Source organism: Coturnix japonica, chromosome 1, assembly GCF_054131305.1.
Source record: "Coturnix japonica strain WE chromosome 1, WE-NBRP24, whole genome shotgun sequence".
NCBI classification, from domain to species: Eukaryota; Metazoa; Chordata; class Aves; order Galliformes; family Phasianidae; genus Coturnix; species Coturnix japonica.
In genome coordinates, this window is record NC_140663.1 from 169171463 (window position 1) to 169315641 (window position 144179).

General features: G+C 42.2%; 2 protein-coding genes across 7 annotated transcripts; one reads left to right on the forward strand and one right to left on the reverse strand.

The window, feature by feature from the left end:
- Positions 1-2235: 2235 nt before the first annotated feature.
- Positions 2236-106968, forward strand: SLC36A4 (solute carrier family 36 member 4). Of its 6 annotated transcripts, none has more exons than XM_085536485.1 (12): positions 2236-2358; positions 6960-7080; positions 8418-8508; positions 9687-9775; positions 10794-10889; positions 12420-12504; positions 15253-15477; positions 16281-16379; positions 29559-29728; positions 34135-34304; positions 59010-59087; positions 59877-61343. In XM_085536485.1, exons 1-11 carry the CDS (start codon positions 2331-2333, stop codon positions 59036-59038), a joined length of 1203 nt encoding a protein of 400 aa, XP_085392611.1. In that variant the 5' UTR covers positions 2236-2330; the 3' UTR covers positions 59039-59087; positions 59877-61343. The 6 variants fall into 6 exon arrangements, with proteins under 6 accessions (XP_085392611.1, XP_085392612.1, XP_085392614.1 ...); XM_085536487.1 differs by lacking the exon at positions 2236-2358 and adding an exon at positions 2519-2735; XM_085536486.1 differs by lacking the exon at positions 59877-61343 and having other exon boundaries at positions 59010-59103.
- LOC146762858 (uncharacterized) lies at positions 64640-67333 on the reverse strand. The gene has a single exon (XM_085536483.1). It carries the CDS (start codon positions 66622-66624, stop codon positions 64852-64854), a length of 1773 nt encoding a protein of 590 aa, XP_085392609.1. The 5' UTR covers positions 66625-67333; the 3' UTR covers positions 64640-64851.
- Positions 106969-144179: the final 37211 nt, after the last annotated feature.

Sequence of the window (144179 nt, forward strand, 5' to 3'; positions counted from 1 at the left end):
AGTGGTGGGAGAGTATGGAAAAGGAGGGTGCCAGACTGCGTATTCTTGTCATCAGTGCTTTCTGGGAGTAGGCTTGAAGAGAACTGTCCCTTGAACAGTGCCTGGATATATTCTTGCAGAAATCTGGTTAGATATCCATTAAACAACTAAAGAAAACCTTGATATTGGCAAAGCTTGACTGACAAGTCCCTTATGCAGATCCACATGCAGATACAGATCTCTTATTTTCATTAAGCGACAGAAAAACATTGCACTTGTGCCTTGTGACAATGAGTCATGTTGGGAAACATCCTGCTGGCTTTCTCACATGTTTCTGATATTTGAATGGCGCCGAGGATTTCTGTTTGAAGTAAGAACCACCGACAGCTCTTGTGACAGCTGCAGCATCTTCTGTAATCATATTTATTCTTCATCAGAGCTTAAGGAGAATCAACACACTCTGGGCTTTTAATATTTGGTTACTCAACAGCCCAATTTTACAGACTCTAGGATTTATTTCTCATCACATCTATGGCAATCAAATCTGTGAACAAGAGGCAGTGGGAACAAACTGGAGCACTGGAGATTCTTATCTGAACACCAGAAGCCCTTCTGTGCTGTATGTGACAGAGCACTGGCACAAGCTGCCCAGAGAGGCTGTGAGGTCTCCTTCTTGGACATCTTTCAAAGCTCCTGGGGTATGGTTCTGGGCACCCTGCTCTTGTTGTCCTTGCTTGTGCAGGGCTGGAATAGGCAGTATTTTTAAGTAATACTGACCACTAAGATGCTGACCTTTTAAGACAGTTCAGGATGTTGAGATTTTGCCAAAAAGCAAAAATAGGAATGCTTGAAAACTTGCCATTACATACCACAACATAAGGAATTTATAGGAAAGGAAGCTCACAATTTTGACTGGTGAATTGGAAATATATATAAATGTTTTCATGTCAGCGATCAAATGAGGCGTTGCTCTTTGATTCCTAGGTAAGCAATAAGCTGTTTAGGATGCGATGAAATGTGGATACAGCATTTATATTCAAGGTGATATCAAAGTGTGCTCATGTGGTCATGATATGTGATGTTTTATAACATGATATGTTATAAAAGTGATATAAACCTTGGAGCAATGCCAACCATTTGCCGATCAGACAGGATTACAGGCAAACAGATGGCAACATAATTGAGGGCTACCAGTGGCTCATTAAAGCATCATGCAAACTAATCATCTTGTAATTTAGAACCTGCATAAAGCATTAAAACATGAACTGCTACAAAAAGGAGAAGTATCACTAGTCAGATGCAGGCAGAAAGCTTTTCAATGTGTTTGTATGTCTGCACTTCTGATGCATCAGGTACAGGCTCAAAAGGACGTGCCTTTTTGGATGACATACAATTCAACTATAAGAGTTATTGCCTCAGGGTGGTCTGGAAAACAAATATAAAGAGCCTGAAAAATAAACTCTGCAAAGAATTGGAAGAAAAGTCCCTCAAAACTTGAGAAACCTCTAAACTAAATCGAGTTGATATCTGTGGAAGAATCCAGTAAAATCAACGAGTTGAATCCATGATTTCTGAGAGGGATTCTGCAAATGCTATTCAGAATACGAAGCTTAAGGTAAATATGCATTTGTTGACTGCAATATTCACAGCATGAAGTCATTTTGCAGTGATGGATGGAAGTAGAGATAACCAGATGCCTGTATTTAAGTAAATCCTCCAATTCTTACTAGAGGAACAACACAAACATAGTAAAAGTACAAATATCCATCACAGTGTGGACTCTCCTAAATTTCCTGAACATTTATTGATCTCCACCAGATATTTGATACATTTTTTGGACCATACTTGATAAATCTTCCTCAATACATCACAAGCCTCTTCCCTTCAGGTCTGGGTTGAAAAGGACCACGATGATCATCCAGTTCCAACCCCCTGCTATGTGCAGGGTCACCAACCACCAGACCAGGCTGCCCAGAGCCACATCCAGCCTGGCCTTGAATGCCTGCAGGGATGGGGCATCCACAGTGTCCCTGGGCAACCTGTTCCAGTGCGTCACCACTCTCTGTGTGAAAAAATCCCTCCTAATATCTAACCTAAACCTCCCCTGTCTCAGTTTAAGAGGTGTGTCTTGCTGGGCAGCTGCTATCAGACACCAGAGCTCAGCATGGGGCGCATCTGATAAGCCGTCAACACACCCAACATGGCGCCCACCGCCAGCCCAACCCGGAGGACCAACCCCACTCCCTCCCGCGCGTCCTCTCCTTCCGCCCGCTATCTATGGTTCGCCGCATGCGCAGCATTGTGCCGGCCGGCTCCACATTGGCGGAAGGGCTCGGAGCAGCCGGTGTGAGATGGACGCCACCGGCGGGGAGGAGCTGGGTGAGCAGCGCCGTGCGGGTCGCTAAAGGGAGAAGCCGGTGGGCAGAGAGACGGCAGCTCGCCGCGGGGGCGTAGAGGGGAGCGGCGTGAGGAGCGGCCGGACCACGTCCTTCCCCCCTCCCTTGGAGGCGGAATGGTTCGGCCCACGGTGGGATGCGCTGCAGCGTTCGGCGCATCGCGGCGGGCGGGAGGAACCATCCCACAGTGGGGAGGGGTGCGCTGAGCTGCGTCGCTCCTCATGAGCGGACCGGAACCGGTCCGGCTCGGTGGGGATATGGAGAGGGGCTGAAGGGCTCACGGGGAGGGGCTCACGGGGGAAGCTTCTTTGTTTCAGTCAGCTGTTCACGTTTGCGTGGGTGCCAGACGTTCAGAATGAGGTTATTGCTGTTATTTATGGGATTAACAGCAAGTTAGCAGCGTGCTCAGGTGGCCGAGAAGACTGGTGGCATCCTGGCTTGTATCAGAAATAGTGCAGCCAGGAGGAGCAGGGAGCTGATGGTCCCCCTGTACCCAGCACTGGTGATGGTGCTCCATGAGTTTTAGGACCCTCACTGCAAGGATGACACTGAGGTGCTGGAACAGGCTCATAGATGGGCAGTGAAACTGTGAAGTGTCTGGAGCACAGGGCTGGTGGGGAACTGGGGTTGTATCCCAGAGGAGAAGGCTCAGGGGAGACTCAATTGCTGTGTACAAGTGCCTGAAAGGAGGTTGTAATGAGGTGGGGGACACCCTCTTTTCCCAGGTAACAGCAATAGGATGAGAGGCAATGGGCTCAAGTGTCACCAGAGGATGTTCAGATTGGATATCAGGACAAGTATCTCCTCAGATATAAATAAATATTTAGAATAAAATATTCTATATTCAGAATAAATTGGCTTCTACAACACAGTCTGTAACGGAGAGAAACATACAATGCAAGGTCACCTCCTTCTGCCCCAGATAATAAATAGCTGCACTATGCATAGCACACATAGCACAGAGAGCTAGCAAAATATGTTAACTTAGACTCTATTTCATTCCTCTTGCATCCAAATGGAGTTACAGTAGCAGGAAATGAACGGGGGTTTGGCTGGATGTGGTTGGATAGGATTATCTGTTAGCTCCCCTCGGGGCTAGGAAAGGACTCACAAGCCATTCAGTCCAGGCATTGATGCTGTGGGCACTGCTGCTCATTCACCTCCTGCTCACTGAGAGCTGTTGTGGTGGTTGTGGGGTTACTAAACAAAGTGGTAGAGCTGGTGAGTCATGTGTGTTTATAGACAGTGCTGCACAGTTCACCTTATGCAGAAAACACTGTGAAGGTTCTTCATAGGCTGAAGGTTTGGGTGTGGAGGAAAATACTTGTGGTTAAAGGCTTAGCTAAGAGTTATGTTGTGCATTGCTGTGCACAGGCCTGGTTGTTAGTCTTGTCCCATGTAGAAGCCACAGCTTGGTTATGTGTGTGTGTTATCAGTGTAGCCTATGGTAAAATACCAGCTTCAAGTCATACTTAGGCTAGTATATAGACCTAGTGCTTCTAATTTTTGCTTTTATGAAGCAATTAAAACAATAGCAAATTAAATAGAGTCTGCATTCCTGTAACAGAGATTGTGAGTCACCCTCTCTTTAATAAACACTCTGTGGTACTGTGAATCTCCTGCTGTGTCAGCAAGTTCTTGTGTAGGAGCTGTGAGTAACTGAAGTATCTGTGAGATTCACTTTAATGCTTTTGCCAGGCATATAATGTACATAGGTTGCTCCGAAAGTAATGCCTCCTATTTGTTTCCTTGGAAACGACAACAGATATGAAGAGCTCAGTGACACTGTATGTTGAGCTACAACACTGTGCAGTGGTTGTGACCACATTGCTCTCCATAAATGTTCAGCACGCATTGATGAATGTCAGTGGGAACCATCTTTTTTTTCACACAAAAGCATCCAATTGCACACTCTGCACATCCATGTCAGATACTGTTCTGACCTATTGCCCCTCTGCTGCCATCTGGTGTGATGCCACAACACCAGCATCCACCTCTGATGTTGTGGACTGACAGAATAAAATAGGAGGCATTACTTTCATGTAGTTACTCGAGCAAGATCTGTCACCTTCCATAAACAGAGTGAAAACAGCTGATACAAATGACGATAAGCAATATCCTGCCCTTAAATCTTTTCATGCTTACATGTTAAATCCAGTTCTTGCTGTTAGATCACGCTTCCCAAACCCTCAAGGGAAACAAAAACAAGTTGCTAAAGTGATTTGGAAAGCGGGTTTTAGATAAGAATTTGCCTGGGGGGGGTGAACTTCTCCGAAGGAACAACAGGAGATTATTTGACTGCGGTTTTCATATTTCTTTGTCTTTTAACTTGGTTGGCAGCTGTGGAAACAGCCTCATCCTTCTGTTGCTCTTTCAGCTATAGATGATGGAGTTGAGTTTTGTCCCTTATGGAGCTGAGGGGTTCAGGTGATTTTTGGAGTGTTAATTGCTTGAGCAATACAGAAATACTAACTGAAGTCCTTAGCAAAAATACGTTTGCTTGCTGCAGGACTTTCTAACTAAAGGATTACTTGAGTGTGCTATAGATAGGTTTAGAATTAAGTACATTTAGTAACAGCTCAGCAGTTTCTTTGGCAGTAAGTCTATAGAGGTGTGGTTGAACTGTAGGTGGTAGCCCCTGCTGTGGGCTGGTTGCTGCCCACCAGATCAGGCTGCCCAGGGCCCTGTTCCTGCCCTTCAGAACCTCCAGGGATGGGACATCCACAACTGCTCTGTAAATACCATTACTCGAGTGGATCTTGAATAGTGTATAATGTTGGGATGCATTGGGGCAGCTTGGTGGAGCAGGAGCCTAAGGAAGACTGAGATGTATGCTATACCATATGCTTCATGAGGCAATGGTCAGCCAGGTTCACATCCAGCTGGGGTCTGGCATGCTTGTGCTGGTCTTGTAGTTTGAATTTAATGCCCTATTTATGCTAAGAAGTACTCTAAGTTAACATACATATTCCATGCTAAAGCTCTGGCAGTGACTGCGTACTTCTCACAGGCGGTCTCAGGTTAGGTCTGTGTAGGCTGAGTGCTTGCTCTTCTACTTTGTGGGTATGTATCTGCTCTGTGGGACAAAGGAAGGTTAAATTATTTTCACCGATGTGCTCTACACAACGTGCTTGGATCCATTAGATGTGCGTAACATCCCAAATTAGCTATCAGCAGAAGTATGGACTGTGCAGCTGGGACACAGCTGCAGTACCCCAGCAGTAGAGATCTACCGTCAAACACAGAGGGATGCTGAGCAAGCTGCACGATCCAAAGATGATATTATGCCTTACCGTTGTCACTGGTGGCTGATTCATTCCTATATTGTAGCCCCAAGCTGTATATGAGTCAGGGGATCAAGGAAGAATGATGGGAAGAAGGAGGCAATTCAGGAGCTTTGGAATGCCTGGTTATAGGTGGAGAGGTTGCAGTCCCTTCTGGATGATGAATCATTCTGGAAAGTCAGCATCTGCATTTTGTAGATGAGAGAACATCCTTGTGCTTCCATGCATGCTAAATGTAGGGAGTTTAAATAAATCAGGATTGTATGTTTTGTCTGACCTGCGTATGTCTTCTGTTTTGTGAACCCTTACATTCAAAAGCACTTTACTGTTTGTCACAGTCAACTGCTGAGTGGAACAAATGAGTTCAGCTGATTTTCAGCATATTCAGTATTTCCTATCAGGCTCTGTGCACATATCTTGTTTTTACATCAAGCAATGATTTTATTAGGTTGATTACGAGAAGTCCCTAAATAAAGCTTGTACCTGGCAAGTGTGTGTTCTGCCCTGTACTTTGGAAATGCCAGTTGTCCATCCCTTCTTTGAAATGCTTCTGCAGTAGCACTGGTGTTACGCATCTGTTTGAGATCTGTTTTATGAATGGGTGCTACAGAAGGCAAATAACCTTTTTGCTGTCGGCAGGATTTGTTTTATTTAACTGTAATCATTTAGAAATGGTTATAGTTTAATCAACGCGGAACTGGTGAAAGCTGTTAGTGTTGTCTGAGAGGCAATTTTCCCTGCAGGCTGCTTGCTGTTGCTTAGAGCTGTTATTTAGCTGGATAGCAAGATTGCTTATGTTGACTGCAGTGTCAGTTTAGGCTGCTTTAAAAAGATCTTGAAATTGCAGTTCAAGCATGTAGTTTAATTCAGTTATCTGGGTTTTCCTGACAGTGATAGGGGATATCTGTTAGTGTACCTGTTGTACCAGTCAGTTGTCTTGGATACAGGACTCGAAGGTATAATGAGTAGGTCTGTGATGATACTGCGCTGGGAGGAGTTGTTCACTCCCTTATGGATAAAGAGGCATTGCAGGGAGATCCTGATGATTTGAGAGGGCTGGGTGACCAACCATAATGAGTTTAACAGGAGAGAGCGCTGAATTCTGCATCAAGGTGGGGCAACCCTGGATCAGTGTACAGATGTGGGGACATATGATGCAAATAACCATCTCTCCAAGTCAGCTTTATGCTTAGTGACATAAAGGAATCTCAAGGAATGGCAAATTATTTAAAAATCATCTTTTATTTCTAAACAATACATTTGTGTCTAAGACTAACTTTGTTTTGACTCTGTTGTTTAGACATGGAAGTAATGAAGCCCTTAATTGATGAACAAAGTTCAGATGTTTCGGATGAGGAGCGCGAAAACAAATTCCTGCCAGTTGAGAAGCATTACCAACTTGACAGTAAAGACGGCATTACGTACGTATCATTCTTAACTATCAGCTTGTTAAAGTTTGTTGCCTCCAACTTCCTTCTCATAAGTAGTTTACTAAACTCTTAAGTGGTTTACCTGCAGCCATGCTATAGTTTTGGAGGTATACATAGATCCATTGATAGGTATACTTAGATACATTGATACATAGATGCTTAAGATTATTATTATATTTATTATTATTATATTAATTACATTATTATTATTTAATTATATTATTATATATCATTGTATACTATACATACATTATATATATTAATTATATTATATTATTATTATTTTAAAATAATACTATTATTATATTTTTTGTTGAAGTTACATTTGAAGAACTTGTAAGGTCTGATTTTGTTATTTCTTTTTTATTGAGTAAAGCTTTCATAGTCACAAAACACAATTCTGACAGGTAATTGTTTTGAGTGTTGTTTTTATAAAATAGCTTTGATGAAACTTTGAATCTTTCTGAGGCAGAATGACAATAAAATTACACAAGAAAATGGCCTTTAGCAAGCTGGAAGTGGGACCTGGAGGTCAGATTTAAGTGTCCCATGTGAAGGAACTTATTTCTAGAGAATAATAAGAGCATCCTTTGAACGTGCTGGACCATTTTAAAGTAGGTAGAGCAAAGAGATGATTCACAGATCATCTTTATCAATGACCTAGACAGTGGAAGGCCAGCTGTATCCTGAGCAGCATTAACAGTGTGGTGGCCAGAAGGGTGAGGGTGGTGGTTGTCCCTGTCTACTCTGTGCTCAGGAAGCCCCATATGGAATACTGCATCCAGTACAAGAAAGACATAGAGCTGTTGGAGCAGGCTCAGAGGAGGGTCACAAAGATGCTCATAGGGTTGGAACTCTTCTGTGAAGAAAGGCTGAGGGATCTGGGCTTGTTCATTCTGGAGAAGACAATGGTCTCACCATGGTCTTTTGTGCTTGAAGGGAGCTTATAACGGGAGGGAGAAGTGACTTTTTACATGGTCTGATATTGATAAGACAAGAAAGAACAGTTTTACAAATATACTTAGATTGGATGTTAGGTAGAAATTTTCACTGACAGGGCAGTGAGGCCCTGGTACTGGCTTCTCAGAGAAGTTGTAAATGCCCCATCCCTGGAGGTGTTTAAGGCCAGGATGGATGGGACCCTGGGCAGCCTGATCTAGTGGGTGGCAGCTGTGTTCATGGCAGGGAATTGGAACAGATGTTCTTAAAGGTCCCTTCCAACTGAAGCATTTCTTATAAGCTAATAAATAATGGAGAGTGCGCTTCCCCCATCCAGTGTGAGTGTGCTCATAATGTGATTATGTGATGTGTTCTGTTTGTATCCTTAGGTTTATACAAACGCTTACCCACCTTCTGAAAGGAAACATTGGAACTGGGCTTCTTGGTCTTCCACTTGCAATAAAAAATGCTGGCATTGTGGTAAGATTTAATCATTTTTCATAGAGAGTAAAATTACCTATGAGGTTCTATAAATACATGACAGAGCCTGAAAAATGATACAGTTGCCGTTTGTACCTACCTACTTTGGGCTGTTTCCTATTTTTCCTTTTCAATGTGGTAAAGATGTAAAAGGTTGACATGAAACCAAAATTTGTTTCTTTAAATCTAGGTAATTCCGTTAGAATATGTTGTATTTTTGCTTGGCCAAAATGTTTCTTTTTCTGTAGAAAACAACAGCAACAAAAAAACCTACCACCACCACCAACAAAATGTCTGAAAACAGAAAAAAATTGATTCATTCAGATTCTTGTGAATGAGATTTGGTTCTGGGTTTATCTCATCTTTACCCAGATTTCTCTGTAGCCAGATTGTATGTCAGAGGGTGTGCTGCTGTCTTCTTAAGTCAGTCTTCCATTTCTGAGCGCAATTAGTTTACACCAAATAACAAACAGGATCTTTTTCTAAGGTAGTGCAAATTTCATCAAGTGAAATTTTTAACTAAATAAAACAATTCTTTATTACAGGAGGCTTAATATAAAGGTGAAAGTTGCATGTATAGCAAGTACCTTCTGTGAAAACTTGTGGTCAAACTTATGTTCTAAAAGAAATTGCTTAATTCAGAAATTATCTGTGACTCCTAATTGTAAAAGTTAGCAGGGGAGTGTTCGTGACAAGGTTTTTTTTTCCCCTCCTTTGTTTTTATTTCTTATTACGCTGCGCATCATCAGCTGTTCTAGTGTAATGGGAACAAGCCTTGAAAATGGCAATGCTAATGACAATGACATGGTACAAAGCATGGTATAGAAATGTGCAGTGTTCAACCTCCTCTTGTGGTAATTCTTTTGATGAATATCTTAATAATATTAATGGGGGAAGTTGTTTGTGCCCCCTTGCTATTCACTGCATGATCATCTCTAGGAAATCGTCTATCAAACAGTCAGTTAAAAGGGAGGAATGCCATAGAAAGTCAGCTGCAAATCCTCCAGTGGGTTGGGGGGGGGGAGGTTGCATAACATTTGAATCCTTAAAATCTATTTATAAGCTGAAATATGAACTTTTTTGCATGTAAAGATTTTCCTCCAGTGTATTTTCATGAGAAGCTCTGTTTATAGGATTTCTGTTGCTTATATCCTTCCTTCTTTTTGTTTCCGTACCAGGTTGGACCAGTCAGCCTTGTGCTCATAGGAATTATATCCATTCACTGTATGCACATCTTGGTACGTTGCAGCCACTGTCTATGTCAGAGGTAAATGTGGAACTACTCACTCTGTTGCTGAGTTGGAATATTATTTTTTTTCTTCTCCAGTTCTGATTTTTGGTCTGTGGAATGACACGACATTGTAGCGGTTTCTTCAGCTCAAAATCTTGTACTTAACAAAAGGAATGCACATAGTTTTGGTACAACTGCAAATGATAGCTGTGCTTTGAGCAACACTACATTAATACATTGCAAAAAATTATCTGCTCCTACACAAAATTAAGCTGGTTTAATATATATTGTCCAATGTCCTGTTCCCTCTCTTAATAGGGAAGTAATCAGGTCTTTGTCATTACAGTTTTAGTGGCTGACCTTCAGTTCTTTAGCCCTCTTTTATCTGCATAATTTTCTTAGCTTCTGAAACTTCACAGCTCTGAAAAATGTTCAGTTTATAAGTTGTCAGTTTATGAACACGGACTAAACAGAGAATTGTTAATTTATTTTGTGCTGACACGTGAGCTCCATTTCTTTGGACTGTGGCAATTGGATTCTTCAAAATTGTGGTGCTGAGAAGTGTTAAAATGATAACAGTGAACTGATAAATGCTACACAGTATTCCGAATGAGATCTAGAACACTTTGGGAGAAGTGGTTTCAAATTGGGCTGACAGTATTTCCATTAGTAGTCATTGTAATTAACCACTTCTATATTGGTCAGGTTTTAAAGGGCAGCAATGAAAATCCTCATACTAACGTTTCTGAACTGAAATCACACGAAGTTGTTAGCATCCATGTAGCTGGAAAAGCTATCGTTCAGAAAACAACGTAAACTGATTTAGTGTTATTGAATTAATAGGAAACAGCTTTGATTTACATGCTTAGGGAGTGCTAAGATATTCCTTCATGTGAGAAAGAAGCCCAAGCTGTACTTCTAAAATTCAGTAAGTGCAGAGTGGAGTCACAAATGATTCCTTATAACCCTGTGAGGCCACCAGACTTCTCAGGGTGGAGATCTAGGCTCTGATTGTTTCTATTAACTCCATTCTTTCTTCATTCCTCGATCTCAGGATGAAAAAATCCTCACTGGGTTACAGTGATACAGTTAGTTATGCCATGGAAGTGGGGCCTCTGACTGCCCTGCAGAAAAAATCCTCTTGGGGAAGGTAAGTTGACAGTGGAATTTAATTTAATAAATCAATTATTAAAATGAATGGCTACACTCGGAGTGGTTGCAAGATTTGCCTTTTACTGAGATGTAACTGGTTTTAAGAATGCGTTCTCTGTACTTGGAATAACAAATACTGTCACATAAAATTATTTCCTGGACTCAACTTGTATGCTGGGAATGACTGGGTAGCAAGTCTGTCTGTAAGGCATTTCATTTCTAAGGAGCTGTGAAGGAAAGAATGCTGACCTATAGTATAGGAAGGCATATGGTATAACAAGAAGTGCGTTCTGTATTGTCTAATGTAGTAACGAAAGTTTCTGCCAGCTTTTACCACAAAGGCGTTTCACTGCATCAGACTTTGCTTTCTGAGCAAGTTGATACTTCAAACATGAATGACTTTTTGTATTTAGTCCAGAAGGGATCAAAGCCTTCTTTTATTTCTGCCAAGGAAAGATCATAAAGAAATAGTTACTACATTTTTATGGGAGCAGCCTGCAGGTATTGATAGCTTGTTGTCTAAAGATCTTAAATACTTTATCCCTCTTGGAAAAAAAGAGCATCATGTTGTCTTTGCCATCTGTTGCTGTATAGCTTATGGTATGACTACACAGTGAAACTGAAAATCTGAGTTGCTGCTCCATGTTAATTGTAAGGTTTTTTCTTCTCTTGAGGAGAAGAATATTTTTGTCTTGTTATTTTCAAGGATTTAGCACTTTGTGTTGTGTGTTTTGGCTGTCACTTGATTTCACATGAGACCGAGGGAAGTTGTGTTTCAGGATCTTTAGTGATGACTTCATAGGAATGGACTGGAGCTGAGAATAGAGGGAGATTGGACTGCAATAGAGTGAAAATACTGTAACACATCAGAGTTACATGCCACAAATGACAGTTCTGTTTCCAAAGACCCCGTGCTTCTGCAAATCTGTTCAATGGGGCATTTCTCTACTGAGGAACTATTAAGAGAGTTTCATTATGATGTGACTTCAGGCCACCATCCTGTGAATCATTATTCAACAACAATATGAACTATAGTTTAGAATGTTGTTTTTTACCCCAAGAGACACAGCATCTGAATGTGTATGTGGATACATTTGTATAGATCCAATTAGCTGTGAAATGTTTGTCATCTTGAATTGCTGGAGCTTATATAACTAAGACTGTATGAGATATTTCATCTCTGGTATCAGTGGAAGACAGCTGTGTTGTAGTGCTAAATTACTGCAGCAGAAGGTATTTGCAAACTGAGTGTGTATGTCCATTGCTTATATTTGTGCAACACCGTTAAATGTTTGAATTTCCTTTTATGACACTTTAAAGCATGTGATATACCTTAAAAACAAAACAAAAGCAACTTACAAAATCACTGCCACCACCAAAAAAGCCTCAAAACCACTTTATTTTTGTCGTAAGAGGAACCTACGTTCCAGTGTTGGTGAGATTAATTTACAGGAGTTATAATTGTGTGTTAGAAATAGGTTAACATATGTGAACTGTAATGTGTGTTTGTTTGTTTTTCCCTTCTCAGGTATATTGTGGACTTTTTCCTAGTGATAACACAGCTGGGATTTTGCAGTGTTTATATTGTGTTCTTAGCAGAAAACGTTAAACAAGTGAGTAAAGATATTGTATGAGAACAGCTTTGGCATTAGATTTCTTTTTCATTACTTTCGTTTCCTTCTGCAGTCCAAAAGCACTTGTAGAATGTGGAGTTGAGAGATGCACAGAATACGCTCTGCTGTGGTTTCCCCCAAATTGCTTTTGGAAAAAAGGGGCAGTGTGCAAAGTGATCTAAATTCGCCTGTTCTGCAGGTGGTTGCAGCTTCTTTCCCTCTGATTTGTTCATCAAAATTCAAAACGAATCTTAAAAAATGGTAAAAAACCAAGATGGCATCTGGTCTTGCAGCCAGTTTTCTCTGAACATTTCTTTTTTACCAGGCCTCGCTGCTGCCTCTTTTTAAGTGTGTTTCACCCTTTCCATGTTACAGGAATCTTTCTTGGAACCTGTTTCTGTTTAATCTCTTCTGTTTTCCACACCTGTCTTGCAGTTATTTAGCTGCTTATTGTCTCACAGAATCTGTTGAATCTAAACCAGTCCTGATCTTGCTGTTAAAAAAAATACCTGGTCTTGGGATTTCCATAGCCTCTCAGTTAATGGGTTCCAATGCTTTGTCATCTGTTAGACAACTTATTTGTGTCTAAACTATAATTGATTATTTGCAATCTAAGTCTGTTGTTTCCTGTTCTGCCTCCAAGTATTTCATTGTATTTTAAGTTTGGATGCCTTTTACATTTTTGAATATCGATATCACATATTCCCTCATGTACTTCTTAAACTAAGATTTCTAATTTCTTCCATCTTTATTTGGATATTTTTTTACTTTCTGTGAACATTTTGCAGTGAACATTCTTTTGCCAAGTTGTAACGGAGCAGTTTTTTATGCTGGTCCAGTTGAAGTTCTACTTGTGACCAGTAGACTTGAGAGGTTTTTTAGCAGGTCTTGAAGTTCATATTCCAGACTTGACATTTGAGTGTAATGATCATCTTGTAGGAGCATGTCGTTATTTGTTCATGATTGATTTGTGATTCACTGTGACTTCTTGATCCTTTACTGCAGAGTTACATGCTGGCATTTCTTCTAGTTCACTTTATACTGACAGTTTTTGCTTGCCTATGAAATTCTTTATTTGTCCTTACTGAATTGATGTTTGGCAGATCACAAGGCCGAATTTGCCTTCTGCGTTCTTTCACTTTCCATTTGGAAAGACATTTAAACCATTCTTACTACATCCCTGTTATTAATGAAAATGTTAAATATTACTGCTTAAGAAGCATTTAATGTCTTCATGTAGTATTAAACAGATGCATACAAACACATATCAAGGTGTTGTATACTTTAAAAATGTTGGGCTGTTCCTTATTCAAGGATATCTTGAGATTGGCTGCCCTTGCTCTTGTGGGTAACTTTTAACGTCCCGTATGTTAACTGACAACATGTATATTGGTCATACATCTAGCAATACCTGCTGATCATACATCCAATACAAACAGGCCTGGAGAATTCCTGAGGTGCACTGAAGAGAACTTTATAGGTACAAGGGGTTCTAATAAGGCACAGGTGTGTACATTTGTTGCTTGTAAAAAGAGAGGGCTTTACGGGAGAAGTGATGATTGTCTTGGCCATGGTGACCATGAAGTAGTCAAGTTTTAAATTTTTGGTGATAGGAGGAAAACTGCCACCCAAACTTTGACCCTAGATATAGGGAGAACAGATTTTAGGCTGCTCAAGGAACTAATTAGTAAGGTCCCTAGGAACCTGCTTTTGAAGATAACGGAGTCCATCAGTGCTGGTCACTTTTAAGGAGCCATCTCCAAAGAGTTCAAGAGCAGGCAATTCCAAAGTGTCAGAAGTCAAACAGAGGGGAAGACTAAAATGGCTGAGCAAGGATCTTCTAGAGCTTGGTTGGGAAAGTTAATGAGTGTTAGAAGTGAGGCTGGGCAGCACGGGAGGGCTGCAGAGATGCTATTTGCCATTGTAGGGAGGGGGTCTGTGCAGCCAAAGCTGTGTTAGATTTGAAGCTGGCCAATGCTTCAAGGGACAACAAAACGTTTGTTTATTTTTTTTGGAAGTATGTCAACAGCAAATTGTTCCATTACTTGATGAGGATGGTCACCTTGCAGAATAGGGACACAGACAAAGTAGAGACACTTGCTGACTTCTTTGCCTCTGTCTTCAACACCAGTGATGAGTGCTGGGATGCTCAGAGCCCTGAGTTACAGAACTTTTACTGGAGTAGTGATGGACTTCCAGCCAATTTATTTTGACTTTAAACAAAAGAAAATACTGATCACCTGTTTTATGAGTTTAGCTTCCAAAACTTTTACAGAAAACTCGTTGTTGCTTTCTTGAATACCTGAAAGCTGGGAACAGAACTTACAGAGGAAACAAACTCTGTAAAAGCAGTAGCTGCAGAGACTCATGATGTGTACCACATGAATGAATTCAAGTCATCAGCAGATCAGAAGTGATATTTACAAGTATATATGATGTACATTGCCCTGTGCCCTTTCTTTTTGGAGGGATGTGGTGTTTTCCTCTGGGCAGCTTTTCTGTTTGCAGAATTCTGTCCCTTAGAGGGCACCAAAGAACAGAAATTAATGCAACTTTAAATCTGTTTATTGTGGTTAGTGGAAGAATGAGGCAGGTGAGCAGAAAGAATGAGGGAGTGGAAAACTAAGCTAAAGGAAAATCATACTATTGGTGTTAATGACATGCAGTACCAAAAAAAACTGGAGCATGACTCTAATGTGACCACTCAGTTGTACTGCTATTGAAAACTTCTTTTTTTTTTCCTTACAGGTCCATGAAGGACTTTTGGAAAATGAAACTGATATAAATGTCAGTGTTACCAGCAATTCTTCAGAGAAAAGGAGTACTGATTTACGAATATACATGCTTTGTTTCCTGCCATTTATGATCCTTCTGGTCTTCATTCGTGACCTGAAGAGGCTGTCCTTTCTTTCATTGCTAGCCAATCTCTCCATGGCTGTCAGCTTGGTGATCATTTACCAGTATATTGTTAGAGTGAGTATAGAAAAGTTTATTATTATTATTATGGATGTGATTCTTACATGTTGCTTGGGATAGTTAATCTCTCCAATAATTTCTGACAATTTCTGAAAGTCAGAATTATCTTCTTATTTGGGGTAATAGGGCATCTTAACACTCAAGACACACTTAAACATATTTTTATGGTATTTTTGAAATAATGGATAATATTGCTGTACTTAAGATAATGAAAATATGGATTATAAAGTTTCTTGAGTCCTTGAGTGGAAGAGAGTGGAGTGCGCTCAAAACTGCAGAGGTCAGTCCATCCCAATGCAATGGAAGAAGAGTTTCAGAGTTTGTTTCTGGTGTTTCTCCAGTACAGTTACTTACTTAAGAACAGGTACCGCATTCTTCTGTCTCATAAGATGTTTTTTGATTTTTTTGGATTGCTGCTATTTTTAATGTTCTGAGGCTCTTGGAAATAGAACAGATTGAACTGGTGGCTGAAAACATATACAGAAATGTCTACGTTATAGAATGGTCTGGGTTAAAAAGGACCACAGTGATCATCCAGTTTCAACCCCCTGCTATTTGCAGGGTCACTAACCACCAGACCAGGCTGTCCAGGGCCACATCCAGCCTGGCCTTGAATGCCTCCAGGGTCTGGGCATCTGCAATCTTGGTTAGGAGGCAGAAGTTCCACACACGAGATAGGGGAAGTCTATTATTTTGTCAGGATCTGCTGATTTTTATTTCCTAGGGACTAAAGCAGCAATCAGAACTGTAGGAACAGTTGTTGTTATTTATGCAGCACTGTTTTGCTTTGTTTTCATTAGGATATAGCAGATCCTCAAAGACTGCCTCCCTTGGTTGGCTGGAAGAAATATCCGCTATTTTTTGGTACAGCAGTATTTGCTTTTGAAGGAATTGGTGTGGTAAGTTGTTATCATCGACTCTTCAAAATATGCCAGATGATGAAATATAAACAGTTTAAAGACTTTTGGTATTTATTTTTTCTTGTTGAAGCAATAATCTTCCAGGTATATGAAATGTGTTATAATTTGTCTAAGATAAAAGTTGAGGACAGAACATCCCTATAGAGAGGGGTATTTTAGTGGCTGCTGATTGCTAATGGAACACTTAGCATTTTCACATTTACAAGAACGTATGTAATACATAAATAGATAATGACAGCAAGGTAATAATAATTAGTACCTTCATATAACATTCAGCTAATAATATGATAAGACTGTAATTATAATTCAACAGCTTAGTTTGAAGTGATGGGTGCACAAAAAAACACCCAACCTGTTTCAGTGTCTGCCCTTATCTACTGAGGTCACTGAGGACAGAAAATGGTTTATTGTAAAAGTATCATTTGTCTGGCCTCAAAGTTTTCTATAGGGATGGCTTCATAGTAATGGTGATGACAAGAAAATGTCTCGAAATTTCCAAATATTGTTTTGACTTATGGACTCGTGACAGTGAATCTCGCTGTTTCCTGAAATATCTTAGATATTTATCACTCCTAAAATATGGTTTTCGAGATTGAGGGTTTTTTTTAAGCTCTTGTATTCATATCCTGCTGCATCAAAGGACTTTCTGATTGCATCTCACGCTAGCAAGGTTTGCAAGTAAGTAAGCATTTTTAAAAACAGCCAAAGAAGCACCTAGGGATGGTAGGTCATAATGTTTGTAAACTGTTCAGAATTTACTATATACACTGTATTTGTTATTACCATAGCTATGTACTTCACCATGTGCTGATATGTGCTTGAAACTAAAGCTAAAGAAATAGCAAAGACAAGGACACCAACAACAGAAAGAAATGAGGCCAAACCAAAATGCAGTACCCCCAAGACAACATGTATGTTATCTGAAATGATTATTGTTTCTCATTGGCATCGTGTGTTGGAAATTTCAAGTATCCTTTCATTTCTGGAGTATTCAGCTCTGAATTAAACCAGCAGAGCTGAATAGCGAAAGTCCTAACTCCGAGTATGTTATGAAATGTTTCCACAAAGTGGGTTTAGTGATGATGAATCTCCATTTCTCAGGCTGTTTTTCACTGTTTCCTAGACTGAACTGACTGATGTAGAGGTTTAGCTACAATGTGATTGCATGAACCTAAACATCTTTTTTCATGTCATCTGGAAGTTCTGCCGTAGCAAATGAACCTAGACTGTTTGATGCCCACGGCAGCTCTTGACCGAAAAAACAACAATGCAACAACAACCCCATCATCAGTTAATCTAACAGATTGAGCTGCGTTAAACTTAATGCTCCTAAGTTGTATGAGGGGTGATGTGAACAGTTTTTTTTGTTTGATGTGAGCAGTTTTGTCCTTTTACTGAATTTCAGGGAAGTTCACTTGTGACACGATTCCTACAGCAGAAATAAAGTTAGTCCTGTTAGAGGGCTGACTAACAGTAATGCACACTCAGCTGTGATGCTGAAACAGAGCTGCACTTCGATGTGCTTGCTATTCGTTGTTTGTTCAGTGTGAGTATTCTACAGAAGCAGGATCACTGCTGGTTGGTATAACGTACCTGCTGCAGCTTGCACTTGTCTTAGCAGCTGGGTGTTGATGATCTATCTGCTAATGGGAAGAGCTGTTAGCAGAGTAGGCAGTGATTTCTTAATGCTGAGCTGGGAAACAGGAATTGAGTGCTTAGTGTAGTAATGATGGGGATCCATTTGGGATTTCAGCACCTCTAAATTAATGTTTTAAGGTAAGGGTGACCTTGTGAAAATCGTACCGAATAGTGGCATAAACAGTGGTAGCTGTGGATGGATACAATAGATGGTTTTGGATGCATGGATTTGCATTAATCCTTAAAGCTTCAGTCTAGGAGGTCGTTATGTGTTGATCAGTAGACATCAAAATTCAATCCTTTATGGATCTCTTTATGGGCAGAGTGCTGCTGGGGATGGCGGAATGCGCTGCTGCTGCTTTCATCTGTGATACAGCTCCTCTCTGGTTGTGGGTTCCCTGCTCTGGATGAAGCTACCTGTGAAGTCACGAGGTTGATATTCAGGCCACAGAAAAGAAGAAAGTATAAACACCACTTTTTGAGTTCTGTAGCTGCAGGTGATAGATGGAACGAATGTTCACAGAATGTGTTATTTTGTTAGAATAGTGTTTGAGAGCATCTTTCATATTCCGTGGATGAGCGGATCTGTTTATATAAAGAATGTGAGGTTTCCGTGACTGAATTAAGAAGTAGTTTCAGACTGTGCTTCTGAGTAGACCTAAAATGCAGTTAAAACTATTCTTTAGAAGAGTATAAAACTGAAGCCTTCAGGCTTGGATATGTCTGCAGTGTTTCTGTGTGCAAGTGAGAACTGCATGATGTTGTACCTATGGAACCGCAGTTATAATTAATGAATACTGGGCAGTGAAATTGCAATTTACATTCTTGTCTGAGGTATAAAAACCAAATTCAAATAGGCAGGTGATATTTTAATACAAACTTCGGGGGAGAGGAGGAGGAGAAAGTAGGTTCATAAAGTTTAAACAATAAATAAGTATATATTATGCGTTGTGTATAAATATGCTCAGTTAATTTAGTATTGCTTTTTTGGAGTGCTGCACATTAATCAGGATAGCAGAGAGAAAGTGTTACTAAACAGTATTTACATGTTTAGAAAAGAAGTCTGATATTTCACCCTATTTCTTGAAGACATCTGTTAAAACTGCTTTTCAACTCGGTTATCACAGTTTTGCAGTAGGGAGGTAGGGTGGTATTTGTATACCCAGTGACAGGCTCTGGAATCCCCTTTGGCAGCAGCTCACCAATTCCAGGAGCTTTAAAAGGAGAAAACTAAGTGGATTATAATTTTTAAAGCGTTGGTATTTGGATTTTGAATGCGATGCAGATGAGCTTCTTAGGCCTATGGCATTGAGATAAAAGCCTCTCATTCTTAAATTCTTTTGCCAGAGTAGTAATATTGTTTTAAATAGTTAATGAATCCCAGTGGCTCTCTGTTCTGTTGTCAGACGGTGTTTGGCAGAAGCAGACATTTAACAGGTAACATGACATAGTCTCTGTATACTCGGGTCATCTCTAGATTGGAGTACATCAGTTTCATTGCTGTTTTTTCGAGACATCTGAGATGCAAAGGCTGTATCATCAGAGGTTGCTTTTAAATTTGGTCACCAAAATGTAGGCATCAGCAGTATTTGTTGACTGTATATGTGACCTCCTTGTAAATTTATATGGTAATTGTGAACTTTAAATGTCTTGTCAGTGAGAGGCATGCCAAAACTGCTGAACCTCTTTGTTTGACTCTCTTCTGAACATGCTTAAGAAGTGAGGAAGGAGGCAAAAGATTATAGATAAATGTCAAGAAAACAATGTTACAGGGTGTGTAGCAGATACAGTTTTTTGGTTAGAAACGGACATTCAAAGTCTCTTTCAGATTTATCTGAGTCTTGGTAAAAAGCTGGGCTCAGTGTTGGCTCTTGTGGAGATTTCACAGCAATGAGCAGCTCAGTGCTGCCATACAACTGTCCCACTTCTTTTCCTCAAAAGTGCAGAGGGAGAAAATATGATGGACCAAAAACTTGTGCCTGGAGATAAGGACAGGGACGTTACCATCCAAGTGCTTCCTCCTCTGTCCCTTCAGAGGCAGGGGGGATATTGAGAGGACCAGGAAAGCACATCTGATAATAAATGGCTGAGAGGATGGTGCCACAACAGGAATTTTGTTTTGTTTTGTTTTCTTCTTTTGACCATAGGACAGTTTATTCAGCACCTGGCAGAATGGCTGCAGATGGATCCTATCCGTCTCAAAGAGGGAATGGATCCTAGCAGGGCTCATTGAGAGGGTTTTAACCTAGGAATGGAGGGGAAGGGAATGAAACAAGGCTTGCTAGAGATGAGCCTGGGGGAATAATAATAATAGCACTGGGGACAAGGCCAGTGTCTAAGCAGATGTGCATCTACACAAATGCGCGCAGCATGGGCAGCAAACAGGAGGAGCTGGAAGCCACAGTGTGGTAGGCAAAGAGTGATTTAGTTGCCGTTACTGAAACATGGTGGGGTCACTCTTACAACCTGAGTGCTGCAATGGAGCTGTCTTGGGCAGATTGACCATGAAATAGTCGAGTTCTCAGTTCTTGGTTGTCAGGAATGAGGTCAGCAAGACTGCTACCCTGATTTTTGGCAGAGCAGTTGTTCAGCTGTTAAGGGCACTGGCAGGGAAGGTCCATGGGCAGTCAGTCCTGAAGGGCAGAGGAAGGCCTGTGTGTTTTAAGTAGGTGTGCAGTAAAGATGGAAAAAGACTTCTTACATTCATTGCACACATAATTGGGCAGTGCTGTAACTAATTTCAGGTAGAAACATTTTCTGTTATTGTTTTTTTCTTTCCATTTTGGTCCGGTTTTTCATCATCTATGTCCATTATCCAGTAATGAATTGCTGCTCTTTTGCACTCATTTGCAATTGTCTTAGGTATTTTCCTCCTTTCTAGTGTGTTCTCTGTGAGTACTGCTCTGCAATGGATTCAGTTGCCTAAGTGATATCTAACTATGAGTCTTCATTATATGCCTAATTGACATCATGGGGAAAAGCTTATTTACTTTGAGGGTGACAGAGCACTGGAACAGGCTGCCCAGAGAGTTGTTTTTTTAAATAGATGATGTTGTTGTACGGCTCAAAATACCAGCTATTAATATTTATGAATAAATATTGTGCTGAAAGAGCCCTTATCATCCACTGTTGAACACTCTGACAAATTTCAGTAGTGGTTCTCTAATATACACTGTGACTTAAAAATTGTACACCTGGAGGAGAGGTTTGTCGAGAGCAGGAGCAGAAAGTAGAAGACATAGAAAAGTGGCATGATGATGAAAGCAGTTAAAGAAGATTACACTAAAAAGTGGTGTGTTGTGTATTCTTACACTTGAACTGTTTTGAGTGCTTCATGGAGAGAGTGAATGTGTAGTTTAGAAGTCAGGGTGCTGTGCAATCATTTCAGATGAAAGTGTATGAAGCTTTCTGTTCTGAGGAAGGCAGAGTGGTCAGCGTCTTCCCTTCTCCTATATCAGATGGATTGATTTTCAGAACAGCACAGGTTTTTTGTTTTGATGGTATTGATGTTAAAATGTCAGATATGAGTCACAAAAACTGTTGATTTGCTTGGGTTTCTCTGGTGGGGTCCTTTTAGCTTTTAACTGTCTTGGTCCTGGGGGGTGTATTGCTGTTCTCCATGCATCTTCCATATATTCTCCATGGATTCTTTCCCCATCAGTAAGCATCTGTTGAATTACTGTATATTTCACAAATGAATTTATTAGGCTTATATTCCTTCTATTCTTTTGTTGCTGGAGATAATATCACCCCAGATAAATATTTATCCTCTGAAATAATGAGGTTAATTTTATCTTTGTGTTAAGAAAATTTGTTTCTAAACTTGTTGGTTGTATTGACTTAAGAAACCAAAGCTAATATTTATGGAAAACATTAAGATCATCAAGCTCTTACCGTGTGTGAATGCATCTTATAAGCTGCGTTGTAAGTAAAGTGATTAAGAAAAAGGGGCTAATACCTCTGGATAGATATATTTCTCTTCTAGAGTTGTGAATCTTTGTAGGGTCCTTAATCTTGTTTATTTATAATGATGCTACTTAGTCCTTGAAGGAAAACATTGCGACCTGTTTTCACTTGTACAGTCATGGAGTGGTCTCAGCCCCATGAAAGACCTGGGAATAGCACGGAATCACAGAGTGTCTGAGGTGGGAGTTGACCTCAGGGTCTGCCTCCTCCAGCCTCTGCTGTAGCAGGGACAGCCAAAGCAGCATGCCCAGGACAGTGCCCTGGCTGCTTTGGAAGATCTCCAAGGAGGAGGCTCTACAAACTATCTGAGCAAACTGTGCCAGTGCTCCATCACCTGCACAACACAGAAGTGCCTCCTGGTGTTCTGAAGGAACCCCCTCTACTCCAGTTTGTGCCCATTGCCCCTTGTCCTGGCACTGGGCACCACTAAAAATAGCCTGACTTCATTCTCACTGTACACTCTCTTCAGGTATTTATAGGCATTGTTGAGATCTCTGTGAGCATCTTCTTCTCTGGGCTGAACAGACCCAGCTCTTTCAACCAGTCCTCTTAGGAGAAGTCCTATGAAGAGCTTCAGTCTGCTCATTACCTTTGTGACCTTCCACTGGACTCTATGCAGTATGTCTAGGTTCATTTCATTCAGAAATGAAAGTAGGACTCAAGGTGCGACCTCACTAGTGCTGAGGGGAAGAATCGTGTCCCTTGACCTGCTAGTTATACTTTGGTTAATGCAGCCCATTAGCCTTCTGAGGAGCAAGGGCACTTTGCTGATTCATGTTCAACTTGGTGGCTCCCAGACTCTTTTTCTGCAGAGCTGTTTTCTGGATAGGTGCCCCTTCCATGTCCTGGTGTCTGGAGTAGTTTCTGCCCAGGTACAGGAGTTAGTACTTTTCCTTGTTAAACATCGTGAGTTTCCCATCAACCCACCTTCCCAATCTGTCAAGGTCCTTCTGGATAGAAGTGTGACTCTAATTAGGAAGCCACTACCCTGAGTTTTATGTTTACTAGGAATTTTCTGAGGGTACACTTGAGTCTGCTGATGTAGATCATGGATGAAGTTGTTAAAGAGGACTGGAGCTATTATGCACCACTGGGGTGCTCTGCTTGTTACTTGTTTCCAATTTGACTTTTCACTACTGACTTGTAACCTCTGGATGTGGCCTTTCAGAAAGGTTTTAATCCACCTTACTATCTGCCCATCCTTCCACAGCTTTTCCACAAAGTTCTGATGGGTAACAATGTCAGAATCCTTACTGAATACCAGAAAGACAATGTTCACTGCTCTTCCCTCATCTATCAGGCTGGTGATTTCATTACAGAAGCTCATCATGTTGATCAGACGTGAATCACCCATTGGTGAATCCATGCTGACTATCCCTGATTTTCTGCTCCTTCATGTGCCTAGAAATGGTTTCCAGGATTAACTCCTCCATCACCTTCCCAGGTATTGAGGTGAGGCTCATTAATTTTCCAGGTCTTCCTTCTTGTGCTCCTTTAAGATAAGAGCGACATTTACTTTTCTCCCACATACATGTTGTACTGGAGGACATGGTTTAGTGGGGAAATTCTGGCGGTAGGTGGATGATTGAACTGGATGATCTTAAAGGTCTTTTCCAGCCTTGGTGATTCTAAAAGGTGTTTTGTGAAGCTGTGAATGCTTTTTTTCAAAGCATTTGCATTGAAGTGTGGTTCATACATTGGCAACTGTCTACTAAAGAAGCAGATTTGGATGACTGAGAATTTGTTATTGCAATGGAATATACTCTTCTGCAACATTTTTTGTGTTTCTAAAACATTTTCTTTTATCACTTATCCTTGTAGAGGTTTGAGACTAGCGTAAGTTATAGAGGATGTTAGAATATACTGTTTTATAGTCTATTGAGTACAGTTCTAAATGCAACACAGTGGGGAAAAATAAAACTGAAGTGTATGGCTGGAAGTGCCTGATTAATTAAGAACATAACTTTTGTATTGGTATATATCTTACAGCAGGACGACAAAGCCTGTAACACTTGAATAAATTTGACAGGCCAAATACCTTAAAATATTATTGGGTGCATTTTAGTTTTACTTTGTAGTTTTTCTTATATGTTGTAGAGAAATATTCTGGATTTTATTCCTGAATAAAATTAAGACATGGTAATGTGCAGAGTGATGTAACTTCTGTTACATCAGAGCAAGCTAAAGTTTGAATAAATGTCATAAAGGGGAGATGAATAAAGTCTTAAGCATTTATTCTATATAAAACATTTTGTCATCTAGAGGAATGCTGATGGGCTGGAGAGGTGAACTGGGAGAACTGTAAAGAATTGTGGTGAAGTTCAATATGTGAAGCACCTAGTGCTGAGGAATCATAGAATCATAGGATTACTCAGGTTGGAAAAGACCTCAAAGATCATCAAGTCCAACCACAGCCTGACCATAGTACCCTTACTAGGTTCATAGGGGAGGAGCACTTCAGACATTAATTCATGCTGGGGGCAACACATCTGGAAGGGAGCCTGGCAGAAAAGGAGCTGGTATTTGGGATTCCAGCTGGACACCAAATTGAACATGAGTCAGCAATGTGCCTAAGCTGTATTAGGGAAATATAATCAGCAGGTCAAGAGAGACGGTTCTTCCCTTTTCAGCACTGGAGAGGCCATCCCTGGGGTGCAGCATACAGTTCTGGGTTCTCGGTACAAGAAGGACTGGGATATACTTGGACACACTGGAAAGTGTCCACAGTGGGACACTAAGATGTTGAAGGGGCTGGACATCTTTCCTGCAAGGAGAAGCTGAGAGATCTGAGTCTGTTCCGCTTGTAGAAGAAGAGGAGGCTCAGAGGTGACCTCAGGAAGTTGAACAGGAGTTAAGCACTGGATTCTGCTCCGGGAATGGGGCAAATATGGGTATATGTTCAGATTGGAGGATGAAATGATGGAGAACAGCCCAGCAGAAGGGATCTCAGGTTTCTGTTTGTTGGAAAGTTGAATATGAGACTGTCACGGTATAATCTCAAGTACTGTGTGCCGTTTTGGATGCCACAGTGTAGTCTTCTTGGAGATCTTCTTCCAAAGCTGTCTGGAAATGGATGGCTCTGGATGCTGTTGCTGGGGTCAGAGAAGGCCAAGAGGTTATTTCCCACTCTGTGATTCTGTACATTAGTATAGGATATGAGCAAGAACAGACAAGTGAAACAAAGCAGGCTGAGTAGAAGTTAGGTAGTAGAATTTGCATTTGTATACCTTGAATATTTTCATATTTTCATATCAGCTTTATCGGTGTTTTGTTTTATAAAGTAGTCGTAAGGAAAATTATCTTTATGCAGGTGGACATGATTATAGGTACATATGAGAGAATAGAGGGGCAGTGAAGGGGCAGAATCCACTTGGATATTGAGCTATTATCCTTTAACCTGGAATGCTCATTTAAAATCAGTAAGGGAGGGAGGATGGCTTCTTGTCATTTTTTGTGGCAGTTCATGAAAAATGGAAAGATGAGCATATTTAAGCATACACATCTGTTACAGAGCTATTCATGACAAGATTAGTTTTCAGTCGCAGTGACAATTAAATCAATCTGATTATCTGCAGGCTGAATTCTTGTGTTCCTCTTATTTTTTGCTGGGTAATGAAAAATATACAGTTGAGTTTTCTAATTAGAAAGCTCCAGTCCCCTGGAGCTTACTTCTAAAAGGTGAAGTCTAATTGCAACCAGAATATTCAAGTCAAGTAGTGAGGAGACAGTGTTATTTGTGGGGAATGATTCTAGCTACTGTGAGCAGCTTGAAATGAAAGGGTAGATGCTTCACATGATTTGTGATCGTAGATTAGGCAGGTTATTTCTAATACTAGATTATGCTGCTTTGCCAGTAAGGTGTGAATAGTTTTAAATTAATCTTTTGGTGGATTAAGGGGAGGTGGATTTCTTGTAAGGTTATTATCTTGGAAATTAAGAAATCAAAAGTTAATAGTCTTTAAAGGAATCAAGCATTAAGTTCTAAGTAAGATATCTTTCACAAAGCACGTGTCTCACAAATGACAGTTATCTCTCTAAAACAGATGGCAGAGAAAAAGAAAGAAAATTGATTAACTGCAAGGAAAAAAAAGGTGGAAAATAAAAATTAAGTAAATTATCAGATTTCGTCTAGAATAACTAATTTTGTAGGTATTTAGGGCTGTGACGGGGAGCTGCTGTGAATAGATCTGAAGAGTGGGGAAGAACTAGATTAATGATACTGTCTGATAGAGCAGAAATATTGTTCGAGTGAGTGGACAGCAGCACTGAAGCCTTGGCATGAGTTACTGAACGAATGCAACATTTCTCTTGAGAGAATCTGTTCTGATGCAAGAATGGGACAGGTAGAGGGAATTGGAGATGAGTTTTTGCTCCTTCAGTGCCCTTTGATCATCTTGTTCAGGTGTCAGCTTTTTAAGAAAACCATTTAAAGAACTGAAGAGTGAAATTAATTTCTGGTTCCAGGAAAAAAAAAAAAAAAGGACAAGAAAAATAATGTTCAGCTTCAGTGTTTCAGAAGGAAGTTAAAGAAAGAAACTCAAAAGCATTTTCAAAAAGATTCTTATCTCTATGGTGGGTAGTTAAAATGTTAGGCAACAGAAACTATACAGGAACCAAAAGGAAATTCAGAATGAAAATCTCTGCAGCAGCTGCCCATGAGCGGCACAGGAAGAACAAACTGTAGCTTGTGTCACACCTCCATTCAGCCCTTGTCTGCATCTGAACCGTTTTGGACATCTTCCACCTTCTCTGTTCTCTGGGAAGGGAGTGGAAACTATTTTACAGTTTGCCCCATCCCTGGAGGTGCTCAAGGCCGGGTTGGATGGGCACTGGGCAGCCTGAGCTGATGGGGGGCAACCAGCCCATGGCAGGGGGTTGGAACTGGGTGGACTTTAAGGTCCCTTTGAACTGAAGTTGTTCTGTGACCCTATGATGATGAATTTAATGTAAAGCACAGTGTATGTGTAAAACGTCACTACTGATAATAATTATTTATTAAAATGTGTTACCTTGCACTGTGCAGTCATATAAGCATCTTTGTTTGTTAAATTGTTCTTCAGTATGATTGTCACCAGTATGTGTCATAAATATACATTATTTTGCTATTTAATTGACGATATGGCCAAAAAGGAAGAAGTTTGTTTCTCTCCTGCAATTTTTATGAGTAGTCTGCCAAGAAATCGGGATGGCTTTTTTTGTTTGTTTAAAGGAATTGAAGAGCGAAAAGGACCCCATAGTAAATGAAATCATAATGGATAACCCAATGGTACCAGTGACGGGTCTTTGGTTTGAGCTCCCTGTGACAGTGACACCACAAGATGTATCTGCTACCTGGGCAAGCAATTGCTACTGCAGTTCTATAGGGTTAATATAGGTTGGAGTAAGAACTTAATGCAACAGTTAAACTTACCAGGACTCCTGGAAGCTGTAGAACATCTTAGAATTTAGGCAGAAAATGTGTAGTATTTGTAACTACCAGAGGATTAACAGGCATGCAACAAATCAGCAGGCCCAAATGCTACCTGTTGATTCTTTGTACCAGAATATTTTGTAGGAATATAGAATGGGAAAACTCAGGTGACAGGATAAATAACCTATGATTACTTCCATTCTTCAAAGTTCTTAATAAGCAGTTAGGGTAAAACAATCCAATCTCAATTCAGGACAACAAAATCTGAAGTGTTTTCTGTCCTATCTGGCAGTTCTTCATGTGAAATACAAAAATACAACTTGATGGGCACTGCGCTGTCCCAGAAACTTAATCCTTTTAGAGGAATGAGTGTCTTTGCCTCTGTGACAGTAAATTTAATATCTGTGGCTTCATGTCTCCTTTTGTGTTTTGTTATTTTTTTCAGTCATTTAATAATTAAGTTTTTAAGTGCTTCTTGGCTTAAATTTTGCCATCTCCTCAACAAGATTCAGTTACAGCGCAAGCTCCTGTTGCTTACTGGGGGAAAAATTTAGCAGTGGAAGCTCTGAGGATGAAGATTCTCAGTTAATGCATTTCATTAATTGGGGATGAGCAGAAAACTTGGAAAAATTTGTCTCCAAATTTGCATCTTTTTAGAGATCTGTTCCTAACTAAAGATTGTTCCCAACTAAAATCACCTCATTGAGATTTCCAGTGTGTGAGAAATACAACATGGGATGGATAAATAGTTGTGATGTTCAGTGGTAGGTCAGGAAGTTTCAGTGGGTGAACATGAAGGATGGTTACTGTGGAGAAAATAATATGGCAGCAATTCATATATAGTTTCTGTTTACTTATTTGGGGAAACCTGCATTTTATTGTAATGTGTATTTATTAAATTGAAGGGTAAATTTTCATGCATTTAAATCACAAAAAGGAGAGTAGCTCTTAAAGGATGGCCCTGTTGCACTGAATGTCTGTATTAAGACTCACGTCAGTAGAACCCAGGAGTGTAAAGCTACTTTAATTCACAGTGCTGTACCAATTGCAGAATATGAGCTACCTGCCTTCTTGAAGATAAGCTGAGCTGCATTTTTAATTCTGCTGACTGTACTGGCTAGATCTTTATTATCCATCTTTATTACAGAAGCTTAGACATTTTACTTATGTAGACCTAGAAAATCAGCTGTCTTAATGTTGAACCATATCCCGTATTAGTGAACTGAGGTGAGTGTAGACTTGAGAAAGATATGAGAAAAGCATGCTTGTCTAGGAATATCTGCATACCTTCAGTTTGCATCTTCATTATAGCAACCAAGGCTCTGTTACACTGCTGAAACTCAAGGTGAGAGCAGCAGAACTATTTGGCACTTACTCTGTGTTATTTGCATTTCCTGCCCTGCTTTGAAATTCTGTGTTGGTGGCTGAAAAATCACTGTGTATGTTTTCCTATGTCCTACATAATACATGTAAAGGAGGTGCAGTCATGGTTGCAGTGCCTGCTTCTTCGCTTTGAACTGATGAGCTTAGCAAGCTTGCTTGGCTGCAGTTGAAACTCAAAGCACCTATTGGTACATTTAGGAAAAGCAGCTTTCAGTATGCCTGGCCATATCAATGTCAGCAAAATGAGAAACAGCATCGGCCCATGTTCTGGTAGTTCATGGATTCAAGGGAGTGCCAAGGCTGACTGCTGAGCATAAGTGCAAATCACTTGCACGATTGGTTTGTCTGTGATGAAGACTACCAGTGCAGTCATAATGGGAAAAAGAAGATTACTCTTGGATACTGAGCATAATCTCTTTAAAAATATACCAAAATCATGATACTGGTACTGTGTATACATTTTCATCTGGGCATCATCAGTTTCTCTTTTCTAACATCAGTTTCTCTTTTTATTAACCTATAAATACTGCTTTATATATTCAAAGTTATGCTGTTTTCCAGCCAAGACTGGTGCTCTTCAGTAGTCGACTGAATATTTCCACTGTGTATACAGTAAAGCTTCAAGACTGTGAAACGTTATTGTAGAGCAATCATGTTTATTGATAACAACTCTTTAAATTTCATAAACCATCTCTGAAAGGGGGGAGAAAACAGTTTTATTGTGAGGATATAAAATGTGGTTTTTCTCCCTGTGTTTCCAGGTGCTCCCATTGGAAAACAGAATGAAGGACACTGCACGTTTCCCACTGGCACTGAACATTGGCATGGGGATTGTTATGACCTTATATATCTCATTAGCCACTCTCGGGTATCTGCGCTTTGGGGATGAAATTAAAGGCAGCATAACATTAAACCTACCACAGGATCAGTGGTAAGTGGGAATGTGACTTCAGAGCCCTTAATCTCCACATGCAGAGCCCTTAATCTCTTACATGCTGAAGAGGTACTAAAGACTTTTACCCAGTTAGAATTCATAGTTCTTTATCCACCTGTGTCTGCATGCATGTGATAATTCTTACAGTCATTGTGCAGTTTTAATGTTTTCCAAAAGTTATGTTTCATTGTGTGATTCTAGTGATAAATACACGAAGTAACATGTGTCATGAAGGATGAAGGGGCTTTTTGCTTGCTGGAATTCTCATTTATCTGTTATTTTTGCTTTGTTTATGTGGCATTACTGCATAAACTTTGTTTGACGAGGTTCTGTTTCTTGAGGCATGTTGCTCATAATATATATTTAATTGTGGCCTTTCATTAGGAATTCGCACACATTAATAACCAGAAGTCTTCAAATGCTGTATCCCTTTCTGTCTGTATGATGCATCTGAAAGGGAAATTACTTCTGTTTGCAGTAGCAAACAGTATTAATCTTTGATGAGATTAGTGAAACTTCTGTTTTAAGCGGTAGCTCTGAGTTTCTTTGTTGAAGTTGAAATTTATTTGCTCTCTACGATGAGTTCTGTTAAAAGAAGAGAAGGAAGAGGGATGCAGAATAAGGCAAAATTTCTCGCTGTCTTTTTATGTTGCTTTTTGTGAAGCTCGGGCAAACAGGATGAACTTTATTAGCTGCTGTCTAACAGGGCTATTCAAATAGGAATTTTCAAATAGCTCTTGGCTACAGTGCAGATGTGATGATATTTATCCTCATGCCTTTACAGACCTAATACAAAGAAAGAGATAATAAAAGAGATGGAAACTGGTGCTCTATAAGGAGGGAATTGACATTATAAGCTAATAGCCTCAGAGCAGCTGCTCAGGGCTCAGATGTAGAGATAACAAATAGTCTGTTTTCCTCTTACCCTGGATGGTATCCCAGAGCACCAGGCAGAACTAGGAGAAGCAGCTCAGGGTACACCCATGGGTTATGATGCGCGATGTTATCTATAGCTTTGCAGTACTTAGGGTCTACTTAAAACGTTATTGCTGAGCAAATGTGTGCAATTAACTGTGCTATCAAAACAAATTTCCAGTGAACCATATGTTGGTATTTTGTTATTTGGTCCTCGCGTAAAAGCCAATAAGCAGCTGGATTGAATGCAAGAAGCAGAGAAGTTTTTATAAGAAAGTGGCTGTGCAAAAGAGTTTGGATTGTAGCTGAGCAATGAGATTTGGTTTATGTGTTTAATTTCAGCTGGGCAATCCCTGTCTTTTGTGATAAAAATAACTGACATTCTGCTGCTTTCTGAGTTTTATTTGATGCGTGTGCAAAAAAGCTGTCCGGAAGGTATATATGGGCCCTAGATCAGTTAAGTCTTTAAGCTCAGTTCAAATAAAAGACTGCTCCTACTCTGGCCAGGTCGGAGCCTCCAGATAAGAGACTTTTTACACTTCCAATTTAGAATGTGTTTTGGAAGGCAAAGCGTTGTCCAACATACTAAGTAAAATATGGGGGTTTTAATATTTTGCGTTTTCTGGTCATCTTTAACATCCACTTCCTTATGAAGTCTATTTTAGTACATCACATTTTTTTTTTTTTTTCTGCACAGTTATTTATCTGGTTTGGAATAGATTAATAATAACTTCTCATGCCCTTGGAATTATGTGGAGGAACTGGTTCCCAGTTTTTTTCCAGTAAGAGGTGCAATAAAGTGCAGACTGATGAGAGGTGCACTTTTCTTAATTTCTTCCAGAATCTATCAATGTTGTAGAATTCTTTATAAAGGTAACCTATGGACCGTCTTTATCTGATTGCACTGTAGTAGCAAATTGCCAGTGAGTTCAATTTAGTAATGCAAAAGAATGATTTCCTATATTGAACAATATGAGTCCCTGTAAGGTGAGAAAAGTAGTGCAGTGGAGGCACATTCTTTGAACTGCTGTGTATCTCTGTGTATCTCAAGCTTTGAATCCTCTTGCTGAAGTTCTCTTTGTCTTATTTTATTTATTGTGAAGTTTTGGGATGGATGACCTGAAGACTGAGGATTAATGGTTAATTGAGGCTAGCTGGAAGGTTTTTTTTTGCTTTTTTTTTAAGCTATCCTGTGTACACCCCAATGTGTGGAATCTGAGCAGTGATGCAGCTGCGCCTATCTATTTTGTCTGAATTTCTTAAAGCTTCTGAGCAACCAAAAAAGCAAATTACCAAAGCAGTGCCTTCTAAATTACATGGGGACTTTAATGGTATAATAGTTTTTACTATCCCTTTAAAATATGCCTTTAGAACTTGGTGTAGCTGTGTATGATAATGGTCAAATATTTGATACCAATAATTTAGTTTCTGTTAGTCACAGTGAATTTTTCTTTCCACGGATAGGCACTTGTAATTACTTCGCTATATTTGTTCAGATAATAAAAATTACTGACTTCTTTTTGTTGTTTTTAGCAGCCCTTTGTTGTCATCAAAACTCAAGAGAAAACTTGATGAACTGTCTTGTAGATGTGAGGGGAGAAGCACTGCAGGCTGGACTGATAGGGCTATTAAAGATCATCCACTACATTCCTCTGCTCAGAATCGCTCCAGCGTAACAAAACCATGACTCTTGTATAGCACATCCTTCAAAATACTGAATGACGGAGTCTATAATCCCCCAGGCAGTTATCTGGGACAGCATTTCATTTTTTCTTCTGTTTGAAGGCCTTTCCTAACACTGAAATAAACCTCTCTAGCTGCCATTTAAGCCTACTGGTATTATCATCACTTTTGTTTGAACATGGCTGAGGGTTTCAGCCTTGTCCAGCAGTCTCAACTTTCTGAAGGAGTTTGTTTTACCTTCTCTCAGTATTACCTATTCTAGACTAAAGAATCCTCGTCTTCAAGCTTTCCCAATAGGTCATGCTTTCTAAACTTCTAATTAGTCTCATAATAGTTTTCTCTCTAATAGTTACATATTATTTAAGTGCAATTTTACCAAATCAGTCCCTTCCTAATGCTGAACACTTGATGTGTGTTTGGATTATATTTCCTTCAAATATTACAGGATACTGTGGAAAAGGTAAATATCACAGATACATTTTTTAATTTGTCCACCTTTTCTGAAGGCTCTATTTCAGTTTAAGTGTCCTATCACATATACCTCATTATGGAATCTTACCCTATTGTTTTTCCAACACTTCCTCCAATTTGTGGAAGTTATTCTGAATTGGAAATGTGACTTCTCTCATGCTTGCACATTACTGTGTTCAGTAACATCAAAAGATGTATGATATGTATTCTTTACCTCCAGTTTCATTAATAAAATAAATTAATAACAAGTTCAGTACAGATTTGGATGGAATCACATTGCAGTTTTCCTCTTTTGAAACTGAACCTTGTACTGTTGTTTAGACCATCTCAAGGAAACATGCCATTACCTCGCTAAGTCTTGACTGCCTGCCAGCCCATGTCATATTCGTTTCATTAAAATGAAAAAGGTTCCTGGCTAGTTGTTCAGCTTAGAGGCAGGTTCAAATGCAAGCTTATATTCTAAGGTATTTCTGAAGTTTTTGATTTAAAGAAAAAGAAAGAAGTAAAACATCTCCTTTGATTAGAATAATTTTCACAGTAACATATTGTTACGTATTCTGCCAGTCCATAAGACTGGACGGTTTGGAGTTGTTGACCATGATACTCATTGTTTTTTGTTATAAAATCCCTGAAGTCTTGTGTCAGATGATATTTTGCTACAAACCAGCATTTTTTCCCCTATATTACTGACTTTTGGTGCTGTGGCCACAACTTACAGGTTGACAGCCTCAAAAAATCTGATCCAACCCAACAACAAAATTCCTCAAAGTTTTTCTCTTTTCTGACGTGGCACAGTGATTTAATGGTGTTCTGTATTCTGTGTGTTTGAAGGGGAGGTTATAGACTGCAAGCAAATTGGGTTTATGGATATTTTCCAGCCTAAGAAAGCACTCCTTCCAGTTTTGCTAAATAAAGTTGCATGGGATGTCCTCTCCCCAGTGTGAAAAGATTTTTAAGGAATACACACTTACATCTTCCTTCTGTTTGGAAAAGATTTACTCTTAGGGATGGCAATGCTGGTCACTTTACCTGTGTTTTTAGTTTAAAATTTTAGGTAAAATTTGCAATGAAGAGAAAAATGTTGTGCTGCACAGCTTGTGCTTTGGTAGAGCTTATAGCTTGTTAATACATGGAATGTTCATGGGTGAATTACGTATGAGATAAAGAGTCTGGATCTAATTAAGAACACAAGGAGTCTACTTGCTTAGCTATTAATTAGTTCTCAAATGTCAGATGATAGAAAAATTCTTGGAGAGGAGAAAAAAAAAAAAGGCAAGCTAATTTTTTATGAAGAATTTGTAGCTGACATGAATGTATGTAAATGTTTTGAACAGGTTGTACCAGTCTGTAAAAATTCTGTACTCCTTTGGGATTTTTGTGACCTATTCGATCCAGTTCTACGTCCCTGCGGAGATCCTCATTCCAGCTTCCACCTCCAGAGTGCAGCAGAAGTGGAAGTTACCCTGCGAGCTCATGGTGAGAGTGCTGCTGGTCTGCTCAACCTGTAAGTATGCACAGAGCATCCAAAACAAGCTCGCTGTTGCGTGTTGCTGAGGCCTCTTCATGTGTGTATGTTGTGTTATGTATTTTTCTGAAGCTCAGCAAATCTGAATTTGTTTCAGTATGTTTTGATTTTCGTGGACATGTGAATCTAATGTTGCACTCATATTTTAAACATGCTTTTCTTAGTAGACAATTTGACAGCCAAGTGTCTTTTGTCAATAATAGTCTAAAGCAGGTAACGTGAAAATAATTTTCTTATGTTATTAAGAAACAAATACATATTGCCATTTCAGGTCGGTGTTCCTGTATGCTATCTCAGTATATGCTGCTGACAGAGGAAGCCTTCTCTTTGTTTTGAAAATTAAGGCAGACATAGGTTATAGATGTCTGCTCAGAGTGTTTACACTGAGGGCCAGTTGTTTGAGATGCAAAACTACTTCAGAGCACTGCCATCTCTGCCCTCAGTATCTGTCACTCCCTCTTCTGTGGGTTGTTATTTTTGCACCTTGCTCTTCCCATCCCTCCTGTTGCATCTCTGTGTTTCTCACAGCTGGACGGAGTGCTGGGGACAGCAGTAATAGTCAGCAGTGCTCACTGAGAGGTGAGCCGTGCTGATATTCCTGAAGGTGATAAACTGAGCAGGAAGTGAGGTCTCTCTTTACAGCTATTTACTTTTAAAAGAATTAAAAGCTCCAGTTAAGCAGAACTTACTAAACATTGCTTATTAGTGGAGGAAAGTATTGATAGAAAAAACCAAGGACAGCAGCAAATAGTTACCTGTTGTATAAGGAGCTTGAAGTGAGATTGTCTTAGAAACAGGCTTGTTAAAGGAACTGGTTATGTTGGTGCAGTTTTATTACAGAAGTAAGCAAAGGGAAACACCACTGATCTCATAACTTGCTGCTCTGAAAACATATATACTGTATTTAAAAAGAAAAAAGTAAAAAGAAAAAAAGACATGAAATGCATAGTGGAGTGCAGATCTTCCTATGTAACCTCCAAGGAACTGAAGTAGGAAAAGGAAATAAAATAGCTTGAAATGCTGGAAGAGGAATCTGTGAAAGGTGAAAAGAAATGGAAGCAAATCAGAGTGGGGTGAGTAGTTTGTGCTTGTTTTTAAAATGGACCAGTTGCCTGTTAGGTATAATTAATGACAACTGGGTGAACTGGGACAGAAAGAATCCAATAGAACATCGATTGTAGTGTGTCCCTTTCTCCCTTTATGTTGGCCAAGAGGTTTATACAGACTCTGTGCAGGCTTGTACCTGTAATACTTTTTCCTCCAGTAATATTGTGTGCAATCTCCCATTTTTACACTCATCTGTTTGCCATTTTTCACTGAATTGCATTTTCATTGAATTTTGGTTACAAACCAGAACTGACTCAAGCAGTGCTTCAGATCACTGAACGCAGAACACGGTTTCTAAATGGATCAGAAAGTGCTTCTGTAGATTAAAAAAAGCCCAAAACAAAACCCAAAAACTTTGAAATTCAATTTTAAAAGACAAATATTTCTGTATCAGTGACAAAATATGTTGTAATGTCTGGGCTGTTCAGAGGTCACACACTGACGAAAAGGATTCCGCCTGCCTAAAAAAGTTCTTCTATTTAGAAAGATACTAGCTGTGTTACTAATAACACATTAAGAGGCTATTTGAAAAATTGCTTTCATTATTCCTATTTTTATTTATTTATTTTTCATCTCTCAAAAAACCCATGAGGTCATGGTTTTATTGCTGCAGTATATCATAAACTTTGCTAGGAAAATGCATACTCTGAAGTTGTTCTCTGTGGTCTGGAAATGTTTGTTAGAAGGAAGGACACCAATTGGCTGGAGCAGCAACGTGCGTGCCGAGTACCATGTACCCTGGATATTGTTTTTCATTGTTTACCTGCTCACTTTTTGACGCCTTGTACTACAGGAAGATGATCACAAACTTCGTTTGTGTTTGATTTGTATGTTTTGCTTCCTCTGCTAGTGTTTCACAAAAGACACCTTATCCAAAGCATGCAATGTGCAAAATACTCTTCACCCCTAATGTCACTCATTTGAGGCAAACCTGATTCCAAACCCCTGGCCCAAGGGGAGGAATGCGACTGACTGCAGGTTGGCTGTAGGTCACTCTGGTGTAGCTCAGTCTTTCATCTGCAAACTGTGTATAGTTCCTAAGGAGCAGTGAGATCACCTTGGCTCCCTTTCTAGACAAAATTGGTTATTAAAGCTGTTTAAGAGGTTATTATTTTTAGTAGATCAGAAGAGAAGTTAGTTACAAATAGATTTATAAACAGTGATTCCTGTGCTTATCTGAAATATCAGATCTGTTCCTAGCAGTGTTTTCAATACAGCGTCATTCAAGGTACGAGCAAATATGGAGGGGTATTTTTGCTGGGAGAGTTCTGAGCTACCAAAAACATGATTTTCCTTAAGTTATAATCCCTTATTTGTGTTTTTTGAATGAATGACTGTGCGGGTAGAAATGCAAGTTATATTGTTTTGAAATTAAAGGAAAATGAGGGAAGAGGCAGATTTCCACTTCATTTGATACTGAATGCTTCTCTCAATTTCATTTGCAAGAGATGTGAAGAGATCTCTTCATGCACCATGAAAATTGTCGCAAGTTGAAGGATCTTGCTGTACTTCATTAATGGTAACATTAAGCCCTTGGTTTACAAACTTGGATGAGTACCTTGTGCACTGGCTGGGAATGGAGGGATGAACTAGACTTGAGGTGGAAGTCCAGAGTGGAGCTGCAAACTTAGTTTGGTCTTTTGTATTAACTGCTGGAGACAGGTGGGAGCTGGTGTTGTGGATAGGAAAGCAGAAGTATGATTGAAAGCTGGGCTGAGCATCGCTGTGGTGGGGTGAAGTGAAAAACTGGGAACAAATACAGAAGTAGTGGTTTGAGAGCCAGCTCAGGATCTGGAAAGCACAGCAAAGTGTGGAGGCATAGTGATGTGTGGATTGCTCTCAGGCGACGGCTGGAAGGTTATGAGTACAGGAAACCTCCAGGCAGTGCCTGAGGATCTCCAGCAGCTGCCTGAGTGAAGCTTTGCCAGCTGCCATCCTTTGGTGAGTCAGCTCAGCTCATCCCGGATGGTTCAGAAAGACCTCTTGTATGACATAAGAAAGACAAAAAATCTGTCTGATCATACTCAGGTTATATAACTGCATCCTTGTAGTTTCAGTAGATGCTGTTGCTGCTGCATTTGTAATTTTATTTGAAGTGTAAATGCTTTTCATTTATTTTTCTCACAGATTTTAGTTTGTGCTCCTGGTATTTGAAGTTCTCTCTTCAGTACTTTGAAATATTTGTTGGGGTGGAATTTTTATAAGACGAAAGTTCTTCTGGTGATTTCACCTCTTCATAAACGCGTCACAGAAATAGTTTGGATCTGTTTGTGCTGTATCTGCTTGGATTATTGTTGGGCTTCCTGGCCAAACCTTGCTGTGGTTCAGCTGAGTTTCGTCTGTGATGGGGCTGCTGTTACTGCACATTGGGACTGACTATATGAGTGTGAAGCCTTTTAGTTTATTTCTGAAGTATCTGAAGTATCCTGGCTGAATTTTTACTAGCTTTATATTTCCTTTCTCTTTTCCTTTCCTTTTCTCTTTTAAGTCCTTTCTCTTCTGTAACTTCAGAATGTGCTGAGCACTTCTGTGACTGAGAGAAGGTCTGGAGATCATCCACTTCAACTGCCAAGCATGGCTCAATATTGATGCTAAATAGCATCAAGTGTACTCACTTCTATTGGTATGTCTCAGTGGAAATGGTGATAAATAAATTTTAGGATAGAGCAAGAATGTGAGATTTTTAATGAATGTAAATTTATTATCTACTGTCTAGCCAAGTCTTAATCTTTTGCTTCCTGCCAGAAGGATACTAAAGATGAAACTTCTTGCTGGAGGTGTTGGAAGAATTACAGAGAAATGAATTATTGAGAAAGGAATAGAATAGAGAAGAGCAATCTAAGCAGTACTTAGCTTTTAAGGACTAAGTTACTTTTGATTTATTAGTTACAAGATAGTGATGAAATAATTGTTTTGTGAATTGTAAAGAGCTGCTGAAGAGCATCAGCAATAGAAAGGAGAAGCCCGGAGCTGAGAAATAATGGTATCTGTCATCTGCACAAGAAATGAAGATATATTTTTCAGGGCTGTATTCTCAAAGCCGTGGTGCTCCTGTTAAAATGAAGAAATAACACATTTGAATATGGATGCTGAGTTATTAGTAGAATCGTCAGCTGCTTTGATTGCTAGATTGAAATGAAACAAATTTGAAGGGCTGATCCAGCTGAGTGTGAACAGAGCTATTAGTGAGCTGCTTTCCATTAAAAAAAAATAATAAATTAGCCTGAGCTTGCTGTGTAATTTTATCAAGAGAATAAATTCATTATTCAGTTCAGTTTATCAGTTGTGCTTGTCTAAATATTTCCCAATTTAACTCTACTTGCTGCTGAACAATTAGACAGAGGGGAACATGGTTTTTATCAGATCTGTTACACAGTTAAACACATTGTGCCAAAAAAATACTTGAGAGTAGTTGCACCATAGGTAAAATGGAGAGTTCTTATATCTGTATGTCCTTACTAAGTTCAGATATTTTTAGTTGCATGTGCTACAGAAGCAGGTTAAGTGCAGGTTGAGGATCCATAGTGCTGTTAGGTAAAATTAAGTGGCAGCCTGTGCTCTGAAAGTTTTGGGTGACTAATGGCTGAGATGCAAATAGATCTACTTTAGCACAGAACCATTGCGTGGTTTAGGCTGGCAGGGGTGTTGAAGACCATTCACTTCCAACCAGCTGCCATGGGCTGGTTCCCTCCACCAGACCAGGCTGCCCAGGGCCCCATCCAACCTGGCCATGGGCACCTCCAGGGATGGAAGGTACCATAGCTTCTATGGGCAGCCTATGCCAGGGCCTCCCATGACTTCTCTGAGCCTTTGCATCTGGGATAGTCATCCTAGTGAGACATTGCCTTAACTACAGGTGCAGTGTGTGAATTTCTCCCTGCTAATACCTTTACTCACTATATCCATCTGCAGGGCTGTTGCCATTCTGGCACAACTGCTCATAGGATCACACTGTGTAATGTTTCAATGAAGTGATTTGGCCTGGAAGTATCCTCGATGTTTTTTCTTTCTTCTGTATTTTTTCTTTTTCTTTTTGGTTTTGTTTTCTTCCAAACCTGGAATAGCTCCTAGACCTGATGTGCACGGTGGCCCCCAGACCTTTATGCCTTTATGGAACCAGATGAACTGTATCCTGCGGTTCAGGAGACGGAAGAACAGGGTTACCCTAAGAGTGTAATTTTATCATACATGATTCAAATTAACAACATGCTACTTAGAAACACAGATATCATGCTTTTCTCTCCATCCTACTCTGGCATGCAGTTGCATCTCATCCTCATTCTGGCTCTGGCATTTCTTCAGAAACGAGCAGGTTGAAGTCTCTGATCAGCTCAGGACCCCACACTGTATTTAAATATGTTGCATAATGTTGGACTCAGTAAATGGGGTGTCTTGTGTTTTGACTTGCAGTAATTAGTGACCGATGCTGTTCTGCAACACTGCAAAATATCAGTTATTTTTCTTCTGAATTAAATAATTTTTTCATTTCTCGTGGGCTTTTCTGGAAAGGTTATCAAGGCTGTATTTCTTCACTAAAAATTACACTGAATCACATTACTGCCCTGCAAACTGGTAGCTCATTAGCAATGTGTATCTCTGCTAGAACAAAGTCTACATAACCAAATAACCCTACAGTATCAGGCCATCATCCCTTCTTAATTATCCATTAAAAATTGCAACGGGCTTCTTTTGAAGTTTTAGTTATTCCACAGTGTTTAAGCTGAACATACCTACCGATACCCCTGCTGTCAGAGGGCAGTTTTGACAAAATGGCTGAGCATAGACTGCCTGCTCACTGGGTTCCTACAGCACTAGAGGGAGCTGAACAATGTTCTTCCATAAATTTTGGAATGGAGCTGTTAATTAGTATTAATTAGTTAATTAGTTTGCCTTATCTGACCTTTGTGCTGTTTGGTAATACTAAGTGCTTCAATTCTGCATTCAGTTTGAGCTGCCTTGAGCTCTGTAGCATCTTGGCAGGTTTTTGGAGCTGTGTTTCAGAGAGACTTTAGAAGAGTACTTAAATGAAAAGCATGTCAGAAATATGCTCATGCTGGAAAGCTCTGTTTAATATTAAAGCCAGGTGTAGAGGAATTTTCCATATTAGAGCAGCAATGAGGGCTCACAGTAACATTAACAATAATCTTTAGTTTTTTCCTATTTTTAGCTTTTATAATCTTTGTCCTCAAACTGAATCACGAGGAGTTTGGCCTACTGATGTTGCTGCCCAATATGGTCAGTAATCGGAAATGTTGACATTCTTAGCCATAGGGAATGAGTTGTTTTGTTTTGTTTCATAGAAAGAAAGGGAGGGGGAAGAGGCAGTTTGTGATACAAGAGTAGGACAGTGTGTATGGTTTCGTCCCTGGATGTGTTTAAGAGCCATTTGGATGTGGTACTCAGAGATATGATTTAGCAGAGGGTTTTTAGACTTAGGGTACAATGGTTAGGCTGCGGTTGGACTTGACTTTTGAGGTCTTTTCCAACCTGAGTAATTCTATGATTCTATGACTGTATGATTGTGTTTCTTAGGTTTAAGTGAATTTTAGAATTCTCTTAGCGAATATTCTCTTATTTTCAGTGCAATGATCTACCACATTTCTGTACACCAGTTTGATAGATATAATGAATCTTCAGTTATAGAAACAAATTTACTTAATAATAGGACAAGTACCGTGGATGTGTTATTGTTTATACAGAGCATTTCTCACAAGGACTAAAATGCAAGATGGCAAACTAGCATTTGTTTAGTTTGACTCAAATTAACTTGGTTAGCTTTTGGGACAGAGATTGATTTTCTTTGCTTTGTTTTCTCTCAAGTATCTTATAATGCGTGCTTTGTAAATGTGTGATATGAAGCAAGTAAACAAATTGCACAGATTACCATTTTGGTTATAGTTCTTGGACATTATGAGACTCTTGACGCTCACAATCAATTATCCAGCACTACCACAGCTACCAGTATGATTGTCAAGTAGGGCCTCTCATTATCTGGAGCACCATGTGTGTTACACAATGATTTAACTTTTAATTGCTTGTTGGTATTTTTGTATTCATTTTTATTTCATTTGAACTGTATTACTAATGGAAACAATTATGTAATTAGTCTGAGCAAAGTTAAGTGCATTACACAAATTTATTATGCATTCTTGCATTCTGCCAGTATATTCTAAATCCAGCAGACTCTGGCCTGGCAGGTAATTCATAAATTAAAAGCTTCCACGGACAAGGGAAGTGTGCTTATATGAAAGAGCTGACTTTGAAGAACCTCTACTGAATCAGTATATATAGAATGTTTTTAAAGATCAATAATTCATTACAAGTGAAGGAGCAAAAATTCAGTATAAAATAAATATAATTTGTTGCATGTTATCCAATACCTGTTTAAAATGAGAGCTGGAGAAGACAGCTTATTATTGTTATTTTTCTTAAATTATTTCAATGATCTGTGGTCACTTTCAGTTGCATGGTGCACATGTGCATTATTGTACCACTGCAGTGCAGTTAATGGATGAACCAGTACGCATTTGTATAAATATGCTTTTTCTGGATAAAAAAGATAAATAATAAATAATAATAATCTGATAATAATACTTGTGCTTACGTTTTGAGAGGATAACCAGCTTTTTAGTGTAAGAATCAATATTTAAGTTATTCTTCATAAAGTAGCTGTTTCCATTTAGCATCTTTTATTTTTTCCATGAATTCTGAACATTATAATCTTGTGAATGTGGGTGGTTTGCAGAAATGATTAAAAAAAAGACTTCCTGCCAGTTGCATTTAACGTAGTATCAGATACCGTGTTCCTCTGTGTTAGCTTATAAAAATGAGGGAACTAGAAAAGTGCACTAAATGTTACTGTTGTTTTGCGTTACAAAGGAGAATCCAGGATGGATAAACTGCTTATCTCTTAGTTCCTATACAAGCCCTTATCTCGCCTCTAATGAGCTATTTATATTTTATATTGTGCCTTTACTCTGTAAAACCATTCAATAAAATAGAATTAGGTGTTTTCAAGGAAAATGTGTGAAATTAGAAGATTTAGCTGCAGACGTGGACTGATTATGTTGAAACGTCATTTCTGCTGCTGAAGGCTAGTTGGTATGAAGTCAGGTTTCCTAAGGAATTAAGTGTGTACAATGGTTCCTTCACTGTACCCCCACCGATAAGTTGCTTTTGAAACCATAGAATAGTAAATGAAGGCTGAAAGGAGCCCTTGAGAGTCACTCTAGTCCAACGTTGTGCTCAGACTTAGGCTAACTTCAGACTTGTCAGCCGCTTCTGAAGGAAGGCTGGTGGTTTGTATAATGATTACATTAATACAGTTTTTTCTTAAAATGCTTCTTTAACATACGGACAGCAAATATTCAGCAAGTGTATTTCACCGTAAATTTACCATAGTAAATTTGCTTCAAAGCGTTGCTTATGCTTGCTAGGGGAAGGATAGTAGGATAAGTTGTATTTATCTGATTGATCACACTGTGTTCTGATTCGTTGTATCTCTAGAGATAGATTTGGTACCATATCGCCAGAGAAGTATCGTGTCACTTACTGTAGTTGACATTTCATCGCCAAGGAACAGGATCTCCTTAAATCTTTTTGTCATTTTAAAACTTCTGAGTGTGACAGGTCAGGAACACTGGCTATATCTACAGAGCTATTAATCTATTCATCAGCTTTTTGGTTACTCCTCAACTTCTACAACCTAGAACACACACACACACACACACACGCACACACACACAAAATAGCATATGTGTACACATATGAATATTAAAATTTGTAATATAATGAAATGCAGAATGAAAGCCATGCTCTGCAGTAGCATAGCTAGCATGTATAAACTATCTCACGTGCATTGTAAGTTTTGTCCTCCCATTGGAAACTGTCAGCCCCTTGTTTTTTGCTATAGATGTATCACAAAATATCTGATTGTTCTCATTGGTAGGAATAAATCCATTTTTTTGTATGATGTTCTCACACTGACAGCTCTCCTTCTCTCATCCCTAGATCCCAGTGCTGCTTCTCATGCTGTAGGTTAGCAGAAATCCTGTCTTCTTGTCACGTTTCTTTCTTCATATCCTCCTCTAGATCCTTTTGTCTTTGCAGGACTTAGTCCAGACACTCTGTTTTTGTTGTTCTGCATAGCTCACTTCTAGATCTATAAGCTGGTGCTTTTCTCACTCTTCTGGTGTTAATCCACTCCTTGCCCAGTACTTGGAACCCTGTTGTTTGTAAGTTTGTGGGTTTTTTTCCCCTCTTTATTCATATACCTTTGCCTGTGTCTTTTGCTTGTCTGTATTTTAATTGTATGCCATCATTCGTCTCTAGTATCAGACACGGAGCTAGAGGATTATTAGCTTAAAAGCACAGAATGAGCCATTATTATTATTATGTGTCTTGTAATCAACTTGACAGAATATATTACAGATCTGAAGTCTAAGTGCTTTGGCTAAGAGAGCTACAATTACGTGGTTTGTTTCCTTTAATTATCCCTATTTGATAGTTACAGAATGTATTTCTTATTAGAATGTGGAGGCAAAATGCTGCAAATGCACCACTGAGAATACGGTCACAGTCTAATTTTAACAGCTGGTGCTTAGAAATATAGGCCTGGCAAAGAGGATGCACTGTTAAGTGTGAAGTGATACGTGCTAACTCTATTTGACATTTGGTTTCAAAGTTTGATCTTGCTTCGTAATTGTCACCGTGAAGTTGGATATTGTGCAACAATGTCTAGTAGACTTGGTGTGCTGCTCAGAGACCTGAATGAGTTTTGATTGCATGACTATTTATTCTAATTTGTCACTGAGTAATCAGTTTGGATATTAATGCTTAAATTAAAATGCTGTCTGTATTGTGCTTGTTTGGTTTTTTAAATAAATCTGAAATAATATTTGCTGGGCTAGATGGAGACTGCAATGGAGCTGAGGTTAAGGAGAGGTTTAAGAGTCAGGAATGAAAACTAAAATAATTCAGTGTGGTGCCTCTGCTGAGCTGGGTATTTTTGATCTAATTTGTGCTCAGCTTTGTGCCGAGTGAACTGTGGAGCACTGATATACAGCCTGCCCCCTGTGTCAGGGCAGCCTGACGTGGTAGTGTTAGTAACGGGATTATTTGGCAATCGGTAGAGAAAAAGAAACCATGGCTCTTCATGTTTTGGGGCTTGTGCATGTTTCAGTGAGTCAATAAGACTTTCAGGAAAGGCTTTGTCTCTTTATAGCTCTTTTTGCTATTACTGATAGAAGAAGCCAACATCCTTTACAACTGCTTGTGTCTCTTCTGAAGCTAGGAAAAGTGCTTGAATTGTTGGTCATTTCAACCTCCATCAAAATAACTCTAATGGCTTATTTTACCATTACTGTTTTGTTGTTTTTTTTAAAGGTTCTTTTGTGTTACACTCCTCTAGCTTCAACTTCTAGTCACTGTGCCTGTTTACCTTTTGTCTGCTAGGCTTAGAGACATCCTGTGGTGGTGACTTCACCCTGTGACACGCTGGGCAGTCTGTTATAGGGCCTGACAACCCTTTCTGATAAAAAATCCTTCCTAATACTGCATCTGAACCTCCCTTGGCACAACATGAGGCCATTTCCTCTCATCGTATCGCTGTTACCTGGGAGAAGAGACTGACTTTCACCGTTCCACAACCTTCTTTCAGTTAGTAGTTATTGTTGGCCTCCTCTTTGTTAATGTAAACAGGCTGAGCGGTTTTCTATCCTTGTTTAAGAGAATCTTTCCCAATACTCATACAGTCTCTTTCACATCTGCAAGCCAGAAACGGTTTTCAATACAGTGCAATAATTTCCCCATTTTAATAATGTTCTTTTATGTTTATGACCACATTATCGCTTTTGTTTGTAGTATTAGCCCCGTGTTCATCTGAGTAGCTGGCATGTCTCCCTAGGACAGTAAAGCAAAATCATTGGTTCCAGACCCACTTAGGTAGTTTATTAGTAGTAAGCCCAGCAATGAGATTGTACTGCTAAGTCAAAGCATTATGTTTGTCAGGAATACTGAGTTGACACACATCTCCCTTGAACATTGGTAAGAATTGTTCATGTAACTCACCATATTCTTTGCTAAGAATAAACCATTATCTTATACATGTTGTATTGTATGTATTGTATGTATCTGGTATGGTTACTTAAAGGATTGAAAAGGTTTACTACTTTCATCCTATCAGTTGGACTTGATGATAACTCTAATTTAGTCTAATTGTCTCTCTGCTGTGTTGTTGTGTTTAAGATTCATGTCAGGTCTGTTTTGTCCTGTCAGATGTTCCAGACTGGTTTTCTGCTGCCCCCAGGAAAATGTTGTCAATTAGAGATGTCTTCTCAGCCCTGATATCTGCTAATACATTTTAGAATGAAATTCTTGCATTAAGGCCTGCCTTCACAGCTCAAATGTATGAGATACCAGGAAAGAGCAGTACTATTGGGTTTTAAAAATATTTGTTATTTTGTTCCTTTTGTTTATGACATGATTTAATAATCCATGCCTTAGACTGTGGATGAAATATCATAGTGCTTGCTTGCATGTCTTGCAGCTATAGCTGTTCCCTTTAGTTTCCATTAAGTTAATAAAAAGCCACTGTGCCAGAGTTCCATGGTTTTTCTGATAAGCAGATTTGTATAAACATTTTATTTCTGTTGCTTGTACAGACAAACTCTACAGAGCTTGCAGAACTCAGAGCTGCAGTGCTTCAGTGGCCTCACCAGGGTATAGCAGGGGAAGATGATAACCTCCCCTGACCTGCTGGCCATGCTCTTTTAATGCAACCTGAGATTCCATTGACCTTTTTGGTCACAAGGGCACACTGCTGGCATAAGCTGGCAGGTCAACCTGTTGTTGCTGAGGACACTCAGGTCATTCTCATGAGCTCATTTGCAGCAAGACAGCCCCTAAGGTGTACTGATACATACAACTGAATAATTGTAGTTCTCCAGGTGCAGAACTCTATACTTGGTCTTACTGAAGCTCATCAATCTCCTCTCCACCCAACACAACTTGAAGGATGATAGAAGTGCCCCACAGTAAGGGAGAGAAAAGGACTTCACAGAAACTGGTACAGGGGTAGTAAAAAGATTTATGTAGAATTTGTTAGAAGAATGGGGATTGCAGACACTGGTTCTGGAATAACAAGGGGGATGAAGGCCATTAAAGATAAGAGGGGAACAGCCTAAGAAAAGTGAGGTGATTAGATGTCCACAGGGCAAACTGGAACCAGTTTGGGGGGTACCCCTGCCACAGGGTCGAAAGTTTACAGCAAGGAAGATGATGAGACTTGATCTCATGACCACCCCCATGACTCACTATGCATGCACAAGGGGGGAGAGACTGCATGCTAATGGGGTCTCAGGAATGTAATGAATATATATCCAAATTCCTGTGAACTATTGATTATGTATTTGTTCAGCCTATATCTGTAGCGCGCTTTCTCATAACAGTGTGCAAGTGAGGTGGAGCTATCCCCCTTGCACCAGGGTGTATGCGCATCACTCACTAAACATATCTACTTTATAACTATTTTGTGGCTGTGGAGTTTGCTTTCTTCACGTCACACTAGTGTCTAGTGTGACTATAGAAAAGTGTCTAGTGTGACACTAGAAAAGAAGACTGAGGGGGTTTCTAATTAATGTCTATAAATATCTGAAGGGAGGTGGGCTGCAAATGGATGAGGCCAGGCTCTTCTCAGTGGTGTGTAGCAATAGGACAAGGAGTGATGGTCTAAAACTTGAACATAGGAATTTCCATACTAACATGCGGAAGAACTTCTTTACGGTAAGGGTGATGGAGCCCTGAAACAGGTTGCCCAGAAAGGTTATGGATTTTGCAAATTCTTAACTATTTAAGATTTAAATGCAGTCTGGAAACTGAATAAATTCCAAGATCTTTCTTTTTATGTTAGTTTTCAAATATATTGTGAGCTCTGATGTGTATTCACCATTTTGTGTGGGTGAAATTTCATTGATGTTTTGGCATGTAGGTTCTCAGGACCAGCATCTGTATCATCTAAGACATGGGTGCAAACACTTAATCTCTAATGAATTAAGACTTAGCTTAAACTCACAAGGGGAGGATCACATAGAATCACAGAATTGCTCAGGTTGGGAAAGACCTTGAAGATCATCAAGTCTTCACATTCTTACGAGCCCTATTAGGATTATATGCAGCTTAATCGTTATAGTGACAAAGGCATCCTGTGTTGTGTTAAGTGTAAATAACTCAGTCATAGGGCATAAGTACGTCCTTTTTGAGAAGGACGTAATGGAGTGAGAGGCAGTAGATAGATAAAGAGGAACCATTTTCTGATTTCAGCCCAGTTTGAGCCTGGGCTGAAACTGTGATGTTAGTGTGTGTTCACAGGACACAGTAGTGTGTGTGTTCACAGGATGTGAATCCTGTGATGTTAAGTTTCTTATTAATGGTAACTTTAAAAGCCATTTCTTGGCAATAAATAAATAAGTAATTCTGATACTTCAAAGAGGTATAAGGAATATAGTAGCTTTTTCACGTCCCTGTTATAAGTTTTATTGACAAGTATGAGAGGGATAAGATAACATTATTTTCATTTTTGATGGTTGAATCCCAAGGAAAAGTATGGCTTAGCTATTAAATGATCTGTGCCTGAGTAACTTCGAGTGCTTTACTCTTGCAGTGAGAGAGCTGAAATGACAGTAATCACAATAAGAATAAACACAGAAATCATTGTGAGCAATTGTTTTAGCTCAAATAACTGTCATCCTATATAATATAAAATTACAGGGTCAGGTACAATAGAAATAATTGCTGTGATTAAATACGAACAAAGTACATGATAGCAAAAGAAAGCAAGAACACTTTATTACTGATTTTCTGAGCTTCTCGGGGCATTCATATGTATGAGATAATTTACTCTGGAAATTTGATTGCACGGTGTGGAGTCTGCTGTTGGTTTAGCGGTTCAAAGCAAGTTTTTGTTAAGAAAATGGACTGGAGAATGACAAAAATACAGTTATGTAATTGTGTGCTATAGGCAGGTAGTTTAAAAATACATTTAATTTGGAAGGATTTCCTTTTTCTGTCTGAAATTCATTACACTTGAGTGACTCATTGTTATGGGATAAGTTGCTCTAGAAAAAAGCCACATAGAGTTTGTTAGGTAAGGATATAGAGTATTTGGGGAAAACCCTTCCATCCTTGGCTGTTAGATCCTAAATGAATAATGTCATTACCGTTCATTTACATTTACTATCTTATGTTTTATGGTTGCTTCCTGATGTACCAGAAAGGAGGCAACTAGATCTGACATGCTGAAACTGTTCCAAAATAAATGTCTTGAGATTTTCTTCGCTTGTTTTATGGTTGTGGTTAAGACAGGAGGATCGTGTATGTAGCTGAAGAGCATGTTTGTTTAAAAAACAAATTACTGAAGATACTTTGAAGATACTTAATGTGATTATTTATTTATTTTTGAGGTGGCTTTTAGTGTCCTTGCAGGTAACAGACAAGACTCGTGCCACTAGAAGAGTTTTGGGAGGGAAACCCACTCTCTCTCACAGTTGACTTTGAGTAACTGAGGACAAGTTTTATGCATCCAGGCTCATCTTGTTTGACTTTCTCCCAGCAGAGAAAAACAACACCACCACAAACCAAAACAGTAGTACAAGTTGTTATACATTGAGCAACACGTTCTGGAAATGGTTGGTATTTTAAGCTAAAGAAAAATGTGAGAAAATTGTCCGAGTAAAATTCTAGCACATATAGATTAATATTGCACGTTAGTAATTGGCTATTTGATTATTTTTTATGAGTGTGTTCGGATGAAAAGTGTGAATGAAGTGCAGCAATGTGCACCGTTATAAATGGCATTTTATGTGTGACTATATGTTTTATTCATAGGGAGGAACACGTGTATGCTTCTCACTAAAAACGTTTGGATTTGGTAGGAAGCAAACAAAAAGGCATGAAAAAACATGGTTAAACAGCTGTCCAACAATTCACCTGGGACTGGCGTTTGTCTGCTTAGCATTAGCAAACAGAGTCAGCTTAATGAGAAATTCCTAGCTATTGTAAATGTAAAAAAACACTTCCTGGAAAACGGGCTGAGAAGTTTGTGTTCTGCTTACTTAGTGTGCACAGTTCAGAGTGTGACTCAGCTGCACGCCAGTAGCTGGTGGCACAGCTTGTGATGTATTCAAGTGAAATTGTGAACTGGTATTGGTTTGGAAGAGAGAATTCTTTTATGTCATTTCTTAGTTCTCTCTTTCATTACCAGTATTTATTTTCTCTGTCTTTCTTTTTCTGGTCACCCAATTCATTGTCTTCCAAGTCCTTTAAATATTATTTATTGTGTGTTTGGAAAAATGGAAGATGGGAGATCTGTGTGTTATCTTATGTGGGTTTCCTAATAAATGCGGAAATTAAATTTCTTGGAAAACAAGCAGAATCAATACAAGCAACAAACATTTAAAAATATTTACCGAAGTGAAGACACAAAAAGCAGTCGATGTGGGGCTGGCCTGCACTGTTCTGACATTGGCAGTCACTGTGACTTTGGAATTAAGTCCTGCGTGATTACCTTGCACTTAGCCTGAAATGCTGTATAGTCAGATCAGTAATTATGTCTTACAAATTAAATCACAACTACTTGTCAGTTTCCATCTCATTCCAGTGAGAAAGCTGAAAATTAAAACGCGATTGTAGTGTTTCCCTGTTGCGCTGTGCTAATGGATACTAACAGATAATAGGAAATTTAAAATAAATAAACTGTTCTTATTAAGTAGTTGTTAAGCAAAAATAACTTGCTTGAAATTGGACTAATCCCAAGCCATTGAACTGAATGAAGGGCTTTGGGATTGAGCCTTCGTGATTTCTGATTATAGATTCAGAGGCATCAGATGCCTGAGTAAGTCTGAGAGCTGTAGCAGTTTCTGGGAGAAGGATGGGAAAAGGTGAATCCTTATTTGAAAGAAGATACTGGTTGTAATGAAGTGAGAAGTCAAAGTACGTATGTGTCAAAGAAAAGAATTTAATGACCATACAGGTATGGAATAAGTGTAGTGCAAACAGCAAAATGATGTAGGTCTGAATGAAATTATCTCTCAGCTTTTCTGAAGCTGTCAGTATTTTGTGTTCTAATGCCACCACAGCCCAGGTATATATCACAGTTCTTTGATCAGCAATATCTTCTTTATTGTGATGAAGTAGGAGAGCAGGTAAATATATCTAGGGTTAGCTCAAGTATTGATTGGAATTTATTCCTGAATTTTACTCTTTTTATTTACACTCAGAACTTTACTATGGCCTAAGAATACAAGGAGTTATGGTTAGTATAGTAAATATTTTACTAATTAATTGAAATACTGTGCAGTTGTTATTAGCCCACTTGTAGTCCAGAAGCTCTATTCCAGGAAAGGGGGTCAGCCTCTTCTCCCAGGTAGTAATGATAGGATGAGAGGGAATGGCCTGAAGCTGTGCCAGGGAAGGTATAGGCTGGATATTGAGAAAAATTTCTTCTCAGAAAGAGTGGTGAAGCATTGGCACAGGCTGCCCAGGGAGTGGTGGAGTCACCGTCCTTGGTGGTGGCCAAGAAGTGGGCAGCACTGGGTGACATGGTTACTGGGTGTGGGAGTTAATGGTGGGTTAATCAAACTGCCCCCTAGATGATTTTAGAGGTCTTTTCCAGCCTTAATGATTTCATAGTCCTGTGACAAGCTCCCTCATTAATTACTGAAATTGCTTTACAAAGTGTAAGGTCAATCAGCACGTACATGAGTTTGCTAAATTGTTAACATAAATGATGTTCACAGAGCTAAGCTAGAACAAGTTAGGTAAAATCTGTTTGACTGTCTGATGGGCAGGTAGTTTCTCTCACTGTTAAAACAAACTAGAATGAGCTCAAGCTACTACAGGTCCATTCAAGTGCAGAAAGCCTGCGCTGTTTGGGCTGTGTTGGTGATACTGATTGTGAACACTTACACATTTTTATTTTAGGAGGATTTTAAGAAATTAAGAAATAAAAGGCACTTTTGGTAGTAAAATTTTGACTTAGTGAAGTGCGTAGTGCTTCTGCTAATGACACGACATTTACCTTGAGTTAACTAAAAAACTTAAAGATTTCTGTTAGTTCGAGGGGCAAGAAAATGAAATCGTGCACACAGCAGAAATCTGATGACCAAAAGAATGCTGGTTATACTGAGCTGATTCCACACAGTAGTCCTTAGAAATGAGCAGAGAGTTAAGATTCTTGAAGGAGCCAGTTATAATTTGCAAATGTGCTGCAAAATTTGGTCCTCTTAGTTCAATCATAGAATCATAGAATCACCAAGGTTGGAAAAGACCTAAAAGATCATCCAGTCCAACCATTCACCTATTACCAATAGCTCCCACTAAATGCTTTTCTTAAGATCAGTGCATGTTCACAGATCTTAACTATGATGTTATTAATTATTGCTCGCTTTGTAAATCCAGGCATTACTTAAGGAATGTTGCCTGGCAATTATGAGAGCAATGCAGAAAGTGGGACTTGGTGATAGCGTGAAAAGAAACTATTGATTTAATTTCTTCCAAGTTTGCTTTTTAACAGTGACTGCTGTTAAAAACCACATGCTAGCCAAAGTTATTTCTGTTTTCTCCGTTTTTTACATCAATAGCATCTTTCCTCCGTTAAGTAGCAGCATGTATGTTTTTGTCGAGTAGAGATGTGAAAACACAGTTGTTACACTGCCTTCATTATGCTGTAACTGCTTTGTAAGAGGTGGACACTGAGCTGATGGAGCATATGCATGTTGGGAAAATTAGGTGTTCCTTTATTACTGTCTTATTTTCTTGCCACCCACTTATCTGTCCAAGTGTTCTCAAGGGATATCCTAATTAGTAGGTACTTTGGAGTGCTAGGGAATTAGTACTGTTTAGCACACAAACGGCTCATTATAAATACACTATTACAGTGCAGAGAATACCCCTTTCCACCTGCTGCTAGTTGAATGTTTGAGGCACACTTTTAGGGCATTTATAAAGATCTACAGATTGAGATAAGTATACACATGGTGTCCCATGTAGTGTTTTTCTGATAATAATAAAATTTGGATTTCTGTTGCTAATAAGGGTGGTATTCACAGTGCCTGCCTTTCAGAACTGTATGTATTTTACAATCACACAATTCTTTAGAGTCTACTTGTATTGTGTAAACATCCTGATTCCAGAGGTTCCAATATGGTAAAATCCTTTCCCTCAGTTTATAAGCACACAGAAATCAGGTTTGAGAAAACACAGTTTGATAAACTTCCATGAGCTGTGCTGTCACACTGAAAAAGGTAAATGCTTGTATTACTGAGTTAATGTAGGTACTTCTAGTGCACTTCAGTTTGGGCTTTATGAAATTAACCATTATTCTGTCTTTATGTTCGGTATTACCATATAAATTTCTTGTGTTATACTAATCTGCCCATCTCTGTGAACTGGAAGAACTGATACAAATAGTTATTTCTAAGCAATTTCATTATACAGGTAAAAGACCAAATGATATCCCAAATACAAAAGCAAATCTAGAATCACAGAACAACTGGGGATGGCATGAATACAGATTATCTACTCCAGCCTCCTGCTCAGAGCATCGCATCTGTGCCCAAGTGGGTTTTGAACATCACCAATAGGGGAGACTGCCAAGCTTCTGTGGGCAACCTGTGCCAGTGCCTACATGGTGAAAGTGACTTATATTTAAATGGAATGTTTATTTCAATTTGTGCTTCTTGTCCTAGCACTGGGCAAGAGCCTGGCTCTATATTTATTGCACCCTCCCTTCTGCTATTAATGGACACTGATGAGATTCCCCTGAGCTTCTCTTCTCCAGGTTGAGCAGCTCCAGCTCTTCTAAACTCTTCTCCCAGGATAAGTCTCCAGTCTTTGTGGCCTTTGTCAAACACATACCAGTATTCTCATGAACTGTGCAGGCATACATCCCCCAGTTCTAAAAACAGGATTTTAAAATGCACTTAGGTGTTTTAAGAGTAAATTTTCTTTAGGTTATGAGTATATCAATAGCAAACAGTGCTGGAAATTGATTTTTAAGTATACCTTCTGTTTGATTGAATTTATAACATTTTAGCACTACCGAGTTTTTTCCATTATGTTGTACAGTTGTATCTTTTGCATCAGTCCAGATAAACTGGCAATGAACAGGCTATGATGAATGTGCATATTAAAAACTATTTTACCCCTTTACCACACATAGCATCTGGAAATCCTAAGGTGTGAAATAGATCAACCTATAAGCCCTTAGAAATCAGCAGGTTGATTATACCGAGATAGTCCGAGCTCAATCAGTTCCTCTTTATGTCATTATGGAGAACAGCATTGCAGAAGTGAATTGGAAATTGTTTTATTACTGAAAAAGAATTACAGCTTCCTGATGAGATACTTATTCAAAGAAGAGACAAAATTGCATACTTAAAAACTTGTTAAATTTTTCTGTTTTGTTGCAAGGACTGCATGACATCTTAGCGTTATTCTTTCTGTAGTTCAGAATCCTAAGACTCATTCAGCTCAGCATTAGACACGTACCTCTTGTGCTGAAATTGAGAGTGTCAATGCCACTGGCTTCCCTCGGAGGTGGGAAATGTAACTTCAAATCCAGAGGAGCTCACTTCTGCCTCAAAGGTTGTGATCTCATATTTACCTTGGGAAGTCATGATTCCAGAAAAAAAAGTTTGAGAAAGAAGTAATAATGACTGAAGTGAAATACATGACTTTATATGAAAAGATACATTATTGTTAAAATACATTTAAACATTTCCAGGTAATTTTTCATAAGCACCTTTCATGCTTTAGAAATATCTGGTGGTGAGATAAGTCATATTTTTAGGTGCTTATTGAGGATGATTAAACCTTTCAAACTCAGCCCAGTTAAATTTTATGCAAGCATGTCATCTCAGTCATGCAGAACTTCATTCCCTTCACGCTGTGTTTTTTAGTTTGTACAGATCTCACTGTGGTCCACTGTTCATTTCCTGTAGATTCAGTTCTGCTATTTTCTCTCTCTTTTATTTTTTTAACCAAGAGGATGGCTCCTCCAGTTAAAGCTGTATGTGTTGGAGTGCCACAGTCACAGATCACCAAGTTCTCTGTAATTATTTCTGAAGTAATGCCATGAAATTACTTTCCAAAGACGTTTCCAACATCAAAAATGGATCTTCGTGCATCACATACGTGCGTCATGTCCTTAGAGCACCTTGCAGGCATCAGTTAGGTAAACACAACTCGCATTGCAATTAAAGCATTCATAAAATATTATTGATGTTGCAAGTTAAAGAAATGTTCTCAGAAAATAGCATCTGTTGAAATATATAATGATGTTCATTACTCCGTTATCACAGAATTGCCCCTGAAATGTCATGCTGTACAAAACTATCTGTTTTGCATCCATATACGTGCAGATTGATCTGAACTGAACACTGGGATTAAATGTAATAGTAGAATAATGAAAATACCTGTGATTATATACTGTGAATTTGTCTAAAGAACTCTTTAAAGGAAATAATTTGATTCAGCCAAGGAATTAAAGTAACGTACAAGGTGTTGTTTGAACACCTAGAAAAACAAAACTTGGTCCTAAGATATAAGCATGGTGATGATGTCTATCCTGATTGCTCTTGATGAGAACGAAAGGAGAAGCAGAGAGGTGAGATGTGTGGTAGTGTGCCCAGAGAGAGCTGCATTGGGAGCTCAGGAGCAGGATGGATTATGAAGGGGAACAGAGTTCAGGGAGTTTGCCAGCAGATCTTTTGAGGGTATTACACTTATCTCACTCCTTCGGAAACTTTCTGTCTGAATGGTGTTGTGATATTTCATTGTATCGCAAATTTTCCTTATTAGTGCCATGAGTCTTCATCAGCACCACCCATACCATACACAATGTGGAAGAGGCGGTTCTGATTAATGAGTACTTCGAAATGCTTCATTGCACTTGGGCTTGAAATGAATTTGTAGCGCTAAGCATGTAACAAGTATTAAAATCGTGGCATCATCACTGCATCTCAGGAGTTCAGGTTTCTTAATCTTCTGAAAATCTTCTGAGGTTTTTATTAATACTATTATTAATAATAATCGTTCATGATTCTTAAGCATATCTACTTTAGCCTGTGAAGGAAAAAGAGACTAATGACATCAAAAAAATCGTGGCCAGCTCTTTAGTGAAGAAAAAAAACAACAAAACAACGACAACAACAAAAAAAAACAACAAAAAAACCCTCACAAATAAAATAATCAAAGCTAAATAAATTTGTACCTTCTACTGATTCTTCAAAGTTCTGTGAGTCGGTGCACAAATGGAACAAGTAAAAAAATGGAAAGGGAAGCAGGTGACGCATAGCAAGGCTTGTCCTTGGCAATAGAAATGCTTCTGAAAGCAGAGATGATTCTTGGATTGCTTTTGTGAAAGAAGGAAATGATGAATAGAAATATATGCAGTGTGCTTCATATCCAGTGTGCTCCTACTGAGAAAAAAATATTGTCATCCTCAGGAAACAGATGTGTGTTATTTGCATATTAATTATCACGACATCAACTTAAATTGAGTCCTTCAGGAGAATTCCGTATACTTTGGAAAGTGTAGTGGAAATTTCATTTCTCTTGCACTCAGATCAGCAGCAAACCACTGGTTTCCTTTGCTGCTCACTTCTCAAGTAACTTATGGAAGGCAAAACCTGTTGTAAATGTCTGGTGGCACTCTGAAGGTTTTTGTGTATGGCTGATACCGATCCTTTTTCCACATAGAAATCTTAATTGCAACGACAGTTCTTAAATGTACCCAAACAAAGCTCAGAAAGAATTCATTTGCAGTCCCTAGAAGTGGTGTACAACTGTGGTATAGTCTTGGTGGGCCTTACAACCCCGTGCATTGCATTGGCTGCCCAGTGTGTGATGGCTGAATTGAAGGGAAGAAAGGGATGAAGGAAGGTGGCTGCTTGAAGTGGCAGAGATTCCTGTCTGCAGTTAGCAATAGCCCTGACTATCTTCCTGGATGAAAGCAGAGAATTAAGACCTCGAGAACAGGACTGTGGCATCACAGCATTTTTCAATCTGTCAGTTTGTCTATAAGCACAGTTGGCTGTGCCTGTAGGCTTCAGTTCTTAATTTTGCACGATGAACCATCAGGATTTTGCGGGTCAGTTGCGGAATTAACATCATTGAAGGAATGCTTAAAGCTACGCTGTAAACAGAAACCTTGAATTTCACACTGACCTCAGCTGCAGAAATCAGGCATTTCAATGATATGCCCAGCCTTGTTGGTTTGTTCAATACATAGCTTTAACAGCATTTACACCACACTGACAGTTTGCAGGGTAATTGCTGTGGAAGCTGGCAAATAGATTGCTTTGCTAATCCAGTTCAGAGAAAAGAATCACAGGTATTGATTGAAACATTTAAAGGAGTAATGACTTGTAGCAAGTGCAGCACCAGTTTTTGGCAATAAATAAATCTGAATTTCTCGTTGCTTGTTACTCCCTGTGCTTCTTCTAAGTTATCTGCCTTTAACAGATTAAGAAAGCTACCTGGAAATTTTGCTTTTAAACTGTTTCCATGAAATAAGTACTGCTACACTTTTTGGTGTTGGCTAGGAAGTTTGTGAAAGCCTGTGTAAGCAGAAGGAAGCCTGTTGATGTATATGTTTCTTAAGTTGAAACTGTGGTATGTGACTTCAGGTTTTTGTTTAGGAGGCAAGATGAAAACTATGCTAAGTGTTTTGCATCTTAATTAATTCCATCATCTAGATGATGAATGTTTACCAAAACACTGTCCAATGAAATGAGGGAATAGTATTTTTAATGTTAGTGATGTTGGTTGGCCTTTTTTTTCCTGTTGACTAAATACATTTGCATGAAAGATAAACATGTATAGTCCCAAAGGTTTTTGTATGACCACAAAACTGTAAATGCTGAAGAACTGATAGACTTCTGTCTGGTGAAGTTGCAGTTATTAAACAAAAGAAGTTGAATATACTAAGAACGTGAAGTTTTGTATGATTCTGGGGTTCTACTCAAATCTACCTTCAGCTTGTTCTATCTGGAGCAATTATCTGCTTCTCCTATGAAGCTCTCAAGTCCAGAAGCCATGAAATCAAGGTTACCTGTAAAGCCTTGATTCCTCCTGTGATCTAAAGATTGTATTTCATGTTCTTTGTACAAATACATGTTTGTATGACGTTGTACCCATTACCTATCCCTACATTCTCTTCTGGTTGCCAGATGTCGTGAAAAGTGTTTATATTAAAAATCCCCTGTAAGATCTCCCACTACAGAGCTCTGGGACAGCAAAATCAATACAGTGAGGACAGGCTGATGGAATTGGAGCTCTTTGGCCTGGAGAAGAGAAGGCTCCAAGGGGACCTTTCTGTGGCTATACGGTACCTGAAGGGGGCCTACAGGAAAGCTAGGGAGGGACTTTCTACAAGGGCATGTAGTGACAGCATGAGGGGAAATTGCTTTAAACTGGAAAAGGGCAGATTTAGATTAGATATAAGGAGGAAATTTTTTACTGTGAGGGTGGTGATGCACTGGCACAAGTTGCCCAGCGAGGCTGTGGATGTCCCCTCCCTGGAAGCATTCAAGGCCAGGCTGGATGGGGCTGTGAGCAGCCTGGTCTGGAGGAAGGTGACCTTGCCTATAGCAGGGAGGCTGGAGCTTCATTATTTTAAAGGTACCTTCCAACCCAGACCATTCCATGATTCTATGAGCTCTTTCAGTTTAGGGGTGCTTCATCTGTAATTGGTACAGCTAAAATAGGTAAGTTTTTTATCTTCAAATTGAATTTTGCTCATTAATTGAAATATCTCACATTGAATGGGATTGATATTTTAATCCCAATCCAAGTCACAGGAGTTTGTCTGGGTAAAATGCAGTATGCTTTTATTTTCAGCAGAGGCTTACGAACCAAAATGAATAGATTTATCAAGCTTTATATTTTCTTCCCGTCTATGTTTGACTTTTAGGCGTTGAGTTTTATCATCATCCTCCACAAAAATCAAATTATATTACTACATTTATTTTCTTCTAGTATAGGTCAATCAGGTCACTTCTCAAATTGTTCCTATTGTCTGTTCTGCCTTCTGATCTACTTGGCAGCCCTAACTTCTCCTTTCTCTAGTTTTTCAGTATCTTTTTGTAATAAAGATACAAGGAAGCGGTTTTATGGTTTGATGGTGCTGCCTGAGTGGCACGTAGTTTTGACTGTGTGGCAACACTCTGATGTTCAGAGTGTAAGAATGTATGAGGTAATGTGAGATTTCTTAAGTGAAAAATAGTTAATACCAAGTACTTTTAAAGGGTTGGTTCCAGGATATCTGCACAATATGCATGATCACAAAGGCTCTGATCTTTCAATTAGTTTGTATTATTTTTGTATATTCATTTGATAAAAGCATAAGTATTTAATAGCAGTAATTACGAAGCTTTTGGTATTTCTGAATATGTGTCTGTCAAGAAAACTAGCAGATGGCACCTTATTTCTAGACATGGAGAGGCAAATCTCCACTGAGTGTGTGTGTGACAGCATGGGGTTGGTGTGTTAGCAAATGCTCTTTGGTATTATTTATTTTAGGGTGCAGGGTGGGCAGTTACTTCAGTTGAAATTCCAGGCAGTCTACAGAGAAGACAACACCTAAATCTCATTTCTAAGGTAATTCTCAAACTGATTACTGAGTATTTAATTAAATTGTAAAGGAAAATGAAAACTACCTTCTTCTGTAGTGCTATCCTGTGGTTTACGTTAAAAGTGGTTGTTCTTTTTTTCCCCCCTGTGTTTGTGATATCCTTTGGTAGAAGCTTGAGTAGCAGCTGGGACTTCCAAGTTCTGCTGTACTATTGTTACTTTACCAACATCTCCAATGTAAAAATTTAGCTTATTTGTATTGTTGTTGAGTGTCACCAAACTGCAACTACTACAGTGCACGTTGCCTTCCTCCGAGATAAGACATAGCTGTGCAGCGCTAACGTGCTGATTGCAGCTTCTCAGGCATTTCAGGCTGCTCCTGTATGCTTAACTAACAGATATTTTCTGAAAGTATGGCTCTAGCAGCACCACTAAATTTCAGACTGTGCTGGTTTTTGTTTTATTCCATTTAATACTGTAGTTTTATACAGGAAGAGATTTTCTTGAGATTGATTTTTGCGTGCTTGGATGGAGAAACAAAATTGTTTTGGATACTTTTCAGCCTTATAACTGAAATGTTTCATTTTTAATGTACGATTTAATGGGCAGCTCGATGATAATGTAGAACTGGACTGCCTTTTTATTTCTGACGCTATCGTGCAAGACTAACAAGATGTGAGACTGCTTAGCATTGAAGTAAGCAACTATGTTTGTGCAACTGCTACGTCTCCTGTTAGCTGCTTACGGGTGATTATAAAAAATCTGTGTAAAGTTTATTCAGTGGTAACATTAATAATATAAATCTTCTCCTTGCAGTCTGCCTGTGTTTCTCTGCTGATGTTTCTTTACAAGAAAATCCTGCTGAAGTCAAAAGAGGTTCCCTTTCACCTGAAGGCAAAAGGGATTTACTGGAAGGAAGGAATGTGTGAAATAAAATTGTGTTTTTATGTGGCACTTAGCATAGGAAACTCCTGCCATAGTTTATGTGTTAGATGTCCAAATATTAATCATCGGTGTCTCATTATCACGGTCATTATTACTCTGATATTTTCCTTCCCTGAGAATCATTACTTTCTCTTTTGTGTTTCAACCTCATTTCATCTCCATGTCTGTAACTGCAACTATTCAGCTCTTCTGGAAAAGCAGAGTTAAGGCCAGAGACTGGAATCAGTCAGTGCGCTGCTGTTTTCAGCTGCTCATAGTGACGCAGCTTTGTGTTTGTCTTAACGCACTGAAGTGAGAGTGAGAAGCTTACAAGTACTAAAACTTGTCTGTTCAGATGGAACAGTGAAGTATGTTTCCTTACCAATCTAAATGAAAATTTTGGCAGAAAGTCATTTAAGCAGTTATAGGGCTGTATGATTCAATGTTTAACTGTCTCTCTGGGTACATCATCTTGCTGCTTCTGCAACTCCTGCTCAGATGGTTTCTCTTCATCTTTTGATGATATATTACCTGGGGAGGAAATTCAGCTGGGGCTTTTTATCACATTTAAGTTTTCAAGTAGAGAAAGAGATAGAAACAAAATGATGCTTAATTTTACTTAAAAGTCACTTCATATGCTTAATTTAGTAACAAGATAGCACGAAAAGCTTACGTTTATTTACTGTCTTTGATATTGTAAAGAGAAACAAGGAGGGCTTAATTGAGGTGGTAGATGGAATAGTGCAAGCTATTAAGCTACTTCAGTTCTGTTTGCTAAAATATGGAGTTTTGCTTCATTCCTTACTTTTTTGTTGCTTTGTATTTACATTGGAGAAGTATACAGAAAAAATTCATCTGCAGTGCCAGTTTGTACCTTGCAGAGTAGAGCATTTATTTTTAGTTTATTACAGCAGGCAGCAAAGATGTTGTTGCTCAACTGTAGCTGAAGTGGATCTGTTGGCCTTCAGAAATCCGGCTGCTGTGTTAGAAGCCTAAAGCAAATTGTATGTCCTGCTTAAAGATTTAAGGCATCAGTGACCGAGTCTGTAAGAATAACTGTTTTATCTGTGTTTCCCGGTGGAAAGCTGGAAGTTTGTTTCCAGTCTGACAACTTAGAATAAGATCCTCAGTCACTTTGGATAGGTACATGAGATAGACTTCTGTTGAGATTCTGCTTGGGACCTCAGCTCTGTTTATTAAGAACATCTAAATTCTCTCCATGACATAAATTTTGACTGATGGTGTGCCCCACATTTGTTTTTTAATTGAAGCCTGAACCAGTAGGTCAAATTTTTGTTCACCCAGGTCTTTGCTCTCCTGCAATGTGTCTATTCTAGTAAAAGACATTCTGGGTTTTGGAATTGAATGTATAGACTTTTCTAAGAATCATAGAATCATAGAATGGCTTGGGTTAAAAGGGACCACAAGGATCATCAAGTTCCTGCTGCAGGTAGGGCTGCCAGTCTTCATATCTAATATTAGACCATGCTGCCCAGGCTCCCATCCAACCTGGCCTTGAACACCCCCAGGAGTGGGGCATTCACAACCTCTCTGGGCAGCCTGTGCCAGCACCTCACCACTCATAATAAAGAACTTCCCCTGAATCACAGAATCACAGAATGACCCGGCTTGGAAGGGACCTCAAGGATCATGTAGTTCCAACCCCCCTGCCTAGCAGGGCCACCAAACATACACAATTACTAGATCAGGTTGCCCAGGGCCCTGTCCAACCTGGCCTTGAACACCTCCAAGGACGGGGCATCCACAACCTTCCTGGGCAGCCTGTTCCAGGGCCTAACCACTCTCCTAGTGAAGAACTTCCCCCCAACATCCAACCTAAATCTTCCCTCTTTTAACTTAAAACCATTTCCCCGTGTCCTGCTATTGTCAGCCCTTTCGAAGTGTTTACTCCCCTCCTGGGAGTAAGTTCCCTTCAGGCGGCAATGAGGTCACCCCGCAACCTTCTCTTCTCCAGGCTGAACAAACCCAGCTCCCTCAGCCTGTCCTCATAGGGGAGGTGCTCCAGCCCCCTGATCATCTTCGTGGCCCTCCTCTGGACCCTTTCCAAAATCTCCATGTCTTTTTTGTACTGAGGGCTCCACACCTGGACACAGTATGAAAGATGGGGCCTCACAAGAGCCGAGTAGAGAGGGACAATCACCTCCCTATCCCTGCTGACCACCCCTCTCCTGATGGAGCCCAGGATCCCATTTGCTTTCCAGGCTGCCAGAGCGCACTGCTGGCTCATGTTGAGTCTTTGGTCCATCAGGACCCCCAGGTCCTTCTCTGCCGAGCTGCTCTCAAGGACCACTCCTCCCAGCCTGTACAGGTGCCTGGGGTTCTTCCGGCCCAAGTGCAAAACCTTGCACTTTGCCGTGTTGAACCTCATTAGGTTCACCTGAGCCCAGCTTTCCAGCCTGTCGAGGTCCCTCTGAATGGCATCCGTTCCTTCCACCGTATCGACCACACCACTCAGCTTGGTGTCGTCAGCAAACTTGCTGAGGGTGCACTCAGTTCCCTCATCGATGTCATTAATAAAGATGTTAAAGAGCACTGGTTCCAGGACAGACCCTTGAGGGACACCGCTCGTTACCGGCCTCCACCTGGACATAGAGCCATTGACAAGGTTGGAAAAGACCTAAAAGATCATCCAGTCCAACCGTTCACCTATTACCAATAGCTTCCACTAAACCATGTCCCTCAACACAACATCAGATTGTTCACTTGAACACTCCCATTGTCAGTGACTCTACCACCTCCCTGGGCAGTCCATTCCAGTGCCTGACCACCCTTTCTGAGAAGTAATACTTCCCACTGTCCAGCTTGAATCTCCCCTGCCGCAGCTTGAAACCATTCCCTCTGGTGCTATCACTAATGACACGAGAGAAGAGGCCGACCCCCAGCTCACTACAGCCTCCCTTCAGGAAGTTATAGAGAGCAATAAGGTCTCCCCTGAGCCTCCTCTTCTCCAGGCTGAACATTCCCAGCTCCTTCAGCCTCTCTCTCCTCATGAGGTCTGTGCTCCAGACCCCTCACCAGCTTTGTTGCTCTCCTTCGAACACATTCCAGGGCCTCAGTGTCTTTCTAGCAGTGACCGGCCCTAATAAGAGAGGTGCTCCAGGCCCTTGATCATCTTCATGGCCATCCGCTGGACTCTTTCCAGGAGGTCGCTGTCTTTTTTGTACCAGGGAGCCCAGAACTGGACGCAGTACTCCAGCTGAGTCCTGACCTGGGCAGAGTAGAGGGGGAGGATCACTTCCCTTCACCTGCTGGTCATGTACCTTTTAATGCACTGCAGGATCCCATTGGCCTCCGTGGGCATCAGGGCACAGTTCTGGCTCATGACCAACCTGTTGTCCGTGTGGACTGCCAGGTTTCTCATCACAGAGCTCCTCTCCAGCAGGTCATGTGCCAACCTGTAGCTGTGGATATATGTTCTGAGGTGCAAGAGTCCATTCTTGTTTTGGTTAGCCTCATGTAATAGAATCATGGAATCATAGAATGTCCTGGGTGGAAAAGGACCACAATGATCATCCAGTTTCAGCCCCCTGATATGTGCAGGGTCGCCAACCAAAAGATCAGGCTGTCCAGAGCCACTTCCAGCCTGGCCTTGAATGCCTCCGGGGATGGGGCATCCACAGTGTCCCTGGGCAACCTGTTCCACAGTGCGTCACCACCCTCTGTGTGAAAAACTTCCTCCTAATATCTCACCTAAATCTCCCCTGTCTCAGTCTCAAACCATTCCCTCTTCTTCTGTCACTACCCAGCCTCATAAACAGTCCTTCCCCCTCCTGTTTATATGCTCCTCTCGTGTACTGGAAGGCCACAAAGTGGTCTCCACAGACCCTTCACCAAGCTCATCTGTTTCCTTAATCTTGCATTCCACTATCATACTTAGAAAACTAGTATGTTCTCCCTTAGCTCGTTGCTTCAGTTTTGTTGTTGGGCCCATCTCCGTACCTTTTCACCACCTCCCTTCCCCCTTTCCTGGTTCCTGGGTTTGTTTGTCCCTCTGCCCCATTAGTCACAGAACCGGGCTGCACTGGGCTGGAACCGTGACAGCGCCCCAGTGCCCCAGAGTCCCGTTCGACTGCCCACAGGCTTCTGGCAGTGACTTCATGGCTGCCGGCCTGAACTACCAGTCAGCAGTAATAATCAGAGGGACGAACCAGAGCAGGGAGTCTGAGCCGCCGCGCCTCAGGGCCTCCTTGCGTGTCCCAGCAGCTCTTGCTGTGGTGTTTTGTCGCCGTTGTCCCTTTCTGGGAAGGCTCCTTTGGTGTGAGCCTCCACTATGAAGCTGATGCGCACGGGATCTTGGCCAAACTGGCCCAGCCGTGGATTCCCAGTGTGCCCTGGATGTTTCCCAGCGCGCTGCAGGACTCACAGAACCTCCCCGTGTGCTCTGGGGGACGCTGCATTCCCTCAGTGGGACGTGGGCTCCCGCTCAGGATGTGCTCTCTCCCCCTGAGGCACGGCTGTCTGTGGGCACCTCAGAGCCACCGATGCCTCTTTTCCCCCGGCCCAGCGCCCTTCCTCCTCCCCAGGCGCGTGCCCCCAAACCCAGCACAGCAGCACTCTCCTGCAGCAATGCCTTTCGTGCTGCCGCTGTGCCGGACCCACTGCCACCACAATGACACAGGCTGCAGAGATGTTGATGTTGTTAATTAATAATTTTAATTTTAATTATAATTTAGAGATTAAGTTTAACGAAATTATAATTATAATGAAATTAGATGCCAGATGGTAAATGCAGGTGAAAATCTGGGAGAGGTTGTTGTTCACCCAGTGGAAGATGTTGTTGTTCACCAAGTGGAAGATGTCCCCATGGTTTGCTCCGTGCTTGATGTCTTAGCTTTCCCTGGTGTTTTCACAGTCTTAGCACGATTCTGCCGACTGCCTTCAGCAGCTTCCACGCACCCCAGAATTGTGCGAGTTCTATGCACATACAGCCTGTCCAGCTTTGCTTACAGACGCCGTAGTGGTGTTTCACGGTGTCGAGCAAGCTGGAGGCTTTCTGCTCGGTGTGTGGGGACTGCTGCTTTGGGCCCTCTGGAGCAGAACTCTCGCTGACCCTGTGCGGGACCAATCTGGGGTGTGGAAAAAGGCCAATCCAGAAGGGCCAGTTGCAGGCACGGCAATCAGCACTGATGGGCAGGCTCTCCTCAGGATGCACAAGTAGTTTGTCTCCATTCCCAGGACAGGTGGTTAGTCCAATCCGGCAGAGCCATCTGGAGATCAGACTCTTGGTCTCAACCGGGCTGTGCTCCTCAGGAATGGCGTGGTTTTTGTTCTTGTCCTCGGTCTTGGTGGGGCATGTGGTTAATCCAATCCGGCAGAGCCATCTGGAGATCAGACTCTTGGTCTCAACCGGGCTGTGCTCCTCAGGAATGGCGTGGTTTTTGTTCTTGTCCTCGGTCTTGGTGGGGCATGTGGTTAGTCCAATCCAGCAGAGCCAGTTGGAGGTCTGGCTCTTGGTCTCAATGGGATGCTGCTCCTCTCGAAGCACCGGGTTGTTGTTCCTGTCCTCGATCTTGATCGGGCAGGTAGTTAGTCCAAGCCAGCAGCGCCAGATGGAAGTCTGGCTCTTGGTCTCAATGGGACTATTCTCCTCAGGAAGTACCTGGATTTTGTTCCTGTCCTCAATCTTGGTGGGGTATGTGGATAGTCCAAACCAGAAGCGCCAGTTGGATTTCCAGCTCTTGATCTCAACTGGGCTGTGCTCCTCTGGAAGGATCTGTTTGTTGTTGTCATCCTCAGTCTTGGTGGAGCAGGCAGTTAGGCCAAACCAGCAGACCCAGCTGGAGGTCTGGCTCTTGGTGTCAGCCGGTCTCTGCTCCTTTGGAAGGACCTGGTTGCTGTTCCTGTCCTCGATCTTGGTGGGGCAGGTAGTTAGCCCAAACCGGCAGAGCCAGCCAGGGGTCTGGCTCTTGGTTTGAACTGGACGCTGCTCCTCCCGTAGGACCTTGATTTTGTTCCCATCCTCGATCGTGGTGGGGCAGGTGGTTAGTCCAAACCAGCAGGCCCAGCTAGAGGTTTGACTCTTGGTCTCAACTGGGCTCTGCTCTTTGGGAAGCACCTGGTTGTTGTTCCCATCGTCGTCGATCTTGGTGGGACACGTGATCAGGCCAAACCTGCAGACCCACCTGGAGGTCTGGCTCTTGTTGTCAACCAGGCTCTGTTTCGCTGGAAGGACCTGGTTGCCGTTCCCGTCCTCGATCTTGGTGGGGCAGGTAGTTAGCCCAAGCCAGCAGAGCCAGCCAGAGGTCTGGCTCTTGATTTCAGCCGTAAGCTGTTCCTCTGGAAGGGCCTGATTGCTGTTCCCATCCTCGGTCTTGGTGGAGCAGGTGGTAAGGCCAAACCTGCAGAGCCAGCCAGAGGTCTGGCTCTTGGTTTCAGCCGGACGCTGCTCCTCCTGAAGGACCTGGATTTTGTTCCCGTCCTTGATCTTGGTGGGACAGGCGGTTAGGCCAAACCAGCACAGCCAGCCAGAGGTCTGGCTGTCGGTCTCAATGGGGTGCTGCTCCTCGGGAAGGACCAGCTTTTTGTCCCAATTCCAGGCCCAGCTGGGATAGCTGAAAAAGCCAGTAATTGGAGACATGAAAGTAAGGGAGATGAGGAAGAGAGTCAGGCTGAGCTTCATCCTGTTCTCTCCCAAGGACCACTCTCAACACACAAATGGCTGTCACCAAGAGCAGAGCTCCAGCAGTGACCACCAGGACGGTGAGACCGCCTCACGTGTCTGAGCTGGGGGAGGCAGCCAACGTGACCTGGTAAAGACTGATGTCCTGCCCCGCACTGTGATGTCACAATGCCTTTCCCTGGGTGTGTGCACCCACGCACCCAGCTCAGGGCTGGAGACCCTACGCCCAAATCCCACCTCCCCGTTCCACCTCCCTTTTTTCCAATCCATCTGCACTCTGTGTAATTTTCACTATCAGTCGAGGCTATAGAGTTGTAGAATCATAGAATGGCCTTGGTGGAAAAGGACCACAACCATCATCCGTTTTCAACCCCCCAGCTATGTGCAGGGTCACCAGCCATCTGACCAGGCTGCCCCGAGCCACATCCAGCCTGGCCTTGAATGCCTCCAGGGATGGGGCATCCACAACCTCTTTGGGCAGCCTGTTCCAGCGCGTTACTACCCTCTGTTCAAAAATCCTTCTCCTACTATGTAACCTAATCCTTTCCTGTCTTAGTTACAAAAAAAAATTCCCCTTTTTCTGTCATTATCCACCCTTGTAAACAGACGTAAACAGAAGGTAGGTGCTCCTCTCCCATCCTTTTGACCCCTTCAGTCCAACAGCAGTGAACACTGAGATAATTTGCTGTAGTTATTTGTAGGAAAGAAAATAAAAGAATATATGATAACGTTAACCAAGAGATAGGATCCTTTGCTTACATCTCCCATAGCAGTGTCTGTATTTGACTTCTGCATGACCCAGATTCACAGAATTGTAGGGGCTGGAAGGGAGCTCTCCAGATGATTGAGTCCAGCCCACCTGCCAAAGCAGGCTCCCTAGACTAGGTTGCTCAGTTAGGCGTCCGGGTGGGTCTTGAACATCTCCAGACAAGGAGACTCCACAACCTACTTGTGCGGGAGTTCCAGTGCTCTGTCACCCTCACCTTGAAGACATTCTTGTGCACGTGTGTACAGAACTTCCTATTTTGGCCGTTTCCGAGTGTCCTATCACCACGCGCGGCTGAAAGGAGCTTGGCCACGTTCCTTTCATAGAATCACAGAATCACAGAATGACCCGGCTTGGAAGGGACCTCAAGGATCGTGTAGTTCCAACCCCCCTGCCTAGCAGGGCCGCCAAACATACACATTTACTAGATCAGGTTGCCCAGGGCCCTGTCCAACCTGGTCTTGAACACCTCCAAGGACAGGGCATCCACAACCTCCCTGGGCAGCCTGTTCCAGGGCCTAACCACTCTCCTAGTGAAGAACTTCCCCCTAACATCCAACCTACATCTTCCCTCTTTTAACTTAAAACCATTTCCCCGTGTCCTGCTATTGTCAGCCCTTTCGAAGTGTTTACTCCCCTCCTGGGAGTAAGTTCCCTTCAGGCGGCAATGAGGTCACCCCGCAACCTTCTCTTCTCTAGGCTGAACAAGCCCAACTCCCTCAGCCTGTCCTCATAGGGGAGGTGCTCCAGCCCCCTGATCATCTTCGTGGCCCTCCTCTGGACCCTTTCCAAAATCTCCATGTCTTTTTTGTACTGAGGGCTCCACACCTGGACACAGTATGAAAGATGGGGCCTCACAAGAGCCGAGTAGAGAGGGACAATCACCTCCCTATCCCTGCTGACCACCCCTCTCCTGATGGAGCCCAGGATCCCATTTGCTTTCCAGGCTGCCAGAGCGCACTGCTGGCTCATGTTGAGTCTTTGGTCCATCAGGACCCCCAGGTCCTTCTCTGCCGAGCTGCTCTCAAGGACCACTCCTCCCAGCCTGTACAGGTGCCTGGGGTTCTTCCGGCCCAAGTGCAAAACCTTGCACTTTGCCGTGTTGAACCTCATTAGGTTCACCTGAGCCCAGCTTTCCAGCCTGTCGAGGTCCCTCTGAATGGCATCCGTTCCTTCCACCGTATCGACCACACCACTCAGCTTGGTGTCGTCAGCAAACTTGCTGAGGGTGCACTCAGTTCCCTCATCGATGTCATTAATAAAGATGTTAAAGAGCACTGGTTCCAGGACAGACCCTTGAGGGACACCGCTCGTTACCGGCCTCCACCTGGACATAGAGCCATTGACAAGGTTGGAAAAGACCTAAAAGATCATCCAGTCCAACCGTTCACCTATTACCAATAGCTTCCACTAAACCATGTCCCTCAACACAACATCAGATTGTTCACTTGAACACTCCCATTGTCAGTGACTCTACCACCTCCCTGGGCAGTCCATTCCAGTGCCTGACCACCCTTTCTGAGAAGTAATACTTCCCACTGTCCAGCTTGAATCTCCCCTGCCGCAGCTTGAAACCATTCCCTCTGGTGCTATCACTAATGACACGAGAGAAGAGGCCGACCCCCAGCTCACTACAGCCTCCCTTCAGGAAGTTATAGAGAGCAATAAGGTCTCCCCTGAGCCTCCTCTTCTCCAGGCTGAACATTCCCAGCTCCTTCAGCCTCTCTCTCCTCATGAGGTCTGTGCTCCAGACCCCTCACCAGCTTTGTTGCTCTCCTTCGAACACATTCCAGGGCCTCAGTGTCTTTCTAGCAGTGACCGGCCCTAATAAGAGAGGTGCTCCAGGCCCTTTATCATCTTCATGGCCATCCGCTGGACTCTTTCCAGGAGGTCGCTGTCTTTTTTGTACCAGGGAGCCCAGAACTGGACGCAGTACTCCAGCTGAGTCCTGACCTGGGCAGAGTAGAGGGGGAGGATCACTTCCCTTCACCTGCTGGTCATGTACCTTTTAATGCACTGCAGGATCCCATTGGCCTCCGTGGGCATCAGGGCACAGTTCTGGCTCATGACCAACCTGTTGTCCGTGTGGACTGCCAGGTTTCTCATCACAGAGCTCCTCTCCAGCAGGTCATGTGCCAACCTGTAGCTGTGGATATATGTTCTGAGGTGCAAGAGTCCATTCTTGTTTTGGTTAGCCTCATGTAATAGAATCATGGAATCATAGAATGTCCTGGGTGGAAAAGGACCACAATGATCATCCAGTTTCAGCCCCCTGATATGTGCAGGGTCGCCAACCAAAAGATCAGGCTGTCCAGAGCCACTTCCAGCCTGGCCTTGAATGCCTCCGGGGATGGGGCATCCACAGTGTCCCTGGGCAACCTGTTCCACAGTGCGTCACCACCCTCTGTGTGAAAAACTTCCTCCTAATATCTCACCTAAATCTCCCCTGTCTCAGTCTCAAACCATTCCCTCTTCTTCTGTCACTACCCAGCCTCATAAACAGTCCTTCCCCCTCCTGTTTATATGCTCCTCTCGTGTACTGGAAGGCCACAAAGTGGTCTCCACAGACCCTTCACCAAGCTCATCTGTTTCCTTAATCTTGCATTCCACTATCATACTTAGAAAACTAGTATGTTCTCCCTTAGCTCGTTGCTTCAGTTTTGTTGTTGGGCCCATCTCCGTACCTTTTCACCACCTCCCTTCCCCCTTTCCTGGTTCCTGGGTTCGTTTGTCCCTCTGCCCCATTAGTCACAGAACCGGGCTGCACTGGGCTGGAACCGTGACAGCGCCCCAGTGCCCCAGAGTCCCGTTCGACTGCCCACAGGCTTCTGGCAGCGACTTCATGGCTGCCGGCCTGAACTACCAGTCAGCAGTAATAATCAGAGGGACGAACCAGAGCAGGGAGTCTGAGCCGCCGCGCCTCAGGGCCTCCTTGCGTGTCCCAGCAGCTCTTGCTGTGGTGTTTTGTCGCCGTTGTCCCTTTCTGGGAAGGCTCCTTTGGTGTGAGCCTCCACTATGAAGCTGATGCGCACGGGATCTTGGCCAAACTGGCCCAGCTGTGGATTCCCAGTGTGCCCTGGATGCTTCCCAGCGCGCTGCGGGACTCACAGAACCTCCCCGTGTGCTCTGGGGGACGCTGCATTCCCTCAGTGGGACGTGGGCTCCCGCTCAGGATGTGCTCTCTCCCCCTGAGGCACGGCTGTCTGTGGGTACCTCAGAGCCACCGATGCCTCTTTTCCCCCGGCCCAGCGCCCTTCCTCCTCCCCAGGCGCGTGCCCCCAAACCCCGCACAGCAGCACTCTCCTGCAGCAATGCCTTTCGTGCTGCCGCTGTGCCGGACCCACTGCCACCACAATGACACAGGCTGCAGAGATGTTGATGTTGTTAATTAATAATTTTAATTTTAATTATAATTTAGAGATTAAGTTTAACGAAATTATAATGAAATTAGATGCCAGATGGTAAATGCAGGTGAAAATCTGGGAGATGTTGTTGTTCACCAAGTGGAAGATGTCCCCATGGTTTGCTCCGTGCTTGATGTCTTAGCTTTCCCTGGTGTTTTCACAGTCTTAGCACGATTCTGCCGACTGCCTTCAGCAGCTTCCACGCACCCCAGAATTGTGCGAGTTCTATGCACATACAGCCTGTCCAGCTTTGCTTACAGACGCCGTAGTGGTGTTTCACGGTGTCGAGCAAGCTGGAGGCTTTCTGCTCGGTGTGTGGGGACTGCTGCTTTGGGCCCTCTGGAGCAGAACTCTCGCTGACCCTGTGCGGGACCAATCTGGGGTGTGGAAAAAGGCCAATCCAGAAGGGCCAGTTGCAGGCACGGCAATCAGCACTGATGGGCAGGCTCTCCTCAGGATGCACAAGTACTTTGTCTCCATTCCCAGGACAGGTGGTTAGTCCAATCCGGCAGAGCCATCTGGAGATCAGACTCTTGGTCTCAACCGGGCTGTGCTCCTCAGGAATGGCGTGGTTTTTGTTCTTGTCCTCGGTCTTGGTGGGGCATGTGGTTAATCCAATCCGGCAGAGCCATCTGGAGATCAGACTCTTGGTCTCAACCGGGCTGTGCTCCTCAGGAATGGCGTGGTTTTTGTTCTTGTCCTCGGTCTTGGTGGGGCATGTGGTTACTCCAATCCAGCAGAGCCAGTTGGAGGTCTGGCTCTTGGTCTCAATGGGATGCTGCTCCTCTCGAAGCACCGGGTTGTTGTTCCTGTCCTCGATCTTGATCGGGCAGGTAGTTAGTCCAAGCCAGCAGCGCCAGATGGAAGTCTGGCTCTTGGTCTCAATGGGACTATTCTCCTCAGGAAGTACCTGGATTTTGTTCCTGTCCTCAATCTTGGTGGGGTATGTGGATAGTCCAAACCAGAAGCGCCAGTTGGATTTCCAGCTCTTGATCTCAACTGGGCTGTGCTCCTCTGGAAGGATCTGTTTGTTGTTGTCATCCTCAGTCTTGGTGGAGCAGGCAGTTAGGCCAAACCAGCAGACCCAGCTGGAGGTCTGGCTCTTGGTGTCAGCCGGTCTCTGCTCCTTTGGAAGGACCTGGTTGCTGTTCCTGTCCTCGATCTTGGTGGGGCAGGTAGTTAGCCCAAACCGGCAGAGCCAGCCAGGGGTCTGGCTCTTGGTTTGAACTGGACGCTGCTCCTCCCGTAGGACCTTGATTTTGTTCCCATCCTCGATCGTGGTGGGGCAGGTGGTTAGTCCAAACCAGCAGGCCCAGCTAGAGGTTTGACTCTTGGTCTCAACTGGGCTCTGCTCTTTGGGAAGCACCTGGTTGTTGTTCCCATCGTCGTCGATCTTGGTGGGACACGTGATCAGGCCAAACCTGCAGACCCACCTGGAGGTCTGGCTCTTGTTGTCAACCAGGCTCTGTTTCGCTGGAAGGACCTGGTTGCCGTTCCCGTCCTCGATCTTGGTGGGGCAGGTAGTTAGCCCAAGCCAGCAGAGCCAGCCAGAGGTCTGGCTCTTGATTTCAGCCGTAAGCTGTTCCTCTGGAAGGGCCTGATTGCTGTTCCCATCCTCGGTCTTGGTGGAGCAGGTGGTAAGGCCAAACCTGCAGAGCCAGCCAGAGGTCTGGCTCTTGGTTTCAGCCGGACGCTGCTCCTCCTGAAGGACCTGGATTTTGTTCCCGTCCTTGATCTTGGTGGGACAGGCGGTTAGGCCAAACCAGCACAGCCAGCCAGAGGTCTGGCTGTCGGTCTCAATGGGGTGCTGCTCCTCGGGAAGGACCAGCTTTTTGTCCCAATTCCAGGCCCAGCTGGGATAGCTGAAAAAGCCAGTAATTGGAGACATGAAAGTAAGGGAGATGAGGAAGAGAGTCAGGCTGAGCTTCATCCTGTTCTCTCCCAAGGACCACTCTCAACACACAAATGGCTGTCACCAAGAGCAGAGCTCCAGCAGTGACCACCAGGACGGTGAGACCGCCTCACGTGTCTGAGCTGGGGGAGGCAGCCAACGTGACCTGGTAAAGACTGATGTCCTGCCCCGCACTGTGATGTCACAATGCCTTTCCCTGGGTGTGTGCACCCACGCACCCAGCTCAGGGCTGGAGACCCTACGCCCAAATCCCACCTCCCCGTTCCACCTCCCTTTTTTCCAATCCATCTGCACTCTGTGTAATTTTCACTATCAGTCGAGGCTATAGAGTTGTAGAATCATAGAATGGCCTTGGTGGAAAAGGACCACAACCATCATCCGTTTTCAACCCCCCAGCTATGTGCAGGGTCACCAGCCATCTGACCAGGCTGCCCCGAGCCACATCCAGCCTGGCCTTGAATGCCTCCAGGGATGGGGCATCCACAACCTCTTTGGGCAGCCTGTTCCAGCGCGTTACTACCCTCTGTTCAAAAATCCTTCTCCTACTATGTAACCTAATCCTTTCCTGTCTTAGTTACAAAAAAAAATTCCCCTTTTTCTGTCATTATCCACCCTTGTAAACAGACGTAAACAGAAGGTAGGTGCTCCTCTCCCATCCTTTTGACCCCTTCAGTCCAACAGCAGTGAACACTGAGATAATTTGCTGTAGTTATTTGTAGGAAAGAAAATAAAAGAATATATGATAACGTTAACCAAGAGATAGGATCCTTTGCTTACATCTCCCATAGCAGTGTCTGTATTTGACTTCTACATGACCCAGATTCACAGAATTGTAGGGGCTGGAAGGGAGCTCTCCAGATGATTGAGTCCAGCCCACCTGCCAAAGCAGGCTCCCTAGACTAGGTTGCTCAGTTAGGCGTCCGGGCGGGTCTTGAACATCTCCAGACAAGGAGACTCCACAACCTACTTGTGCGGGAGTTCCAGTGCTCTGTCACCCTCACCTTGAAGACATTCTTGTGCACGTGTGTACAGAACTTCCTATTTTGGCCGTTTCCCAGTGTCCTATCACCACGCGCGGCTGAAGGGAGCTTGGCCACGTTCCTTTCATAGAATCACAGAATCACAGAATGACCCGGCTTGGAAGGGACCTCAAGGATCGTGTAGTTCCAACCCCCCTGCCTAGCAGGGCCGCCAAACATACACATTTACTAGATCAGGTTGCCCAGGGCCCTGTCCAACCTGGTCTTGAACACCTCCAAGGACAGGGCATCCACAACCTCCCTGGGCAGCCTGTTCCAGGGCCTAACCACTCTCCTAGTGAAGAACTTCCCCCTAACATCCAACCTACATCTTCCCTCTTTTAACTTAAAACCATTTCCCCGTGTCCTGCTATTGTCAGCCCTTTCGAAGTGTTTACTCCCCTCCTGGGAGTAAGTTCCCTTCAGGCGGCAATGAGGTCACCCCGCAACCTTCTCTTCTCTAGGCTGAACAAGCCCAACTCCCTCAGCCTGTCCTCATAGGGGAGGTGCTCCAGCCCCCTGATCATCTTCGTGGCCCTCCTCTGGACCCTTTCCAAAATCTCCATGTCTTTTTTGTACTGAGGGCTCCACACCTGGACACAGTATGAAAGATGGGGCCTCACAAGAGCCGAGTAGAGAGGGACAATCACCTCCCTATCCCTGCTGACCACCCCTCTCCTGATGGAGCCCAGGATCCCATTTGCTTTCCAGGCTGCCAGAGCGCACTGCTGGCTCATGTTGAGTCTTTGGTCCATCAGGACCCCCAGGTCCTTCTCTGCCGAGCTGCTCTCAAGGACCACTCCTCCCAGCCTGTACAGGTGCCTGGGGTTCTTCCGGCCCAAGTGCAAAACCTTGCACTTTGCCGTGTTGAACCTCATTAGGTTCACCTGAGCCCAGCTTTCCAGCCTGTCGAGGTCCCTCTGAATGGCATCCGTTCCTTCCACCGTATCGACCACACCACTCAGCTTGGTGTCGTCAGCAAACTTGCTGAGGGTGCACTCAGTTCCCTCATCGATGTCATTAATAAAGATGTTAAAGAGCACTGGTTCCAGGACAGACCCTTGAGGGACACCGCTCGTTACCGGCCTCCACCTGGACATAGAGCCATTGACAAGGTTGGAAAAGACCTAAAAGATCATCCAGTCCAACCGTTCACCTATTACCAATAGCTTCCACTAAACCATGTCCCTCAACACAACATCAGATTGTTCACTTGAACACTCCCATTGTCAGTGACTCTACCACCTCCCTGGGCAGTCCATTCCAGTGCCTGACCACCCTTTCTGAGAAGTAATACTTCCCACTGTCCAGCTTGAATCTCCCCTGCCGCAGCTTGAAACCATTCCCTCTGGTGCTATCACTAATGACACGAGAGAAGAGGCCGACCCCCAGCTCACTACAGCCTCCCTTCAGGAAGTTATAGAGAGCAATAAGGTCTCCCCTGAGCCTCCTCTTCTCCAGGCTGAACATTCCCAGCTCCTTCAGCCTCTCTCTCCTCATGAGGTCTGTGCTCCAGACCCCTCACCAGCTTTGTTGCTCTCCTTCGAACACATTCCAGGGCCTCAGTGTCTTTCTAGCAGTGACCGGCCCTAATAAGAGAGGTGCTCCAGGCCCTTGATCATCTTCATGGCCATCCGCTGGACTCTTTCCAGGAGGTCGCTGTCTTTTTTGTACCAGGGAGCCCAGAACTGGACGCAGTACTCCAGCTGAGTCCTGACCTGGGCAGAGTAGAGGGGGAGGATCACTTCCCTTCACCTGCTGGTCATGTACCTTTTAATGCACTGCAGGATCCCATTGGCCTCCGTGGGCATCAGGGCACAGTTCTGGCTCATGACCAACCTGTTGTCCGTGTGGACTGCCAGGTTTCTCATCACAGAGCTCCTCTCCAGCAGGTCATGTGCCAACCTGTAGCTGTGGATATATGTTCTGAGGTGCAAGAGTCCATTCTTGTTTTGGTTAGCCTCATGTAATAGAATCATGGAATCATAGAATGTCCTGGGTGGAAAAGGACCACAATGATCATCCAGTTTCAGCCCCCTGATATGTGCAGGGTCGCCAACCAAAAGATCAGGCTGTCCAGAGCCACTTCCAGCCTGGCCTTGAATGCCTCCGGGGATGGGGCATCCACAGTGTCCCTGGGCAACCTGTTCCAGTGCGTCACCACCCTCTGTGTGAAAAACTTCCTCCTAATATCTCACCTAAATCTCCCCTGTCTCAGTCTCAAACCATTCCCTCTTCTTCTGTCACTACCCAGCCTCATAAACAGTCCTTCCCCCTCCTGTTTATATGCTCCTCTCGTGTACTGGAAGGCCACAAAGTGGTCTCCACAGACCCTTCACCAAGCTCATCTGTTTCCTTAATCTTGCATTCCACTATCATACTTAGAAAACTAGTATGTTCTCCCTTAGCTCGTTGCTTCAGTTTTGTTGTTGGGCCCATCTCCGTACCTTTTCACCACCTCCCTTCCCCCTTTCCTGGTTCCTGGGTTCGTTTGTCCCTCTGCCCCATTAGTCACAGAACCGGGCTGCACTGGGCTGGAACCGTGACAGCGCCCCAGTGCCCCAGAGTCCCGTTCGACTGCCCACAGGCTTCTGGCAGCGACTTCATGGCTGCCGGCCTGAACTACCAGTCAGCAGTAATAATCAGAGGGACGAACCAGAGCAGGGAGTCTGAGCCGCCGCGCCTCAGGGCCTCCTTGCGTGTCCCAGCAGCTCTTGCTGTGGTGTTTTGTCGCCGTTGTCCCTTTCTGGGAAGGCTCCTTTGGTGTGAGCCTCCACTATGAAGCTGATGCGCACGGGATCTTGGCCAAACTGGCCCAGCTGTGGATTCCCAGTGTGCCCTGGATGCTTCCCAGCGCGCTGCGGGACTCACAGAACCTCCCCGTGTGCTCTGGGGGACGCTGCATTCCCTCAGTGGGACGTGGGCTCCCGCTCAGGATGTGCTCTCTCCCCCTGAGGCACGGCTGTCTGTGGGCACCTCAGAGCCACCGATGCCTCTTTTCCCCCGGCCCAGCGCCCTTCCTCCTCCCCAGGCGCGTGCCCCCAAACCCCGCACAGCAGCACTCTCCTGCAGCAATGCCTTTCGTGCTGCCGCTGTGCCGGACCCACTGCCACCACAATGACACAGGCTGCAGAGATGTTGATGTTGTTAATTAATAATTTTAATTTTAATTATAATTTAGAGATTAAGTTTAACGAAATTATAATTATAATGAAATTAGATGCCAGATGGTAAATGCAGGTGAAAATCTGGGAGAGGTTGTTGTTCACCCAGTGGAAGATGTTGTTGTTCACCAAGTGGAAGATGTCCCCATGGTTTGCTCCGTGCTTGATGTCTTAGCTTTCCCTGGTGTTTTCACAGTCTTAGCACGATTCTGCCGACTGCCTTCAGCAGCTTCCACGCACCCCAGAATTGTGCGAGTTCTATGCACATACAGCCTGTCCAGCTTTGCTTACAGACGCCGTAGTGGTGTTTCACGGTGTCGAGCAAGCTGGAGGCTTTCTGCTCGGTGTGTGGGGACTGCTGCTTTGGGCCCTCTGGAGCAGAACTCTCGCTGACCCTGTGCGGGACCAATCTGGGGTGTGGAAAAAGGCCAATCCAGAAGGGCCAGTTGCAGGCACGGCAATCAGCACTGATGGGCAGGCTCTCCTCAGGATGCACAAGTACTTTGTCTCCATTCCCAGGACAGGTGGTTAGTCCAATCCGGCAGAGCCATCTGGAGATCAGACTCTTGGTCTCAACCGGGCTGTGCTCCTCAGGAATGGCGTGGTTTTTGTTCTTGTCCTCGGTCTTGGTGGGGCATGTGGTTAATCCAATCCGGCAGAGCCATCTGGAGATCAGACTCTTGGTCTCAACCGGGCTGTGCTCCTCAGGAATGGCGTGGTTTTTGTTCTTGTCCTCGGTCTTGGTGGGGCATGTGGTTACTCCAATCCAGCAGAGCCAGTTGGAGGTCTGGCTCTTGGTCTCAATGGGATGCTGCTCCTCTCGAAGCACCGGGTTGTTGTTCCTGTCCTCGATCTTGATCGGGCAGGTAGTTAGTCCAAGCCAGCAGCGCCAGATGGAAGTCTGGCTCTTGGTCTCAATGGGACTATTCTCCTCAGGAAGTACCTGGATTTTGTTCCTGTCCTCAATCTTGGTGGGGTATGTGGATAGTCCAAACCAGAAGCGCCAGTTGGATTTCCAGCTCTTGATCTCAACTGGGCTGTGCTCCTCTGGAAGGATCTGTTTGTTGTTGTCATCCTCAGTCTTGGTGGAGCAGGCAGTTAGGCCAAACCAGCAGACCCAGCTGGAGGTCTGGCTCTTGGTGTCAGCCGGTCTCTGCTCCTTTGGAAGGACCTGGTTGCTGTTCCTGTCCTCGATCTTGGTGGGGCAGGTAGTTAGCCCAAACCGGCAGAGCCAGCCAGGGGTCTGGCTCTTGGTTTGAACTGGACGCTGCTCCTCCCGTAGGACCTTGATTTTGTTCCCATCCTCGATCGTGGTGGGGCAGGTGGTTAGTCCAAACCAGCAGGCCCAGCTAGAGGTTTGACTCTTGGTCTCAACTGGGCTCTGCTCTTTGGGAAGCACCTGGTTGTTGTTCCCATCGTCGTCGATCTTGGTGGGACACGTGATCAGGCCAAACCTGCAGACCCACCTGGAGGTCTGGCTCTTGTTGTCAACCAGGCTCTGTTTCGCTGGAAGGACCTGGTTGCCGTTCCCGTCCTCGATCTTGGTGGGGCAGGTAGTTAGCCCAAGCCAGCAGAGCCAGCCAGAGGTCTGGCTCTTGATTTCAGCCGTAAGCTGTTCCTCTGGAAGGGCCTGATTGCTGTTCCCATCCTCGGTCTTGGTGGAGCAGGTGGTAAGGCCAAACCTGCAGAGCCAGCCAGAGGTCTGGCTCTTGGTTTCAGCCGGACGCTGCTCCTCCTGAAGGACCTGGATTTTGTTCCCGTCCTTGATCTTGGTGGGACAGGCGGTTAGGCCAAACCAGCACAGCCAGCCAGAGGTCTGGCTGTCGGTCTCAATGGGGTGCTGCTCCTCGGGAAGGACCAGCTTTTTGTCCCAATTCCAGGCCCAGCTGGGATAGCTGAAAAAGCCTGTAATTGGAGACATGAAAGTAAGGGAGATGAGGAAGAGAGTCAGGCTGAGCTTCATCCTGTTCTCTCCCAAGGACCACTCTCAACACACAAATGGCTGTCACCAAGAGCAGAGCTCCAGCAGTGACCACCAGGACGGTGAGACCGCCTCACGTGTCTGAGCTGGGGGAGGCAGCCAACGTGACCTGGTAAAGACTGATGTCCTGCCCCGCACTGTGATGTCACAATGCCTTTCCCTGGGTGTGTGCACCCACGCACCCAGCTCAGGGCTGGAGACCCTACACCCAAATCCCACCTCCCCGTTCCACCTCCCTTTTTTCCAATCCATCTGCACTCTGTGTAATTTTCACTATCAGTCGAGGCTATAGAGTTGTAGAATCATAGAATGGCCTTGGTGGAAAAGGACCACAACCATCATCCGTTTTCAACCCCCCAGCTATGTGCAGGGTCACCAGCCATCTGACCAGGCTGCCCCGAGCCACATCCAGCCTGGCCTTGAATGCCTCCAGGGATGGGGCATCCACAACCTCTTTGGGCAGCCTGTTCCAGCGCGTTACTACCCTCTGTTCAAAAATCCTTCTCCTACTATGTAACCTAATCCTTTCCTGTCTTAGTTACAAAAAAAAATTCCCCTTTTTCTGTCATTATCCACCCTTGTAAACAGACGTAAACAGAAGGTAGGTGCTCCTCTCCCATCCTTTTGACCCCTTCAGTCCAACAGCAGTGAACACTGAGATAATTTGCTGTAGTTATTTGTAGGAAAGAAAATAAAAGAATATATGATAACGTTAACCAAGAGATAGGATCCTTTGCTTACATCTCCCATAGCAGTGTCTGTATTTGACTTCTACATGACCCAGATTCACAGAATTGTAGGGGCTGGAAGGGAGCTCTCCAGATGATTGAGTCCAGCCCACCTGCCAAAGCAGGCTCCCTAGACTAGGTTGCTCAGTTAGGCGTCCGGGCGGGTCTTGAACATCTCCAGACAAGGAGACTCCACAACCTACTTGTGCGGGAGTTCCAGTGCTCTGTCACCCTCACCTTGAAGACATTCTTGTGCACGTGTGTACAGAACTTCCTATTTTGGCCGTTTCCCAGTGTCCTATCACCACGCGCGGCTGAAGGGAGCTTGGCCACGTTCCTTTCATAGAATCACAGAATCACAGAATGACCCGGCTTGGAAGGGACCTCAAGGATCATGTAGTTCCAACCCCCCTGCCTAGCAGGGCCGCCAAACATACACATTTACTAGATCAGGTTGCCCAGGGCCCTGTCCAACCTGGTCTTGAACACCTCCAAGGACAGGGCATCCACAACCTCCCTGGGCAGCCTGTTCCAGGGCCTAACCACTCTCCTAGTGAAGAACTTCCCCCTAACATCCAACCTACATCTTCCCTCTTTTAACTTAAAACCATTTCCCCGTGTCCTGCTATTGTCAGCCCTTTCGAAGTGTTTACTCCCCTCCTGGGAGTAAGTTCCCTTCAGGCGGCAATGAGGTCACCCCGCAACCTTCTCTTCTCTAGGCTGAACAAGCCCAACTCCCTCAGCCTGTCCTCATAGGGGAGGTGCTCCAGCCCCCTGATCATCTTCGTGGCCCTCCTCTGGACCCTTTCCAAAATCTCCATGTCTTTTTTGTACTGAGGGCTCCACACCTGGACACAGTATGAAAGATGGGGCCTTACAAGAGCCGAGTAGAGAGGGACAATCACCTCCCTATCCCTGCTGACCACCCCTCTCCTGATGGAGCCCAGGATCCCATTTGCTTTCCAGGCTGCCAGAGCGCACTGCTGGCTCATGTTGAGTCTTTGGTCCATCAGGACCCCCAGGTCCTTCTCTGCCGAGCTGCTCTCAAGGACCACTCCTCCCAGCCTGTACAGGTGCCTGGGGTTCTTCCGGCCCAAGTGCAAAACCTTGCACTTTGCCGTGTTGAACCTCATTAGGTTCACCTGAGCCCAGCTTTCCAGCCTGTCGAGGTCCCTCTGAATGGCATCCGTTCCTTCCACCGTATCGACCACACCACTCAGCTTGGTGTCGTCAGCAAACTTGCTGAGGGTGCACTCAGTTCCCTCATCGATGTCATTAATAAAGATGTTAAAGAGCACTGGTTCCAGGACAGACCCTTGAGGGACACCGCTCGTTACCGGCCTCCACCTGGACATAGAGCCATTGACAAGGTTGGAAAAGACCTAAAAGATCATCCAGTCCAACCGTTCACCTATTACCAATAGCTTCCACTAAACCATGTCCCTCAACACAACATCAGATTGTTCACTTGAACACTCCCATTGTCAGTGACTCTACCACCTCCCTGGGCAGTCCATTCCAGTGCCTGACCACCCTTTCTGAGAAGTAATACTTCCCACTGTCCAGCTTGAATCTCCCCTGCCGCAGCTTGAAACCATTCCCTCTGGTGCTATCACTAATGACACGAGAGAAGAGGCCGACCCCCAGCTCACTACAGCCTCCCTTCAGGAAGTTATAGAGAGCAATAAGGTCTCCCCTGAGCCTCCTCTTCTCCAGGCTGAACATTCCCAGCTCCTTCAGCCTCTCTCTCCTCATGAGGTCTGTGCTCCAGACCCCTCACCAGCTTTGTTGCTCTCCTTCGAACACATTCCAGGGCCTCAGTGTCTTTCTAGCAGTGACCGGCCCTAATAAGAGAGGTGCTCCAGGCCCTTGATCATCTTCATGGCCATCCGCTGGACTCTTTCCAGGAGGTCGCTGTCTTTTTTGTACCAGGGAGCCCAGAACTGGACGCAGTACTCCAGCTGAGTCCTGACCTGGGCAGAGTAGAGGGGGAGGATCACTTCCCTTCACCTGCTGGTCATGTACCTTTTAATGCACTGCAGGATCCCATTGGCCTCTGTGGGCATCAGGGCACAGTTCTGGCTCATGACCAACCTGTTGTCCGTGTGGACTGCCAGGTTTCTCATCACAGAGCTCCTCTCCAGCAGGTCATGTGCCAACCTGTAGCTGTGGATATATGTTCTGAGGTGCAAGAGTCCATTCTTGTTTTGGTTAGCCTCATGTAATAGAATCATGGAATCATAGAATGTCCTGGGTGGAAAAGGACCACAATGATCATCCAGTTTCAGCCCCCTGATATGTGCAGGGTCGCCAACCAAAAGATCAGGCTGTCCAGAGCCACTTCCAGCCTGGCCTTGAATGCCTCCAGGGATGGGGCATCCACAGTGTCCCTGGGCAACCTGTTCCAGTGCGTCACCACCCTCTGTGTGAAAAACTTCCTCCTAATATCTCACCTAAATCTCCCCTGTCTCAGTCTCAAACCATTCCCTCTTCTTCTGTCACTACCCAGCCTCATAAACAGTCCTTCCCCCTCCTGTTTATATGCTCCTCTCGTGTACTGGAAGGCCACAAAGTGGTCTCCACAGACCCTTCACCAAGCTCATCTGTTTCCTTAATCTTGCATTCCACTATCATACTTAGAAAACTAGTATGTTCTCCCTTAGCTCGTTGCTTCAGTTTTGTTGTTGGGCCCATCTCCGTACCTTTTCACCACCTCCCTTCCCCCTTTCCTGGTTCCTGGGTTCGTTTGTCCCTCTGCCCCATTAGTCACAGAACCGGGCTGCACTGGGCTGGAACCGTGACAGCGCCCCAGTGCCCCAGAGTCCCGTTCGACTGCCCACAGGCTTCTGGCAGCGACTTCATGGCTGCCGGCCTGAACTACCAGTCAGCAGTAATAATCAGAGGGACGAACCAGAGCAGGGAGTCTGAGCCGCCGCGCCTCAGGGCCTCCTTGCGTGTCCCAGCAGCTCTTGCTGTGGTGTTTTGTCGCCGTTGTCCCTTTCTGGGAAGGCTCCTTTGGTGTGAGCCTCCACTATGAAGCTGATGCGCACGGGATCTTGGCCAAACTGGCCCAGCTGTGGATTCCCAGTGTGCCCTGGATGCTTCCCAGCGCGCTGCGGGACTCACAGAACCTCCCCGTGTGCTCTGGGGGACGCTGCATTCCCTCAGTGGGACGTGGGCTCCTGCTCAGGATGTGCTCTCTCCCCCTGAGGCACGGCTGTCTGTGGGCACCTCAGAGCCACCGATGCCTCTTTTCCCCCGGCCCAGCGCCCTTCCTCCTCCCCAGGCGCGTGCCCCCAAACCCCGCACAGCAGCACTCTCCTGCAGCAATGCCTTTCGTGCTGCCGCTGTGCCGGACCCACTGCCACCACAATGACACAGGCTGCAGAGATGTTGATGTTGTTAATTAATAATTTTAATTTTAATTATAATTTAGAGATTAAGTTTAACGAAATTATAATTATAATGAAATTAGATGCCAGATGGTAAATGCAGGTGAAAATCTGGGAGAGGTTGTTGTTCACCCAGTGGAAGATGTTGTTGTTCACCAAGTGGAAGATGTCCCCATGGTTTGCTCCGTGCTTGATGTCTTAGCTTTCCCTGGTGTTTTCACAGTCTTAGCACGATTCTGCCGACTGCCTTCAGCAGCTTCCACGCACCCCAGAATTGTGCGAGTTCTATGCACATACAGCCTGTCCAGCTTTGCTTACAGACGCCGTAGTGGTGTTTCACGGTGTCGAGCAAGCTGGAGGCTTTCTGCTCGGTGTGTGGGGACTGCTGCTTTGGGCCCTCTGGAGCAGAATTCTCGCTGACCCTGTGCGGGACCAATCTGGGGTGTGGAAAAAGGCCAATCCAGAAGGGCCAGTTGCAGGCACGGCAATCAGCACTGATGGGCAGGCTCTCCTCAGGATGCACAAGTAGTTTGTCTCCATTCCCAGGACAGGTGGTTAGTCCAATCCGGCAGAGCCATCTGGAGATCAGACTCTTGGTCTCAACCGGGCTGTGCTCCTCAGGAATGGCGTGGTTTTTGTTCTTGTCCTCGGTCTTAGTGGGGCATGTGGTTACTCCAATCCAGCAGAGCCAGTTGGAGGTCTGGCTCTTGGTCTCAATGGGATGCTGCTCCTCTCGAAGCACCGGGTTGTTGTTCCTGTCCTCGATCTTGATCGGGCAGGTAGTTAGTCCAAGCCAGCAGCGCCAGATGGAAGTCTGGCTCTTGGTCTCAATGGGACTATTCTCCTCAGGAAGTACCTGGATTTTGTTCCTGTCCTCAATCTTGGTGGGGTATGTGGATAGTCCAAACCAGAAGCGCCAGTTGGATTTCCAGCTCTTGATCTCAACTGGGCTGTGCTCCTCTGGAAGGATCTGTTTGTTGTTGTCATCCTCAGTCTTGGTGGAGCAGGCAGTTAGGCCAAACCAGCAGACCCAGCTGGAGGTCTGGCTCTTGGTGTCAGCCGGTCTCTGCTCCTTTGGAAGGACCTGGTTGCTGTTCCTGTCCTCGATCTTGGTGGGGCAGGTAGTTAGCCCAAACCAGCAGAGCCAGCCAGGGGTCTGGCTCTTGGTTTGAACTGGACGCTGCTCCTCCCGTAGGACCTTGATTTTGTTCCCATCCTCGATCGTGGTGGGGCAGGTGGTTAGTCCAAACCAGCAGGCCCAGCTAGAGGTTTGACTCTTGGTCTCAACTGGGCTCTGCTCTTTGGGAAGCACCTGGTTGTTGTTCCCATCGTCGTCGATCTTGGTGGGACACGTGATCAGGCCAAACCTGCAGACCCACCTGGAGGTCTGGCTCTTGTTGTCAACCAGGCTCTGTTTCGCTGGAAGGACCTGGTTGCCGTTCCCGTCCTTGATCTTGGTGGGGCAGGTAGTTAGCCCAAGCCAGCAGAGCCAGCCAGAGGTCTGGCTCTTGATTTCAGCCGTAAGCTGTTCCTCTGGAAGGGCCTGATTGCTGTTCCCATCCTCGGTCTTGGTGGAGCAGGTGGTAAGGCCAAACCTGCAGAGCCAGCCAGAGGTCTGGCTCTTGGTTTCAGCCAGACGCTGCTCCTCCTGAAGGACCTGGTTAGTGTTCCTGTCCTTGATCTTGGTGGGACAGGCGGTTAGGCCAAACCAGCACAGCCAGCCAGAGGTCTGGCTGTCGGTCTCAATGGGGTGCTGCTCCTCGGGAAGGACCAGCTTTTTGTCCCAATTCCAGGCCCAGCTGGGATAGCTGAAAAAGCCAGTAATTGGAGACATGAAAGTAAGGGAGATGAGGAAGAGTCAGGCTGAGCTTCATCCTGTTCTCTCCCAAGGACCACTCTCAACACACAAATGGCTGTCACCAAGAGCAGAGCTCCAGCAGTGACCACCAGGACGGTGAGACCGCCTCACGTGTCTGAGCTGGGGGAGGCAGCCAACGTGACCTGGTAAAGACTGATGTCCTGCCCCGCACTGTGATGTCACAATGCCTTTCCCTGGGTGTGTGCACCCACGCACCCAGCTCAGGGCTGGAGACCCTACGCCCAAATCCCACCTCCCCGTTCCACCTCCCTTTTTTCCAATCCATCTGCACTCTGTGTAATTTTCACTATCAGTCGAGGCTATAGAGTTGTAGAATCATAGAATGGCCTTGGTGGAAAAGGACCACAACCATCATCCGTTTTCAACCCCCCAGCTATGTGCAGGGTCACCAGCCATCTGACCAGGCTGCCCCGAGCCACATCCAGCCTGGCCTTGAATGCCTCCAGGGATGGGGCATCCACAACCTCTTTGGGCAGCCTGTTCCAGCGCGTTACTACCCTCTGTTCAAAAATCCTTCTCCTACTATGTAACCTAATCCTTTCCTGTCTTAGTTTAAAAACATTTCCCCTTTTTCTGTCATTATCCACCCTTGTAAACAGACGTAAACAGAAGGTAGGTGCTCCTCTCCCATCCTTTTGACCCCTTCAGTCCAACAGCAGTGAACACTGAGATAATTTGCTGTAGTTATTTGTAGGAAAGAAAATAAAAGAATATATGATAACGTTAACCAAGAGATAGGATCCTTTGCTTACATCTCCCATAGCAGTGTCTGTATTTGACTTCTGCATGACCCAGATTCACAGAATTGTAGGGGCTGGAAGGGAGCTCTCCAGATGATTGAGTCCAGCCCACCTGCCAAAGCAGGCTCCCTAGACTAGGTTGCTCAGTTAGGCGTCCGGGCGGGTCTTGAACATCTCCAGACAAGGAGACTCCACAACCTACTTGTGCGGGAGTTCCAGTGCTCTGTCACCCTCACCTTGAAGACATTCTTGTGCACGTGTGTACAGAACTTCCTATTTTGGCCGTTTCCCAGTGTCCTATCACCACGCGCGGCTGAAAGGAGCTTGGCCACGTTCCTTTCATAGAATCACAGAATGACCCGGCTTGGAAGGGACCTCAAGGATCATGTAGTTCCAACCCCCCTGCCTAGCAGGGCCGCCAAACATACACCTTTACTAGATCAGGTTGCCCAGGGCCCTGTCCAACCTGGTCTTGAACACCTCCAAGGACGGGGCATCCACAACCTTCCTGGGCAGCCTGTTCCAGGGCCTAACCACTCTCCTAGTGAAGAACTTCCCCCTAACATCCAACCTAAATCTTCCCTCTTTTAACTTAAAACCATTTCCCCGTGTCCTGCTATTGTCAGCCCTTTCGAAGTGTTTACTCCCCTCCTGGGAGTAAGTTCCCTTCAGGCGGCAATGAGGTCACCCCGCAACCTTCTCTTCTCTAGGCTGAACAAGCCCAACTCCCTCAGCCTGTCCTCATAGGGGAGGTGCTCCAGCCCCCTGATCATCTTCGTGGCCCTCCTCTGGACCCTTTCCAAAATCTCCATGTCTTTTTTGTACTGAGGGCTCCACACCTGGACACAGTATGAAAGATGGGGCCTCACAAGAGCAGAGTAGAGAGGGACAATCACCTCCCTATCCCTGCTGACCACCCCTCTCTTGATGGAGCCCAGTATCCCATTTGCTTTCCAGGCTGCCAGAGCGCACTGCTGGCTCATGTTGAGTCTTTGGTCCATCAGGACCCCCAGGTCCTTCTCTGCCGAGCTGCTCTCAAGGACAACTCCTCCCAGCCTGTACAGGTGCCTGGGGTTCTTCCGGCCCAAGTGCAAAACCTTGCACTTTGCCGTGTTGAACCTCATTAGGTTCACCTGAGCCCAGCTTTCCAGCCTGTCGAGGTCCCTCTGAATGGCATCCGTTCCTTCCACCGTATCGACCACACCACTCAGCTTGGTGTCGTCAGCAAACTTGCTGAGGGTGCACTCAGTTCCCTCATCGATGTCATTAATAAAGATGTTAAAGAGCACCGGTCCCAGGACAGACCCTTGAGGGACACCGCTCGTTACCGGCCTCCACCTGGGCATTGAGCCCTGAGGTCCAACCTAAACCTTCCTTCCTTCAACCTAAAACCATTTCCCCTTGTCCTGCTGTTATCTACCTTTTTTTCTCTACTATAATTAAAAAGTGGGAATTGTACAGTAGTAAGTGGCCATTAATTAAAGGAAATAAATATGGTAGCAAGTGTTGAAGCAATTCTGGTTCAAAACCATGTTGTGCCATGAACTAAAGCACTCAGTAGGCTCAGGAGGGAGTTGTGCTGGGTGGTGTTTGGTATGGGACTTCAAGATGAAAGACTTTTGTTTTCTAGTGCAGATGTTTTGAAAAAGAGCTGATGTTTAGATAAAATGAAATCATTAATTACTGTCAAATCGTAATAATGGAGGGAAAAAAACTATGAAAGAACTGTAATCTGAGGATAAAGGATTCATTGTGGTAATAAGTCTTACTTATTAATGCCTTACTCCCTGTATTTGAACAGCAGTCAGCTAAAATGATACCTTTTTTTTCCTTTTCTTTTTTAACAGCAAATAATCCTCCTTTAATTTTGGTTTGGTTTGGTTTCTCTCTGTTACCCTTTCCCAGTATTTTGCAGCTCCATTATCCTTTTGGTGGCTTTCATTTCAAAAATTCTTGTGAACTCATTTAGTTTTAGCAGAAAACAATTTTTCACAGCGTGTACCAGTCTCTTTATGGATGCCAGTTTACAATAAATGAACAGAGGTAGCTTCTGTTTAAGAGCACTCAGTGAAATGAGCCTCCTTTTTGTTGTTGTTTTATTGTTTATTTATTTTAATTATTTCTTGGTATAGCAGAAGATGGAGTCTGAAAAAATTGCTTCATAAAGTATCAGGCATAAGTGTCCTTCCTAGGGCTGATTGATCTCTTATGTCCATACCTGTTCTCATTGTCGTGTTCTCATTGTTGCGCTGCTGAATCAAGCTGTAGTTCTTGCATTATCCCATGACTTTAAAGAATGGAAAGCTCCTTTGTTCCACTGACATCCATTACAAATGATCTTCCCTTTCTTATGAAGTTATGATCGTATCCTGGATGGCATCCAGTCAGCCCTGAGTGATGTGAGTTATTTGGTCAATTGGTCCTGCCCATAACTCCAACCCAGATGGAACTGGTAGAGACATGCAAGCTGGTCGGTAAGATGGAAGATGCAGAGCTGTGCCCTCTCCTACTGAGGAGGTAGCTCTGGAAAGATGAATGCTTTAGTTAATGCAGAGTTCAACACTGGATAAGAGTGGGTGCAAAACAATATCCAGCAAATGCTCATTCAGCAGTATTTGCTCTGGTGAATTCCTGTGACTGATTGTCAGTGAAGTCTAGCAAGTACTTAACTCATAGGAAGCCCTTATGATGTTATTATTTAATATACTTTTGAAAGTCACTTAGACACAATTGCAAGCTGTTTTCAGATACATGCACATATAGGGTGCTGTGCAGAGAGCCAAATGTATTGGGTTTTTCCTCTGATTTTTTTTTTCCTTTCAAAGTCAATACTATAGGCACATAAAAAGTAAACCTTTGAAGACTTACTGTAAAATATAAAGGTAGTGAAAGCATTTCTTGAAAATATTCAAGAGCTTTATCATTGTATGCTGAAAACAATTAGCAATAAAGGAAATACTCAGGAGCTTCAAAGTATAACTATCCTGTTAGTTTGTATACTGGCATCCTGGTGGTGCTTTTTCTTTTCAGTAGAAGTGAATCATTGCTTTGAATCCTTTCTTAAAACTTATTTCATAGCTGGAATTAGTCACTCCAGGCATTTTCTATCCCACTGCTTCAAATAAGCATAGGAGGTAAAATATTAATGATGCCTCGGCGTTATTCATGATCAGTGACTCGACGAGCTGATCCTTGCAACATGCTTTGGAGCATCTCTACTCTTCTATAAAGAAGTGGAGATGAAATGGCTTGGAAGTGGTAGTTTGTTGTTTATTCTTTATTGTCGTAGGTGCAAATGAGCAGTTTTGCAAGTTTTGTTTCATTTTCTCTACCCCCACCGTGTATAATGGCAAACAAAATTAACTTTGAACCTTGAGGTACACGTATGGGCCTGAGAATTAAATCCTCTGTGACTTAATTATAATGTCTTCACTAGCCTGCAGGAGAGTTAGGGCTTTGAAGATCTGTTGTCATCATAGAGGTATATTGCTTTAAGACGTCAGAACAGCCAGCATGAAACTACTGTTAATAAAATTATGAATAAATGTGTAGCATATTTTAATGGATTACATTCCTGAATGTTTTATTTTCTTTTTGTGTCATTTTCTTTTCTCTGCCTTAACAAAACATTGTAGCTCACCCTGAAAAGGAAGATGCTCGTGAATGGCTTTCTGATTGGCTCATGTGGATGTACGTGATAAATTCTTGCATAGATGGAAGGGATGGATGAGACTTTGTCATTGAAATAACTGGTGGAATCTGTGCACCAAGTGCCGTGCTGTGATCAAGGAAAGGACATAGTCCTTATGCGATTCAAGCAGAAGAAAGTCTTATTAATAACAATACACCAAAAAGATTAGGGAAAATCCGCTAGATAGGATTACAAAATGTACTTCATTATATACAGTGAATCATTAAGTGTGATAATGGTTAGAGATCTGATAATCTAAACCAACAAATGTTACTTGTCTGAGAAATGGGAGCTGGCAAGACTGGCTCATCTGAGATGTAGATATTGTGCTGGTCTTGGCAATATGAGAGAACATAAAGCAGCATCAGAGCAGCTTCAGAGTCTGCAAAGGACAAAAAACGTAGAGATGACAATTCAGAATCCTGGATCCACTCATAAGAAATGAGATTTTAGGTTCTTGAGTTTGTTACAGCACACATGAATATGTCTAATGGAAAAACCAATTCCTCTTTTGGGCTTCTTCTCCACTTGGCTAGGATCTCACAATAAGCAATGCAGTCCTACAGTATCACCATCAGAAATTTCCTGAATTGGTTTGGGATGTGGTTTTATTATAAACATTTTTCTCTGGCTGAAGAGAACTTCAAGGGTGCCTGTTCTGCGTTACATGCTGTAATAGTTAAATTGTGGCCAATGCCTGCATTCTGTGTCTACTTCAACATGGTAGTTTATGTTGATATTGAACTTTCGGGTTACAGTATTTCATAGGAGGAAAAAGTCTTGTTGTCTTTTTCTATTTCTTTATTATGCAGCTACGTAACTATGTACTACCTGATTTAGAGTTTATTTCATGATTTTATCTGAAATTTTGCATCTTTTAGATGCTTCTTGAGAACAAAATGGAGATTGACTCAGCAGTAACTGGTAGAGGAAAAGTAAGTGTGTGGTTGTTGTTGTTTTTCCCTTATGGGAAGTTAAATAACAATCATCTAAAGAGCTATAGGATAGACATCAGTACCATGCTTACCTCTCATTTCAGATGAGCTGTAACTGGAAGCATGCTCACTTGACTTGCCAGGTTCTTATGCCTTTATTTTAAACACTACCAGTAAGTACTACTTCTACTCTGAGTAACTGATACTTTCAAAGATGACAGCAGTGATTGTAATACTACCTGGAAATTAACAGATGGGATTGTAATACAGTAATATCTTGTGCTTGATATCTAATATTGCATTTTAACCTGTGGGAGTCGGTACTGCTCTACAAAATATATTTACACAGAATTGTTTTACCTCCATGTAAAAACATTATGAAAGTGTTATGTTTGAGTTTGGAATAAGAAGAAAACCATTTCTAAAGTAGAAAACATTTGAGGATAGCCAATGAGGATGTCTGATCATATAACAGGAGCTTGGTTATGTACTATGTGAGCATGTGAACAATTATGAGTAATGTTCTTTTATGTCAGAGTTCCAGCAGAAGTATTAAAGCTGTAACAGTTACTGCAATGATATTAAATTTTATTACTTTCATATTGTTTTTTATCTGTCAGTGTCAAAGTGCCTTACAAAGGAGCTCTTGCAGATAAAGAAGCCAGTGATGGGAGGGGAAGGGATAAGCCCAAGGCTACTAAATAGATCTGTGCAAGTGAAATGAGCTGAAACAGATTTTCTATGCATAGATTTAAAACTCTGTTTGTGAGAATGTGGTGCCTTCCTGCTGTATATGGAGATAGAAAATTCCAGGAGGTACAATCCCAAGTATTACAGCCGTAGGGGGTTTAGAACCTATTCAAGGAATCATAGGGGTCTGGTACTTTTACAGCGTTGAAAATCGCTTTCATTGACTAGTTATTTAGGCCAGTTTCATTACCTGTCTCCTGAGAGGCTGAATATTCATTCTCCTGTCAAGGTGCTTTCTGGTTCTTTGCTGCTTTTTCTTTCCTTCTCAGAGGAAAGAGTCAGCTCCTCTGTGTTGTTTCTGAGCAGCCTGACCATATCCTGTGCAGATCTGTTAAATCATTGGCACTTATGAGTACCTTCATCAGGTAGGATATTTAATTGATCACTGGACAATTTTTGCAGAGGGAGACTAATGATGGTTTAAATTTTAAAACTGAAAAAAAACCCCAAAAACCTTCAAACAGTCTTTTCTATCAAACACAGTACTATTTTTAACATGTTTCACCTACTCTGTTTATTAAATGAATTCGTGATGAAGGAACAGTTTCCTCAAATACCATTGCCAAGAAGAATTCTATATAAAATTTCTAACATTTGGGTCTTTCTGCCCACACTGAGGCTTCTGAGGCCAGTTACTCCAAATGAGTGGTTTCTGAAGCTTATCCTTTAAAGGGAGAGCAGGTGATGGAGCAAAGTTGGTGTCATCGGTTCAGAATAATGCCCTTGGGACTTGTTCTTCTCATGAGTATTAGCAGATCAAGTAGGAGGTGGCAAGGTGTATCTGTAAAAAAATATGGGTTTTTTGGTTTTTTTTGCTCAGGGTTCTGTGGAGGGAAAATTTAGGTTGGATGTCAGGGGGAAATTCTTTACCATGAGAGTGGGGAGGTGCTGGAATAGGCTGCCCAGAGTGGCTGTGGATGCCCCATGCTTGGAGGTGTTCAAAGCCAGGCTGGATGGGGCCCTAGGCAGCCTAATCTAGTATTGAATGTGGAGGTTGGCGGCCCTTCTTGTGGTAGGCGATACAGTTGGATGATCCTTGATGTCCCTTCCAACCCAGGTCATTCTGTGTGAGGGACCAGTACCATATTCTTAATGTCTGAAAATTGAGGTTACTCATTTGCTTATGCCATTCATATCTTCATTTCTGGGACAATTTTTTTCTCTTAGCTCCCACTGTATAATGCTTAAAGCAATGGTGCAGGATGTTTTCGAGGTACCATTATATATCATAATGTGGTTGAGACTGGAATATGAGAGTAGTAAAGTGAAAAGGATTTGACTTCTCTATTCTCTGGCTTTAACTTTTAAACAGACTAGAGTAGGGGAAACAAAAAAAAAATGGTAGTGGGTGAAAAACAAGGTAAAGTAAATGAGAAGATGAATACTGTTGCTAGGTGCTATTAACAGAAAATTTCTTGACATAAAGACTTCCCACACTTATACAGTGACCACTGTAGGCAGGAAAGTTAACAGCCTCATTCTTAAGTAAGACACCTATTTAAAATGTATGTTTGTTTGCTAATCTTGAGAAGAGCAGAAAATATCTTCAATTCAGAAAGCTGATTCCTCAGAAGTCGCAATGAAATTTTTATAGGTAGGTTATTCATATTGTGACAGCAGTCACAGGTTTCAAAACGTTTTCTTTCCTCTAGAAATGTTGAAATGAAGCTTGATTTTAGAAATGCTGAAGAAAAGTCAAGAAATTGTCTGGTAAAGCATCAGTAAATCAGCAATTTTGAATAAAACAGCTTGAATATAATCATATGAATCAGCAGTAAAATTATGGGTTTTTTTGCAAACTTCTTTGGGTGATTTAATTAATGGTATTTGTAATGTCTAGAAAAAAGGATTTGAAAGATAATTTTGTAGGTGAAAATTATCCATTCAATTAAAAGTACAAAGTTTTAGAGTTTAGGCATTAAAGTAAAGTGGAAAGTTTTTCATAAGTCTCAGTGGATTTATATTTCACCCTATCGTTCTGATTTTCAAGCTCCAAAATTGAGTTAATGCGTATTTTGTCTTTGAAAAGTTGTGGCAATTAACAGGCCCTGTGTTCATTAAAAGTGGAGGAAGTTGTCATAAACAGGAAGAATTCAGGATTAAAATGTGGTGTGAGTGCATTCGATTCAGCTTTATGAAATATACAGCTGAAAAATATATAGGTAAATAGAACATTTTTTAGATTTTTTATCCCATGTTACTGCCAAGCAGTTCCCTGAAGAGGTCAAAATCTGCTCGACTGAAGTCCAGAGTAGCAAGCTTGGTGTGCACCCTATTCAATGCCCTAAGGATCTTGAACTCTACTATTTCATGGTCAGGGCAGCTAAGGCTGCCCTTGAGCTTCATGTTACTACCAGCCCTTCTTCATTGGTGAGGACAAGGTCCGTCATGGCACCTTTTCTCATGGGATCCTGTACTGCTTGGAAGAGGAAGCTATCATCGATACATTCCATGAACCTCTTTGATTTTTGGTGCCCTTCTGTGTTGTTCTTCCAGCATATACCAGGGTGGTTGAAGTCACCCATGAGATCCATGTTTTGTGAATGTGAAACTGCTCCTATATGTTTATAGAGGGCCTCATCCACTCAGTCTTCCTGATCAGCTGGTTGTTGATGTAGAGGGCAACACCTGCTCCCCTGCCTGTCTTCCCTGAGGACTTTATACCTGTCCATTCCTACATTCTAGTCATGAGAGCCATCCTTCCACGTCTCAGTGATGCCAGTAGGCACATACACACCTGTTTCTCTTCTTGATTGTTCTCCATGTTCTATGTGTCAGCATACAGGTATTTGAATTGGGTTCCCATTGAGGCTGATTTACCAATTCGAGTTATCCTCCATCTTAGGATCCTGCACCTTAGGTGTTGACTTAATGGCCTGTGATCCAATTCTAGGCCCAGGGCATCCATTACTATCAAAACCTCAAAGTGGGATGACGTTTCTGTCTGCTGGGAAGGGAATTAAATAAGTCATTATCAGTTTTTTAGGCATTTTCTTCTCAAATAATAATGATACTGTGAAAAAACAGAGGAGTCTCTGTGCCTGGCTTTTGAAGTAAAGAAGGACATGATTTTGTGACAAAGATAATAACTGTCACATCAGAGTGTTGATAATATATTTGAAGATTTAAATACATGTTTCTTTTATGTGGTATGATACATTTTCTCTTTCTTTATTCTATTTTAATGCTATGTTTTCTATTTGTAATATTATGAAATGGGGAAAGCAAAGGATCCAGAATTAGTTGCTGATTACTAAAAGAGAACAAACCACACAAATGAACTCTGGTTTATTCTATTCTGTTCTGATAATAACTGGAAGATGATAAAGATGGGAGAGGAGAGGAAAGGAAGGAAGCATTAAAAAATCCATAGGAAACAGCAAGACTCAGGAAGATATGAATGGTTGGTAGGTGACTCTGATCCCAGCCCATTTTTATGGGCATATGCTCAAGGTTTGCCAGGCCTCTGGAGAGCAGTGTTTGTATTTCCTCAGAGAAAAGAATAACTACACTCCTAAATGCATGTGAAGTAATTCTAGATCAGTATTTTGTTATAGCAACTTTCTATTAGGGTCTAAACAAATCATTATGTATACGTATATACATATAAAAAGAAATTTCCAACTGTTACTAAAATTGAGTTGCTTAAGGCAACTGGAAATTCATTGTGAAACAGAAATGAAGCTTACCTCTCTTTACACGAGGGACCTGTTTAGATATGCACAGCCTCTGTTAGAAAGGCTAAGCCTAGGAAGGGGAAACTCCATTTGCCTTAACTCCATTTGCCTTACTGCTATCAGGAAACTGGCAGTTATTTGATCACTCCTTTCTGTTGGAGATTTAGCTGTATGAATTAGCAATGAGAAGGGACACCTTTATCAGATAGATAAGATTCTGGCTGTGCCTTTGCAGGCATTGCTTGGTACAGAGGCATCTGCAAATAAAGGAGTGCCTCTACTTTTGGCCAGTTTTTACAATGGGTAGGTGATCAGAGTGGTAATTTTGACTTTTTCCGTGAATTGCTGTTCTTACTGAAAACCCTAATGAGAACTTCTCTTCAAACTAGTTCATAGAGGTGAAATTCATCTCACCACACTTTGGCCATCTAAAAGTCAGGTAGTGCCTTCAAGTGCCTAGAAGCAGCTACTCATCCTCAAGGTATTAAAAATCTCTCTGAAGCATCACTGATAAAGTACTGCCTTTAATCCAGCTTTGAATTGTGATTAAAAATCAGTAATTTAAATGAGTTTGGATTTAAATGTGATGTCAGCCTACACCCAGCACTGATGGAAGGATGTTGGCTGGTTTGTGCCAAGACCCCTCAATGCAACTCATCGTGTCCTGTGGACCTTTATGGCTTGATTTCTCTCAGGTGAGATTTGATCCCCATCTTCGTGTCAGCTAAGCTTTGGCTCTCCTGACACTATCCAGACAGAATCATAGAGTCATAGAATCACAAGATTGGAAAGGACCTACAAGATCATCCAATCCAGCCGTCCTCCCATCACCAAGACTACCACAAACCACTAAACCAGATCTCATAGCTCCTCATCCAGATGCCTCTTGAACACTTGCCAGGGATGTCCACTCCACCACCTCCCTGGGCAGCCATTCCACCTCCCTTCTCTGAGAGAAAAAGCTTTCCCTTATGTCTAATCTCTTCTGGTACAATTTGCAGCGATTTCCTTGGGTCCTGTTTGTTGCCCAGGAGAAGAGGTCAAGCCTATCCTCATCACAACCTCCCTTCAAGAAGTTATAGAGCGCAATGAGGTCTCCCCTGAGCCTCATCTTCTGCAGGCTAAACAATCCCAGCTCCCTTTTGTCATATTTCCAGAGCAGAATCACCTTCTTCTGCAGCTTATTGAATACTGCACTGGGAGGATGCTACAGTAATCTTTTATATAATAATTTTTTAATCCTTTAATAGTTAGTGGAGAAGATATTTAGCAAAACTGTTACAATTCTTGGCATTCTGATGGATCTACTTCTGACAAAAAGACAATAGCATAATTTTTTTTAATCCTGATCATCTGTTCCTTTTGTCATCATTAACAAAGGAATATAAGATTTGATTATAATGGGGCGTGAAGACTGAATGATAAATGTACGTAGTGTTAACCATTCACAAAGGTGTCTGTGGCAATGTTTCCCCCTCTCTTTTATGTATTTAGCAAGCAAAGTATAGTAGTTTCAGTTTATAAGTAGATTTAATTATGGGTTTTTTTCCTCACTTTGTGTAGTAATAAAGAGATATGCAATATTTTTTTCGTTTGTTTTTGAAGGTTAAGGTAAGAAAAACTGCCATTCATACAAATTGATTTTACCTTATTACTGCCCAGGTCTTACATTTGGCCTAAGCTGGCAAAGTAGCTATGTATGACTGCCTTCTCCCCTGTGATGCAGCCTGATATATATAGCACAGCAAAGAGAAAGACTGGGGAATAGGGAGTGATGGCAGCATGTGAAGGTAAATATGACTTTCCAGCACTGTTGGAAACTGCATGACTGACTTCTCCAGGCTTTGCCACTGTGCCAGCTCTTTTCTTCACCTTTTCTTCCTGTGGCAAAAACAGTCTTGTCCTTGAATGAGTGACATTCATTTCTGCTTGCACTGTTGGGAGCCCTTCAGCTGTCTCAGAACAGGAATTTGTTTTAAAAGACTGAACCAGAGGGGACAGTTAAATTGCAAACTCATTTCAGATGCCTGAAAGAGAGTGATTGGCAGTGGGAACAGTGTCAATACTGTAATGGCTGGGATCATCCATTTGGAGATCAATATTAATGTTTTGCCGCATGCTTTGTGCTCATTTGTTGGATCTGGCTGCATATTGTAGTTGTATAAACTATTGTAGCATAGTATGTCTGAACAGATTTGTAAGTATCAGTAGCAAAGCTGGAATAAATTTGCTGCTGAGACAAATGAATAAATATGGCATTTCAAATGTGACCATCTCACCAGATGCCATTTGTGAGCCCACAGATTGTACTTAATGGAATGTTGAAATTCATTTGCAGATAAATCAGTGTGCTGTGCCAAGCACCTGTGCACATTAGCTTTAGGAAGGTCACTAAGTTGGAGCTTCATCCAGAGGGTCTCACTGCCTAGTTTGCTTTCCACACTGGACTCCAAGAAAGGTGCTTTCTGGAAGCATGAATTCTGACGGTCTGATGAGGAGGACACAACTCTATGTGAACAGGGTCATAAGGCAGAGAGGAGCATTAAGTACTGCAGTGTTTTACTAGGAGTGAGCAAGTTGCTATAGGTAGGTGAGTTGAAGGGGGGAGTTCCCTTATGTAGACTTATGACTGCCACTCCTCCTTGTCCCTGTAAATCTGCTTACACAGCCTCCTCCTGCATGTGGCAGTTGTGGCACCAATTCCTGCTTAAGTTAAGTGTAAATCTTGAAGCCTGAATGAATTACATGCTTAAATGCTGGGGCTGTATAAAGTGCAGACATAAATTACTAACCACTTATAACAGCTTCAAAATCCGTGCTGCAAAATGCTATGAAGAATGAATTTGATTCCACATCTCCAAGATGTGGACATGGAGGGCTCCAGGGAAGGAACAGAGCTATCTGTGCACTGAGTAGGGCTCAGCTGCTGGCTGGTGAAGTGCCTGTGGTTACCTCTTGTGAAGGGCGAAGTTACTTAACCTGACCCTGACCGACACTAGTCCTTCCCACTAGTGTAGGCCAAAGTGAGTTGTGGTGTGAGGGCAGATGGAAGGCTGGATGTGAAGTAACATCTGTGGCCCAAAGCATGCAGAATGCTACAGGCGGATCATGGTGAATGTTTTTCACTCCAGAGGGACCAGAGCCAAACCACACGGTGTGTGTGGTTCTCCTGCATGCTGTCTGTGAAAGTACAGTTACCTTGTAAGATGACTGTCATTTATTTTCTCATTTGTTTTGTTGGATTTTGGTTTTGAGATTGAACTGCTATTTAAAAGTAGTCATTTAAAGCAGTTGGGTTAAGAAAATGAATTTTCATATGTTTGAAAATTGGATCTAGATTTTAAAAGCAATCATCTTCTGTTTGTGTCTAGTGGTCTTTTGATGTTTCAAAGGACAGTTGAAACAAGCAGCACCTCAAACCCTATGTTATTCAGCATTTGTAGACAGAAGAAAACCCACTCTAATTCACAATTATGCTTCCAGGTTCTTCATCTGGAATCTTTTTTCCTTTATCCACCAATGTGTAGATTTTCTTCCTGCATATGTGCAAAGCTCTGTAATTCATTCACAAATGCTCTTAACGAATTATTTGCATTAGACAGTTTGGCTTCAGATTAATAATAAGCTTCTGCTTTGTCCTGTATTCTTTTGTATATTTATATGAAAACACAGTTTTACAAGCTGCTACTGTGGAACTCCCAAGGAAGGCATTCTCAGTTTTGGTGAGCAGAAGTTTGGATACTAGCAGAGAAAGGAAAAATTGGGCTGGCATTTCAAGGGTAATTTTGTCTGCAGACAGAGTTCTTTGGCAAAAGTTCCATTGCAGGCATCTTTTCCTCCTTGAAGGAACTCGATCTTGACACATTATAGGCATCTGTCTCAGTTAAAAATACAGTTTTGGTTTTATGCTTTGAGAAAGCTGTTAAATCCAATTGTCTTTACAATGTATGTCAGGCATCCATTCCTAATCCATCAGTCCTCCAGTCTACTGATTGGATCTTGGAAAAGTGGTAGTAAAGAGATGGCAGAACTGCTTTTTTTCTCCTTGGTGATTTAATCAAAATTACGTCAGCATATAAAGTCTGTCGAGCAGCGAAGTTCTGATTCTTTAACAGGGAGAGAAATTTATAAGAGAAGTCCTATAAAACGAACAGAATAAAATTAAGGCTATCTTTCCACTGGCTTGATATGTCCTTTAAGGAATGGAAATGCTCTGTACTGTTTCTGCTGTTTCCCAATGCCCCGAATGGTACAAGTGTGCTACTACTACATGGTTGACACATTTTGGAGAATTAGTTTGTTTTTATGATTAGATGGCAGTTTAAAGTAGAAGCAACATGCATCTCTTTGTTCCAAACCCCCTTTCATTCAACATTTTGACTGTTGGCCAAAAGGTAAGTCTGACAGGTATAGTGAAGGACTTTATTATTCAGAGGGGATTCCCACAGCCTCCAAAACAGAAAATTTCCTGGCTGTTCATAAAGGTTCAGAATTTCCTCTTGACTTTGTACTTTTAAACCGTTATAGCTAGAAAAATCAGGCTTTGTGCTTTCTGAAATGCCTCCTGTTTACTTCTACTGGAAATAAGGAGAAGAAGCTGCCCCCATTTTTCTTTATTTGGCAGATAATAAAAGTGGCATTTCCCTTGGATTGTTAGAGAATAGATAAGAGTGTAATTAAAACCTTGAAATGTGTTTCCAAAACTTCCTCCCACAGCAGTATCCAGTTTAATACAAATCCGTATGAGCCAAATAAACATTTGACAAGATCCAAGCCAACAAGCAGAATTTTGCTTTTCTGTGATCTGAAACAAACTGAAATTTTGTTTTTTTCCAATTGATGAATACTAATAATATTATCATTATTTTTAACAAAGCAGAAGATTTCAAGCCAAACTGTGACCTATAAATTCATGAGTATCTTCCTGTCACAGGTTACCTAGATTTACCTTTGCCCGTGACAGGGGGAAGCCACCCCGTAGGGCCCTCCAGGCCCGGAAAGGAAGGGAAAAAAGGGGAATGGGATAAAAACAGCAGCAATCTAAGGAGGAAAACTTATTTTACTAAATATGATATCGGAATACAAGATAACACAATATAATATAATATAATTGAGGCTAATAAATCGGATGAAACAGAGAGAGAGTCCCAGAAAACCGAGAGGCCTACTGTGAACTCTAGGCGACACGGCTGGAACGCTTCCCACTCCTCGAGAAGTTCGAGAGAGAGAGCACTCCAGCCTGGGAGCGAGATTATATAGCGTCCTGGTCCCGTGACTTATCCCTGACCATGTTGTTCTCTGGGATATGTAGTCTTCTTCTGTGAACTGCATATTCAATAAAATTATCCATGTTTTACATGATGTTATGATGTGGAATACTGATAGCAAAATTACAAAACCATGATACTTCCAAATTCTGAACACATGTAGACTTGAAAGAAGTCTATTACAGAAATTGACAGTCTGTTTTTGATGAATACACTTTCTACATCTATTAAATTGGCAGGATAATAAATGTTCAGCCCTCTCTTCTGCTTCAGGAGAACACGTTCAGTTTATTCATTACCTAGGATTTTTCCAGTCATTGCAGATGCACTTCAGCTGCAGTTTACACTTGCTTACCTGTTGTGACTTGCTGTGCAAGCATCGACGATAGACTGTGGTTCTAGTCTGAGAGCTCAGTCTGTGTTGTGTGGGCACTCACAATACCTGCTTTTGTGGCCTGGACAGAGTTAGTGAGTCATATTCTCATTAAGGTTGGAAAAGACCTCTGGGATAATCTAGTCCAACCATCACCACCGTGACTACTAAACCATGCCCCTGAGTGCCAGATCTACATGTTATGGCCATAAAAATGATAGAGGTTGGTACTTGGTGACTTCTATTAATTTTGGTGTAATTCCTTTCTCATGCTATTCAGCTTTGTCCTAGATAGTATGTGACATGTTGTCACGGGGTTCTCTCTAGAGCTCACTCCGGGACAGTGGGTACAAACCCGGGGCAGCAGGAACAAAAGCCCCCCCCCCCCTTTTTTTTTCTCTAGCGGCAATGCGGCGCGGCCCGGCGCGGCCCGGCCACGTGCGTTTAGGGAGACGGGGAAGGGAAGGGAGATTGCGATTAGGTCTAACAAAAAATGAGGGAGAAAAAAAGGTGATCTGAGAACGAATGGCAGTTTAATAACCCAATAACGCTAAACAACAACAAGAGAGTCTCAACAAAGAGAATACCAAGTCCCCAATCTCACCAATGGAGCTGTGGAAGGCAGGAAGCTCTGACCACGTTATCTCCTCGCAGGGAGCCGGTCCAGCAACGCCGTCCCCTTCCTCACTTCCCTTCCGGTGCCCCTCCCCACATGCCCATTAAGGCAGTTCACAGAAAAAAAACTTGTCCCCTTTACTCCCATTATTAGCATGGTGTTCTGATGTGGAATACCAACACCAACCAAATTGCAAAACCATAACACATGTGACATTTCCAGTCTGTAATGTCATATGCATGCAGTGGAAGAATGCGTTTGGCATTGGGTATATCCATCATAATGGTGGAATAAAAACTTTGGCTCATCCATTCTTGAGGGTCGTGTCTTTCCTAAGGTTTCCCAAATTACATTTCTGTCTCTTCGCAACCTTCCTCTGGTGATTTTGAGTCTCTCAGACCTCTGTAGAATCACAAAGTGTAAATAAGCTATAATAATGGCAGGGTAGAATCATTCATAGTGAATATATTTATCTTTCAAACAGGATGGGCTGGAGATTCCTTTATCCCTGTTCAGTCTTAAGCCAACCCTCCTTTTGATGCAGTATCTCTGTGCTTAGGGTTTTTATTAAAATGCATAGCAAATGGTGCTGGTAGCAGCAGGTAACTGTTGTGTTTTGGAAGTTAATTTTGATTGTGTCTTCACCAGACAGGACCGAACTCCTTCTGCTTTGCTCATTTTAAATTGGAAGTACAGAGAGATTTGATACAGCAAAGGGAAAGCTCTTGGCAGGATGAATGGGGTGACATGATGTACCACATTGGGAGCCAACACAGTTGTTACTGTGCTGCAGTATGTGCACATACTAATCTGTGTCTCTGCTGGCATGAGTGTATTTGCCAGTGCAGATTTCTTCAAGTTCCATATTTTCAATGGAGAATATTAGCACTAACATAATTTGACTATGTTGCCTTTCATAACCAGATGTCTGAATTTGAGGCAGTTGGTGGCAATCAGCCCACAGGGAAGAAACTCTGCAAGTGGAAAGTTCAAACTGGGAAATTAGGAAGCTGATAAGCACATTGTTTTTCATCCTTGTGTGTTACATGAGGATTTCCTTCCTGCTTGTTCCATTTGTTTATTGCCATAAATATTATTTACAGGATATTTAGTTGGTGGGATGCGTTCACAGAGGGGAAAAAAAGCCATTTACAATGTATGGCATCATACTGGAACCTGCACTCAAGTGGCCTTGGAAAGCTGGCTTCTAACAGAACTGAAAATGTCGCATGACAAACTGGCATATCTCAGTTCATACTTGGGTATCTTTCCTAGCATTGCTGGCCAAAGTGGTTCTGCTCCTTCTGTAAGGCTGGACACTGTTCCCAGGAACACTCCAGCTTCTTGGTGAGACTGGCCATGCCATCCTAGCATGCGTACTGGGCCTTGTCTTTGGACTCAGCTCTTGGTGGGACTGAGTTCTCATTCAGCTAACTGGGCAACTGCTTCTTTTTTTTTACACACAATGTGGTGGTATAGACCAAGATTCTTCAACAGACAGGCCTGTAGATAAGTGATGGAAATGTCTGTGAGACTGCCAAGTGGCCAGCAGCTTTTGTGCTCGTTTTGAAGAACTTTGCATCATTTTATATATCAATAATAGCATATTTTTGTTTACTGTCCTCTGTGTAGCATCCAACATCCCCTTCCACTGTTCTGCCTGAACTTTTATCTTTTAGCTTAAAAAGAAACCCGTGAAATAAAAAGCTCAAAATGTCTCTGTGCAGTTTCATATATCTCACGGCTGTGTGATTAGCAGGCCAAGTTTACTCACCCTGTAAGTATAACAGAATTTTAACCTAAAGCTGTGCCAGCTCATGCGGAAATTCAAAATTGAAACTGAGTGTCACATATGATCATGAAAACGTACCTTACTCACAAATGTAAGTAATGATCTATGCAGCGCCTGCCAATCTTATCTGGATAAAATAGTGAGTGATTAAAGGTTTCTAAAGGCATGAATCACTGCGTTATCTGTTTATCGTGATTGTTTCTGTCTCTTCTTTTCTCATGAGGATGTTGAATCTGCAGCCAATATTGTTCTCTTTACGTTCTAGGTGCTGTAGCGGTTCTGATCCCTCGTCTAGACCTGGTGATCTCTTTGGTTGGAGCTGTCAGCAGTAGCACTCTGGCTCTGATTCTGCCACCTCTGGTTGAAATCCTCACTTTCTACAAGGAAAACCTACATCTGTGGACAATACTTAAAGACATTTCTATAGCTGTCTTTGGAGTGGTTGGATTTTTAACAGGGACATACGTGGCAATTGAAGAAATCATTTACCCTGCATCCACAGTTCTAGCTAACACAACTGAGAGCTTCTCTGCTGTTTTAAGCACTACAGACTTGGTGGTTGGTTTAAAGTAGGAATGTGATGCTGTGAACTGCTTCGTTCCTTATTGAGAATCCAGGATGGATGGCAGGCCTACATGTGGGATAAATTCAAAGGGATTTTAAATGAATCCATGAAAAATCACATGTAGGCCTCTGTTCTTTCTCTCATTATTTCAGGTTTACTACCTGAGTTAACCCCTTTGTTCTCAGCCTTCTCTGCTCATCTCATTAAAAACTGAATTGGTCAGGATTTAAGATATATATATGGATGTAGGAAAGAAATATGAAATTAGATTATTTGCAAGACAGAGGAATAGTTTTCCTAAAGAAGTCAAAATGCTTTCCTCCTCAGAGAGGTGGAAGTCTGTCCATTCATCATATCTAGATGCAAAGCATAGGCACTACTGTTTTCTCTCCAGCCCTGTTTTAAGGGCTTAGGTGGGAGTTAAATGATGCATTGACCTGCTCTTGACTGTCTCCAGTAGGGTCACCCCCATGAGCCAGAGACACTGTTTTTTTATTTCCATTCAGAGGACTTTGATACTTGCTTTGGAGAAGCTTTGGGGTGGTTACAGTTGTGTGGCTGTGGTTTCTGGGAGCTGGTTTGTCTTAATCTTAGGGCACTGTGCAGAATGACAGCAGCTCTCATTCCCTCTTTTCACATTGGCTCCAACCGGAAGGACTAATCCCTCCTAGAATAGGCTGGAGGAACAGCATGCCCACTGCTGCTGGTGAGCTGTGTGACAGTTGGGTAAAGACATTTTTTCATGCTGACCATATGAACACTTAAGGTGAAAAATGGACAAGGCTGACAGAGAAGCAAGGCTTAGAGGTAAAGGTAGGATTCTTTGTTAGATTGAAAGAGACAGTGATGTGTGCTCTTTCCATCCTGTGTGATCTGTTACCATGAGGTGCTCAGCATGGTTACGTCCAGGCTCCATGAAAATGGCATTCATGGAACTCTCCAGAACCATAGAGGTTTGACTGCTTAAAGCAGCTGTAGGTTTCAGAAAGGATGAGACACTGCTTTCTAGAATGGAGCTTCTGCCATCTTTTCACACAAATAATATATGGATTATTTGTAAAAGGACTTAAAATTCATAGCACTGTGAAGGGGGCACAGAGAGTATCTGCTTTGGAGCCCATTCTGCCTGCCTGCAGGTTGTCTGAAGATGTTCGTTATCATCTCAGAACTTGCTTTCTAATACAGCATGGAGAGGTACAGCTTATATGGGACACAAGGTACGCATGTGAAAATAGGAATTTTTTAAGAAAGTAAGTATTTATTTCTTCTGGAGTTTGACTGAAATGTTACAATATGTTGTTTAGCAGAGCAATATCACTTTCTTTAATGATGCAAAAACATTCAACACCACAAATAATGAAGTAAGTAGTTTATTTTTGTATATTTTTGTAACTGCTGCCCTAACGTTTTTTTATACCATTATTTTGCTCTTAATTACAACTCTTGAAATGTATAAAACTATATATATGTATTTTCCTTTACATCTTGCTAGAAGTCTATCCATTATATTTCTATTGGAAGATAATTATTTTTGCATTCTGCCTTAAATAGAATCGAACATGCCCTTCACTGATTTTTGATTCTTATCTCCATTTTGGAAGAAGAAAAAGAACATGTTATTAAGTTGGTAATTGGGTAGAAATGAGTTTTGTCCAGCCTGCCTGCATACAGAGTCCTCAACTGAAATCCTGCTTTTCAGGGCTCATATTTGACTTTCTGGCTCACATTGCACAGATGAAATTCAGGCCAAATGCCAAAGCATTGTATTTTGGGTCTTGTTTCCTTAAAATCACTCCATGTTTTGTAAAACTACAGAACTATTTTTATCACAGTCTTTCTTTTTGTGAGGAAATTCCTTCTCTAAAAGATGTACTTCATTATAACATTCCTCTGTGAAATATGGTATGATAAAACCTCTCCATTCATACAGGTTAACATAAGAATATATATAATATTTGGTTGTCCTTGGTATCTGTCTTGGAAATCTACCACTTGGTAATCTACCATTTGGCATTAGAGAGATAAAATATTACAGTCCCAGGTGCATCTATATTTATACTTTCTGAATTGTTCTCCAGTCATCTACCATGTAGTGACTGTATTGGAGCACTTTCTTCTCCATGCTTATAAAGACATTTCTGTTAGGAATTTCTGCATGTGGTTTGAGCTGCCTGTATTTGTTCAAGCAATAGTTCTGAGCAATGCTCTTATTTTCCATTTAGTACTGACAAGGTTAAATACTTGGCAGGCACTTTAAAGGCACAAGTCTCAATGGGTTTAATGCTATAGTGTTAACTTTTTGTGTGAAAGTGTTGCCGAGGAGCAAACACAGGTAATTATCAGAGGGGCATAAAGTAGCTTCAGCTTCATCTCTTTAAGGCTTTTTGGTCTTTAAGCTGTTTGAAAAGACATCAAAGCTAAATGTCTCTGTGCTTGGTAATAAATCTGTTGTAAACCATACACTACATAACAATAGACTATTTCTGTGTGGCAAGTTTCACTTGATATAAATACTCCAACCGGAACCTGTTTCAGTAGGATTGTTAAAATTTAAATGAAAGTTATTTTTTCTCGTTAGTTTTGTGTGTTTGGAGAATGGTCGAGTCCATTTGTATCATCTCTTCCGCAGTGGCTTGTCCCATTGATGTGTCTCAGCTCTGAGAAAGCCACGGTACAGCAGATCTTGACCAGCTCCGAGTCTGTTGGTACTTTTTGACTGGTGCAAGTGAATACTGACGCAAAGATTTGCTGAGCTCGGTAGGTGGCCATGATACCCTGGTGAATGCAGCCATGTTTTGAAACCAGTATCACCTGTTAGAAGCGTGGTAGGTTTGAAGAATCTAATCTGAGCTGTTGAACTTTGGATAACCTGGTCCAAATGCAGGTTTCACTGCCTCACCGTGGATCCCTTAGTAAAGACTTACTGACGTTGACTGGCCAGATATGAAGTAGTGTTTTTATGCAGTGGGTCAGTGTTGCTGTGTCTAATGGTGTTTTATCTTTCGAACCTTTAAAATGTTTGTTGATATATTTTACACAGCGTTTCTCCTACAGTGTAGGATTTTTATGGCTTTAACACTCGCACAGAGCATTTGTGTGGCCTGTTCTTTCAAATAGAAAGATTGAAGGATTGGAATATCTTGCTTTGGATGCCACTAAAATTTTTGTTAGTACAACTAAAATAGAACTACTCTGTCTGAATAACAAGAGCGAATAATAAGATGCTGTGAAACATTGCCAAAGACTTAAAAGATGGGAAATCTGACAGAAGGCTCTTGTGAATTACAAGGGTGTTCACTTAGCTTTTAAAGTACTGTAATATAAATTTCAAGTTAAGATGGGGGGAGTGAAATTCCAAATTTAGTGGTTACGGTTTACATTAATATATATTTAAGAAGGAAGTGTACTTGAGCTTAAGCTAATTTAAGCAGAAAAATGTGGTTGGTTTATGTTCTCAAGAAGGAACAGAAAGCTGTATTTATATACTGTACATGCAGTTACATTTAACAATATGATATTGTCAACTGTTTCAATGTAATTTAATTATTAGCTTCATTGTAAGGACCTGAATAATTTTCTTGTCTGTAACTTTTCATCCTGAAATTCTGGGCAAGGAAAGGGGTGGCTTTGCCTGATGTTCTGTAACTTAAATCTTCTGCATCAATAAAGACTACAATAATATCTTCCTCCTAACTCACTGTTATCCTGCCTATCCCTGCAGGACATCACTAGAAGAAACAGATACCTTAATTCAATATCTACATTTGTTTTTATTTTGAACTTATCCAGGGAGTGCAAACTAGTCGGCTTGGAACTGTCAGATATGCTCTGGAGCTGAAGGTTCATTGATAAGAAATCTCACTTCAAAGTAAGTAATATGGGCGCTACTGAAATATCCCCCTTCTGCTCCAAGGTTATTCATGAGGGCACACTTACACGTACAGTTAGATTTCAGAGGTGCTTTATTAAGTGAAATAAGTTCAAAATGTAGAAAGTTAGTTAAGGTATTGGCCTTGGTGAAGCATTGGGGTTTGAATAATTATGATGGAGGAAATTGATGTGAAAGTTCTTTGCTTTCTAACTAAAACTGAAATTACTAGTTGGAAACAAAAACAGTGGTATAGGCTTTAATGTGCTCTGCAATTATCAGATATCAATTTGGAGAGATGACTTGCAATGTTCCCAGTTTTAATACAAGGCCCTTTGAAGGTGTGCTTGCCAAGGCATCCAGGGTCACTCAGCCCATTACAGAGTCTCTTGTATACAGTGAAGACAGAAGCAGTAGTACAAATGTCTTGGATCCATCAGGAAGTTTTATTTTATGAATAAGACATATAGGATAGTTTGAAAGTCCCTTCACACCAGCAGGTCGGAAGTTTGCCTCCAGATGACAAATTATTGGCACCACTAAATTCCATTATTCTTCACTAGCGTGTGGAGAACAAGTGATTGCTAAGAGGGTGAATGCGCGTTATTGCCTTCAGTTCACACTGTAGGTTATTCTTTACGTCTCACGCGTGAGACAAAACTACAATTCATAAGCTTAAAAAAAAAAGTGAATCCAAGAACATAGAATCATAGAATCACCAAGGTTGGAAAAGACCTAAAAGATCATCCAGTCCAACCGTTCACCTATTACCAATAGCTTCCACTAAGCCATGTCCCTCAACACAACATCAGATTGTTCACTTGAATACTCCCATTGTCAGTGACTCCACCACCTCCCTGGGCAGTCCATTCCAGTGCCTGACCACCCTTTCTGAGAAGTAATACTTCCCACTGTCCAGCTTGAATCTCCCCTGCCGCAGCTTGAAACCATTCCCTCTGGTGCTGTCACTAATGACACGAGAGAAGAGGCCGACCCCCAGCTCACTACAGCCTCCCTTCAGGAAGTTATAGAGAGTAATAAGGTCTCCCCTGAGCCTCCTCTTCTCCAGGCTGAACATTCCCAGCTCCTTCAGCCTCTTCTCATATGTCCTGTGCTCCAGACCCCTCACCAGCTTTGTTGCCCTAGGTTTCATTTTGCAATGCTCATGTTTATTAAGATATTCATTTATTTATTTGAAGCCACAATCCAAAAGGAATAAAATCATTAAAAACTCTTCACCCCTCTCCACTTTCCAGCTTTGATCACGCAGTGAGCTTCATGTATTACAGATACGGTAGCAAACAGCATTTGAACAGGACTTTAGAGGTATCAGTGTGAGTATTCAGACATCATAGGATATTTTGCCCACACATCTACCTATCTTGTCATTTTAGTCACAATAGGATATCTTGCATCACATTCAACTACTCTTGCGTAAGAAAGGCTTGAGTCTCCTGTAGATCCTGTTCCGTATTGATCTCTCTGTGATTATGGGTGTCTTAGACAGCAAAGGTCATTTCAAACAGCAGCAGTCACCTGTGGTTTGGTAACTGAGTCATAGACTTAGAAAATATCAGTATGAACTTTTATAAAGGATCTAGCTTAAGTAAGTTGGTTAAATGTCATTCTTGAAGCCATTTGAGGTACATCAGGGCATCTAGACTTCATGTGTAGTTCATAGACTGGATAAGAGATATGAGCTCTTCCTGATCAGCAGCAAGACACAAAGCAAGATACACACTAGAGCATCCCAAATGGCAGAGTGTTTGATGTTCTCCAAACATCATTTGTTCTATCTCCCTCCAATCCCATGACACTATTGCTGTTAATGGGTGCATGTCGATGCGGGTTAGCAGAGCAACTCTGGGCCCACTAGGGAGGGTACCATCTAATTCCCATGGTTGGGCAGGCTCTGGAGGGGTCAGCTGGCCTATGCAGATTTATTATCACTGAAGCAGCTAAGTGTGACTCAGCTGTATACACGGAACTGCTCTGCCAAGGAAGAGTTGGCATCCACCCCATCAGCTTTATAGGCCACGCTTGAAAGGGCATGCACTATGTGGGCTTTCCCACATTTGCATCATGTTTTACAAACACAAGCACTACTTTACTTTCATCTCCATGGCTTTTACAGACTTTTCAAAATGTTTGCATGGCTCTTTGGATCGGATTCAGCTGCTGCCTTTCCCCCCACAGGCTCTTTGTTGTCTCAAGCTTCTATCAGAACACGTGGTGCATATTCAAAGTTCTATACTGCTGTTAGAATTGCTGAACTCCTGTCAGCTTGGATGAGAGATTTTTATTTATATCTGTAAATAGATATCTTTTGTACGTATTCGTTAAAATCCCACATTCTCTTCCCGCTCAAGCAATTTGCTTGCGAGTCACTGTGATGCCTGCATCCACCACTGTTTCCTGGCTCAAAATGCAAGGCTCGTTCTGTCCATTGCTCTCAATTTTAAGCTGTCATGCTTCTCATCATCCTGCTGTGGGCTGTTATTATGCTCTTCTTTGTTCATTCCAAACACCTACGTATTGCAAATGCATATCTGCATTAAATTTCTTCCAGAATCTCCAATTGCTGTGTGTTTTGTTCAACACAGCACAGCTGATTTTAAAAGATGAGAATCAGTGGGAGTTCAAGGGCTTGGTTGGCAGTGACAGAAGTGTGCTCACAGTGGTGGAGTTATCTCAGTACCAAGGTGTTCTGTTGTTGTGGTCCTGAACTACCTGTACCCGTCCATTAGAGCAGTGCCAAAGAGGACACTAGTGGTGCCACGAAGATCATATGCACAGCATCGCATTGATTGCTGCTCATGGTTCCAAGTGTTAATGGCTGAGGTCTCCAAGTATTCCCCAGTGTTTGTCCCCATCCATCTCCCTTTGCTCCCTAGTTTTCCCTATCTGAATGATCTGTATGCAGAAGCACAAAACGTGATCAGCCTCCTAACAGAGGAACTCACAGTTTTGCTGCAGCAAACTCATTTTCTCTTTTTGTTAAGCATTTTGGATCCTGCTTCATCCACAGAATTCTGCATCAGACAGTCAAGCTCTGGTTCTTCCTGTGATTTCCTTTTCTCCTATTTAGCACAACATCTTCTGTTTCCATCAATTTTAGCCTGTTCAGCTGATTATCTTTTCTCTGTATAAATGTATTTCTGCCATGTTCCTTTTCTATTCGTGTAACATGCCTTGCCTTGTATTATCATACCCAATGCCAGATGCTATTTACAACCTCTATGATTTTGTCCTATTGGCATTTACTTGTTTTGGAGGAAATGCTGTAGTTACTAAGGAGATTGTCAAACATTTTTATTAGGGTCCTAGACCTCCATATTGGAGATGTTTTGTTCATAATGTAGAACTGTTTTTCATTTCTTAATTAAAGTACAACAGGACAACCCTTCTGAATGTCCTGAATTATAATGCTCCTCATTCTTTTGGACAAAAGAAAGACATGAATCTTGGAACTGCTGGAGGCAGCAACTCAAACAGAAATGATCGCTTACATTGGTGCATTGATGTAGCAGTATTTCCCCATTGCAATTTATTCCCTTTGGCTTCATTATACAAGGAAATGTGCAGCTTGTCTTGCAGCGAGGAGAACAACAGGATATCAAATGGTGCTCCTACATGCCTGGATACATTCCCTTCATACAATGCATTTTCCGGTCCCATTGCATTTGTTGTCTTCCATATTTCAGTCTTCATTTTTATATATCTTAATTTATAAGTTGTTTGTCTTTTTTTTTTTCTGTTTCTGTTTGGAATTGTGTAGGTTATCTCTCTCTCTGTGTTATGTTAGAATTAGCTGGGCTGGTTTGGCTTCTAATGGTACTTTGTAATAAAAAGATGTGAATCAAAATACTCAAAAAATAACTATAATCTAAAGCTGTTGTGATATCCTGAAAGTAAAGAAAGGCCTTTCTCAGCACTAAAGACAAGGTGCTGAGTTTGATAGACAAATACAGAAACAAAGACTCCTTTTTTCAGTAACTCAAGCCAGGCAACCAACTGAGATGCCCAGGTCTTCCCAGCTCATGCTAATGTAAATGTTAATACATAATGTAAATGTCGTACATGCTGTAAACTAGGAAAGGATCACCAAGCACATAATTATGGTAGATGTTCAGTGCTCTACACACATAAATGTTCCTATGACTGGCTCTCTAGAGTTTGCTGCAAACTGCAGGTATTTATTGTTTTTTGTCTTCCAGAAGTTCCCCTATGCAGTATTTCATGAGCACTTCTATAGGTATTGTCATCCCATGTTGGATTACCTCTTAAAATGTGTGAAAAGAATGTATGCTTCATCCATTAAACGAGTGTTCAACACATCCATCTTCCTCTGTGCAACACACATGGCAGACACAAATACATGTATTAGGAAACAAGACTTCTGGACTTGAGGTCATCTTGAGGAATTGTTGACTGATGTTTCCTAGTCTTCTCTTCTGCTGGTTCAGTTACTCTCTGTAAACCCAGCTTGGACATAAACATAAACTCAGGACATTTATCCTTGTTCAATTGCTGTGAACTGACATGACAAAGAAGGGCACTGCTTCTTGCTAGCCATTGGTTCTTGGTGAAGTAGGTGTTCTGTTTAGACCAGTTGTGTTTCACATCAGTTGAGCTCTCCTGTAACATATTGGAGGACACTCCACATCATTAAGTATTGGCCAAATGCTGGAAGACTGAAAAGTCTTCTAGTCTGTGTCTTGTTCACGCATGTTGCTGTTCTGGGGAGACATGGAAAGGAGACTCTGGAACTGAAAGGTAATATGTGAAGGGCAGTAAAGACTAACACTCAAAAATGGTTGTATTGTCTGTTATCCATTACTGCCAAGGGACAAATTGGAATTTTTTGCCGGTTTCACTCCTATTTTTCCTTCTTTCTCATTAATATTTATGGTCCCTTAAGCTATTATTTTTGAGCAAAGTAAATTTATTACCTGGAGGTGAGTTCAATTTTATTTTATTTTGCAATTATCTATGAGTAATGGCTGTGTAGGTGCATTCACAGTGTTCTCAAAGGCTTGCTTTCCATGAGGCTATTCCTGGCAAGAAACATACACCTTGGTGTTTATTCATCTGTTAAGAATACAGTTGCTTCAGAACTGTGATATTGTCAGCGTTGCTTCAATATAGGCCATTGCAGATTCCTTAGCAGATAGGTGGCTCTCGTTGTGCACTTAAGCCCATTTCACATTAAGTTACTGGCAAGAATTAGCTTTGTTCCTGCCTGGAAAATATGATGTAAATACAGGACAAATAAATTGGATGGAGGGAGAAATGTGGTACCCAAGAAAGACCTGGGTTGTGTAGACAAGTATTAGGCTGAGGTACAGGTGCCCAATGGTGTCATTACTATGCTGTCCTCCACCTGTCCTATGTGCCCTGCAGAAGCTTTGTGTTCTGTTTTCTTTATCCAGGTAGGACTTACTCCTGATTCTGATCCAATGCAAAGCCTGCTTGCTCATTAAATCCTATTTTTAGGGCTTAATTCTTAGCAAGAACAAAGGTTGTTTTGGGACACTGCATTCTGTGTTGACAGAACCTCACCTTCCTTTACTGCAGAGAGATCTTTTCCGCTTAGCTTGGCAGTTTTTCTGGACTTGGCTGTTGCATTGGATGGGTTTGTTTTATATCCAAATACTGTTTGAAAGAAGAAACAGAATGAACTGAAGGTATCAGGCTCATCTGTGCAAGCAATTAGCCATTGCTTGCAGGTAAATCTACCCTCGCTTTGCATAGTTAAGCATACGTCTGGAAGTCAGACGTTTGGAAGCTCTTATCCATTCCCATTTCCTTTTTCTGTCAGCTGTTTCTGATCAAGGTTGGTTGAGTTCTCCAGTGGTAATGTGTTTTGCTTTTGAGTTTAACTTTTTTCTTCTGCTTCTCTGATTGTGAATCTCCCACAGCCTCTCTGAGCATTGCTTTTATCACTTACCTTTTGAATTTGCCTCTAATTGAAGCCCGAGGAAGAGAAATACATTCAGATTCTCCTGTAAAATCTTTATTACTGCATTTATTACTTTATTATTCTTGCAAATCAGAGTATATTTTTAAAAAATACTTTTTTCGAGTTGATTTTGATTGGATTTATAATGCATTTACATACAAATATCTGCAGGAAATAATGCAGTTCAGGGTAATGACAAGCTGTTCTAGAGCCTCCCAAGCAATATGAAAAAGAACCTGAAGAATATATATAATATATATTTTAATGCTGCATAGATGCACAAAATAAACTCTCTTTACTTAGTATCACTTTGCAGAGTTTAACTGGTGTCTGATAAAATATGGAAAGGTACTGAGCAGGAGTGGGAGTGGAGAACTAAGCCCCCTCCTTTTGTTCATTGCTGGAGAACTCAACAGTTGATGTGGATGTGTATTAATAAAACATGCACTGCTCATAGTATTGCTAAGCAAAAAGTATTGCATTTTTCAGTTTGGCTGAAGCAAGAAAAGGAGCAGCTGTGAATGTGTAAAAGCAACAACTTTCACATATTCATAGAGCTTAGAGATGAAATAGTGATCAGGAGATCACCATCGTGAGGCTGGTGCGTTACAGACTGTTACCTGACATCCAGTGACCTCAGCCCTTAATTAAAAAGGCATCAGTCACTACATGAGAATTTCAGGAGGATGAAAATCTGACATTTCCTGTGATATTTGGTACAACAGTTTCATCTCCTTTACATCTAGTATTTTGGCTCAAGTTTTACAATTATATTTCTCTTCTTCATGCTTCCAGGCATCTTTTTGTCATTGTTGCTGCTGTTTTCTTATTCTTCACTAGATTAAGAGCCATTCAGGACTTAAGATGAATTTGAACTACATTTTAATAGAATTGTTTGTTGGTTATTTTGAAAGCATTCTGAACTCCTTTGTCTCTTGCTAAAGAATAACCTTTTGTGATCTTCTATTTTTGCAGTTCTTCACCCAGCTATGCACTGAGTACTCACACTGAACTGCCTGTCCTTTTTAACCCTTATAGATTTTACCATTTCCCCTTGGTGCATCACTACTAAATTTCCTTTTCCCAGATGCATGAATTTGCACTAGTCTCATGGAATCAGAGTGACTGAAGTAGGAAGGGCCCTGGATCCATCTGCTCACTTAAAAACTGTAATTTTTTTTTTCTAACATAATAGTCCTTGCTTCAGTCTATAACCACAGCATCTTAATATGGTGTAGTTCTGGCACAGAGAAGATGATTTGCATCCATTCCTCAAGGGAATGTGAAATCAGAGAATCATAGAATGGGTTGGGTTGGAAGGGACCTTTCAGACCATGTAGTTCCATCCCCCTGCTATATAGCATGGATCTGTGAGAAACACCACTCATTACTGGTCTCCACTTGGACACTGAGCTATTGACCACAGCTCTCTGAGTGCCTTCCAACTAATTCCTTACCCTGCGAGTGGTCCATCCATCAAATCTATTTTTCTCCCATTTGGTGATAAGGTTGTCATGCAGGACAGTGTCAAACACTTTGCACAAGTTCAGGTAGATGATGTCAGATCTGAATTATTAGCACTTAATTTTCTTTGATAGATTAATATGTCAAGTGTCTCTCTCTGCAGAGTACATTGACTATAGGCTACATTATTTCAATCAGGTGACATTTTCCTCTGGAAATGCTGAGGTTTTTATTCTGCTTCTCCATTGCAATGATGTAGAGTTGCACATATTGCCTACCATACCACCTTTGACTAGCCCTGACAAATTCTGGCCAGTTCACCAGTCTGGCAGAGGACATAGCCATCACCATTTTGACACTAAATTGGTGTCAAAACTGGGACTCTGCAAACGAGGCTCAAATGTGTGGGTATGATCACCTACACTGATGATCCTGCTCAGTTACGGAGCGTACTGGCCCAACAGCTCTGCTCCTACACCTTGCAATCAGCAGCAGCTTGTTCCATCTTTCACTCCTTCAGTTTCTGGTAGATACATGGGGAGTTTTGCAAATGGAGTGAAAGAAACAAGGGGCCGTAAGGGTCGTTAGACACAGATCTGAGTGATACCAGGTTTTTGTAGGTTCATTATATATGAAGGAATCAATTCACATGGTAATGCTGTTGTCTTCTAGGGGGATGAGGTAAATGAAATTAGTTCACTTGATATTTTTTATTGTTCTCGAGTCTCTCTTCAGAATCTGTCTTCACGTATAATCTTTCATTTGGAAAGAGAGGGAACAGATACACTATAAAGCACAGAAGTGTTTTCAAAGAGAACAGAAAATGACTGAAAGAACATGAAGAAACTCATTATTTTTAACTTGGTTTTGAAATTAAAAGGACTACAGATGTTGATAATGTCAAAGCTTTGATCTTATTACCGCAAAACCTGGAGAGAAATGGAGAAATGTGACTGAGAATTTTCTGGGCTGCAGCTGTTGAAATGAAAATAATTGATTTATGCCATTAGTTTCACACAGGCAGAACAGTGTGTTGGTCATCTCTCTTCTACTGATAGGTAGCCAGGAAAGTCTTCTACAGGACAGATGACTGCAGCACAAAGTGCTAGGGAGAACCTTTGGAACGTATCTCTGAAAAGGTTAAACTGAGTGACCCTTGCAGTTTTTTGGGGGGTATTCTGCTATTAGTCTACATCACTACTGAGTGTAACAGTGCTATAATAAGCATAGCAACCTTCCCTCTTTTAAGTCTAGAAATTCTGAATCTCTGAACTTCAGGAAACATTAATGCTGATAGAGCAAATTTGCTTATATAGGAAAGGCTGAGTCCCTTAAGTAGAGATTTTCCTAAAGCATTATTTCTTGTTTTAAAGTGAGAGGGATCTGGATAATATAAGACTTCTAGTGAAAAAAGAAACATATCTATCATTAACTATGATTTTAACAGATAAACTAAATCTTCTCTAGACGTTTTTATTCAGAAATGTGGTCTCTCTCCCTTTTGTGTTTACTTTCTTTTAGTCTTACACAATTGTGCTCTGCAGGGTTACCAGTGAGTGGAATTTGGTTCCAGCTCTGCAACTATATATGTGTGCACAATAACTGCATGCCACTCAGAATTAGTTGTAAGGACATCAGTGAGTTCCTTTCCATGAAAGAATAGTGGGAATCCTCGTCTTTCTCCAAAAATTGTTGTCATTCAGTTTGAAACATTCCCTCTTCCACCATACATTGAGTCCAACTAAGCAGGAGTTAATAGTACTCCACTGAGAAAGCATATTAAAGTAATTCTCATTGGTGATGACACAGCACACTCAAGAAATTTAGCCCCCTCTTTCATTTTTTCCTATTCTTCCAAAGTGATTCAACCTCCTACACCTTTTTTTTCTTTTTTTTTCCTCCATTGTTTCATGAATAATTTCTCTTCAAATGCATCAACAAAATGTAATGCTGTATAAAAGCTGGAAACCGCTGCTTTTGTATAGTAGTTACTATTAATATGAGTGGTGATGACTGTTCTCTGATCAACGCAACCTGATTTTTCCCTTGTGACATGTAATGTTTGGTTCATAAAAACTGGAAAAGATACAGGTCATGCATTTAGAGTTTTTCATAACTTGAATGGGATCTTACATACACCCTTTTCTTTAGCATGTCATTAGTAAAGAGGTTCCACAGCAGTGCCTTTTTTGAGGTAAATATGCTCATTGCTCTGCAGTAATGTTGGCCATGCAAGTATAAACAGTATGAGAAGGTTCACCAGTTGACAAGGCAGTATCTTGTCAGCTTTCTTCCCAGTGTGGGACATGGAAAGGATGCTCCCTGGTAAATGAAATAGGTGCAGCAGCTTGGGATTGTTACAAGGACAAATTAATTGAGGCATGTTGAACAAATCTGGCAATGTGCTGGCAGTGATAAAGGAAACAGAAGCCACTTACGAGCTCATTTCAGCTTATTTAATGGCAGCCATCTGAAAATTAATCACCAGTCTCACTTTGCTGACAGTGAACCAACACAGGCACCTCAGGAAATCATTTGTGCCACCCATGGGTGAGACAACTCTGTGTAGGTGCCTGTTTATCTACATTCAGTGCAAGGAGAGTGCAGACGACCATGAGCAGATGCACTGAATTAGGCAAGAGAACTTCTACTTTGCACTGTACAAAACTGAGAAAAGGGAATGGGAATTTACGGATCCTCCGCTCTTACAATGGGAAGAGCCAATCTGGTATCCAATTTAAATAAATGCTGTATCTTTTCTGGACAAACTGAATGAATCTGTGAACTCCAACAGCTTAGAGGGGAGCACTATTCCCAGGACATTTCCCTTTTAACTAGTGCTGATGGGAGGAAGTGAGATCTGGGTGGTGTACACAGCTTACAATGCAAAGCAATTTGCATAGCCAAATGCATAGGGTGATATAATTTTGATAAAAAGCATATGCCTTAAATAGATTGAGGGCCTTTAATGATGAGTTGTGAAAGAACATGTAATTATTCACTGCAAAAGTGAACAGACAAATGCGTTTAATTTTGTGATTCCAAGAATTCTGTACCGAGAGAACAGAGCAGGAGGTCAAGGCAGAAGAGTAAGTCAGCAGTTGCCATTCCTTGGTATTGCTGCACCCTCGTACTGAGCCATTCTTGCAAGGCAGTGAACAATTCCTACAGGTTACCAGTTATACCAACTGCCTTCACAGCTGCTAACGCTGCCCATAAACTTTCTTCATAAAGTGTCAATTTTACACAAAGCTCATCCAATTGAAAGACTTTGATTGACTTTGTTGATATCTGCAGCAGGTTTTGCATTTACCGTACCTAACTCTGTCAATCTGAAAATAATCGTCAAGACTGAGCAAGATACCCAACCCACTTTTACAGCCAACGGTGAGGGAAAATAAAAGCATAGGAAATGAAAGATTGATCTCACTTATCTTACCTACAAGTCTCAATATGAAGAGATGCCCTTGAAAACTCTTTCCCCACTTATGTTCTTCATTTGTCATGTAGAGCAGAGAAATACTACATGCCTGCTTGAGACTGTTTTCCCTGACTTTAAGATGGCTGTCTTGACAAACAGCTCAGTGTTTTCTCTGTGGAGGAGCAGAGCAGTCCAGGATGGGAAGCAACAGACTCTGAGATTAGTCAACAGTTGCCGCACCAGTTTTTTAAGCCCTCAGTACTATACCTTACATAGACACCCTTGTTATTTAGGTCTTTTGCAGTAAATGAGCAATGATTCTGTTGCCACTATAATGTCTTTGGAAGGAAAAACTAAATTGCATTGCAGGAGATTACCTTGGTGTTGAAAATAAATACAACAAAAGGACTGCAAACGCCGTAAGTCATAAAAATAGTTGCAAATGTCGGGCTGGTGGAATGGGTCATTTGGAGGAATTACAATTTCTTAAGCCTTAGATTTTTCTGCTTTGGAATTAACTGCATTACTGAGAGAACTTCAGAAGGAATGAAGGTTCCAGAAGTTTTATGCTGTAGATCTATCTATCTGCTGCTGGAAGATCCAAATTGTCCTTCCAAACCTACAAGCACAAATATTTTTTCTTTATTTTTCTGGGCAGCTTTCAGAGGAGCCCAGGCTGTGGCTCTCACACTAAATATGAGATATATGGGATATATCTGTTCTCTGCTGGAATGCAGCTTCAGCTACGTATCTTATCTTCTCCCTGATGTTTTCTTAATTTTAATCTATTGAAGTCCTGGTAGCATTTCTAACCTTTAAAAATGATTCTAATGAAAGACTCTGTACATCTCACTGCTACATTAGCACTGGTGATGCAACATTTTGATGTGAAACCTTAAAATGTGTGAAATGATTACTTTAATATTAGGAGTTCTATTTCATTGGGATATTGAAAGCATTTAAGCACTGAAGGTAGTTTTTTTTTAATCTCTCTCTCCATGTATAAATCTCTTCATACTTTAAAGACTTGTAAAGCAACTGCAGAGTTAACCTTTAGACCCCGTCCTGGATGGAGGTGTTGGCAAATGACATTATGATGAGGGACTGAATGTCAAATGGCACTGTGATAATAAATATCGGATGCTGCTCTCTCTCTGATTTAGTCATCATTTCCCTAAGAGCCTCAATCAAAAAAAAAGGCAAATTCAAAATTAGAAAGGATGGGTCAAAAGCAGGGGTGAGAGCTATAGAGTGTCACTAGCTTCAAGTAGATGCAACAAATGTCAAAAGTCATGATGGAATTTGAAGTTGTTTAAGACCTTGTTTGCTTCAGCTTTCATTAGAAGAATGAGCTGCAAGTAAATCCATATCACAGCATCAAGTAAACAAAGATAAGACCAGAGCCCAAACTAGAGCAAAATGAAGGCTAATGAGATTAACACATTAATCTGTCCATAAAATAGGTTAGACAAATTAATCTCTAATAATTTGTCACTTGTTAATTGCTGAAGGAACTTCAAAATCTTTACTTATTAGCTCTGAGAAGCTTTGCAGGGTGAATGGGGACTGGAGAAAGGCAAACATACTCTTTAAAAAGAGAAAGCAAAGAGGATCTGGGGAAAATAGGCTGAAACAGCCTCATTTCAAATCCTGAAAGGCAGCAGAACAAGTAATTAAATGATAAATTTGTCTATCTGAGGAGAAAAGGGAGATGAGAGAAAGCAAGCACAGTTCTGTCAATAACAATTTGTGTGAAACCAGAATAGTTTCCTGTCCTTCCATTTAATTGGTTCAGTGGATGGGAAAGAAACTATTATAATAATAATAGTAATAATAATGTTATTATTACTTAGGAAGGATTTTGGCACTCCCGAGTATGGAAAACAATATGGCTTCCTTATAGAATCATAGAATCACCGAGGTTAGAAAAGACCTAAAAGATCATCCAGTCCAACCGTCCACCTACTATCAATAGCTCCCACTAAACCATGTTACCATGAGGTAGAATATTGTTATTAGAAAGGATTTTGGCACTCCCTTGTTTGGAAGGCAAAATGGCCTCTCTTATATTATTATAGAGTGGATGGACTGTTGGCATGAACAAGATTCCACAAGCTTAAAAGGCAGTGAAATTAGATTCCCTCATAATTTTAACCCCCTTCTTCAGTGTTCTATGGAGATCATTTGAATTTGCTAGTGACACTTGCATAGGAATGGCTGCAGGCATTACTGGGAAAAGGGTTAGAATTCCCAGAAATTCTAATTAGAAAAATGGGACAAAATCAATTAAAAGCAAGGAAAAATGAAGAGAAGCCCTTCTCCTTTCAGCCTTGTTCCTGGCCAGGTGCATGAGACAGCGGGGTTTGCCTGATGTACTGCTGAGCAGATTGGCTTGCCTGGATACGTGTGTTCAGGGGATGTCCCAAAGGAGAGGCTCTTCTTTAAAGAGGACTAAAGGGCCTATCAGGGCCTGGTGGCAGCTTATGCCTATGCAAGCTGAAGGCTTTCAATATAGGTCTTGTTTTTTGCATGCCCACGTACTGAAAATGGGCTGCAGGAAGGGTGTGCAGCCAGAAGCAGTGGAAGGAAATTGCTGCAGGGGGGGGGGCTGTCAGAAGCTCAATGCTGAGCATGGGCACTTGAGTGCTTTGCTGTAAGAGGCTTTGAGTGCATCAATGCATAGATGATAATGAGGCCTGTGATTCTCGAACAGTGAACTAAGAGTACTCTTGACCTACTGCCTGACCTATAATGCCATAGTTCTAGCATTTTAGGAAATACTTGAGCCCGTGTTTGAGAGAGATATAGCTGCAGGAAAAATAGGAGGTTCTTTGCTCTCATCACATCAGTGTGAAGAATGGGCTGTGACTTACTTGGGGACATGTTTTCTACCACAGTGGCACCAAGTGAGATAATAGCATTTCTTCATGGCAAAACACAGCATGGAAAACATGAAGCTGGTTCTACAGCTGGATCCCTGGTCCTGAAACAGACCAAAGAGAGAGTAAATATCCTATAAAGGATGTAGGTTTGATTTTCAGCCTGAATATTAGGAAGAGTATCTTCTCAGGGAGTGACAAGGCATTGGCACAGGCCTCCCAGGGAGGTGGTGGAGTCACTATCCCTAGATGTGTTAAAGGAAAGAGTGGATGTATGTCACGGGTTACTTAGATTTACCTATGCCCGTGACAGGGGAAGCCACCCCACGCCCCCCCCGGGGCCTGGAAAGGAGGGGGAAAAGGGGAGTGGGATAAAACAGCGACAATCTAAGGAGGAAAAACTTATTTTACTAAATATGATATCGAAATACAAGATAACACAATATAATATAATTAAGGCTAACAAAATCGAACGAAACAGAGAGAGAGAGAGTCTCCGAAAACCGAGAGGCCTACTGTGAACTCTAGGCGACACGGCTGGAACGCTTCCCACTCTCCGAGAAGTTCGAGAGAAGAAAGAGGGCACTCCAGCCTGGGAACGAGATTATATAGAGTCCTGGTCCCGTGACTTATTGTTACTCCTGTTGTTCTCTGGGATATGTAGTCTTCTTCTGTGGACTGCACATTCAACAGAAGTATCCATACTTGACATGATGTTATGATGTGGAATACTGATAGCAAAATTACAAAATTACAAAACCATGACATTCCACCCCTTATTCTACATTATTACATCATGGTTAATATATACATATATATACATATATATACACGTATGTAAAATTGTGATAGCTAAATAGTAGAATTGCATGTAACATAACTAAATGTACAACTATAATAACTAAAATACACTACACATGCAAACATATATATATATATATAGATACATAAAATTATTGACTGCACTCCCCCAGCATCAAATTTCCTTGTGGCACACATTGAACATCCCCATCCTTCTGCATTACCCACCAAGTGCACCCAGGTCCCTGGGCAAAGACAGTTCCACGGATAGGTTTGCCCTTTCCAGAAGCTGGAAGGACCCAAACAGCTTTTCCCAATATGTTCTTTACATGTATAACAGGGACCTTATCTCCTTCTACAGTGTGTAGGGGGCTAGATTGACTAGGACCATCACGATTGACAGATCCTCTAGTATTGACCAACCAAGTGGCTTCTGCCAGATTCTTCTCCCAGTGCTTAAATGTTCCACCACCCATTGCTTTCAACATAGTTTTCAACAACCCATTATATCGTTCAATTTTACCAGAAGCTGGTGCATGGTAGGGAATATGATAAATCCACTCAATGCCATGATCTTTGGCCCAAGTATTTATAAGAGAATTTTTGAAATGTGTCCCATTATCAGATTCAATTCTTTCTGGGGTGCCATGTCGCCACAAGACTTGTTTCTCAAGACCTAATATGGTGTTTCGAGCAGTTGCATGGGGTACTGCGTATGTTTCAAGCCACCCAGTGGTTGCCTCTACCATAGTGAGTACATAACACTTACCACTGCGAGATCGTGGCAAGGTGATATAATCAACCTGCCACGCCTCCCCATATTTATACTTTTGCCATCGCCCTTCCTCCCAGAGAGGTTTCATCCTTCTGGCTTGTTTAATTATGGCACATGTTTCACAATCATGAATAATCTGCGCAATAGCGTCCATGGTTAAGTCCACCCCTCGGTCTCTGGCCCACTTATATGTTGCGTCTCTTCCTTGATGGCCTGAGGTCTCATGAGCCCATCGAGCTAGAAATAATTCACCCTTATTCTGCCAGTCCAAGTCAATTTGAGCCACCTCAATTTTGGCAGCTTTATCTACCTGATGGTTGTTTTGTTGTTCTTCAGTAGCCCGACTTTTGGGCACATGTGCATCCACATGACGCACCTTTACAACCATATTCTTTGTTCGGGAAGCAATGTCCTTCCATAGTTCAGCGGCCCAAACAGATTTTCCCCTCCGTTGCCAGTTATTTTGTTCCCACCGCTGTAACCACCCCCATAAGGCATTTGCCACCATCCATGAGTCAGTATAAAGATACAGCATTGGCCACCTCTCCCGTTCAGCAACATCTAAGGCCAGCTGGACAGCTTTTACCTCTGCAAACTGACTTGATTCTCCCTTACCTTCAGTGGCCTCTGCAACCTGTCGTGTGGGGCTCCACACAGCAGCTTTCCATTTGCGATGCTTCCCTACAATGCGACATGATCCGTCAGTGAATAGGGCATATTTCTTTTCATTTTCTGGTAATTCGTTGTATGGTGGGGCCTCTTTAGCACGTGATACCTCTTCTGCTGGTGATGTTCCAAACTTTTTATCTTCAGGCCAGTCCATGATTACCTCTAGGATTCCTGGACGATTGAGGTTTCCCATTCGCGCTCGCTGTGTAATCAGCGTAATCCACTTGCTCCAGGTGACATCGGTAGCATGATGGGTGGAGGGAACCTGTCCTTTGAACATCCAGTTCAGCACTGGCAGTCGAGGTGCCAAAAGGAGCTGTGTTTCAGTCCCGACTACTTCGGAAGCAGCCCGAACCCCCTCATACGCGGCTAAGATCTCCTTCTCAGTTGGAGTGTAGCACTCTTCAGACCCCTTATATGATCGACTCCAGAATCCCAGGGGTCGGCCTCGGGTCTCTCCTGAGGCTCTTTGCCACAAACTCCAAGTGGGGCCTTTCTCTCCAGCAGCAGTATAGAGGATGTTCTTTACATCCTGTCCAGTCCGTACTGGCCCCAGGGCTACAGCACGGGCTATCTCTTGTTTAATCTGTTCAAAAGCCTGCTGCTGCTCAGGGCCCCATGCAAAATCATTCTTCTTCCGCGTTACCTGATAAAGGGGGCTTACAATGAGGCTGTAGTTTGGAATGTGCATCCTCCAAAAGCCCACTGCACCCAGGAAAGATTGTGTCTCTTTCTTGCTAGTTGGTGGAGACATGGCAGTGATTTTGTCGATCACATCTGCTGGGATGTGACGACGTCCATCCTGCCACTTTATACCTAAGAACTGAATTTCCTGGGCAGGTCCTTTTACTTTGCTTCGCTTAATAGCAAAGCCAGCTTGTAGAAGAATCCGGATTATCTGCTCTCCTTTTGTGAAAACTTCTTCTGCTGTATCACCCCACACAACAATGTCATCAATGTACTGCAGGTGTTCAGGAGCACCACCCTGTTCCAGTACAGTTTGGACCAACCCATGGCAAATGGTTGGGCTGTGTTTCCACCCCTGGGGCAAACGGTTCCAAGTATACTGAATGCCCCTCCAGGTGAAGGCAAACTGTGGCTTGCATTCTGCGGCCAAAGGAATAGAAAAGAAGGCATTGGCAATGTCAATGGTGGCATACCATTTGGCTGCTTTTGACTCCAGCTCGTACTGGAGTTCCAACATGTCCGGCACAGCAGCGCTCAATGGGGGTGTGACCTCATTCAGGCCACGGTAGTCTACTGTCAGCCTCCATTCTCCACTGGCTTTACGCACTGGCCATATGGGGCTGTTAAAAGGTGAGTGAGTTTTACTGATCACTCCCTGATTCTCCAACTGGCGAATCAAATCATGAATGGGGAGCAAGGAATCCCTGTTGGTGCGATACTGCCGTCTGTGCACTGTCTTTGTAGCAATCGGTACCTGCTGCTCTTTTACTCGTAGCAGCCCCACAACAGACGGGTCCTCTGACAGGCCAGGCAAAACAGACAGCTGCTTAATGTTGTCCATGTCTACAGCAGCTATCCCAAAGGCCCATCGATACCCCTTAGGATCCTTGAAATGCCCCCTTCTGAGGTAATCAATACCCAGTATACATGGAGCCCCTGGGCCAGTCACAATAGGATGTTTTTGCCAGTCTTTGCCAGTGAGGCTTATTTCAGCCTCCAGCACAGTCAATTCTTGAGAGCCCCCAGTCACTCCAGAAATATGGATTGATTCTGTCCCTTCATGACTGGAGGGCATTAGGGTGCACTGTGCACCGGTATCCACCAGCGCCTTATATTCCTGTGGTTCTGATGTGCCAGGCCATCGAATCCACACAGTCCAATAAACTCTATTATCCCTTTCCCTCCCCTGACTGAGGGCAGGGCCCCTCTATTGGTTACCTGTGATGACTGGAGCAACTCCACTGGTGGTTGGTATGTCTAGTAGTTCTTTCACCCGTGCTCGTAGTGCAGACGTGGGCTGATCATGCCACTTCCTCATGTCTTCTCCACGGTCACGTAGGTAGCGCCACATGGAAACACGCGGTGCAATCGTACTGTTGTTCTTTGCTCGAGTTGGGAAGCGTGTGCGTTTAACAGCTGAGACTTTTGATGATGCAGGTGGGGAGTAGGACTGGACTAGTTTGATCAGATCCTTCATTAGACCTGGTGGCCCGTACGAGGATTGACCTTCATCAGTTGTTTCTGATACTATTACGGGATCATTACAATTAGTTGATGGAAACAATTTCTTGCACATTTCATCTACTCGGTTTTCTAGCCGTGAGATGGCAGAAACTGCGGCATGCAGCTGGGGGAGCTGCTGATCGATGGTTTGAAGCATTATAATCAGCTCAACAACTCGGGGCCATCTGTCCACGAATCCTTTAGATCCTGATACCAATGACTGTGCAATTCTCTCTGGTGCTGTACTTGTGATTTTCTGCCACATGTCAGGATCGGCCCTCACTCTCTCAGGGTCAAGTTCGCTTGGATCAGGGCTGTACAACATTTTCGCCATGGCCAATTCCCTCAGGCGCTGAATACCTTTTTGGACGGTATTCCAACTATCAAATTTAGGCTTCAAAGCATCCTTATAGGGGTACCTTTCTCTCACGGCTTCTAACAGCCGCAACCAGAGAGTAGCAGCTCCATCCGAACATCTGCTAATCCCTCTGTCGATACCTGCATCTTGGGCAATGCTTCCTAGTTGGCGAGCTTCATTACCATCTAGAGACAAGCTGTTGGCCCCGTTGTCCCAGCAGCGAAGCAACCAAGCAAGGATACCTTCATCTTGACGCCGTGTAAACTCCTTTCTTGAGCCTTGGATTTCAGTCAGCTTCAGAGGTCGACAATAGGTGATTTCCTCCTCATCATCAGTCTCTTCTTCATGCCTCTTGGTTTTTGCCTTTGCTTTTTTCGGTACTGCTCCATGCCCGGCACCTGGGTCTTCTGCTGCCCCCCCCTGTGCTTCTCCTTCTTTTCGTTCTAGACGCGTGGACACCCGTTTCCATTTCTTGCCTTCCACAGGGGCAACTGATATTGCTACTGATGCCTCCTGTGACTGATCAGAATTAACTTGGGCTTGAATCTCAGATCGGAAACTCTCTCTCTCCAGAATAGTATGATACAAAGCACGGTATGCATAAGCCAAACCCCACATAAGGTTTACCTCCTTAGATCTCTGACCCAAATACTCACTTAATTTCTTAGGGTCCCTTAGGTGTTCAAGAGTGAAATCCCATGACACTGCGGGTCCCCATGCTTCTAAGACTTTTCCTAAACCTTTCCATATTCCCTGCCAGTCATCATTCTCTGGTTCTGGAGGAGACTTCCGCATAGAACGAATGCATAGGAACATATATGCATGCATTGATAGTGATAACATGAATGCAAGTATGAACCCTATCTCAGTTATTGAAAAGCGTGTGGAAATCTGAGAGTACAACCTAAATAAAAAGGGTTTTTTTAGCCTGTACAATGAATTAAACATGGTGGTGTTTGTAAAATTGCCTGTTCCATCTGGGATGCAAGTATTTGTAAAATTGCCTGTTCCATCTGGGATGCAAGTGTTAGTAAGATTCACAATTGCATCTGAGGTGTAAATGCCAAAATTCTCACCATACCACATCTCGTAAAAGTACCAGGCAGGTGTCTCCATCAGTATCCACCTTATTAGGCTATATATCTGCACAATTCCACAACACCAAATTATGGTGTTAATAGTTGACCAATACTTTAAGAAGATCATAATTGCTTTCAATCCCTTAAACAGAGCAACTGGGATGAAGAGTGGATTCATAGCTGGCAGGCTCTGTAAAAGTCAGAGCTAGCTAGCTTTGCTCTAAGGGAGAAAGAAATCCCTTTGTTTTCTACACAAAAGTTAGATAGCAATGCTGAGAATGTGCAGCAGCCCTTAATGTTGACAATTTGTCTGGTATTTCAAGGTCACGTTCTCCGTGAGCAGCTACGGAAAGATAACACTCCGAACACTCCCGTAACGAAGCTCTTTAAGAGCAAAGAGAGAGTTGTTCTAAAAGCTAAAAAGCTCTATGCCCGCATCCTCCACCAAAATATCTGTCACGGGTTACTTAGATTTACCTATGCCCGTGACAGGGGAAGCCACCCCACGCCCCCCCCGGGGCCCGGAAAGGAGGGGGAAAAGGGGAGTGGGATAAAACAGCGACAATCTAAGGAGGAAAAACTTATTTTACTAAATATGATATCGAAATACAAGATAACACAATATAATATAATTAAGGCTAACAAAATCGAACGAAACAGAGAGAGAGAGAGTCTCCGAAAACCGAGAGGCCTACTGTGAACTCTAGGCGACACGGCTGGAACGCTTCCCACTCTCCGAGAAGTTCGAGAGAAGAAAGAGGGCACTCCAGCCTGGGAACGAGATTATATAGAGTCCTGGTCCCGTGACTTATTGTTACTCCTGTTGTTCTCTGGGATATGTAGTCTTCTTCTGTGGACTGCACATTCAACAGAAGTATCCATACTTGACATGATGTTATGATGTGGAATACTGATAGCAAAATTACAAAATTACAAAACCATGACAATGTAGTACTCAGGGACATGGTTTAGTGAGCAATATTGGTGGAAGGTGAACAGTTTGATGATCTTAGAGGTCTTTTCCATTTTATGATTCTGTATTCAGTGAGCTTTGAGTCACTGAGCTGAGCTGTATTACAAAATTAATAGAGGGAAACATGAGCATGATGGAGGAAATAAAAGGTAATTGAACTGTTAAGATATCATTTATTTGCCCTTAGAAACATATGGTTTTCAGAAAGATTTTACGTTTACATTTAAGATAGTCTAGATATAATTGCATTTACTGTTGCAAGTGTATGTTATCTATTGTTCTGTTTAGAAACGCAGTGTACACATATAAACACATTTAATAGGTGTTTTGCAGCTGAAGAAGAATGAATGTGATTTATCTATGCCAAGACATTTAAAAAAGTATGGGTTTAAGGAATGGATAAAAAAGATGGGCTGCTGATCAAAACAATAAATAATGAGATTACATAAAAGCAGTAAGTAAAGGGGTATAGAAGACATGACTTAAAAGAAGATGGAACTCCAGAAAATTGAGAGGAAGATGTAAAGATAGAAGATGAGTGAAATGAGAGAAAAAAACAACAGAGGAAAACTGAAAGTTCAAGAAAAATATGACATGTCAAAAACAACTTTTTTTTTTTTTTTTTTTCTCCTACCATAATGAGCACAACTGGGAGAGAATGTCCTCCAGCAAAAGACCCCAGGTTTCATTTTGATTAGGTGTCAGGAATAAGATTTTCATGAGAAGGCAGTGAGGCCCTGGCTGAGCTGCCCTAAGAGCTGTGTGACCCATCCTTGGAGGTGCTCAAAGCCAGGTTGGATGGGCCCTCAGCAGCCTGAGCTGCTGGAAGGACAAGCAGCCCATGGCAGAGGTTGGAACTGGATGATCATTGAGGTCCCTTCCAACCCAAACTGTTCTATGATTCTATGATAAAGATAAATGCTATTTATTTAGTTGAAGAGTGCTGTGCTGTCACAAATTAAGTGGTGTTTTCACTTGCTTCTGCTGGCTGCAGCCACAGCAGCAGTGAGGGACCCTGCAGTAGCTGGAGGCATAGGAAAAGTGGGCAGTTACCAAACTTTTTTAGGTCATCTTCTCATGTAATCAATAGTGTTGATGGGCATTGATTTTTGTAGAGCCAGCAGAAGGCATGTTTCCACTGTTTGCAGCTCTCCCTAAACATTTCATTTCCAATGTGACAGAAACTAGAGGGGTCATTGCTGACTTCCACAAGGGCAGTTGAATCCTGGTCCTTTAGAGAGCCAGGTTGTGGCCAAGCACAGATGAGAAGCATCTTTTTTATGTGGAAAGGTGTCAAGGCTCAAAGAAAAACCAACCTCACCCACCCTGAAATCAAAGTGCTTCAGCCCATGTTCTCTCATGCTGAATTACTCTTGAGAAAAGTAGGTTTGGAACCCATACTCCAAGCAATAACTATCTTACTTCTCATGGGAATAGCACTGCAATGGTCCTTAGTGCTGTTGCGGTAAGGATAAGGCAAGGAGGCACAAGGACTGCATTAGAGTTGCTGTGAGTCTGTAAGAAGCTGAAAGCAAATCCTGCTTAGCATCTCTACAAACCCAGTTTGGTATTCCTGGAGCGCTTCCTGCAGATGCAGACTCTGGCTTTTTCACAAGCTTTTCCTTGAGTAACGTGTCCCAGACTGACCTGCAGAGCATGACCCAGGGTGCTCTGTGAAGGACTGATGCTGGTGGGGAGCACATTGTGCTCCCAAACCCATTGCTGGTTTGCTGAATGTATCACTGCATCCCGGGGAGACTGAACGTGCCCTGTAGGTCTCCAGACCTGGGCACCTGTAATCCTTTTAATTCTGGATAATTTGCCCTTTCCTTCCTTTTATGAGTCTAAGGGCAGTATGTGCACTCCCTGCTTTCATATAACAGCTTGGTCAGTCAAGAACTTATTCAGACATAAGGGATTTCTACTTAATAACACCTGCTCCTGGCAAAGCCCCATGCGATGAATAAATGATTCGCTGGAGGGATAAAGATGGAAAAAAGAAAATGAACAAAAATCACATTGGCTTATATCTAGTCTCTGAAACAAATTACTTTAAATTCTTTATTTTTTTTTTGCATTACTTTACCCAGTTTCCTCATCAGACTTTTCCAAACTTTTATGCAGCGTAAGTTGTGTTCCAGATCTTTTCTCACATTTATTTGCAGATATCCTATTAGTGTATGAGGGAATCATTTCATTTTATGCTCTCATGTTGGAAAAAAAAAAAAAAATTAGCAGAGATGTAATTTCCTCTGCAGCCTTTTATAATGAGAAATGCTTCAAGAATTGGCAATTTAAAACCTCATAAACTGTTTCTCCCTTTAGCAAAATACCTGCAGTCACTGATGGAAGGGCCTTCCTGTTCTGCTCCGATTGTGAATGATCAGCAGGACAGCATCTCCACACCAAATTCACACCAAATATGTTGGTACTTTTCTTACCTATGGGGGAATGAGCAGCCACCAGGGAGCAACTACTCCCTCTTTCCTGAAGCTTGAAGTATCCCAAATCTGCTTTATCAAGACAGGATCCGTACCCTCTTCACTGGCTGGCACTTCTCCTGGTGGGAATGGCCTTGCAATCTCTGAGCTGGACACAAGGGCCTGATCAAGATTTCAGTCCCTGTGTATGATGTGTGGTGATGGGAAATCATTAGCAGAAGAGATCTTCATGTAGGAGTAGACCAAGAAAAATCATCCCTCACTCACTCTGCAATAGAGATGTGGTACTTTTGCTCTGTTATTATATCATACTACTTTATGTTGTCATAAAGAGAGAAGAAAAGACTTAATGCAAACAGCCACAGAGGTTGTTGTTATATTGGGTACAGTCCCAGATACTGATCAATCATCCCCTGAAAAGAGATGTCAAAAAAGGCATCCAGCCTTCTGCACACAGCTCTGACTCAGAGTCACAGTGCTAACACCTCTGAATAGGTGTTTTTGTTTGGTGTGAAGAAGGGCACAGTAATCTGCTTTTTGACTAAAAAAGAGGTTCTGGATTCTCTCTTATCATCAGCCTTTCTGATCTATCAAAAATGCACCACATCAACATTTCAGACCCTCTTTCAGACCCTCTTCCAACTCTTCAAGTTTTCCAGTCGAGTGGAATAAGTTGTTCCATGCAATAAGTTGTCTCACTACTATAAATTCCTTGGCTCTGTACTCCATTGTTTTTATGAAATGTGCATCCCTCCAAGCGCTGTTCCCCTGCCAACCTCTTCTCACCTTTCTCTGACCCAATTAATTAGAGATGATCTCTTTCATCCTTAGATGGGTTGTGCAGATCACATCATTCCAACTCCTGTACATCTTTCTCTGGACATTTCTCTGCCTGTGATGAATGCTGTGTGTGAGCTCATGTTGCTTGTTCAGAGCTATGCCAACATCCCAGACAACAAACAAGGTTGCTCTTCATTCATACAACCTTAGGCCATGCAACCTTGAGCGCCTTCATGGAAATGATGAGAAGATGTTATCTGTGCTTTTTATTTTGCAGAATTTGTGTGAAAATTATACTACCTCTAGAATATGGCTTTCCATTAATCTATTTGTTTGGCTGAATCATTTTGGGGAGAGGAGGAAAGGAGCCAAGGTTGCCCTTTCCTTGAGTTGTTTTAAGAATTGTGAGGCATTTCATGAGGTAAATGTTAGTGAGTTTTTGTGATGTATAGCAGTGCTTTTGAAGATATGAACCTCCTGCCAGTAGCTAAATGAATAATGTTTTCCAGATTAACTTCTCAAAATGAGTTCAAAGGAGTTGGTCCACAGCCAGAAGCAAAGCAGAAGAAAAGGGAGAGAGCCACAGAGTAAAAAGCAGCCAGTAGCAGGAGGCTCAGGGGAGAGTACTATTGTGGGTACTACTTAAAATGGTGACATTTACATTGCAGCACCATTTAAAGGCTGCAGTCAGAGGAGAAGCCCCTTTGGGCAGTCCCTGTGAACATGGTAGCAGATGGGTGGCAAGGGGCCAAAAAAGAAAGCAATGTGGGGCACACAGAAGGGGGTAAAGATGATTTGATTAGTGGAGTTATGTGGTCACCACCAATCCAATCTTGACCTTCTCATGAGTGCTATGGAGATGTAAAGTGTTGAACAAAATATTAGCACTCCTGTGGCAGTATTTTAGTAGAAGACTTGATATTTGAAGGTTTGCCCCAACCACTGTCCTTTGCTTGGATCCCATCCTCTGAAATCCTGTCCATTCACAGAGCTATGTACATTGAAACGGAGTTCCAGGTTCTGTAGTCTTCAAAGCAGTGCTGGTTCAGGTGGTTTGCTGTGCGAGGTTGAGTTTTGGATATCTCCAGCAATAAAGACCTCCTCAGCCTAATCCACTGTTTGGTCGTGTTGTTGGTCATTAAAAACCATTGCTATGAATCTTTCTCCTTGAAGCTGAACCTGTAATAAGTTTTCTTCCTTGCAGGGATGAAAATAAAAAACGTATTTTTTCTTTTTCCTAGAGCTCCAAGGGAAAATTTAGCAACAGTCCTCAAAACTGTCTAAAGAAGTGGGAAAATCTGTGGACTGGAGTTAAGCACAGCATAAATGCTTAACCCCAGTGACATGTGTTAATCACGGCATCATTTTTATTTAGAGTCCTACCTATGAGGAGGTAGAACTGATACTGAAAACAAACATTTAATCACTTCAGCCTCATTTATTAACCAAGCGTCTTCATGCTTCTGTTTCCCAGAAGGTTCAAGTTTCAAACAAAGGAAAGCATTTCCTTTTCTTAGTCCCAGTGGTCTTTTCAAGTAGATCTTTCCATAGAGCTTTCTAACTCATAGATCTGCACTCTCTGTGTTGTTCTGATTGCTCTCCTGGTCTTCTGTCTTTATTCTTCTTTCTCATATCTATGGTGTTTGTAATTTTTTTCCTGTTCTGCATTTCCATTTGAATAATTTCTGGGGAAGATCCTTGGGCCAGTTCTTTGTTCTCACCTCTGATCTTTTTGTAGGATTCTGGTTTTGGGTGTTGCTTCTTCATTTCCTGTCTGCTCACTCACTTCTACACTTTCAGTAAATGAAAGCTGCTTTATTCACAAGCTTCTATAAAAATTCAGCACAGCCTATATCATTATTTACTGTCTGTATTGATCTTAAGTCTGATAACTCAAAGATTGAGCCTGATACAATAAGACAGTGGACAAATGTTCAGTATGGTTCTTGCATCCTAACAGAGACAGGGAACAAAAAATTCCCCTAGTTTGAACAGACATGTCACTTATGATGTGATCAAAAGAATTATGAAAGACAGTGGACTGGAGGGCAGAGATTAATAGCTGAGCTTTCAGAAGGCTGTGAGTTCTTTCTCAGGGACCTGAACAAAGTGACACATCTCTTTAAAACTAGTGAAGACTAATGACCTTTAAAATAAGGCCTTAAGTGATATACAATCATCAAGCCAAAAATCAACAATAAAGCAAGGAAGAAGATTCAGATTTTCTGACTTCTAAGTAAGTGCCTACCTAGAAATTCTCTGGGCAGATTTTAAGTCTTTATCAAATCCCAGTTACCCTCAACAGAAAGGATTTCACTCTCAGTTTATCTATGTCTCTCATATAATATGTCACAGATATCCCAACTATTATTATATAAATGAAAAGAAAGAGAATCATTCTTGCAGGGTGGTAAACAACTCGCACCCATCTTAATGGAATGTTAACTTTGAAGTTACCCTCTGCCTCCCTGTCTGAGTTTCTTCATCATCTGGGTCCATCAGGGAGACAGATGAGCAGATAGGTAGCATTAACATCAAAAGCAATATACCAAGCTGTATTTAATCTTATAGCTTTTGCTTACCTCCATTGTGGAATATGTTTTGTTCTGGAAAGTGCAGCTTTGTTGTATGTCAAAAAGCTGAAAAACTTCTTTGATGAAGAATAAAATTGATCCACTGGCAAAAAACAATTTCACTTCTCCTGCCCAGAAAACTTCAAAACGTCATATTTTGATGAGAGAAGAAAGACATAAGAAACTGGAAAATTGTTTAGAAAACAAATATAGGACATCTTTGTCTGGAAGATTAGGAAGAAAAAGAACTTCTTACAAAAAGGAAAAGCAGGAAAGCACTTTCCTTCTTAACAAGCATAATGCGTTTAGAAAGTAAAAAAGTAAAAAGAAAGAAAGGGACTGAGCAGGGCCAAGGAACTCTGAGCTTTTGCTTCTATCTGGAGGACTCAGCCCAAGATAGAGGGTGGAAATAATAGCTGCACCCCGTGGTGGGGATAAGTGGGGTTTTCTGTGTGTCAACCCAATATGCTACTTCTGCAGCAGCTATAGGTGTTGTGATCATGAGCAACAATGCCTCTGAGAGGATCAGTGAGAGTTCACACCTTTATAAAAATATGGTGTGTGTGTGTGTGTTGAGGCCGAGTAATGGGTCACCCACCCCAAGCTACTTGGGAGTCTGAGTGGGTACTTGGGAGTATGGGGGTGAACAAGTTAAAGTTTGTCTCATTCCTCCAGCTGCTGCTAAATCCATGCTGGTGGTTCAAGTGGCAGTAAAATCTCAGAGCACCCATGGACTAAAACAATCGTAGAATCATTAAGGTTGGAAAAGACCACCAAGATCAAATCCAACCACCACACCATCCCCACCATGCCCACATAAGCACAGATCTTGAACACCTCCAGGAATGACAACTCCACCACCTCCCTGGGCAGCCTGTGCCAATACTTCACCCTTCTTTCTGAGAATAAATTTGTCCTAATATCCAACCTGAACCTTGAACCTGATCAGATGAATGACTCAGTTAATTTGCACCATCCTTGGCATCCTTAGCTGTCCGTGTATCAGGAGTAGAGGAGAAGAACCTGTGGAAATGAAGCGTATTTGATTACCAGAAACTAGGACATGTAAGAAGTGTTTGGGTGAACTCCTGCTGAGTATTCCAGTAGCAAAGACCCCTTTTTGTAGGACATTAAGTATACAGTGGTTTTGCTCATAAAAGAAGGGTTTCCAGTGCAGCTTGCACGGATGTCCAAGGATGTCAAAACCCATTGGTTTCTCTGTGTGTTTTCTCCTCTTGGCTGCCTCCTCTTTGTCCTATCTCCTTTCTTTTCATCAGGGTTTGTATTCAGCTGCAGAAGTTACCAAGAGACACTGAAGTGCTGGAAACCTCAAGAGTCTGTAGTAATTTTTTATTGTCATACATTGTATGCACATAATTGCACATCATTATATAGATAAAGATTTAATTACACCTTATTAAATTGATTTGTCATATAAACTCGAGCCATAGTACAATGCAAATTAAACAGAAAAAATATTTGCTTTCCAATAATCTAGAGGGTATTTCAGGGCAAATGGAAAGAAATTCACAGAGATTCACATAGATACGTGCAGCTCATTTGCACATCTGACAGCTCTTTTTAAATGTGATGACTAAAAGATGTTTCAAAATCAGGGTCCACCTCTTCTAGTTTAGAGGTTGAGTTTAGGAGGAAGTGAAGGGTTTCCTACAGCTCCTACTTCCTACAAGGTGAACACAAGGTGATTTGCCCAAATACATGCACTGTGGTTTCACATGGCATTTCAGGCTAAACTTCTCAAGCCAGATATAGGCATTACTAAAAAAATATGGCTGGAAAAATGGGTTTGGCATTTAGCTTTCATGTCTGGCCCAATTTCTTACTACTGGCAAATGCTTTTGTTTAAGAATTTTCAGTCACAAACTCAAGCTTTTGAGGCTGTTCCTATTCTCCTGTTCTCTGTCAGGGAACTGACGATGGCTTAGCTTGTGGTTGGGTACACGGGTATGATCACAAGAATAACTTTCAATGGTTAAGTGCGAATGCCTGAACCAAAGCCAAGTGAGATGTGAATGAAATGCTCCCAATAGCTTCCCTGCAATCTAAATCAAGCTCATTGTCTCATCACCTAGAGGAGACCCAAAGTGGTGATTATTTATGTTGTCTTTAGCCATATTGAGTATAGTTATGACTGTACGTGATGCATACACAAAACACACATATCATTAGGGAAGAGGTAATATGAATGGTTCATCCACTGACCATTTATTTCCAGAAATATGGGTTCAAATAATAGATCTGCAAATGTGGCAAAGGATATACGTTATGAAGTGCTCCTGCCTGGTTAGCATGGTGACAAATGCCACACACCTGGTGCATATTAAAGAGGATATTGGGAAGGTGACAGTGATTAGAAAAATGAATTGTAATGAAACTTCACAGTTCTGTACAGAGAATCGCCAGAGAAAGAGGAGGTTTAAATTCAGGGCAGATTTAGCAAGAGTGAAGCATCAACTTTATATCTGCAATGAAGAAGACATCATTGAAAAACTGGGCATGAGTCCCTTCATTGCATTACATTTATTGGGCAACTGCAGTTAGTGCGATAAAGGTGAAACAATGGGCAAACAAATAAATTCCATTTGCAATTGTATTCTCCTTAGACAGATAATTATGTTTACTTCAGTTTTATAGTAACATAAGTTACTAATGCATGTATCCTGATATGAGGTTAACTAACCTGATATGGCCTTTTCATTTCTAAATTGTCACCCACACGGGAGTCTGCATAAGTTTGTTAGTTGTTTGGTGTTTGTTTCTTTCTTAAGGAAAAAAATAAACCAAACCCACATTTCTACAGCTTTTTTTTTTTTTAATTTTTAAACACTGCTCACAAATGCAGTCAATTAGAAAATGTCATTGTACATCAAGAGCAAGGATTTGCTTTTCTTAAAATGCAAATACAAAATCATTAACGCTCTTACTTTCTTGTTGCAGCTTAAATATTGACATATCCCCACTGCACACTCAGTTAGACAGCAATAAGTTTCCCAGAGAAAGGCCTAAAAATGACATTCTGCCAAGATATTTGTTTGGCCAAATGCAGGAACAGGATGGACAAGCCAATCATCCTGGAACACAACGGTCCCAAAGAGAGATCTGTCTTTACAGAGACCTGCATTTTCCAAAAGTGATTTGGAAATGTTTCTGTTGTGTATTTCAGTACGAAATAAATTGCAGTTTCTAATTGCCTTTCCTCAAATAATAGTCTTAAAATGTTGACAAGCACTGTAAAGGGCATCTGCTTGGGACATGCCCTGTGTACAGTGTTAATGCTGGAAACTTCTTGTAGAAAGCTCTAAAATCCTAAAAAATTAATCCCAGCTCAAAGGTTCTTTTGCAGAATTAGTTACTTTTCTCTACCAAAAATGTGCTACTGTGTTTGTTTGTTTGTTTGTTTTCTAATTAAACAATGGTAGAGAGTAGCAATAAAATTGTGAGCCCTAATGTAAATTGTGGACAGGACGAAGATCCAGTTAACAACCAGCCCATTGCAGTGTGTTCTGCAGGGGATAGGGAAGCCACTGTTTCCAAATAATCATAGTATGGTTTGGACTGGAAGGGACCACAGAGATCATCTTTTTCTGCAAAACTCATATTTGGAAAGATTGTTACAAAATATCTCTGACATGTTTCTATGCAGTTGGAATCTAACTAACTCTTCTTCACCTATTTCCCCTGAAATAAAAGGTTGGGCTTGTAGCTTGCCATGAAGCGTGATGTTTTTGTGGATCTGGCCTTCTTAAATATTCAGACTGTGCATAGGCTTACATAACCTTAGGCCAAGCACAATACATTGTTGAACAGAACATGGCTCATCTTCTGTCACTGAGAGCTAATTCATCTTCGTAAAGAATTTGCAGGTTGGAAGAAGGTCTGAATTTTAACAGTAACCCCAGTGAGTTTTGAATTAAAAATGCAGCATAATCCCTACGATCACTTCTATGGAATGGACTGATCTAAGAGCAGAATTTTGTCTGCTATCTTCAGTGGCACGAGGGAAGGAAAAGCTTTTGAGAGGGATTTAGTATATATTCTAAAGCGTTGGGGCAAAACAGATCTGTGGTTATTTTAACAGAGAAATAGCTCTGAAATATGAACATATAACAATGAACAGCCACAGCAACACTTTGTCTATTGCACAGACATTGGCCTACTGCTGTGAATGTTTATTTTGGTGTGAACCAGGAACAGTTTCCATGATGTTCCAAAAAAAGACACACACCATATGGGTAAACAGAGATTGAGGCTTGGACTGGAGATGGAGTGGACATACATCAGATGGGAGATGACTGGAAATGCTATAGATTAGAAAACAGAAAACTATATAGATTCAGACATAAAAATGTAAGAATATAGGAAACTGCAGATTCAGACATTAAACAAAGACACATCTCTTGGCAGTTTTCTTTGAAATCTTTGAGCTTTTCATTAAAGATAAGAAATATTTTGTCAGCACGGTGATTCCATTTCTGGAGACATTTTCTGTCGAGAAGATTTTGACAGAACATTTTTGACTGGCTTTGTGTTTAATGACTTGTCACTGAACTGAAGCCTCTGAGTGACAGAGAAGTGTTTACAGCAAAGAAAGAACTGACTTGTAAGTGGAAGAGAAATTTTGGTTCAATGTGTTTTTGAGAATCTGTTGTGTTTTCATGGATGTGAAGGAATATCTGCAAGAAGTAAAAACTTGCTTGGCAAGCAAACAGGTTGCAAGTGGTGAACAGCATGAATCCACACACCTTGCCTGATGTAGGACAGAAAGTCTGACATCTGGAGTGACTTACAGCCTGGCCTTGACAACCTTCTGTGTTACTGAAGTCCTATTGAAAGCTAAAAGAGTATCAAGGAACAGTTTGCTGGTGCTTGGTCCAAAGCAGCAAGGAGCAAGCCTTATGGATTATTATTTGGTGTCAAGACTACATACTTTGCTTGCTATATTCTCTCATGAAGCCTGAGCAAGATTTTTAGAGAAAACAATTCAGTTCAGTGGAGAGGACAACACTGTTTTACTTATTAATGTACTAGAAAAGGATAAAGCCAAAGGGATAAAGAATTCTCTGTGTTTGGCCTGAATAATACCTTTTCAAAAAGAAAAGAAAAAAAGCCCTCAAAATTGAGAGAGCATAAAACACATAAAACATAAAGCAAGAGCAATAAGTTACTCTAGGGAATATTATTATAGATCCATTACTCCCATTACCATACATGCTTCAAGGCCTAAAGATGAACAAGGCCTTCCTGATGTGCACAGAATAGCAATAGAAAACATGCCCACTTGTGCCTTATCGCTTAATTAAATGCCGTATAAATTATTGTTGTACCATGATGGCACACAAGAGAATATATAAAAAAAAAAGAGTACAGAGGAAACCATCAGTACAAACCAGTCTGTCTCTTTGTACAGATTAGCTCTTGTTTTCAGCACCTCAAAGGAAGCTAAATGATGTATGAATGAAGGAAGGAGCAATCAGCCGACAGCAATACAATTAGTGAATTGCCACTATGTTTTTAAAGCATAAAATGCATATGGATATTGTTCCTTAGGGGAAAAAGTTTAATTTCGAAACTCAGCTTCAATTAGAGGATATTTTGCAGGTGACGGTGGTACTTTTTACCAGAGGTTCTACAAATAGCAGCAAAGATGAATGGGATTTCCCTATTTAAGCTTTAATAGGTCTCATTAACTCAGTTTAAATGAGTGTATAAGCTTTATGCTAATTTAAGATGTACTTGTTTGTGGTGAATTAAGAACTATGGAGTGGATGCAATGACTGATCCAAGATAATCAGAACTGATCTGCCCAAGTGAAGTAGAGACACTCAATTTAAGTTTTTAATAAACAAAAAAGGCAGCTGACTCAGATTTTAAGTTGAACTCCTTTGGAATCAAATACAGTTGAGGAGACTGGAAAAGAGCAGATATATAAATAAAATGTAGGGATTTTGCTTCCTTTGGAGCTCGTGTTGTGGAACGCTTGAACAAACTGGTGCCCTCTTCTTTCAGAAATTGTAGAACTGTGCCATGGTTGTACATAAAGGCAGTAAAATCTGGCTCTTTGTTAATGGAGAACTAGGAAACCTTTGTAAGGCTGTCAGTTCTTAAAGCTTGTGACACATTTCACTGTCCTGTACATTATTGTAAAATCATGTTGAAGCCAATTGCTTACAATTTAAGAGCAAATGAATGTAAAAATCCAATTTCCATGAAAGAGAGGAAAAATTAAAATGAAAAAATTAAGGAAAAATATTAGCAATTTTTTATTGTCATACTAACTTCTGCCATCTCCTTTTTTTACAATCTGTGATTTGGGAGAAGGGGAGACTGACTCATGTTGTTCAGCATGGCTGGCAATATGATAACTGCAAAATGCCAGATGTTCAAAGCCCAAGCATAAAGAGGGAAAGCATGAGCAATTCAGTGTATTTCTTCTTATTCTGAATACTCCACATCCCCCAGGACTGCAGCAGTGCTGAGCAGCCAGAGGGCTTTATGAATTAGTGGCTCATTCAACTGGAGCATAAAGAGTACAACCAGAGATGAAAGTGAGATAATAGTGAATTTTCCGCATGTATACTGCAAGGAAAAATAGTTATCTACAGATGTGTACTGGAGAGATTTTCAAGGCTGGTTGGGTGTAATGGCACCGAGGTCACAGGTATGGAAGGATACATGGTGGCAGGAATGTCTCATAGAATCCTTAGGAAGCAAGGAATCCTTAGGAAGGGACCTTTAAAGGCCATCCAGTCCAACTCCACTACAATGAACAGGGACACCCACAGCAGGACCAGGGTGCCCAGGGCCTGATCCAGGCTTGCCCTGAGTGCAGAACTGAACGAACCTCAGCTGCTGGATTTGGGAGGCTGGAAGGAGCAAGCAGCAGAACAACTAAGGTGACATTTTGGCAACAGCTTTGAAGGATTTGAGCTACTGGAGGGTAAAACAGTGACCTTATTTTCTTGATTGAGGATAGCTGAGCAACTGTACAGCACCAGGTCATGGATGACTTCCTGGATGAAATGGATGGCCTTGACCTTTGGTGAATCTGTAGCAAGTATTTTCATAGCATTTCTTATTCTTCCTATTCTTCTCAAAGTGGCAGAACTATTTCATGGCATGAACAGTAAATGCACCCTGTGCAGATGAGAAAATCCAGCTAGGGGCTGACCTCTGTGTGCAGTTTTCCCTGATGTCAAAGCTTGAGAAAGAGGGTTACTGTTAATTGATCCACTAATAGTTTGATAATGAAGATATCAACTGTCACCACTGGGTGTTGTTTCAATGTTTGATAAGGTAGCATTAATTCCCACAACCATATTCTTGGGAGAAATTGGGACAGAACACTGCCTCTCCCCCATTCCTTCACTTTTGTCCCCTCACGTGCCAGGCTGTGATGAGATTTTTTGGCATTTAGTGTAGGGTGTCAATTAGGTTGTTCTTATGTTCACCTTTAAGTCACTATTTTAGTAAAAAATAACATCAGATTTCCATCCGCACTGACTTTGCTGCAGTGCCTTTGTGTTGTCATTTAATAGCGTAGTACATTTGGCAAATGCATTCCAACATAGTCAAAGTTACTGCACCAAAAAATAATCTGGATATTTCTCAGTTTCTTGCCCAGTGAGTGAAGGAAGAACCTTCCTCCAACCTGAATACTGAAGTAGGTCTCTTTTTTTGCCATAGAGTCATAGAATGGTTTCGGTCGGAAGGGACTCTTAAAGGCCATCTTGTCCTACTCCTCTGCAATGATCAGGGACACCTGCATCTCCATTAAGTGCTCAGAGCCCCATCCAGCCTGACCTTGAGTGTCTGCAGGGACAGAGCATCCACCACCTCTCTCTACAACCTGTGCCAGTACCTCACTGCCCCTATCATAAAAAACCTTTTGCTTGTATCCTGTCTAAATCTCATCTTCTTATCTTTATTTAGACTAGAAATTTATTTATTCATGTATTTATTTATTTTATTTATTTATTTTTCCCTTTCTTTTCCTCTCTTGGTTTTATGCAATATAGTCCAGCATGGGAAGTATGCCCTGGTCAGGGTTACCTCAGTCTTTGATCAAGCTTCTCATTATTGTAGTAAACATACTGACCCAGTCAATCTCACTGTCACATTGACCATTTCTGCAGATGCACACATCAAGGACTGTATTTTCTTTGGTGGTAGCATAATGTTCCTGTTTTTCACATGCTTTCTTGTAAAAAAACCTCACAAATCAACAACAGAAAAACAGAGAAGGAATAATAATTTCAGAAATTAGGTAAATTTGAAATTACATCTGCTGCTATACATCAACACATACTGCAACACTTTAAGCTTTTCAGGTGGAACAAGTTGATACATATCATTGTATGGCAGTTAGACAAAAAGTTTTCTAAGAGTAAATGTTAAATGAGGCTTACATCCACAACACTTGCTGAAGTGGAAAGGTACCTCACCAGTTTATGTTTCTTATCAAGTTTAATCTGTGTTTGATTAGTAGAAAACACGAGTAATCAATAATCAGTAATAATAAAAGTAATGAATATTAAACCAATAAATAATCAATAATAGTCAGTAATAATAATCACTTCAGCAACATACAGTTCCCACTGTTGTATGGTAAATGCTTGGCAACAAGTTGCTTGAAAGATGTTATACTAAATTAAATTATTGTATTGCTATTTATATCAAGCAACTAAAAAATGTTCTTGTATTACATTCTGTGGAGCTCATGTACATCTTAATGTTAATGATTAGAATTTTGTGCTCTGGATCAGTCCTTTGGGGAATCAGTCCTGTGTGGAACCTGGAGTTGAACCTGATGATCCTTAGGGGTGCCTTCCAACCTGGGATATTCTATGACTCTATGATGCAAAAAAATACTGGTACTAAAGAAAATAGGATGCATGAAGTCAGGGCAGGAAGTCTCATCCACTGTACATGAAAAAACTTCAAGGTAAAACCACAAATATGCTTTGCAGTAGCCTCATTCCTAGCACAAAGTGTGGGTAAGTTGGATGAAGTCTGAAAGCATCTCTCTGGTGATAAAGGAGTGCTGGTGTGTGTGATGGGAGGAATATAGCTTTACGAGTGGTCTCCTGCACAGTCCATTGGGCTGCAGTGGCGCTAAGCTCATATACTGTGCTGTTAAGAGATGTGAAATCTGGGAGCCCTGTTGCCATTGTTTGTGCTGGATATACAATAATACTAGAGTGGTCACTAACTTCACTTAGTTTTAGCTGCCTGAATGTTGGGTATCTGATCTAAGACGGGCTACAGGAAGAATCTTGGACTCCTACAGAGAACTGCTAAGCCATCCTAAAGCAGATGAGAAATGCAGACAAGATCACACGGTTTTATGTAGGGTTTTTTTTTTGCACATCTTTTGCCCAGTGAGGGCTTGTGGATAACCACTATAAACAAGATGACTCATCTCCAGCCTTTTGTGCTTGAAGGTAGAGGAGGTAAATTTCCCCTTCGGTAACCAGAACTTACCCAAGAGGGCAAATACAGTTACAGAGTGCTTTATCCTGAAGCTCCCAGTTAGAGGTCTCTGACCTGAACAATCAACCAGTAATGGAGATATTTGTGTGCTAATTAGTGATTTATGCTAATTAATGATACTCTGAACAGACTATAAATTATTGAATGCTCAAGTTTTATAACCTTATCCTGAGAGAAAGCCTACAGTAATAGGTTGTAATAGACCAATTAAGTCTCTTCTCAGGATGATCTACGACATGATTTACCCATTAATTTAGTTGTCATACCTCTTGAAAGTATAATATAAATCTAGACAGGAAAAGGGGTGTAGGGATTAACTGGTAGAAGCAAGTAGGAGAAATAACATCCTGAAGCTGAGGCAGTAGGAAGGCTTTGTTATCCTTCAGGATAAAAGGAGAGGAGGGATCTGGTGTGAAGATACTGTGACAGAAGAAGGGAAGGATGCAAGGCAATCCCTATAGAGGAGAGGGAGAAGGCTCTACAAGAAACATAGGAAACACAGGTTGGATTCTGCTGAGGTGTCCCATATCTTTATGGACTGTGCACCCAGACCCATCACCAAGATGTGAGAAAGTGAGAAGGTTGTATGGAGCCAAAGTTCTATAACTGTTAACATCAGCTGTCAAGGACAGCAGTGGTCTTCACTTCTTTTTTGTTGTTCCTTTATTATATTCCTTCTGTTTTTACTTCTAGAATTCTACTCTTTCCCCAGTCCTTGATCAACAGGCAACATAGCACAAGTCAGCATGGTTCAACAGCCATACAGCAGTGTAGGAGGTATTGCAGTTCCAGTAACCTTAGGTTAAGAGTCATCCAGACCAAGAGCAGATTTACCAATTCTGATATATGAATACTGCAAAAGGTTTTGCTAGGAAAACTTTGAGCAGATGGGAATACAAGTTTGGGTGAAGGCTCTTGGCTGGAAAGTCTAACTGCTGAAACTCAGCACAAAACAGATTATTTGTTGTAGAAAAAGTTTATTCTGACTGCTTCTTTGCCAGATTTTTCCTTTTGTTTCATAATGTGACTTTGTTGGCAAGAGATAAAAGTTAAGTGAAGTAACTTCTGCTCCCAGTGAGCTGTATGTGATGGCAGAAATAAGTGGATTACAATGAAATCGATTGCCGTTGGAGAAGTACAGAAATCTTGTTTTGTCCTCTT

Excerpts from the sequence above, each read along its gene's own strand:
- SLC36A4 (XM_032442216.2), top strand. The coding sequence starts at position 2,331 with ATGGACGCCACCGGCGGGGAGGAGCTGG. Across the intron at positions 2,359-6,959 it reads CACCGGCGGGGAGGAGCTGG|ACATGGAAGTAATGAAGCCC; the intron begins GTGAGCAGCGCC and ends TCTGTTGTTTAG. Across the intron at positions 7,081-8,417 it reads GACAGTAAAGACGGCATTAC|GTTTATACAAACGCTTACCC; the intron begins GTACGTATCATT and ends TTGTATCCTTAG.
- LOC146762858 (XM_085536483.1), bottom strand. The coding sequence starts at position 66,624 with ATGAAGCTCAGCCTGACTCTCTTCCTCATCTCCCTTACTTTCATGTCT.